Below are 144179 nucleotides of genomic sequence, written 5' to 3' on the forward strand. Positions count from 1 at the left end.
TTATCTGAAGAGAAGGCAGGATAAAAAAGAAGAAATTAATTCACTGGTTGTAAACTATGGTTCGATTTACAAACTTTTTTCTGCAATAGTCCGGTTTTCAAGCTCACGAGCTCATCGCCAGACTGAAAATCATTTGCAATTCAACCAATGAATTGATTATACTCACTCAACTTTAACTGCTTCTACGAGGGAAGGAATTTCTTGACAATAAAAAGTGGCTGTTGTCATAACAGAGATAACGGGCAGTTGTTTTAAGGGTTGTTCCGAGAATCGGGTGGGGATGGTCGAGTAACGGTGGGCGGCGCGGAAGGGCTTCCAGTCGTTGCTGGAAAGGAAACCGATGCGGAGGCGGCATGTCGGTCAGCAGCTCGGGGGAGTCACGTCTTTCAAAATTTCTCTACTACCACTACGAGGAGTTTAATTCGACTTTTCATCGTCCTCGAGACGTGGAATGTGGATTAATTTGAAAAACGGTATAAAATCAGAAATAAACACATTTGCAATTGTAATTAGCACCGTTTCTCGTATCGCACTGAACCGAGAAGAGAAAAAACAAGCTTGCAAACATCAGAGACGTACAAGTTAGGTGGTCATCATCAATTAACAAAACACCAAAATATAATCTATATTATAGTGTGAATTTCAGTGATTTAAGAAACATACGAACAACTAATTTAAGAATATAAGAAAAAATATATAAATATATCATTTCAGCAAATAAAATTCTTTACATCGTCAAGAACAACTTCTAATATTTTATTACATAAAAATTCAGACCTGTAATTATAATATTCTTATTACGTTTTATAGTATGGCTAAAATGACAGTCGAACCAAGCATATAGTGCAGGCTGTACTTCATTTTAGACTTCCGTTTTCTGTTGTTCTTGGATTGAGTTTCCATTGGATATGAGCTTATTTAGAAATTGATAAAGTTGACATGTAATAATTTAAAAATCAATTTTTATAGTTTATATAATATCTAGTAAAGAGTAAAAATCCCTATGTACAAACCCTGAAATAAAAAAAACTTTTTTTTTTTCTCCAAGGTTTTTCCAGGGTGATTAGGGATGAAATCTCTCTCTACCTTTCCCCATCGCCCTCCCTCTTTTACTTTTTTTTAAAAAAATCTAAGGTGCATATATTAGTTATTGCTTCGTTTGCCTTGTTAAAATTATTTATTTTTTCGTTAGTCATTAAAAAAAATTAATACATTTATTTAAAAACATATAATAATTTTTTAAAAGTTTTTCTATTTTAATTAGATATCGTTTTACACACCCTTCTTTAACAATACCTAAAATGTCAGATAGAATGTTTTTTTTGTGACAACGCAGTGCGGAAATTATATATATATAAACAAATAAATAAAAAAAANATATATATATATATATATATATATATAAAAACACTTAGTTATTTATTTTTTAAATTAATTTTTTATTTATTTTTTTTAAGCGCCGGCAAACAACATTGGTCAACGCTAGCCCACTTTTCCTTAGCTTTTTTTCTTATCTTTCTGTCGTATTAATACTGCTATGTTGTTTTTTTGTTTCTCCAGTTGAGTTTCCATATTTTATGCTACAACGGTAACCAACACTCTCTCTTTTTTGTCCTGTTGCTAGTCTCTGTGTACCTCAGGGCCTCTTCAATTGTGGAGAAAATAAGACAAATAACAAACACAAATACCCAGAAACAAGATAAAAAACATGATAGTCTTCATACTACCATTGTTTGAGTACTGGCCATTCCTCGAGATAGTTGGGCATAAACATCCACGCTAATAAATTACATTCCACTACCCCATAGTACTTGATATTCCTCGGGCTAATTGGGGATAAATCTCTTCTTTCGCGCTAATAAATTACATTCGCACATTCATTCACTGTACCCAGAGTACTGGATATTCCTCGGGTAAATTGGGGATAAGCTACCTTCCACGCTAATAAATTATACTCACACTTACATTCACTTCTGGATAGTTTTTTCCGTTAGCCCTACTCAATTTTATCTTCATGTTGGTTTTCTTAAGTGATTGCAAATTGCATCTGGCTGATATTAAATCTATGGAGGTATATTTTTAGTACCGTTTTTCGATAACCGCTCATCCCTTTGGTGTTGCATTGTCCTAGATTGCACTATAGGAAAGAATTCTTTTCCGTTTTCGATTTATTAGTGGTTTGCCTCTACTTTCCTTCCTTCCTCTTAGACTCGTTAAGTACGAGTATATGAGAATATACCGAGCTACCTTAATAATATTTTAATTTCCTTTTTATGCTAGTTTAATTTTAAAGTTTATTAGTCATAGTATCATTCAAGAGGCTTGCTCACTCACTCTCTCTCACACACACACACACACACTCTCTCTCTCTCTCTCTCTCTCCCCCCCCTATCTTTATCTCTATTTAACATACTTTCTCTATCTCTATCTGTCTATTTATGTATTTATCTCTATCACCCACAAGCAAGAATTTTTAATTTATTTTCATCTCAGTTTCGGACCGTTCAGAGTTTTCAATTTTGTTTTTCATAAATATTCGAAGGTCTTCTTTTTTTAATTATTACTTTTAATAGGATGGCACTAGTCAAATTTTATTAAATTTATTGTTTTAGCAACAGTATTTTTGGTGTGGTCTGGAAGTGCTACGAACCTGTCGGTTGCTCACCACCAGAGAGCTACAGGTTTATTGAGATTGTTTACTTCTATTGTTCTTCTAAATCCCTTTTATATATTAACCACGTTTTATTTTGTACGTAACAGGAAGTATTGGTTTGAATAATTTTATTCGTTTTAATTTGACGGATTTCTATTTTTGCAAAGAGCATATTTGATTAGAGTTTAATAAGAAAACACATTATTCTTAATAATTAATATATCAAAACGAAATGTATTTTTAAAAGTTTTGATCGATTTTATGATAGAAGAACGCAAAAACAAATTGCTAATGCACTTTGACGGTATAGTGATGTATAGGCAGATATTTTTTTCTAGCTTTCTGTGGCCAATGTGAAGGTCGATTCTTATCTAGAATTATATTACAAGATTGACTATACCTAGAAATCAATAATTTCTATTTGTACATACACGTTTTAATGTTATTTGTTTAGCAATGTATAAAGACTAGCCATTTAAACGTTTTCTCCTTCTTGAATTTTGATATTATTTTTCCATATTGTTAAAATTGTTCTTATTACGTTACATTGAATATAAAATATATTTTAACATGAATTAATTCATAGTTATAAAATAATTAGGCTTCCTTTGTTGGATTTGTTGTATTTTCTGATGGAAAACTTTGTAAATTTGGTCGTTATCGATTAGTTTTATCTGCCCGTCTTTGCTGGCTTGTTCTGTCATCATGATGGCACCTACCAAGTAACGACAGGCAGACCAAAACCAAAAAGGTAACGATACGAACATCACCCTGTTGGGAGAAATATTACAAAACCGTGGTAATTCTATTCTATTATACTAAAACTGGATTTTGTAGAAGATTGTAAAAAAATAAATAAAAAATAAATTAAAAGACATTATATTTTTATAATTTAATGCGATGAAAATTATGATATATTACCAGCTAAAGATTTATTTATGTAATCAATGGGATATCGAAATATTCACCATGTAAGGAATTGAGTTAAATTTTTCATCAAATCTGGGGTGAAATGTCTCTTAATTAGCAGTAAAATCATCATATATGATTATTGTGTCGGAGGGAGAAAAATTCACTTTCAAATCGTTACAGCCAATCTTTTGTTAGGTGTTGGAATTATCTCATTGCGTTTCGAAGAGCCTTCGGCTCACTTAGCCTTTTGTTGGCCCGCCAAAGGTCTTGATCAATAATCTATTTATCCATATGACATTCACACAGAAGGTTACGCCATCAGTATTATTAGCGGTTTAATTCATACAGGATGAACTTGGTCGAATAAGCGCCTTTTTACCAGTGGTATTTCAATTATTAGATGTTGCAGGATGCAGGAACAGATCGCTAATGTACAATATTATTTGACTTTTTTTAAAATTTTATCAAAATTTTGTCATTTTACCATTTAAATTCTGTCACAATAATTATTCGAATGCTAATAAATAAAAGTAGTTTTTTGATTTGGGATGAACTTTCTGAACTTTTTGTTTGTCTCTCTCATTTTCCCTTTTTCGTTCTCTCTCTCCCCCAAAAACTGCAAGTATTATAAGTATTTTAAATAAAATATATTCATTAGTTTTTTCTTTATTTTTTCTCGCTTTCCCTCTCACTATCTTTTTTTTTCTCTCTCTCTCTCACTCACTCTCTCTTATTTCATCATGTAAAGAGTAATAAAGATCAAAACGATTTACACTTGCGAGTTATTATAAATAAATCCATTATATTTCGTAGTCCGATTGACTAAACAACTTCTTTCAGTTAATTAATATTTATGTAAGGTATTGGTTAAAATGAAAAAGTTATTGTCTCGATCGGGATTCGAAGCCGAAGGTCGTAGGTTCGAATCCCACTCGTGACACTAACTTGTTCATTTCAACCAATACCTTACATAAAGATTAATTATAAATAAAGCTTATTCATTCAGTCTTTCTCTCTCTTACTCTCTCTCTCTCTCTTTCCTCCACTCTCTCCCTCTCCTTCTCTCGATTTATTTCTTTTTTCACTCCTTTCTTCCCCTACTTTTTCTTTTTCTACCTTTCTACTCTGGGTGTGTCTGATTCAGTCTCTCTCTCTCTCTCTCACTCTCTCTCTCTCTCTCTTTATTTCTTTCTCTCCTTGTCACTCCATCACTACTATCCCTATTTTTATAACTTTTCTTGCTACCGAGCATTATTCATTCATTCTTTATCACTCTCTTCCCTCTCTCTTTCTCTCTCTCTCTCTCTCTCTCTCTATCTCTCTCTCTCTCTTTATTTCTTTCCCTCCCTGTCACTCCATCACTACTATCCCTATTTTTATAACTTTTCTTGCTACCGAGCATTATTCATTCATTCTTTATCACTCTCTCTTCCCTCTCTCTCTCTCTCTCTCTCTCTCTCTCTCTCTCTCTCTCTCCCTTACTGCCTTATATACTTTAGTTGCACAAATGGTATACTGATTTAAATCTGCGAGTGAAATACAAGTAAAGCTGATTCAATCAATCTTTCTCTTTATTTCGTTCTTTCTCTCTTACACACACTCTCTCTAACTCTCTCTCTTTCTCTTCTCTTCTGTCTGACTCAATGACTGTAGAAAGAAACAATACGATCTCAATCATCTCAATCATTTTAAATTTTCTTTGTAATTAAAATAACAAAATTGTCTTAAGTGATTTTACAAACATAAAAAATGAACTTTTTTATATTTGAATGAACAATAAATTGAATGATGATTTTTTTTAGTGTTATGTGTAATACATTTTGATAATGAATTTTAAATTTTTTTTTGTCAATGCCAATAATAAAACATGTTTAAATCTGAATAAACCGAAGGGGCGTAATTACTTTTACACCCCTGCCTTCCATATCGACAAAACAGGATATGTCGAGAAGGGGAGGATTGTAAACACAGGAACCTTTCTTCATTCATCGACTCGAAGTGATATTATGTCAAATAAAAAAAGTTTTATTTCCGTTGTAGAAATAAATCATGTTTTTCGTCCAATGGAAGGTTAATTGCTAGCTGGCCTTATGTTATGCATTAAGCAAAACGGCAGGTTGGACGATTTAGCGTGTATAAAAACCCGGTCATCCCCGTATTATCGAATTTCAATTTGAATTATATTCCATAGGATCGTTTCTCACAACTTAGACGGGTACAAAATTCGGAGGTTATTCATTGATCACTCATTCAAATATTCATCAGTGTCATTGACTCACGGTCTTTATCACTCGAAAGCCGGTATTCATCATAATTGTTTGTAACACAAAAACATACTACCGTACGATTCCGGACAGGAAACAAATGAAGAATAACGGGCGAGTAATTAACGGGTCGTTACGCATCAAAATACGTGTTGTACACACTTGACCGGCAATCATTAGCAATTCCTATTAGCGATCGTTAAGCAGGACCAACTGTAAAACATCGACTGACCGATCAAAATGACTAATGAGCTAAGCAAATCTCCTAGTAAATTGGAAAAAAAATCTATGTAGGGTTCCAATCTTCGTAGAGGTCATTAGACAGGTGAAAAAAGAAGACTAAATGTTGGGTTCACCGTGCTTTCGTTAGCTTACAGTGCCATCATCAGGGCTTTCCCAAGAATGAAGACAACGATTAACATGGAAAACTATTGTTTGTAAAAGCGTTTTGGGTTATGGAGCACATGGCCAGCATACTACATTTTTGACGGTGAAAACAGAAATCTCGCTAATAATTCATATGTCTAGAGGTCCAACTATTTTTTGTTCTGACTAGCAATTTCTTACAGGTAAATTTGTGATCACAGAGAATATATTTAAAACTAAAATTACAGCTATACCCTGTCGCCTCCGGTTGGACTGCTACGATTAGTTTTTTCATCTAATGACCTCTACGAAGATTGGAATCCTACATAGATTATCTGCAGGTCGATTAACAAACATCATATCAAAATATATCTATTTCACATATATGTTTATAATACATCGGGATAATTGAAAAATTAAAGTCAATGTTATATATATAACCACAATAAAATGCATTTTACATTTATGTTTTAACAATATATATACACGCATTCCCACAAACGCAAAACTACGCATATATTTATTTTTCATTTCGCCTGTTTTTCGTTTGAATTTGAACCCAGCTTCAGTAATATACTGCAAAATCTTTTTATGCACTGCACTGTTAGAAGAGGCACTGTCAGGGATGATGGAGGGCAAGGTAATTTTAATTTTTAGCCCACCTCTGGTACATTCTTCTTTCTTTCTTTTATATCTTATGCCGTTGGATAATATGTGGTTTTCATAATCACATGACTCCATCATTACACCCATAGGTGTTACAGTTAGATGTTTTTTAACCTATTTAGTAGAGATATACATTAGAACTTCCATGGTTTCAGCCTACTCGTTTCGATCGGATATCAAAGATAATACCCAGATTTTGAATCTCATGGAATAATTATAACGATAGATTCTCGATACTATATTGAACTATTAACATGGTGGTCCGATGTAAAGTGGATTTAATTTAGAGATGTTATGACGCAACAGATTCAATTTAGACCAGGTTTAATGATTTTACATTTTTTTTATGATTATCAATTTAATATATAAGTTATATGTTTCTAGTATTATAAATCTTCTGGTCATCTGTACATAGTTGGGATTGAATAAAAAGAGTTGACGATATCATGAATTTTGTGAATAATACAAACAGAAAAGGACCAAGATTTGATCCTTGAAGGACTCAAGAGTACGCAGCTAATTGACAAGAATAATTTAATTTTTTTTAGTGTACACTTTTCTATACTTTAGTAGTTTTTGAACCATTCTGACAAGTGACCAAAAATACCGTAGACTTACAATTTATAAATCAGTACGAGGAGGAACACTATACCGAATCTTTTGCTGACAGTCGGACTTGATTGTGTATAAATTCCTCCTGAAATGTCTGAAGATTCGTTAATGGTACCGGTAGTAAAAGCTTGCTAAAAAGGAGAGATTATTTTGAAATAGATAATTTCAGAGAACGAGTTATTCAAAGATTTTGAGAATAGGCGATTGAATCAATATCTTCTGAAATTTATGATATACAGCTACAAATAAGCAAAAATAAAGAATAAAATAGTACCAGAAATTGTACGTTGTTATAAGTGGGAAGGAAGAATTTTATCTGGATAGTATAGAGGATAAAAAAAATCAAAGAATATTGTCAGCCTGATTGAAGGTAATGCACTAACAGTGTCATTAAAATACAATTTGGTACACTGATTGAATTATGCTCGCATACTGATTGCGGTATTACGACAAAATCATTTTGTAACAAGTGTGAATAAAATATTTCGATCTCATTAAAAAGTTATACCAAGCCTAAAGCACAATTAGAAAAAACAAACGCCAAAAAGTTAGTAAAACTATGAATGTGTTTATCATGATTTATTTAATAAAAATTATCTCAATCCCATTCTAAATTACTATTTCTACCTATTTCGATATATCCATTTTTTCAGTTCATTATAAACGAAACCTTCCTTCTAACACTCTTCTTTTTTTCTATCACTTTTTTACTTCTTTATTTCTTTGACTTTTTCTATCTGTAATTTTAATTTTTAGTGAGATCTCATTCAATATCTCTACATTTCTTTCTCTACTTTTATTGAAACGCACGATCTCTCCTCTCTCTTCTCTCTCTCTTTCTTTCCTCTGTTCTTTACTCAATCACTTTCCCTTTCTTACTCTACTTTTATTGAAACACAAATTCTCTTTTCTCTATTTTTCTCACAGTCAGTTGTTCGTTCTCTTTCCTCTTCTCTCTCTCTCTCTTTCTTTCTTTCTCTCACTTTCTCTCTCTCACTCTCTCTCTGTCTCTCTCTCTCTCTACCTATTCGTATTGAAATACAAACTTCCTTTTTCTCATTGTTCTCTTACTCTCTGTTTCACTATCAATCTGTATCCTCTCTCTTCTTATATCTACTCCTCTTGTTTTTATGTTTTATTGCTGTTTATTCCTTACATTGTGGATTGGAATTTTATAAAAATTTAAGTCTCGATTAAATGCGATTCAAATACTTTACTTAATGGAAAATCGCTTGTTGTTACCATAGAGGAATCGAATTCTTCGGACTGTTTTTGGTCGAAAAAACAGATCAATTGCATAAAATTCTATTTTCAATAAACGTTATCAACATGCGAATATCAGCGGGCAAACACAAAAAAAAAACCACATATTTTCCTCCATGATAATAGCATCATATTTCTTTAGTGACATATTTCCTAAAGATTAACATCTCACTTCAGGTTACTGCAAAACGTTTGACATTTATTTTAATTTTTTATTACGTATTTTGTATTTAGATCGTGTGAGGGTTTGTGATTTGAGCGAATATATTTCTGTAATTAATTTCCGTGTTAATATCTTACTACCTTAATCGTTACAATGATTTTTTGTAAAGACGAAATTGTATGTGATTTTGTTTGTGTACTCATTTATATGTCTGAGTCTTATAGGACAAAAATTATTGATATATTTTGTTTAAAATTAATCATTGGATTATATAAATGAACGAGAAAAAATTTTTATTTATTAATTTTCAATTGGATAAATATTAAAGGTTCGAACAAAAATAGATTTATGTCGTGTGTGTTAAGAATGGATGATTTAAGCATTATTAAGAAGAACTTGCTTAAAAAAATTAAACCTATTTATACTATAATTTTTAAAATGTAACTTTTAAATAAACTAAACTTTGTAATAAAAAGTTCTAGTAGAATTTCCTTTTTTTTCCATGACCCTGAACGTATGTTGTCCAAGAGAGTGTATATTGATTTTACCTTTTAAAGTTTCTTATAAAAGACCTTTTGTAGCGTATCGAGAAGACAATCGGTAGAAATGTTATCAGACCTTGAAATTTAATTGCTTTCTCAATTTGCTCTTAATGTTTTTTGGTCGGGGCAGCACCGTTTGTCTCAGGCCAATTGTATTTGGCAAGGCTAAGAAGTTCAATTTTTTCCGAAATTAAACGCCTTTCTAAAGGCAAATTTGTTTGTACTATAATGATTTCTTTCAATAAAAAGGGAGAGATAAATTTTAAATTTTAAGTGGGGTTTTTAGATAGAGTTGCAAAAGAAAGTACGTTCGGTAACAAATAATGTCGGGGATTGTCGAATTGGCTAGGATTGATCATCTTGTTGAAAGGCCGTAATCGAATTTTCTTTTAGCTCTTGAAAAATAAATTAGAAAGAATGACAAGTCAATGTCCAGCAATACGACAAAGAGAGTCATTTGGAGTGAAGTGAAAACAATCGGTCAAAACTTCTCAGAATCAACGTATAACTTGCGCAATTATATCAAAAAGTTTGAGAAATGGACGTAGGGCTGTTAGTAACCGACTTGAAACAGCTTTCGGGCTGATAAATGCCAGGGTCAGATATCGTTGACCTCCCCTTATGAAGTTCGGACCGGCACCTCGTCGGTTCGTTAATAATTTCTGAAGGGTCGATTCGAAGAAATGACCTTTGTAGTTTCCAAAGCACGCAACTCGAAGCTTCCTAGGAATCTTAAATCAAAAGCATTATATGCATAAAAAAGAAGGTATTATTAAGAAAAGTAGAAATCTTAATTATTTTTCCAAATAACAAAGGCTGTAAAGATGATAAGGTATTTGAATTGGGGTAACCGTCAAAATCTGTTCGATCTCTTCAAAAAACACTCTTTACAGTATCAAGTTGGCTAACTTTATTACACAATTCCATGTAATTTTATTTAAATTATTTCACATTTTACATGGATTTATTTCGGATGATTACGTTTTTGTGCTTACTCTTAATTTCTTGCAGTAATTTTTTTTTTAGTAATTAATTTATGCTATTTTGTTTTATTATTTTTATTGTTTTATTGAAGGTAAATATAACGTAAGAAGGGTGATTTAAAAAAATATTATTTGGATGCGTAGAAATATTTATAAGTTTGTGCGTATAGGAGGATTTCTTAAAAGTGTTTTTTCACCCTATTTTTCTCCAATATTTTGCATGTCTCACTTTTATGCTGTAATTTTTATTAGTTATATCTCATGCTAATTTATGTTAAAATACGTAAATAATGCTGCCATATCTCAAGGAATTAACGTTACTTAGAATTACGAAAGAAAAGGCCTGATCGTCGATGCCACTCGCGTGTGGCAATGATAACGCGTTTGTATATGTATATATTTTTAAAACGTGCTCCGCCAAAAGCGGGTGAAGCCCTTCTTCGGGGTTGCATGTTATGTCGCACGTCATGTGGAAATGTAGGTAAGGGATTCCGTAGAAGTTTGCTTGACCGGCCAATGTTTGGATGAAGGAGTAGCCAAGACAACAAGGTGAGTGACCACACGGCCGTACCTCTTTAGTCATACCTCGACCCATTTTCTCCTGGGTCGACAAATGGGGGGAGAGAAGGAGAGCTATACATCAACCCATTATGGGGGGGTTAACTTAGTTTCCACGAAAGTCGACAATCATAATATGGAAATTTGCAATTTCAACACAGTGGCCTAATTCATGTACTAAAACCACAAAAAATATTCGATCATTAAATCGTTTTTTGTTGTTTGCTTTAAGGGAACCAAATCTAATATTACATTAACCTTTACAAAAAAGAGTAGATACATCATTTAGGATTGCCGTACTATTTTTTTAATGAGAGATAAACAGATAGAGAAAGATGAGGGGAGGGGAGGGGAGAGAAAGATAGAGAGTGAGAGAGATAGAGAGGGAGAGTGAGAGAGAGAGAGAGAAGAGTGAGACAGAGAGAGAGAAGAAGGAGAGTGAGAGAAAGGGAATGAGAAAGATAGAGGACGGCGGCAAGTTCATTTGTACAGAAACAACTGCCAGTCTTGAAGGTTTAGCATAATGACTCAGCCGTGAATAAGTAAATAAATCAATGCTTTCTTTAAATGTGGCACTTTTTCAGCGAGGCTGGTGAGATAGCAAAAAGGTGAGAGAGAGATGGCAAGAAAAGAAGAAAATATTATTATTTCAGAAATAGGGGTGATAGGTATCAAAGTAAGAGATAAAAAGGATAGAGTATAGAAGTGGTGAGACATGGAGGGAAAGAAAGAAAGAGAAAAAGAGAAAGAAAGAGTGAGTGAGGGCGAGAGATAGAGCGAGCGAGCGAGCGAGAGAAAGAGAGAGAGAGAGAGAGAGAGAGAGAGAGAAACACACCAAATTTGTAAATTATTTACATCTAAACTATTATTGTACTCTCTTTCATTTATTTACTGCACACAGTGGAAATTCGTGTTGTTAACGTTTATTAACATTTTTATAAAAATTCGTTTTCTTAACATTTTATAACATTTTCAAAAGTTTTGTCTTGGACAATCATTAGAAAGATTTTTATTACTGAAATTCATATTTTTCTACATAGCATCACCTACACAAAACAAATTTTGATAGTGCCTCTAAAGATCTTAAAAGTGATAGTTAAAAAGAAAGGCGAAAAAACAAACATGCTGAATTAGCTGAACTTGAAAAAAAAATAGGTTCATAGCGGCAAAAATGTAAGATATATACAAGAAAATATAGTAAAATTCAACCCCTGAATGTTAATACTTCGAGGTTTAGAACAGATTAATAAAAAACAGATAGTTTCTGATAAGATTTAGAACAGAAATTCACGCCAAATGACCTCTTTGAACTGCAATTCAAAAATACCCTGGAGGTGGCAATTAAAAAGCGCTTGAAATTCATGCGTTATTATTCTGACCCAAATCAAAAAAGCACTTTGATCAGATTTTATAGTACACAAACTTCTTGTTCTTTTAACGCAATTTGGCGAGTGTCTTATTTTCCTAAACAATGGTTTCACGGCGTTGTTAGATTCCAAAACCAAAAGGATAATTTAGGGAACTACAGGCCAATAAGTATTCTCTCGACTTTCTCAAAAACTTATTAAAGACTTTTGCTCCCACAACTGCTTCCATATCTTGGACTTATATTCTAGAAACTCAGTTTGCCTTCGGACGTCAGCATTCTTGTTCACAGAAACTGCACCGTATTACCGATAATATTCTTGACACTTTTGAGAATAAACAAATCTGTCTAGAGGTTTTTTTAGATATAGAAAAGGCCCTTGATAAGGTCTGGCATGATAGTCTTATGTACAAAATGAACCTTACTCCCGGACACTTAGTTCAAAGTTATCAAATCTGCATACCCTAACCACCATAATATAAAAGTGAGAGTTCCACATTGAGCATTTAAACATTGATCAATAAACTGTCTTGCTGTCTCCTTGCAACTTGAATATATAAATTTAAGAATGGTGTAAAATGTCGAGGATAATCATGAATGCTGAGAAGTCAAAACTGGTCATTTTCACCTACTTAAAAGATGTACTACCGTACATGATATCAAGGTCTACCCTGGACAGTAAACCCACTTCGCTCACGTGACGACATAACTAAACGCGCCAGACACCGTATCTTATGCTTAAAACCCATAATGGACCCCACTTCAATATTGCCATTACATCTTAAGTGACTCTTACACTTGGCTCTAATCCGGCCGATATGGCAATACAGCTGTGGAACGCTGGCGAACCCCATATAAAAAGAGTGCAGACCAACCAAAACAGAGTTTTACGACTAGCAAACAGGAAGAAGTTAGTCTGGAGTCCTACTAATGACTTGGAAACCCCGGAAGTTGATTACATCATAAAGGCAAGCTGGACACTTCTTCACGTCTCATTGGTACATTAATTCAACTTTCCAGCACATATCAAATAATCCTCCACCACCAAAGAATGAAAGAAGCTTAAAAAGAAAGAGAAATAGTATTCTAAATATAAACTAGAAACCTTACCATTTTTATATTGAATAGGTAACATAATATTATTAAGGGATGTTAAATCTTGTATCTGTACTATTTTTGAGCTCTTAATATAATTGATTTATTTATTGTTTATTATTTTGTTGGTCTATTTACTGTTTACAAAAATAAAGCACACCTGTGGTATTTTATGGTGCACTTTTCGTGGTCCGTTTGACCAATTAAGATCATTCAATTAATTAAGGTTTTTAGTTGAGATAAAAAAGTCAGTGTCACGAGCGGGATTCGAAACCACGACCTTCGGCTTGAAACGCCGCTACTCTACCACTTCAGCTATCGTGACTTCGATCCTCTTGGGCACCGACTTCCCATCTCAACCCCACGGTGAATCAAGCCGAAAGTCGTGGGTTCGAATCCCGCTCGTGACACTGACTTTTTTATATCAATTAAAAACCTTAATTAATTGAATTTATAAATAAGGTTATTTTAAGATATGATGTTCGTTGTTCGACCTGCAGATAATCTATGTAGGGTTCCAATCTTTGTAGAAGTCATTAGACGGGTGAAAAATTTAATCCTTTGTACTTAGTTTATGTTAATAGTTGTAATTTTGTTTTAAATATATAAAAAAAGCAATTTTTGTGATCACAAAAGTACCTGAAAGAAAGTGCTAGTCAGACAAAATAATAGTTGGACCTTTAGTCATATGGACTTTTAGCAAAGTATTGTTTGACTTTACTATAAATTATTGTTTTCAATGTCAAATGTTATGCGTTTGTAATTACTTATAATTTTATGTAGATGTCTGTTTCACCGTCAGCATTTAGTATGCTGGCCATGTGCTCCATAACCTTAAACCCAAAACACTTGTACAATAGTTTTTCATATTAATCGTTTCTTCACCCTTGGGAAAGTACCTACACCATTTTATTACATTAATGTTTCTTTGTATTTATTTGAATTGATAATAAAATAGGCCCTGATGATGGCATTATAAAGTGCAGAAAGATAGGTGAATACAGCATTTAGACTTTTTTTCACCCGTCTAATGACCTCTTAGATTTCTGTGAAGAACATGGTGAATGTGATACCTCACTACAAGTATCATGTTATTTTTGATCGATTACTTCTTTGTTCTATTATAAGTGTTTTGTTTATGTACAAAAAGTTATCGTAAATATTGTAATATATAAAAATATATTTTGATGATATCTGCGAATTGATGATATAGTTCTGTATACTCTCGCTATCATTTATGGTTTATTTGTGCAGACTAAAGTAATCAATACTGACATTTCAATACTATAGAAAAAATCTGTATTATAGTTTTGGAATTTCTTTTCTAGATCGTAAAGAATGGGATCATGGTTAGTTGTGGTGGCCTGTCTTTTTGGCTTGGCCGCCTCAAACTATCCCGTTTTCGATGTCAACACCCAGATGCAGCTTCTTCTCGTACCGGCGGACGCGAGAATCGGCTCGGTCATCTACAGGCTCAGGGCAACGGATTCAGACAGAGATTACCCCTTGATGTTCGCAGCTACAGGTGAGTCTGAGTTATTCGAGATGGATTTTAGTTTTTAAATACGTCTTCGGATTGCAGATTATGGTTCGTACGTCATTAAAATCGACAATCTACCGTGTCAGAAGAATTCTTCATTCTGCGAGGCGAACGTGTTCCTCGAAAGGACTCTCATCCCCGGTCAACTCTTTAAATTTCGCGTTACCGTTCGGGACACGAAAGGAGACACGACCACTCTTCCAGTTTCAATCAAAGTCACTAACGGAATAACCGATTTCAACGAAGTCTTCCCTCACGTACCGGGCGTCGTCATGATACCAGAGGTGATATTACAAAAAAAAAAAAAAAAAAAAAACCTACGCCATATAAATTCATCAATTTCTTGTTTCTATTAGAGCACAAAAGTTGGGACTGAATTAGAATACGTGATTGTCAAAAAGAATCCAAGATCCGTTAGAAAAGCGAACCTCGAGTTGTGGGTTTGTACAATTTTTAGTATAATTCTTCAAAAATGTATTATATAATAGAAAATAACTTTTTGAAACAGGGATCTCCTGAATTCAAGTTCGTACAGAGTTCTAAAAAGGACACGACAACTGGTATCATCACTCTTGCTGCACCTTTGGACTACGAGACGAAAACAATGTACAGATTGTCCGTCTTTGCCACGGTGAGTAGAAATATTATTTTGTCAAAAAAAAAAAAACTGTAAAGTAGTTAAGAGATATTTATAAGTTATTCAATTTTGTTTATAGGGTATGTGGGTCGATTTAGCGACGGATACGAGGAACATAGCCGGTTTTCAGCTCGTGATTGTAGTCTCCGACGTCCAGGACACCCCTCCGGTTTTCGACCACATCGAACCGATAACCAAACTCAATCCGAACCTAACTGAGGTCGGTTAAATTACGTTTTTATACTAAGATTTTTTTGCTAATATATGCTGTTTATACAGGGCGAGGTGGTTCTGAGAGTCACGGCAAGGGATGGAGATAAGGGCTCCCCCAGGCCGATAAAATACGGGCTCGTGTCCGAGGGAAACCCCTTCACCGTATTTTTCGACATCGATCAAGACACAGGTCAGTGAACTATAATTGTTTATTTATAATCTGGGTCAATATAAATTCTAAAATTATACTGGTTACATGAACGGGTGGAAGAAGTTTGATTTATGACCAGAATTCTTAGGCTATTCTTGTAGCTTTTTGTCTCCGATCATGCTGGTCAGCGCGTTCTCGTTGGTTTTTATTTCGTACTGTTTATAGACTAGTCTGATCATATTAAAACCAAAAACTATACGTTTATGATTTTGCTGACGTAAACAAACAACAACCACACTTATTTTTCCTATGTCTCGAATTTCACGAAACAGGATAAAATATTCTTTCTGTTACAATTCTCTGTAATATTAAGTAAATATAATAGTTTACAAGTGAAAATCTATTCTAGTTTTTTCTATATCCGAATATAATCAAACTTCCTATAAATGGACACCACTTAGGAATGTAATTTTGGCTGTTTAAGAGAAGTGTCCGCTTATTAGAAATGTCCGTTTATTAAGTGTTCGCTTATCAGAAGTGCCCACATATAAACTCCAACTTGAGCCCTGTGGTAGTTCCGCTACCACAGGGCAGCGTGCTTGGACCAATCATTTACCTTCTGTACACCGCAGCTATCTCGATTTTACTATCTACTTTTCCCACATTCTTTGCCGGCGAAACAGCTTTACTATCTTCTGATCCTGAGCCTGCAATTTTTGGAGAGGGGTCCAGGCACATGTCCTACGAATCCCTTTGACCAATCTTTCTCAAATAAAAATAAATTGTAAAAAGCACCCTTATTACATTTAATTAAAAAAAACTTTTAATAGAACATTCAGACCATCCTTAAAACTGATTGCTTTCTCTTCTGACTGAAACTATTTGAGTTAAACTGATGCTTCGGTGTATTGTTCAAAATGTCGACAAAAAAACAAACAGGCAATCTACAAAACAAAACTAAATCCAATTTGAATGTACGGATTAGAACTGTGCCTCATTTCGACCTATATACACCTTTCGACCTAATACCTTTCGACATATATACAGTTAGTATACAGTTCTTTCAATCCGAAATCCTCAGAACCATAGCTCATGCTACCTACTACCTCTGCAACAAGACCCTAACAATGACCTCTCAATTCATTTTCTACAAAAAACGATCTACATTAAATTCATCAACCGATTAACCGATGACAGCTAATAACATGAAGATTGCAAAACACGTAACTGTAATTAAATAAATAATTGAATTTGAAAGAAAAGGCAGACAACATAGGACCAAGATTTGTTAATTTTTTGTGGTCAGCACAAATTTAGTTGATGCTTTCTTTTGTTTTGTGTCATTCAGGATTTTATCTTTTCATTCAGGAAGCTATTTGCTATAAAACAATATGTTACGTACTGATACTTTCTTACATACCCTTCTGCCCTATGATGCCAGGCGTACTGACCACTAGCCTTCTTTCTCCACTGCCCCGCTCCTATCTGTTGAAGGACCTCCTATTTTCTTATCATTCTCCACAACTGGCACAAAAATCACCATCAGAATTTTTCTCTGTCAGGAACAATTCTGGTCCAATACAACACCACCGGTCTGATGACCGTCTTTTGTCTGGCGATCTTTACATCTCTGGATATCCTTCTATTCCAAAAGGGACAGCGCAAAGCTGAAAATCACCTATTTCTTGTCGCAATTTATCGTCGCAACACCTATTTATTGTCTTCTAAAAGACGTTTTCTTAAAAGTTCCATTTCCTGGTCTAGGCTAGATTAGGTTCAATTGCCTACAAAACCTGTCGTAGTGTGTTAGAGCTTTAGTCTTTTTCTTCAGTTGGCTTTATTTATTTGAAGTACTTGGTATATTTTGAATTGACCGAAACTTGAAAATGGTTGGTGATGCGCTGGTCCGTATACTCCCTGTTCTGTTCAACTCACTGTAGATTTTCTGAAACGAGTTTGAGAGGCATCTAAACCAACGAAGGTGTTACTGATCCAGGAAATGATCGAGTGCCGTCAGTTAAGCACCACCAACATCAGACAACTGGATGGTATAGATTTACCATAATTGAAACCCTTGACGTTGATCTGTTGAAACTCGCGTTTCTGCAGAATGTTTTACATATAAAACTTTTGTCAATATTTCAAATATTTTCTTCAATTTCATTTGAAACTGTAGGTGATATTCGTCTGGTAAGGCCGTTGAAAGAGCTGACATCCATATCCCGATCTCACCAGCCGATTTTGCTGACCGTTATTGCCGAAGAACAAGTCGTAGGCGGCAAAGACCACTTGACCGATATATCATCCACTGCAACCGTTGCTCTTCTTCTCGGCCAGTTAGGAAATACTCCTCCTTATTTCGCGAGCCACAAGTAAGAAATTTTAAATTATTAATAAAAAGATAAAACATAATAAATAACGGGATTGCAGTTATGTCACCCACGTAGCAGAAAACAGCATACAAGGAACTGCTCTTGTTTTCAACGATCCTTACATCACCGAGGTCAAAGACAATGATATGGTTAGTAAACATTTCTTAATAATCATGTAGTGTTTAGTAATTAGATGTTTATTTAGGGGAAACACGGCGTCTTTTCCTTGACATTAGAAAACAACAACGGGACATTCGAAATAACGCCCAATGTCGGAGAGAGGCAGGCATCTTTTATCATAAGAGTCAGGGATAACACCTTGCTGGACTATGAAGTCAACAAAGAACTCAGTTTTAAAGTAAGTTTAGTGTCCTAACAGTTTTAACATTTTGTACTTTTGTGCCTTGTACATTGCTATAATAAATTAATTTAAAATAAAAATGCCAATCGGCGTTAAAGACATGAGAAAATATCCTTTACAGATTTGGGCCAAAGAATTGAGTCCAGATCAAAAGCCGCTTTCGACATCCGTTAATGTTGTCGTTTATGTAATGGACGTCAACGACAACCCTCCAATCTTCTCCCAGAGTAACTATTCGAGCCAAGTTGCTGAAAATGCCACTGCAGGTTTGCTTATTTCAGCAAAGTTTTCAAACTGTGGTTGTTGTTTTAACAATTTATTTTTCAGTTACTCAATTGGCCAAGTTTGAAGCCACAGACGTTGACACAGGTGATGGCGGGATCATCAAATACACAGCAGTGTTGGGTATGAAAAATACATCGCTCTCCCTTCACCCGGACACGGGCGTTTTGAAAATCGCAACCGACACCCATGGATTTGACAGAGAAGAATCCAGCAGTAAGCTACTATTTTTTTTATTGAAGATGATGGTCTGCGTGTCGGTGAACATATGGTGAACCATTCAATTTAGTGTCTGAGTGCCAGTTCACCATTTTTTTGCTAATACCTTTAGTATACATTTTTATCTATAAATTTCAACCTATTGATTATATCATCTTGTTTTCCATGAATTTTCTTGAAGGTGGTATAATGATTGCAGCTGGATTTTCATTTACAATTGTATGACATTTTGTTCTTCTTTAAGCAAAATCTGACACCTTAAGGAGCAATATTTTTCTATTTCAATTGGGATCTTGGGTAATTGTGGCACATGTGTGGGTAAATTCTTTGTATTAACTGTAAAGGTTTTCATTGTTGATCATATCGAGGGTTCTCATCTTATGTTACATGTCTAAATACACTGACAGGCAAAAAAATCCGCACACTTGTAATATAACTTGATTTGTTAATATATTTTTATATATTAATCAAAGTTTCACGTTTTTAACGTTTAGTAATTGAGTGTTTCTCTAAAACGGTAAAAAAGTAAATTGCTGAGGAAAATGAAAAATAAAAAAAAAATTAAAAAAATTGTTTTAATTTTGTTTTTGATTTTTAATTAATATTTCAATATGTGTATTTCCTTAATCTCGAAGACGCCTCGGTATACTTTTTACCAGTCTGGAAATGTCTCTTTGCTGGAGGTTAGCCCATTCTTCTTTTTAGAACGTGGAGTGTATCAGGAAGTGATGGACGTCTCTTATTCGTCTTTTGAGGTTATCCCATAAATATTCGATGGGGTCCAAGTCTGAAGAAAACGGGCTGGACAGGCTAAGACTGCTGTTGGAGGTACGTTTGTACTATGGGAGCGACATATGGACGGACATTATCGTGGATTAGAATAGCATTAGGATAGGATGATTTCATCGAGGATAGGTAACACATGATGTTCCAAAATTTCATCCACGTAGCGAGTGGCCGTCAAAGAGGAACAACATCCAACTCTGTACGACTCTCCATTGTCACCATCACTGAGCTAAGTTGGCACTGGGAAAAATTACAGGCTTCGTATCTTTCGTTTCGCCTTCTCCACACTATTTTCCGCCCATCTGGAGATCGTAGAGCAAATCTGCACTCATCCGTAAAAAGTACAGCAGACCAATTGTCCAAAGACCAATGGCAGGGTGCGAGCTGTGCAACTCCGTGTATTCTGGTCAATTGTGGTCCTCTTACGTGGCGAAAAGCCATCAGTCATTAGTGATTTAATCTTCTTCGAGCAGTGGGTTTAGAAATTTGGAAGCCTCGAACTTCCTGGAGCTGATCAATCGCTTGAATGACAGTAAGGTGCCGGTTTCGCAGAATACTCAAAGTAAAAAAACGGTCATTCTGTGGTTCTGTTACCCTAGGGCGTCCAGAACCGGGCCTCCTATGGGAGGACCCAGTTTCTCGAAAACGACTAATGGTGTCTGGCAGAGTTTCGTATGGAAATCCGATAGCTTTCGGAAATCCATCGCATACCTGATGGAACGTCCATCATCAATAAGTGCCAAATCACGCGCAACATCCTCAGCAGAAGTGGCACTTTTCAGTTTAAAAGTTGAAATTAAGAAAACAAAGATTAAAAGTAAACAGTTTATCGTTTCAGAATTCAAATGAGACTGAATAACATTTTAAATTCCGTAAAAATTAAACATTGAAAAATCATTTATTCTTGTTTTGGATTAAGGATTAAGTGTGGTTACATCTAACTGAAATTCTCAATTTAAAGCATACATAAACAAATATCTATTGATAAAAACAATGAGACAAATTAAGGGCAGTATTTTCTTTTATCGAGAAAATTAAAAAAATCAGTTGGATGGAATTTTTTGCCTGTCAGTGTATTATAGTTTGGTCATTTCCAATAATTTTGGTATTCCTATCTGCAAGGCGTTTGGAACAACCCAACCTAAATAGCAAATATATGGAAATCAAAATGATCTGAAACAATTACACTAAAGGTTCATCAGACCTCATGATGAAATTTCACAACTCCTAAAGTTTTCTGATGTTTTAAGGTTACCATTTTTAGTTACTTGACACTCTGCTTTTGCTAACGTCTTATTCAAGTAATAATTATGCATTTAGTTTAAATTTCAATATTATCCATTTCTCGATTATAGGTTATCAATTTTTCATCGAAGCCAAAGATATGAAAGGATCTGGAAACAGAGCGACCGTCCCGTTCACTTTGTACATTCTCGACGTCAACGATGAAACCCCGACGTTTGAAAAATCCCCTATAGAATTTATTTTAGGTCCGGGGGGTACTAATTTTTCACAGAGAGCATTTATCAAGGTAAGGCGAAAGTCAAATTTTACCCATGAAATTTGGTCACGGGTCCATTTTGCAGGCGACAGACGCTGACGCAGAATCGCCCAACAATATCGTCAGGTACGAAATCGTCAGTGGGAATTACGACAGCAGGTTCATACTAATTGCAGAAACCGGCGAACTCCTCGTCAACCCTAGGGTCAGGGTCTCGAGGCAGACGAAAGATTCTGTTTCCGATCTCCTCGTCCGTGCTTACGACTTAGGTGAGTTTTATAATTTTATGAATAAGGGTGAATTTAAGGGTGAATCGAATGTAAAGGTGTACCGACGAGATGGTCGACGGCTCAACTCAGGATTTTCCCGGCGGAATCTAACGCGAGAGTGATGCGTTTTTTGGTGCCAGGACGTAACCCCGATCGACGAGCCGTGCAGCAGCTTTTGTCAGACTTGACCGGTGCCAGGGTTGTAATACATTCAATCGAACCCTATAACCAGCCTTACTACCCGGGACAAACCACAGACTTAACCTCAGGAGGCATCAACGGTGAAAGGTGATTAAAACTGACTTTAAATGAAACTTTTCCTAATAATTTTATTTTCAGGAGTGTCGTAACAGCAACTGTGCTGTATAACAACAACGCTGTAATCGATCTGGACAGTCTCCAGAAGAAGCTGAACAACAATCGGACCGCCCAGTTGCTAACAGACGAAGTGGTACGAGCTTTAAATCCAATTAGACACAGTTCAAACAAAATAAATTGGTAACATATTTCTAGACGGTGTACAGAAGCGAAACAAGGACATTATTTTGGATACTGATGATCCTTCTGATTCTTATAGCTTTGGCTTTACTCACTCTTTTGCTCTGCTGTTGTTGCGAGTGCTGCCCTTTTTACGCGTTCTTCAACAGGTAATTTGTTGAACTACCTTCTGTAAGATTAGAAAAATTTTCATTTTTATATGGTTTTTAAGACTAGTGAGAAGGAAAAGCGCAGTACAGGCAGTAAATACGGTAACTTATACGGAAAAAGAGAAGGAAAACAAATCTGTTCAAGGTATTGTGAAAATCTATATAAAAATTTATATCTATATTTTATGTTCAATTCATAATTGCATGCATTACGTTTTTAATTATACAATGCAATTTATTGCTACAATATTAGTACACTTGATCAATAGCAACATAGTACTAAAGGGGTAAATATAATTTATCTATTGTCATAAATATAGCTATTAGATGGATCCTAAAAGTTATTCCTAATAATGAAACCAGTTTTAATCATGTTTTTATGATCGATGGAATAAGGAACGATTTTTTATGAGTTTTCCTATAAAACTACACTTTTTTTTGTAGCTGAGTGGATTCAAAATGGAAGGAAAGAAGCGTGGAGTGCTGATCAGCCAAGAAGAAACTGGCACTTTAACCGTAGAAATAGCGGCAATAAAATTTTATTGATGGCAGAAAGACAACCGCCGCCTAATATAATATATACGAGAGAGGTTAAAAGATTTTATGATTTAACAGTTTGTCAATAAGTATTTAATATTTGATTTGATTTTAGGTTGGTGAGGTTCAGAGGCACAACAACGATCTTTTTGTCGAAGATGTCGACGGGACCGAATATAGGATCTTGGATGCTTCAAAATTAGCGATCCACCCACACCATATTCAGAATAATTTGCAGGTGCCGCTTAGACAGGAGATCCCGAGGCAAGGGGTGGAAGGGAGGCCACCTTCCAGGGACGAGAGATTCATACGAGACGGAAACGCAGAGATTTTAAGGCTCGTGACGAGAGGCAGAGATGAAGAAGAAGACGAAGACGGAGCTCCGACCATCAACAGACCAGAAAGACCTTTTACGATGGAGCACAAACCCGAGGAAAACGAAGGAAAAGTCGACATCATGAGAAGGTTCATCGAAGAGTCCGACACCTCCGAACAGCCAGAGGCGAAAGAGGAGACGGAAAATGAAAATAACGAGCATATAATGAGAAGGGTTATGGAATTTGACGACAAACAGTTGTCAACGGCAGACGTCAGTCGGCTGACGACTATACAGAGGGATTTACTCCTCACCAGATTTCTAGTAGAAGAACACAGAAGGACGAGGAACGCAAATATTGCCGACGACACGCAAAGCCTTCCGGGAGTCGTGGCAATGGCTACCCAAACCGACTCTCACGCCCAGACACAAACAGAACGGGCGTACTTCTCAAAAAGAAAAACGAAAAGCGACAACGACGAGTCGTTCTCTGACTCCGAGGAAAATTGCAGGAGGCGTTTTAAAAGGAACGCGAGATTCAGACTACAAGAAGAAGACACGTTTCAGAACCGCAGTACAGATATTAAAACACCAATAATCGAAGAGGCAGAGCTTCCTTCCGATCTTAAAACCCTCAATTCAAAAACTGGTCAAATATTTACGGAAACTAAAGCGAGTCTGCTGCGCCACGCTGCAACCAAAGTAAGACTGGGAGATGACCACGAATCAGACAGTAACCTTAGCAAACCAAATCACGCTTTGTACAGAATGAGATCGATGAGCGATCAAGACATCAACTTATCTGCCAAGCACAGGGAAAACGTAGTAAGATCCCTTCAGGTAACACCGATGAAACAAATCAGTATAACGAATAATGTGCTCGTCGAACACGTCGTCCACCCAGACTCTCCGACTTCGGAGCAGAAACAAAGCGAAAGTTCGCAGGAAGAGAACGTCAGACATGAAAGAAAATCACGCGTCGCCTCTGTACCCTCTACCCTGACAGTCCGTCCGCCTGTTAAAAGACAGTCCAGTTCTGAACCCAGGACACCGTCGCGACAGTCCTCCAAAGAGACGGTACGGAGGAGCTCGTCTCAAGAAAAGGAAGCCGCGCCTAGGTACATGGAATGGTACAAAAAGAAAAGAGAGATGAGGGAAGAGGAAAAACGTAAACAAAAAAACGGAGTCAAACCCCAACAAAACAGGGCAAAAAACACCCAAAGGAAAAACGTGCAAAAAGCGCCTCCAGTCGTTGAAGTCGACGAGGAGAAAGACCAAGTGTCCCTGATAAAAAACGCCCCTCTCAGACTGGAAGACGTCGAACAAGAGTCGCATTTTTTCACTCTAATGAACGTGGCAAACGAAGTCAACTCGAAAAGCAAAAACGAGGAAGACAGAGATTCGGGGATCGCTGTTCAATATACGATTGGGCCGAACATGACTTCGCTCAGGAATCAACAGGCGTTAGAAAAGAAGAGTATATTCACAATTGCCTACAACGACATGGAAACGAAACAAATCAGAATCGATACCGCGTCCCCTCCTTAATCTAATCTTCCTGTACATAAGATTAAAGAAAAAGTTAATTTTAATATACTTTGTGAGACATTGTGATAGTTATTATTGTTTATATGTGTATATTAACGGCCACTGCCTTAAGATGTAATCTGTCCAAAATTTGACTTTATACAAAAATAAACAAATATATTTTGTTTTTTTAGTTTATAAGCGTTGTGTTTTTATAAGATCAATTATTTTACAACGTTTTGCGAACGTAAAATTCAATTGAATCTTCTTGTTTACAAGAATTTATTTTCTTTCCTGGAAATCGTAGAACCGCCCCTAATTTTACTGTTATTGTGAAATTATTAGGCGAGTTAGAAGGTGTATGCTATTTTTACCAATACAATCCACAACTTTTACAAGATTTTCGCTTCCTCTGCGGGAATTTTTTTAAACTTTAACATGTCGGCAAACATAAATAACAAAAACAAAAACTGTGTTATAATGAAATCACAACAAGAAGTAGCAACACCTTGGTTCACCTCTTGCTGAAGCCTAATTAGCCTTAACTTTATGGCTTGGTAAGGACTATAAGCGGGGTGGGGCAGCTACATCTATCCACGGTCTGGTTCATATAAACTGCTCAAAAATGATTAAGGATATTTTTAATTTATTCTTATTCTATAAATTTTAATTAAATTAACTTATATATTCTTGTTAATTGCATAAAATGACATAGAAAATACAACCCAAAAACAAACAAATCCTCATTTTCAATAACGGATTTACTTAAGAATAGTAAACATGAAGCTTACTCATTTTGTAAACGAACACCTTTCTCGCCTTTTCTCCATTTTAATTGAGTTGTATTCTATTCAGCTATGAAGAAACATCTTGAACCAGAAGTTCGCAATATTATATATAGAATGAGTCATTGAGGTCACTGACAAGTGTATCGCAGAAGCAGTTGGCGTTTCTCAGAGCTTGGTCACCCGGGCTTTAGGATGGTACCGAGAGACTGGAATTGCCAAAAGGAAGCCGGGTAGTGGATCTCAGCGTATTACGACCCAAAGGGAAGACATAAATATAGTAATTGCTGCAAGATGAAACCCTTTCCACAGTGCCCGCTAGATCCTAAATGAAGTAAGTACAAGATGTTTTGGCAAGACTTTTACCAACGAATCGTTTTGGGAAGCCAGGTTTTTCACACGCGCAAGTAAAAATACCAGGTTTTTTGCCCAAAAATCACGAATAACTCGAAAACGGTTGAGAAACCGAGCAAAGTAGAAGGTGACCTATTGAAAGATAGTTAAAATTTCTTACAGGTTGCTATAGGCGTCGCTCCAATACGAATTCTTGGCTCCACAGGTCAATTTGAAATTTTCGTAAAAAAGTGAAACAATCGAAATGTCCAGAATTTTCGAATTTAGTGATGAATGACTGAAGCTAGGTAACCATTTAAACAAGCTTTCTTTTTCAGAGTAAAATTGTCTAAAATGTGAGACTGTGTGCAGGGGTGTGACTTAGAAGGCTGAGAAAATATCAATTTCCAAATTTGGTCATTTTTTAGTACAAAAACTAGGGGGCTGTTTCATAAAGTAACAAGTTACAAGTTGACAGGTGAATTTTTTTATTAGTTGTAAAATTAGTACATACAACTGTTTCATACAGTTACAACCGCATACTTGTAACCACCAGAGAATGCTTACAATTTTACAAGCAAATTTTGACAAGTTACAAATGTTTCTCCGTTGTTTTCTACAAGTTATAAGTGTACGACTGTAAATCACAGCTGAATTTTAACAGGTGTCCGGAGGCCTATAAAAGTGCAGATTGCCATTGTAAATAGTACGAATATTATTATTGTTTTGGCTGTTTATCATAAACAATGTGGGAATTCTTCAGTAGAAGATAATATTTACTTTAGAAATGAACTAAGGGTTCGAAGGGAAAGACTTCTTCGAAGACATTTCAGAACAAGAATAAATTGCTACTTTAATCATATGTATGAATTTAATGAACGATTCAGGATGTCTGCTGAGACCCTTCAACGTCTATTAGAATTAATTGGAGGAAGAATGGAATGCAATTCATACAGAAGCCATGCACTCTCATCAAAATTATAAGTATGCACTGCCTTTCATTGGGCATGTCAGTACCATACTGTAGGAGACGCATGGTGTGCCCAAAGCAAGTGTCTCAAGGCTGAGCGATCATTTGGGACAGCAGTGAATGAGGCATTGTTTCATGTATTTGTCAAGTGAAAACGTTGTGGATGTTGTGAATCGTTTTCACAAGTCGCTCGCATGCCCAGTGTTATAAAATGTATTGATTGAACCTTTATAAATATTGAAAAACGTCATGAATATGAACACCAACTTTGTCGATCGTCATAGAATCATTTGCTAAATTTTATGTTGGTATGTGGTCCTGATTGTAGATTTGATTATGTAAATGCTTCATGGCCAGGCAGTGTTCATTACAGCATGGTTTTAAGAAATAGTAACCTTTCGAGGTAGGCGACTGACGTCTGACTTTTCTGAATTTTTCTGTAAAATTGTAACTTTTTTTATAACTGTAAACTTTTTGCGAGAGAGGTACTTGTACCTGTAGAATTGTAAACTTGTAACTTGTTGTTTTATGAACAGTCCTCGTTGGTCGGTTTTTTAGTAAGGGTAGTTTAAGGGTAGAGTGTGTGCATTATAGCTTTTATTTTTTCTCACCAATTTAAATACCGTTTGACATCTTTGACGTCACCGTGTTATTTCGTATCCATTGAGACGATCACGTGGAACGGCCGAAGGTTGAAGCAAGGTTCACTAGAAGTAAGACCCAGTGACACTTTTGAGGTGATGTAAACATCGAAATCCACTTTTTGCCAATTTTAAATTTTCTTTATCCCAGTGGAGAAATGGTAACTTCTGCAGAACTGCAGGCAGTCGTCCTGGCCGCTGGGAAAGGCTCCAGGATGACAGAGTTGACAGCCAGAAGGCCCAAATGTCTCCTGCCCATTGGCAATCTGCCTATGATTTATTTCCCTTTAGATCTTCTTGAAAGGTCAGGATTTAAAGGTTTGTATTTGATTCACGTTCAGAGTATCCTTAAAACATAAAAAAAAGAAGATATTCATTTTTTAGTTGTTGTTTTATTGAGCAAACTCTTGTTGACTTATAAAACATCATTCTTTGTTTGGTTTGGATTTTATGCTTTATCTAACAATGAATTTGTTATTTATAACTAAAATATAAAAATGGGTTGCCAGGTTAGACCAGTTTTACTTAATTTTCAAATACTCTTACTGTTTGATAATTATAACATAATGGTATCTTGGACGAATATTCACACATGTACATAATCAAACCTATGACGTATCATGGCATGTTGGCAATAGGCCTTTGTACGATTTACAATAAATTTGCTGCAACAATCATGGACTGAGATAAGTAACAACAAACTAAAGGAAATAAAGCTTGCACACAGGAACCCTTTTATATAAAACAGGAAGATACAGTCTCAGCTTGTTACTCCAGCATTGAAAAGTGATTTTGACTTATTACACCCATTCCTGGAGCCAGTGGTATCGTAGAAAACAACAAAACTCATATTCCCAACCTCATATTACAACCGGTTCATGTAAATCTTATAAACTGGGGAAAACATCTACTTATCCTGTATTGATTAATTGGAAATCTTGAGATGCGGTCTGGTGAGACAGGTTTAGAAAAATATTTTCTTTATTATGTTTTGATCTTTATTGAGATCATCTTCTGGGATTTATAAACTTTCTTTAAATTATATAAATATATAACTCAACACGACACGCAAAGATGGCACAATTACACAGAAAACAAACACTTTGAGCCCTGAAGATGATCTCAATGAAAGATCGAAACGTACAACGATAAAGCAAATGTTTTTCTGAAACCTACATCACACCCGACTGCATCTCACGATATCTGAATAATTATCGATTAACGGTCACTAATCTCTACACATATATAAATATATATGTAAAATATGAATATGAATTTATACAATGATGTACACACTACAAAATTTAGGTTTAATCAAAGTATTTCTGTGTAGATGTATCATTGCTTGAGATATTTATTATTTTTTTCTAATAAAAAGTTAATCTTTTGATTTTTATTATTTATTTATTTTATTTAACTCAACTTTCTACTTTAACTCAAAACTTTTTGTACTCACCCACTATTCTAGATGTATGTAAATGATATGACCACATCTTATGATCTCTGCATAATCATTAGTTAATGATCAAATTCCACGCTTTTCTGATATTTTTCGATATGGTAAATCTTTCCCCAGCTTTCAAAAGTGATTTTTACTTATTAGAACAATTAGTGTAACAAACAGTATCATAGATATATTAGATCTTGCTGAAAACACCAAAATTCAAACTCGCAACTTATAAATTAACAAGTACTCATAATCTTAAAAAACAACTGGTGAAAACAACTACCATGTTGACATGTTGACTGAGTGGAGCGGTCATCAGTGGAATATTATGTACCCTGGTGGCCCCGATTTTTATTTTATTTGTACATAGTATAATATGCGCTGAAGAATGAGTGTATTTATTAGTGTGATTGATGATGGATGCAAAGATAATAGGTACAGGAATTGGTGTGAATGAGGGCAGGCCTTTCATCCGAATATTTCATTACCTCGATTGCCTGTTTCTTATGGTATGTATGAGGGGAGTAGTCATCAGTGGAATATCGAGTAACTCAGTGGATGTCATATTCCTAATTGTATATAGTATGGCATGTGAGCACAAATGAGTGTATTTATTAGAGTGTTGTAAGCAGTTATTGATGAGTGAATGAATTTGGTTGGTATATGAAGGGAGCAGATGTATCCAGGCCATTGCAGTCATAAGTGGAAAATGCAGAACTATTAAAAATGTTGTGTGCCGGATATGACTTAGCTGCGGCAAAAAAAAAAGTTTTCTATTTTGTTCGAATTAATTTTTTTCACAGTTTTGAAAGTAATTTCGAGTTATTAAAATAATTCATGAAGTGACCAATGTTATAGATAGGGTAGATATAGTCGAAAACATTAAAATTCTTATTCCCAAATCTCACGACTATTACAAACTGTAGACTCACCCATGTATGTCTGATAGCTAGAGAATCACTTCCTCCTTGTGAAACCTGTAGGGTATTAGTCTCAATAAAACATATAATCAAAGAGTGTCTTAAATATGACAGGGGGTTGGCTTCACGAATATAGACAATCTGCTTGTTTTCTTATGAGCCACTGAATTAAGATCCTCTCTCTCTTTTAAAATTAGCCAGCTGGGTATAGGGCAGATTGGGTTTCTTTTGTGGCAGGAACACCTTTCTGCGAGTCTTGGGTCATTGCAGGACATTGGGTGTGGATGTTGACTCTGGCACACCCCTCAGATAATTGGCATAATAACTAGAAATACAGATACTTTTGAAGTAAAGAGAGATGCGTTCCATCCTCTGGGCTCACTTCCTTGACCATGCTCAGAGGTGCTCAGCCACCATGCCATAAAGTTTATGAAGTTATCAATATTATAGCAGAACATAATCGACAGAGGCTATTACAAAATTTCTAATACAATTAATTGAGCTTAATGTTTGCGTCTGAGCTCTGGTGTCATTACAGTTCAAGCTTGGTATATAAATCAAAACAAAAAATTTAAAATACTTTTTTTAATATTCTTTACGGTTGCCATTAGTTAGTAAAAAGAAAAAAAAATCTGAAAAATTAACATGCCAAAGTGCAGAATTTATATATAAATTGTGAGAATATCATTTGCTTAATTTGCTGCTTTATCATCTCTGATCATCTTACTTTGCCTAGTTTTGCTGATTTTGCCTGTCAGAAGCAGTTCAGCATTTTGCCATTTTCTATTTATTTATTTCAGCAGTTGCTCTGGACCTTGCTACAAGGTGGGAACAGGATTGGAGCTTTTTTATTTTTAATGAGGGTATTTAAGCTATGAGGTTATATGAACCCTTGAGGTGCTGGTGGTTTTGAAAAAAGCCCATTTGTAAGTTGTCGACCATTGAAAGTTGTTTTACACTTCGGTAAATTACCGTCAATTGTGAAGTAGTGAAATGCATCTCAGACAAAATCAGGATTTATGTAAGAACAAGCTACACTTCTCAGGCTAAAACCCAATTTGAAACCAAAATGATATTTTTACTATTAAGAGCTGAGAACCAAGCTGATTAGGTTGCCTTTGTCAAATTATGTTCAAATATCTTATTTAGTTGTTTTTCTGTTAGATGCTATTGTTGTTGTTTTGGAGACCACTAAGGGTGAAATTCAGGCAGCACTGGACAAAACAGGTTTGAAAATTAAATGTGACCTGGTCAGCATACCGGCCGGCGAAGACTGGGGTACTGCAGATTCTCTGCGCTACTTGGAAGAGTCCAATAAAATCAAGGTACTTCCAAATCTTTTATAAAAGTGAATAAAAGTGAAATAACTGTTTGTACAATTTCAGTTGGATGTGCTAGTTATTACTTGTGACCTAATTACAAATGTGAGTCTTGCACCTCTGCTCGACATGTACAGGAAGCAAAACTCTGCTATAACAGCCATGTTCGTAAAAACACAAAATAATACAGTTTTGACGACGCCAGGCCCCAAGACAAAAAACAAAAGAGGTATTAGATCTATGACAAAAGTATTAATGAAACTAGACATTTCAACACTATTGGAGTACTTCCATTTTCTCAGCTTTTTTTTTAAATTTGGGATATATTTCCTATCTCATTGTTACATGTTACCAAATTGAAGGTTGTTGTAATGTACTGCAAATTAAAAAATAAATAAATAAACTTTAGATGTCAAATTAGGTTTATTATCAATATTATCAGGTTAAAATATTAATAGTTGTGCTAAGTTATATTTTTCAATTCTTTAAATCACCTATTAAAACATTCAGACATAGCTTAGATATTTAACAAGGTTATAATTAATTAAAAAATATAAAAAATAATTTTTCTTTAGAAAGAGATTTCGTTGGAATTTATAAAGAAACATCAAGGTTGGTGTTACTTGCATCCTCTTCAGATTATGAAGAAATATTACCACTAAGTACCAATTTACTTAGAAAATATGGCAAGTTTACTATCCACTCGAAGTTACTTGATGCTCATGTTTACATTATCCGCAAATGGCTTTGCCAGTATCTCACTCATAACAGGTACATTTAATTTTATAGATAAGTATATTTAACTATGAATATATATTTTTTATGTATTAATTTCAGGACATTGGGCACTCTCAAGGGTGAAGTTTTGCCTTATGTTGCTAAAAAACGTGTACCTTCAAACAATGATTGTACTTTAAATGCAGCAGAAGAGAAGGCATCTATAATAGGAGCATCTGTCAAAACAGGTAATAAAAAAAAAATTCTCTTGAAATAATTCTACAACTTTTGTGCTGTTAGAATTGGCACAATTTGCCCAAGAAAGTGAACTAGCATACAAAGTGAGGGAAATGTCAAGCTACAATAGCAACACAAGTCAGACTGGCTATGGATGCGATCCTATACAGTGTTATGCTTGTATTTATGATAGTGAAGAAACATATGCTATCAGAGCTAACACTATACATGATTATAATTTAGCAAACAGACAGGTAATAATTTATAAATATATTTTTTGTAGCATGTAGTTGATAAATCGTACTTTTTTTAAAATTATAGATATATGAAAAATGGAATGAATTGGCTACTTGTAAAGAGTTAATATCAGTATCTTCTTCTGCGAATATTAGTTCTTCACAAGTAGGCCCCACATGTTTAATTGGAGATAAAGCGGTGATAGCTGAAAAAACGTCATTGAATTCGACAATAGTTGGGGTTGGATCAACCGTAAATACGAAGACATTAATAAAAGATTCTGTTATTATGGCTGGCGTTACTATAGAACAGGGGTTTGTATATTTTATTGATATGCAATTTTACGACTTGTTTGTAACTGATTTTAAATTATTTGCTTAGTTGTGTCATCGACAACTGCATCATATGTGAACAAGCTTTTGTTGGATCAAATTGTACTCTGAAAGACTGCATTGTAGGAAGCCACCACAAAGTCCAATCAGAAAGTTGGTGCTTTTGATTTTTATATTTTTACAATATGCATTCTACAACCGTTCGTTTTGTTCTAGGTAAACATTCAAATGAAGTTTTAACAGTTGTGGACCGTTTAATGGAATTTTAAATTCTTATTTTTGATATTGTTATTAAAATTTCTGTTCAATTTGTAGTTTTTATTGTGTATAATATTTGGATTATGAGTTTTATTTTATTTATTTATTTATTTTTTTGAGGCTAACGACAAGTCATATCAGTCTCCAACTCACTCTGGGGTTTGATTAGGCAGTAAATTGAACATTTTCAGAATTTCATAATTAATTTAAAAAAAAATAAAAAGATGTTCTTTTTTTAAAGGATTATGCTACAAAAATTAAAAGAAATTTAAATAGAAGTGTGTGTCTAAAAGAAAATACATGAAGAATCACTGGTGAACTAAATAATTCATGAACAATGTGGGATTACTGGTGAACTAAATAGTTCATAATTAATGCAAGATCACTGGTGAGCTAAGCAGTTCATGACCAAATGCAGGCTTACTAGTGAACTAAATAGTTCATGAACAATGTGGGATCACTGGTGAACTAAATAGTCCATGAACAATGCAGGATTACAACTGTACTAAATCGTTCATGAATAATGCAAGATCACTGGTGAGCTAGGATAGGAAAATTGAAGGGGAATATGAGAGGTGGTCATGGGAGATTTAAAAAAAAAAAAAAAAAAAAAAAAAAAAAAAAAAAAAAAAAGGAAGAGAGGTGAGGCGAGAAGAGTTTTTCCTTCACAACAAATTAGTACTGGGGGACAGAGAAATCAGAATTACCCGAAAAATAACGAAGGGAGAGGTTGAGGAGAGGACTCAAAGGGTCAAGGTGCAGAGCCTGTTTTACTCTGGCCAAAACATACCGCCCACCAAAATTTTACAGGGAATTTTCTTAAAGTATTTAAGCAAAAATTAAAACAATCCAATAAGTTATAAACTAAAACAATTAACTTTTGATTAAATTAAGTACAAAACGAAATGAGCTGTAGAGACTAAGAGGAGGTAGGTAGGGGGAAAAGACACTGGATGGGTCGGGAGAAAATTCCACCAGGAGTGACGATTGTCGCAACACGAGTGACACCATCGGCACCAGGATGAACGATTTTATCAATAGGCCAGGACAAGGTGAAGTAAGGAAGTTTTTGAAGAAAATAACCTGGCCCTCTTTAAATTTATGCCCGTGAAGTTGCCATTTTTGCCTTTGTATCAAGGTATTTAGGTGAGAAGACGACCAATTGCGCCAAAAACTAGTTGAGTGGGTTATCTGAAACTGAGAAGAGTTGTTCTTTGAAAGGTATTTTCCTAAGTATAAGTACTTTCGCCTGATGATAGCGTAAGCAGGATGTGACACCAAAGTAACCTTTCTATGAAGACTTCAGAGAGACGTCTTGGAAGAATCAAAAATAGTGGGATAAGCAAACCAAAATGAGCAAAAACGACTAACTGCAGGTCACCCAATAAACCCAAAGAAGAAATCCATCAATAGTTCTATACCACACACACAAACGGTTTTAGTAAGGGCACTTATATTTATTTACTTTGCGGCCTTTGATATGGCGGTCACCACTGAAAGGTAAAGGTCCCTGGTTCCAACCCAGCGGCCGAATCGAACCCGACATACTCACACAATTTATATGACCTCTGCTGTTGGGAACCTCGTGTAAAAAATATTTATTTTCCGTAATATTAACTGTTAACTTAAAACACAAACAGAACATTATTAACTTGTTATTTACATTTATAGTCTGTTACTAATCCTTTTACATTCTTTAGATTAAAAATAAAAGAAAATCAAGTCAATTTACGTTAAAAATATTTCAAATAAACAATAAAATTTGAGTGTCTGGTCTTTGTCTTTAAGTGTATATTATTTTCTAATAATAATGTATTGACGTATGTATGAGCTATGTATGGTGATAGTTATGGAGTGATGCTAGTTTAATGTATGACGCTTGGCTTGAATATGAAAATGTCTATAATTTAAAAATTCAGCTGATAGTAAGAAAAAATTCCTTTTTTTCTTTGTCATTCCGAATAAAAATAATACTCGATATGTTTCATAACAAAAAGTACAAGAACATTTTATCAGATATTTATTCCGTGTCAATCAGTGTACACTTTCCCACTCTGAGAAATAATGTCAAATTTCATGAGACATCTGTAAGCAATATAGCACTATTTGCATTCACAAAAACAAATTTTTTCCAAAAATGTAGTGCACCGCAACGCCCGAAAATTTGTTACACTCCTGCTTCAAGAATCCATTTCGGCAAGTTCACTTCATCACTTAAATAAAGTCAGGAGGCGGAAATGGAGCGTGAGGTAAATTTTATTGACAGTTTCTTCTCATTCTAAGAGCGGTCCGTGTGGGTTGTGCATGCGCCAACTGTGTGCTTGAATTCCTTTCCGAAAAGACACCCAAAAAATAGTCAAAACGAAAATAAAAACGTGTTCTTACTTTTTAACTGGAAATCTTCATTTCAGCGCGTTGAACTGTTTCATTCTGAAAATCCAGTAGAATTTTCTTAACCTGTTTTGTTTTTGTCATTTTTATTGAAAGATCAGCTGAAATTAACGGAATAGGGGGACTTATACTATTTATCGTGCTTACTATTAGAAGAAAAATTATTTTGTACAGAAATTAAAAAATAAGCATACAATTTTTTTTCTATAGCTAATTACAATATTATAAATATGAACTGTAATTTCGAATATTGTTATTATTAAGTCTTTATTTGTTTATAAAATTCATACATGAATACAAAAACAAACAAAAATTCTAAAGACATCTTCTTTGTCAAATGACCGCCAGAGTCGTCATAATTTATTCATAACCCGTTGATAACTTATCAACTTAATATTTTTTATTGTTACTATTATTATAGTTAAACTATAGCATTGGTCAATTATGACTGTTAAACATATCGCACACCCGCAAGAAAAGTGACACAATACAAGAAAATTTTACAGGAGAGGCTGTTGGAAGTTTACTTTTTTTTTACTTATGCATTAAGTACACAGCATTACGGTTGTTGGCAAAAATCCTGTCATGACCCATCAATATTGTCTTTTGTTTATCCAAAGCTTAAGCGAAGGCACAAAACATCAAAAATCCAGATGCACTACCCCTAAAAAACTGCTGCTTTTTGAGTTGTGACACTTTTCTTCCATATATTGGAGTAATTTAGATTAGTTTGCTCCAACGATAATGGTGGTCAATGAATGTAATTAATTTCAACATGATAGTAACATACAACATACAAACCTAACAAACAAGCAAACAACGAAAACATATTCGTACAAATGATTTAACAATTGTTTTTCATAATGTGAAATTAATGTAGGCCCTAAATAGGTCGAAAGCTTGGCAGTAACAAATGAATTTGCTTTCTTCTTGAAGACCATACCTTGATCCAGAGTGTTCGCGAGTGAAAAAGTGGTCAACTTCTAATGTTGAAAACTAAAATAATTCTAAAATTTGAACTACTTTGCTCTTATAATTAAGAGAGAAAAGCAGCATAAGAACTACGAATGCCGTTAGATTCAATTAAGAATATACATTCTTCTTTTTATCGCATAAAAAATAACTGTCGTAATTCTGTATTTACAATATTTCGATTTTCTGTAACATTTTTAAAGCTGAGAATTCATGCTTTCCCAGATTTGTTAGTGAAATCTGAAGAGCCAGAACTATCACCATTATAGATCATACTTTTCTTCTTTTTTCCCGTTATCAAAGTGCAACGAGAAGATCCAATATCCATGACATTTTGCTCTAAAGCCAAGAGGTGGAATTTCAAAAATGACAGACTTCATTACCATTACTGATACCAGTTTCCTTCTTGTTGGTTGTCAACGAATTTAGTATCAGTTTGTCCAAGTGATGTAAAAGTCAAAAGATGTGTCGATTATTGTAACAACAGTAACTTATTCCAGACAGCATAAAATCCTTCACTAAACAAGAAGAATACTTACCTAACTAGAAATGTGCCATTTCTCCTGATAAATACTTACACCGATGCTGTAAAGCTGGACACAGAACTAAGATATGCCACTTTTCGTAAATGGTGACAGTACTTTTCGCCAATTCAAAAGTCATACATGGTGGTGCCTTGCAGCTAAGATCCACTGTAGATGTCATTTATCCGGTAGCATCATAGGGAGTATATCCGAATACTTAAAAAAACAAATACAAAAAAACAAAAAAAAAAACAATAACAATAATCCGGGTTTTAGAATTTTTCGACTTATGTCCCTTTTCTTGTATGAGTGCGATATATGGATTATTATAATGATGTTGTTAGGAGCAGAATAACAAAAAATGTTATGACCCTGCAAACAGAATCCTAATCTGTCAAATTGGACAAGTCAGAATTATACATAAAAAACATAATAAATAAAAAATATCCCGTGCCGCCGACGAATTTGTAATCTCATAGCATTACAATCAACACGTTTAATAAATTGGAATATGTGGCAATTTTACAAAGACGTTTTTATTGTAAAGTTTATTAGTATAATTATTCAGAAATCGTGAGATGCGGTCTGGTGTGACGTAGGTTTCAGAAAAACATTTTCTTTATCGTGCCAACGTTTCGATCTTTATTGAGATCATCTTCAGGGCCTGGGATTTACAAACATTGTTTAAATTTAACAAGTACATGTGAAAAAAAGTGAATTTATTCAATGCAAAAAAATATTGTTTACATTCAATCAAAGTATTTCTACTCACTCAAAGTGATTGTTTTCTGCGTAATTGTGCCATTCTTGCCTGTCGTGTTGAGTGGGCCAGTGAGATATTGCTGTTTTATGTTTATATACGTTGGATTTTGAAGGGGTGGGAAAGTGAAGAAATACTTTGATTGAATTGAAAAAATATTTTTTTGCATTGTATAAATTCACTTTTTCCACATCCTACATGTATTTGTTAAATTTAAACAATGTTTGTAAATCCCAGGCCCTGAAGATGATCTTAATAAAGATCGAAACGTTGGCACGATAAAGAAAATGTTTTTCTGAAACCTACGTCACACCAGACCGCATCTCTCGATTTCCGAATAAACATTAAGTAATATAAGTAATATTTTATTGAATGTGTCCAATGTGTGTGTGTGTGTGTGTTATTGAATGAATCCAGAACATGTCCACATCAAAAAGTTAACTACCCTGCTCACAAACATTGATGAATTTAAGGAAAACCTCAAAATATATTTGTAGAATAGCCTAATTAAGGTACGGTAATTTATTCCAAATTTTAGAATAGAAAATACCTAATTAAAACATTTTTTGCCTCTCCTGTAAAATTTAGTTTTTGGAACATGTCCTCTTTCTGCAATCAGGGATTCAAATGGTCTGGCCGATTGTGAGCCGGGCTTGGGTGATCCATGTGCGATTTAGATTCTGTATCGACCGTGCTTTTGGCATACACGAGTTTTTCAGACGATCCGGGCAACTAAGGCATCTTTACTTAACCTATTCTTGGTTCGTTTTGCGTATTTGGATAGTAACGTTCCGCTATTAAAAATCTCTGTATCGTTTTGTGTTCTTAATAGTTACACAAGTAATTACAAATTTTTTCCTTTTAACATGTCCTACCTTCGAGAACAAATAATCTTTGGCAAAACTTGTCCTAAATTCAGATAGGCAAGGGGTTAAAAATAATGTTAACCATGGTTTATTGTTTAGGTTTAACGAATTACTCCAACATCTACATATTAATGGTCGACTGTTTGAAAAAGATTTGGGATCATTTAAATATGAAGTTCCTATATTTTCAAAAGATAAATTTATAAGTTGTAAGTTCTCAAACTACATTTCGGTAGGATTTCTTTTGAAAAAGACCTATAACGGTTAAAACCTTTTTTTACTCATGAACACTCTGGATCAAGGTATTTATATATTACGCAGGGTGGGCGACCAAGACCGAGGGGTTAAATGCCTGGGTAGACTCGTACCCCATCCCTAAAAGTTCCGGGAGTGGGTCGGCTCACGTGTCCTGCATAACTCTCTTAGACTTGTTCACAAACCCCAAGATTTTTGACCATTTAATCTCGGGGAGTGATTTGGTGATGTCCTCTCCTTCAAAGCTTTCAAATCTAGACCTAGCATACCTATCATCTGCGAGATAGTGCCTTGCCGTTTCTTCTTTTATTTCGCAAAAAGGCAAAAAAGATCTGGTAGAATATGGATCAAAGTATAGTCTTCAAGAAGAAAGCAAATTCGGTTGTTACTGCCAAGTTTTCGACGAATTTTAGGGTCATCAACAAAGCAAAACGATCTTAAATATGTCTACAGATTGATATATTTAAGTTTGTATATGCAATCTCAAATTTATATATATATTTTTTAGGGTTAGCAACAAAAGGGTGCCGGTGTTTTTGAAAAAAAAAACCCATTTGTATGTATGTCGGGTGGGGATGTGGGACCGCTGCATCGAACTCGGGACCTTTACCTTACAGTGAAAAGCGTTGGGTCAACGCCTAAACCGTTGCGGCCACCGACGCCCCATCAATCCCCAATTTCCTTGAGGTCTTTGAACAATCAAGATCATACCATGATCCGGAGTGTTCGTGAGAGAAAAAGTGTTCGATATTTCTAATACTGAAAACATTTTTTATGCAGCCAGTAGAAAATTTCGATGGTGCTCAGATATGCCGAATTTATATAAATTGCTCTGTACGTCCTTAAGCCAGAGCATATTTCATCTGCTAGTCTCACTTAAAAAGATTTTTGGGTACTGTTTATTTGGTATGCTTTGTACTTTCAATAATTCAGGGTTTATATGAATAAAGTATTATTGCCAAATAAAGGAAATAATTGGGTCAACCCAGTTACTGCATAAACATCAAGGTAACAGGGGTGGTAAATCATTAAAGCGATCTAATAATAAAATGAGGCCGGTCTCTTAAATATTGATTTATATAAAAATAATAATCTTTTTATATATCCCAGCTAATTAAAGATAATTTAATTTTGTTTAACATTCTTTGTCATTTGATTGTAAATCTCATAAGAAGATTTCCCTTTATTTTCGTTCATTTTTAATTTAACTCACTTTTATATTTTGAACGCTGGCTTATTTAATATTCCCAGTACAAATACATAAATATGTTTTACATAATTGATTTTAATTGTATGAAGCAAGTCGGTTATATAACGTTTTCAAGATGGTTTTAATAAAATTTTTAATCCGGCGTGTGAATAACGTAAACAATAATTCCGCCCGATTTTTTTAAAAGTTTAACATTAAACGTTGTATTTTACATTTTATTACAACCATTGTCTTTGAACGAATTCGATTGTTTATTATTTAATTTTACGATTGAATTGTCCTGAAAGGAAGTGGAGAAAATCGGCGTACCAACCATAATCCAATTATTAACACATTTTAATTTTAGCATAATCTATTCGTCTACACTAATCAGGCTTTAATGAAAATTTTATCTAGTTCAGGATGTTAGGTTTTTATTTAGCGGGCTATACGAGGTGGTTTGCTGTGAGATGCAAAAAAAGGATTGGGTGATAGTAGTGTGTAAATGGAGTAAAATGCCACAACAACGGGGAAGGTAACTCACTCCATGTAGAAAATTTTTAAAATTTTATTTTTGAAAAAAAAATTCTCTGTTGTTACTTATGCACTTTTCTTCAAAATTGAAGTTTCTTTAATTTACGTTAAATTATCTAAATAATCACCTTTTCATTCTAATTGATAGCTGTTTCGATGATTCTTAAAAATTGAAACATTGACAGATGTATGAAGAATTTTAAACATTTACTACGCGACGAATCTTTCTAGAGGTTGACAGGTTTCACAAAAATTGCTTCATTAAATTTTTTTTTCGAATGTTCGAGTGGTACGCTGGGATCGGTATGTCTTATTTTCGGGAAGTGGCAGATCAAACCCTCCAAAAAACCGTGTGTATTAGTTTACTAAATTCCTAAAAAAAAGAAACAACACTCTTTTTATCTCTCTAATATTATTATCTAAGGTTATTTGAATTCGTTTAAATCACTTTTTATTTTTTAATTTAATCTATAATATTCCGTTTTTATTTAAGGATGATTTTCATTAAATAAAAAACGGAATATTACAGGTTAAAATAAAAAAAAATAAAGATGATTTTTATTTCTTCATAGGGAGAGGAGTTGTCTTTTAGATTATTTGTCCTAATACAAACAAAAGTCGGTTCATGTAAAATTGAATAACACAGATAAAATTTAAAACAAAGATAGACTTGTTTTGGCAAAAAAAAAAAATCTACTACATTTAGGCTCAGGCATTCTATTTCATTAAGTCCTCGAAGTGGACTTCATCACTCCTCACTCAACTTCTATAGGTTTCGTCGTTTCTTTCGATGTAAAATCAAAAGTTAACAATTTTCCCAGATTTTAGGACATACAAATTAGATACTTTTACTGTAATAATTCCTCAAAGATCTTCCTATGCTTAAATTTAACAGATTTGTGTTATCGAAACAGCTATCAGTCGGACTGAAAGGGTTCTGCAGATGACTCATTCTTTAGATAATTTAACGTGTATATTAAAAATAGCGTCTATTTTGATGTTAACGGATGGTTTTTTAGTGAGAAATCTGTTTTACAGAAAAAATTAAAAATCTATCTTTTCGGCAGAGTAAGCTAGAAATAGGTTTTTGCGGCATTATACTCCATTTACAGTGTCCTTCACTTAATTCTTTTTTGTGTTACTGTTAATTACTTCCGGTAGTTACTGTATGTTTTATTAATTATCTTAGCAAATGGTCACATTTTTTAATTCAGTTTGTACGATTGTTGTAATGCCTGAAAACAACAAGAACGATGTAGTTGCTGCTGTAAAATTGACATGGTTTTATAGTCTTTGTCTTGGGTTTTTGATGAAAGTGGACAAAGATTTTTTTTAATTCTATTAAGGTTTTTTATATTGACTAGATTTTTGCATAAAAGTTGCCGGTGGTTGTTTTAATCCGTATTCCAGTTGAAGTTGGTCTGCGCGGATCGTTTCAAACAGACTTCACGATTGATAGATGTCTTGAATTTTACAACACTGATGAGTCATTGCCCTGACATGGTTTTCATTTTGTGTTGTAGGAGGAAACTAGAACTTCCACCCCGTCCAAAATGCGAAGGAAATTGAGTGGACACTGGGGAGGAAACGACAGCATAGAGAAAGTGTATGGACGATCGTTAAGAAAGAGAAAAGACAAAATCCTCGAGTACATACTTGACGGGTATAAACCAGGAAGTGATAAAGTATTCAACGATAGGGGCCAACAGACGGAAATCAGTCTCATGGAAGATACGACCACGATATATAGGAAGGATAGCCCGCCTACGTCTCCTGATGATAACAGCGAGAAACCCATTAGCAAAGGACCGTCGAAAAATTCAAAAAAAGTTTTAAGCGAAATACATCTTAATTATGAAAAAAAAAGGTTGAATTGTAACGTTTTTTATTTACTTAAAAAACGTCGTTTGCAAATCCCGCTTAAAAGTATAAAACGGCAGTCAGTGCGCATCGTGATCGCCCCGCCTTTTATGGAACTGTATTTAGGGCAAGATCAGATTTTTCCGTTCGATTTAAAAAACGTACTCGCCCAAAAGCAAAAATGCCCTTTTGAAGAAATAAGGACGGAAGGGATTCAAAGAATGCCTGATGTGATCACTTTACGACCGGAACACGAATCGAGATATGCCGAATTCCGTCACGATCTTCCACGGACAGGTGTCACGGTCCTCGAAACGGCAGATGACGAAGACATTGTATTCCACGACAGATACGATTACTTACCAATCGGAATTCAAAATAAGCGAACTAAGACGGCGTTTAATTTTAAGAAACTGACTTATGTCGAGCCTACGTACATGAAGTGCCTCCAAAAGAATTTAACAAATATAAATCACCCAGAACGTTTTATAAACGAGTCGGACATTTTGGAAAATACGAAATATTTCACTTATAACAAACCTTCACTAGGCAAACACATAAAATCTTTTATTTCTGGGCTGCAGCCCTCAGAAATTACGAGAATTAAATCTGGAACTTCATTGGTGGATGATGTACAACCCAGGGAAACTTTTAACGTACCTTCCAGCGAAAATATTGAGACCATGCTTTCGTCTAGCAAACCTAGCGTTATTAGCTGCATAAGAACTTATGATTCTTGTGCTTCTCCGAGTACTGCCAGTCGTAATGTTTCACATGATAAACTTTTGGAATCGGATGTTATTGGAGTTCCTTTACAGTCAAACATTTTAACTGGGACCGAACCGGGGGCGAAGAGAAGCCGAAGGTTACAAGCAGAAGGTGCTAGTAGTACCGATAATCAGGAATCTCATAAAAAACACAAATATTTGAAAAGCAGCTTGAAAAGGAGGCTAACCGAAGGTTTTGTAGATTATACGTCCGAAGTTTCAATAACAAAAGGTCTTTTACAAAGTAAAAAACGATTGATGGACAACTTATGGCCTAAGAAAGCTGAAATTAACAGCAGTATAAAAACTGTTGATCTCAGCAAAACCCGCGCAACTCGTGAATCACGTGAAACTATAAAAGATCGTATATTGCTTAATAAGCCCGGCTGCGAGTCTGCTACTACCCTGATTTCTTTTGCCAGCGATATTGATAAGAGCAAATGGCACGACGCGAATGACAGAAAATTATCAAAAGAACAAAAATTATCACGCAGTAAGTCAATTTTGAAACGAGGGAAGAAATCATCTTTACGTCTTGAAGAGTTTGATCGGATTCATAAGGAACGCTTTTATCCCGAGGAGAGTAACCCAAAAAATGTCAAAAATAAAGAAAAAGAACATATATTCGCGAATCTGAGTCTTGAAGATAAATTTAAGCAGGGTGTGAAGAGTAACGAACCACCGACACAATCGAACGTGAGCTCTGCCGACGCGACTAGACAACAGTCAGCAACGCACGAAGGTAAGAATATGTTGGAATTGATGTTCGGAGGGTCACTATTTCGGCACGGAAAAGACGAGAGTCCTGACAAGCGAATGTCAGAAGCTTCTACCAGTAAACCAAAATCTTGGGATAAAGGCAATGAAGCTCTATCCTCAAAAACCGACGATAAAAATTCATCATTAAAACAAGAAGAGTCTTCTTATAGAGAAAACAGCGGAAAATCCGTCGTTTTTGATATTACAAGTAAACCTAACCCGAAAAAATCCGAATTCAAAAAGACTAAAAGTTCTATGAAATCTGTGCTCTCAAGCCAATACGATGGGCTCTTGAGCAGTGACAATTATACCACCGATGGACAATCTGGATCGCAAAGTTGTAGCAACAATGGTCCCGAGTACAAAGTGCTTTTTCCATTGTTCCAAGCAGTTTCATCAACGATTTCTAGTCATGAAAATAACGCTATATCTTCTGGAGCACAACGGGATTATGGCCCTGATGTTGTAGATAAAAATGTACCTGTTCAGAAATCAGATCAGATGTCGTCTAACTTGGATGAAAATAGTGAAAACAAGACATTTACATTACCGCGCGAGTCTATTTCACCAAAACGAAATCGTACATTAAATGAATTACGGAGGCAAAACGAATAGATAATCATATCAAATCAACCAATATCAAATTGGTTGGCAAGATGATATTTCCGACTATGGGTAATGGCACTGCATTGACCTCCGACGTGCAGTCAGTTGTACCGAGATTAATTCAACCCTACCTTTTGTTAATAAATCTAATTTGTTAATCAAGATTAATTAATTATAATTAGCCATGTAAATAATGTATTGTTATCTCATTATCTAGATTTAAAGCTATTTCATGTCCTATTCCATTAATACATTTCTAACTCGTATGTACTCATACATTTTTTTAATGGATAAAGTTTGCTATTAGAAGTTCATCTGCTTACTTAATTGAATGAATGATAGCTTACGTCCGTGACGGTGAAAGAGACTGAAACGAGGCTAACCTCTAAAAAAAAATCTAATAATAACAATGATAATTATTAATCTACAAGAAACATAAATCAACATTTTATTATTTAATTTATATTATTTAGAAATTAGAGTATACTAGAACGAGTTTTTAAGATGAAAATCAACATGTGGCATTAAAAAATTTATGTAGTCTTCAGATCTGAAGTTTCCTATTTTGTAGTAGATGTTTATGTGATATAAATAAATCGATATGAGAATAGACACAATTAAAAAAAATTAATTCTATCCTGCATATGAATTAAACACATTACGAATTGTCCTTAATGGTATAAAATCCCGGACAAAGCAAGAACGGCCAGTACTGCACCAGGAGGAGAAATGCTACAAGAAGCCAGCCAATGCTGGCATTAAATTTGTTATCGGGTTAAGGAAGGAGGTCTCGGGGACATTGTCGTTTGAAGAGAGGTGAAGGTTTCTTGGGACGAGAAGTAGTGGATAGGGCTTGAGCAATAAGGACGGGTTGAAATATTGGAGTGAAACGTGAGGAAGCGGGAACGGATCAGTTCTTTGACGAAGGGAATGTAAAGGTCATTGTGGATAGTGAGGTTGGAGACATAGTAAGGAGTTTGGAGAATTGTTCTGAAGACTTTTGATTGGAATGCTTGGATGGATATTAAATAGCTTAGTTGTACCCCACAGCTTTGCTTCGTATATACAAGGTCTAAGGTCTATAGGTCTAAGAAATATTTTGCACAGAGTAAGTTTGTTCTTTACCGACGCCTGATTTCGGTCCTATAAGTTTTATAGTTGTTCAAATCGTCCATTCATTTCTTGTCGCTTAAGTCTTGTGTAAAGATTCCACTTCAGTCTATTGTTTAAGTATAGCGCTAAGTGTTTTACTTGTGTTGTTGTAAGTAACGATAGTTCGTTACTGTTAATGTACAGACGTGTGCAAGGCTGTTTACCTTGAACGTATTCGGGTGATTTGTTGTCGTTCACTTTCATCTTCCACGTTTTGCACCATTCTTCACTGATGTCAAGATGCTGCTGGATATTGAAGATGGCTTGGGCTTGTGTAGGATTGGAGTTAGGAAAATTGGGGATGAATAGCCCGGTCAGGGATATAAATGGTATATAGGATGGACCAAGAATCCTCCCCTGTGGGACGACAGCCTGGATCGGTGTTGTCTCAAAGGGCTCATTGCCGCAATCTTATATATTTTAGAATTTGATAGTAAGGAGTGGGTAGGAAATACTTTAGTTTGAAATGAACATCTCGGTGTCAGACTCTGTCCAAAACATATAAATTATCCTGCCAGTTTAAATTCAAATAGCTTGGAAGTAAACTGAATGGTCAAAGGGGAAAAACGATGAGGGGCCATTTCTTCTGATTTTGCGGTTTATGCGCTATGTAGGCTCGATTGATGAAACTTATCTACTTAAAAAGGGGAAGATAAAAATTAGAATGTTAATATTGTTAGGTGTGTCCAGAAAACTGGAAACTTGGTTTTTTGATTGCTGTAAAATTGAAACAATTGGACCCTTATCGTTTTTCCTATGAAACCTTCAACTGCCAAACGACTTCAGCTTAAGGTGCGATTAATCAGGCATATTCCTAATTAAATTCGGTTCTTGTTTGCAGGATTACAAACAGAGAAGACTTGGGAAAGAGAAACAGAAAATTTCAAATGCTATGATGACGCAGGAAAACTTTAGGGCACACAGTATGGCTATCCAATCCCCTGAGAAAAGAAATGATGATGGTAGAACGCGAACTTTATACCAAAACGAGCTTTATTCTGGATCGATGGTCTCCCTCAATCCTTCGACTAGTACTGAAAATGAGACCTATACAAAAATTACGATGATGCGCTTTCCAGAATATACGACCTTCAATATTCAGCACTCTCTAAATAGTTGCAAAATAGCCGTTCCCGAAAAAGAACTGGAGGGAAATGAAGTTCACATAGTCTCGGACTATCCGTTTTTAGCTCTGTACGTGGGGGACATTGAGTTTTATCCTTTTGACGCGAGTGGAATATCGATTTCCGAAGAAAAGCTTCCCATAATGAAAAGTGTCTCGAAAACGACACGCAATTCGTTGACGCAAACCCCATCGGTTCAGGAATTAACTCCACGAGGAAATAAGGGGTCGAGGAAAAACAGCACTGTTTCTGTAGCTGCACAGACTAGTGACCTATCACCAGGCCCTTCCAGTACCAATTCAAAACAACGTAAAAAGAGCACTGAGAGTGCTTTAGGAATAAAGCCCGATATAGGCAACTATTATTCGTTGGATCGAAATACTTCTACATCTTACTCCCAATTTGCGATTAATGAGATGGCGTCCGAACCGGTAGGTAAACACAAATTGGTACCAAACACGGATGATTTTACTCTTGGTGACAAACTGTCTCCAGCCCAAAAGATTCACGTTCCGACGAGTAAAACCGACTTAAAAAAAAATAAGCAAGAATGTAATTTTGGACCGATTGTCGAAGCTAATCCTTCACGCGAAATATGCATAGAAAAATGGAATTCTCATACAAATGTTATAGCAAACCAGAAGAAAAGTCATTCTTCAAGTAGAAAACCATTGGCAAATGAAGAGCTGCCGTACCAATATTCGCACTCTCCTCAAAACATGTTCGACCAGCTAAATCTATCAATAAAATCCTTCGACAACCCTACTTTTTTTCCAAATAGATATCGACAGTTATCTTACCAACGTGAAAATCAAAAGCCAACAGATAGTCATTTGGAGTACATCCGGGGAAGCACACACATGATGAAATCGTCGTCTCCTCCTTACGATGTTAATAGCAGCTATATACATGAAGAATTTCCAACATATTCCGATGAAAGCAACAGGATGCGTTATCATAATCAACACGACGAGGTTCTCCAGCATAAACATCATCGACCTTCTCACGATGATAGAAAAAAAAGTGGACATGAAATCGACCAAATTAGTGGTAGCTTCAGTCCAAGAAGCCGCTATTCAAATAAGGATAGCGTTCGATCGTATGGAAAAGTCGCTTTCCAAGACCAAGGAACACAAAACGAAATCAAACCATATCGATCGGAAAATGAATTGCAGAGTAGATACAATTATTTCGAGCCGCGAGAAGCACACCTAACAAAATCGACATCGCCACGTTTATCATCTATGACAGACTTAAAGTTACAAACATCCTTGAACGATATGTCAACACAGACTGATAACCAATCCGAAAAATCCGTGGAAAAGAAAAAGGTTGTGAGAACTCCCGTCTCTACTGTCGAAACATCGACTTCCACTAGTTCTGGAACTAACATCAATAGGACACAACATTTGACACAGCCCGACGCCCCAAAACCCGATATTGAGCCTACGATAAAAGGTCTCCAACACATGAACAGCGTTTTGCTAAGAATTCAAAACGAATTGCGTCCTATCCAAACGGACATGAAACAATTACAGTCGAAGTTGTTACACAGGACCTCCAAGTCTAAACAGGCAGATTTGAACACGGGACAAAAAGTGAGTACAAAATCGAGCCATGACATTGTACACGATCCACCGAAGGTGAATCGTTACGACCTACATGAAATATCTGACTCCTTGTTGAAAGCGAAAACAAAGTTTCCCAGTGGTGCTGAACTTTTGGAGGAGTTATCAAAGCAGATCATAGCCAGGACGCACGACACTCGAGAGAAAATTATCCATTCAGAGCGCAATTTAAAAGAGCCACATGCCTCAAAGAACCCACATAATTACCCGACATAATTTTACACTTTCGCCTAACCGTGTTCGTCCCCAATTTGGTTTTGTCCCAATAAACATATTCACGTCAACGTTTCATTTGCTTTTGCCACCTACTAAAAAATATATTGGTTGATTTGACGATTGAGACAGATTTTATGTTTAGTTTGGCCGATTTTGAGACATGAACCCATATTATTACCCCACATAATTTTACACTTTCGCCTAACCGAGTCCGTTCTCCATTTGGTTCTGTCCCAATTAACATATTTACCTCAACGTTTCATTTTCTTTTGCCACCTTCTAACATATATATTGGTTGATTGGACAATTTAGCCAGATTTTATGTTTAATTTCGTCTATTTTCAGTTATTAAAATTTGATTAAAATATAAAGTTTGATGTTCTATAAGTTCATAATCCACCCCTTACAAATTAAACAAAATTGATCAAATTAGGCGATTAGAAAAGTATTCGAATTTTTATTTAAATGATTAATAACCCACATTATACATACTCGGGGTATCACAGATTCACCTGACATCCTCATTGTTCAGATCATTACCCAGGTCTCCACTAGTACTCAGTACAACATATGTAAACCTTCTTTTCCTCACCTGAGTCATCATCTTAGCAGCCTATGAAGCACGAAACCAAACAACACAAGCAACTTTTTACATCTTCGCAATTCTACTTCTACACATACAACAACTTTAAAAAAAATCGATACCTACTTCTCACAGCTACAAGGTAGTTACAGTTACAAACTTCAATCAGAACCTATGATGACAATATTTTACCTGCTCAACTTAATCAATTTGACTTATGTTATTGAATAGTTGTTAGGCTTAGAAATTCATTGAAGGGAAAGGTATCACAATTAACAGTTGGTATAAACAAAAACAAATACTAATTTTTAGCACAGGTAACTACTTAGTATATTGAGTTTTTTAAATTTGTTGTAAAGAGACATTACTTATTTTATTTTACAAATTTAGAAGCTGTAATAATTAATTATTTACCCCTTAACCATAATACTAGGAATTCTAGAGGACTTCTCCACTATTAGAAAATTTTCAATGAAAGACGACCTGTAATCAAAAACTGATTCTAATTTCTTATCAAAATATAATGGCCTTATATGTAATTAGTGTATCAGTTGCACCTGACAAACTCTAAACTTAAAAAAGCATCAGATTTACGATTTTATTAAATTTTGGCTAACCTCTTGGTAAAGTACCTCACGCATATTTATATACCCTAGTTGCTCACGACCTTGTGTCATTTGAAGAGGACACACGCGATCATAATGATGATGACAAAGAAAACAAGTGATGGCAAAAAAGCGTGTAATAAGCTTTCTTCTGTTGTTTTAGAAAGATTTCATCTACCCAGGGCCTTGGTAAACTGTGCGTTATGGCGGACATCTGGCGTCCCTCCTAGCAGTGTACTAGGTATTTTCTCCATTTTATTTGTACACCAAACCTTTCAATGAATTGAGCGATTCTAAGCAAGAAACTAGCTAAGAAGCTCACTATATTTCGATTGAAGATAGTGAATGATGGAAAAGATTGATGGCATAAATCAATCCGGTCTTTCAATTAACTTATCGACGCAATGAATCAAAAGAATAAATTCTCTTAGTCTGCATCCTTGGTACGTCGTCAGCTCATTAGCTGGATCGCGTCAAATGGGACTCCACATGAAAAACTTCGTTACATCCGGCATCGAATGTTCATGAAACATATCCTTTGCAAAACCCCCCCCCCCATATGTCTATCTCTAGCCATCCTTAACAGTCAGAAGATGCAAGAAAACCCGTGTGATATCTGGTATTCCATGGCACATGATATTGACATTCTTTAATATGTACTAATAACACACAGTCGATCGAGAACTATGTTGGCCTAACATAATCCACACTACACGAAATTGCATTCTCACCTCTTCAGGAGTTAACTAATACTTTTTTTAATGTATACATTGTCAATGTTCCTGTTTTTGTTTTATTTATTATAAGCATACTCTAGAATTGATTGTATTCATTACATAAAGAACGCCACTCGGTTTCCCCACCACTTGTTTGTATATTTTGTTATCATCTCAAAGTATCACATTTTCAAATAATAAAAAAAAGCTAAATTTACATTTGGAAATCACATATGAAATAATAAATGGGAATTTAAACAAATTCAGATGCTAAGCATTTTATTATTTGGGGCCAAACAATTTTAAGTTGTTCAGGTTTTATATTTTTTCGAAATTTTTATTTTCTCGGCGGTTCAATAAAGTTTTTTTTTCTCGAGTTGGAAACCAATGAATGGTTATCTCGGAGGCAGTAAACATGCGACGGTGTACTACAGGCCAATTCAAAAAGGTGAGTACTTGTATACAATTTTTTTTCAATTATGAATTTTGATAGAAAAGATATTTTTTTTAGTTATTACTGTAACAAATCTACATACATCAGTGTACACTTTAATTTTCTATTTGGATAGAAAGGATTTTTAAACAAAATGTGTTAAGCTGAATTTTTTTATTATACCAATTTGAATTTTCTTAAAAAGATCTTCAAACAAAAAGAATCTTAGTTTTACAAGAATAGGCCAATTCAATAAAAATTATGTATTCTAATTTATTAATTTTATAAATATTTCAGCCCAAGGAAAATGCTCGAAATGTATTTTTGCACAAAATTTTTAAAGAGAGATGTTCTTTTGAATATGGCTCATCCCCTCATCCTGGAAGAAAATCGAAATCACAAAGCGGTTGGTCCTATCACAGCATCAAGTACAAACCAAAGAAAAACTTGCCCAAAAGTAACCACAGTGTGTCCGTCGAAGAAGGAGAAAGCGATTTCTACGAAGATGCCTTGGACGAGTTCTACGATCCAGTCAAACACGATGATCCCGTCCCGGCCCAAATCAGGATATCGACAGAGTCTTTAAGGATCAAGGTGCGACAGAACGACGGCATCACGGTAGACGTCAGCGATCCGGTCACCGGTTTTAAAAAGCTGCAATGGACAAAAGACCAGCTTTTGGACAATTATCTTGAGTTTGTGTTCGAACCGAATCCGCAACTGGAGCCGAAGCTGACCGTGTTGTTAGGTAACGTTCCGATTTACGCAGTGAACAAAGCAAAAGGCTACGGAGATTGTAATTTAACCAACACCAAAACAGACGTTGCCGTTCAAACATCGTACGCGTTGCTTGATATCGATCCGATGGAATCGGATATCTGCACCACTCAACAGAATTATAATTCCGCTCTCATCGAGACAACGGGCAAGCAAATATCTTTTGACGAATTGCCGTACGACAAGGAAATTTCTACCTACACAATTAAAGGCTTAAACTTGGATTGCAACTCGGTGGAAAATACTTTTAATTACTTAAATCCGCCTCCAATGAAACTGTCTGGGCAGAGAGAAGCCTCTGAAAATACTGTTTCATATTCTTTCATACAGAATTCTCATCCCAACTTGTTGGCTACGAGGTTGAGGTCAAAGTCTTTTGCCAACTTAGTAAATCGGGTCGGTGATATCGGTTCTCCTCATACCACTTCCTTGGTGTCTTCGCTTCCGTCAGACGACGTACCGTTTTCTTGTAGACAGCCAATCCCTTTTAGGAAATTCAGCACGAAAACGGCCTACCCTCAATCCGTCGACATCACGGTTATTAACGAGTCCATGACGACTTCAAACGACAAACAATACGAAGTCACTCAGAACGGCGACACTATGGACACGCACTCTATGATGTACGTTAACGACGAAAGGTTAAACAATCTGTCTTACGCTTCTGAGCATTATTTAACGGAACTCTTACAAAAAACAATGCGGCCGATTAATTTTACTGACGAAGAAGAGTTAAACCGGATATCGGAAACAAACGCATTCTGTTACATCGAAAATAGCGAGACGTCGACGTCCTGCGAAGATGTCAACACCGATCAAGACGGATTAGAAACGTCTCCCGCAATCGTCGATCTGACCAAGTTTTCTGAAGAAACGGGTGACGACATAGCAATAAACAAATCTGAAATCAAGGAAGAATCTGTTTACCTGTCGCCCAAAACACCGGAAATAAATTTCGAAATAAAACAATTTGGACAGTTAACAGATGTTGCGAAAACTAAATCAAGAGACGCTAGAACGCCAGATGAAATTAATACCGATTTGGATAAAACCTCCGATGTGAGTGAATTAATAAGTCTTGTTATCTTCGAAGGTGAAGTAGAATCGGGTAATGCTCCTGAAGAAAACGTTGGATGTTCAGAGGAGGAGAAATGCAATGAAAACGAATCGGAAAACTACGTTGACGCAATTACAGGGAATGAAAACAAACATGAATCGGTTATTGACGTTCGACCGAGCGAAACGAACCTTATCATAGAAGAAAGCTCGGCTGTTTTGTTCCCAATGTTAGTACCGGTCACCGAAGAAATGAACGAAAATAAAGACATTCTAAGCAGAGAGAATTCAACACAAAAAATTGCAGAAAAGGACAAGAACAATTTAACCAGCGACAGGTCGTGTATTTCGTCTTCAAATTCGACTGTTTCTTTAGAACCGATCATGCAAGTTCTCATTGAGGACAGCATTCATTCTCGATCTCAATCTTCGTCAAAGGACAGTCCTCGGTCTCCTTCTGTGCTAAGCCGATCATCAAACGTCGAAGAGGATTATAACAGGGAGGTCAAATTATCGGCCGGCGACACGGTGGGCGAGGGAGACGAGGCAGATGAAGCAGACGAAGCAGACTCACCAGAACCGGTCGTGCTAATATCTGCACCATGTCAGTCTATAGACTTAGAATTGGAGAAAAGATTAGATGAGATTAACCTCACACCCATGATTGTCAACGATGATATTTACAGAGAGAAGTCCGAATCGAAAGTTCTAGAAACAGACAGACAGTTCACATTTTTGAACAAGCGTTCTTCAAAACCCAAATGCTCCGGAAGCGATTCGGACATCATACAATCGGAAACTGCCAACAGTCAAATAGACAAAATGAGGCCTCAGACTACCGTCAACGCTAGAAATACCGACAGGCCGATGACGTCCGTGTCACAGGCGCTTAAAGGCGTCGAAACCGCCCTCAAGCCGTTGCAGGACCAACTGAAAGAAATCAGGACAAAAATGGCAAGCTTGAACCATCATTTTTACAATCAGTACACAGAAGAGAAACCGAAGGGGTCGAGTTCTATTTTCTCGATCGGAAAGGAAACCGACGTATTGCCGATGAAATATTACGCAGGAAGAAATAGCACGAGAGCCGGACAAGTGAACGGGATGAAATCGATAGATGGCCGATATGAAATAGACAAAAAAACACCAAATTTATCTAGGGCAACGCGATACAAGGCCATCTCAATTTGGTCAGAGCCTGAAGACATAATTGGCGATTCTCCCCTTCCTTCAGTAAATTTGAATTTTCTGGGGACCAAGAAAACAATTTAAAAGCTTCGCTATTAAAAAATAGAAATTGGCGAGAAAAAAATAAATATCTTTTAAATTTGTGCTCACTTATTTGACTTATCAGAAATTTACAGAGGTTTATGTTAAGACTTAAATATCACATGAAGAACTACACCAATTTCAGAAATATTGGGCAAAATTATACTAAAACCAAAACAAGTCCCAAATAATCCACGCTGGAATTTCATTTTAAATTTTAATAAATAAGCCATCAGTTAAAAAAAGAGAAAATGTCACATTCGACAACGTTTGATTACAAGCAGGATGAGGCAAAAATGTGATATTTGAATATCTGGCAATTTTACAAAGACTTTCTTATTGTAAAGTTTATTAGTATAATTATTCAGAAAGCGTGAGATGCGGTCTGGTGTGATGTAGATTTCAGAAAAACATTTTCTTTGTCGTGCGACGTTTCGATCTTTATTGAGATCATCTTCAGGGCCTGGGATTTGCAAACATTGTTTAAATTTAACAAATACATGTAAGATGTGGAAAAACTTACGCAGAAAACAAACACTAAGTGAGTAGAAATACTTTGATTAATATAAAAAAATATATTCACTAATTTCGTTGTCCGCTTGACCATCAATATATTACAATTAATTGAGGTTTTTAGTTGAGATAGAGTTCGAATCCCGCTCGTGCCATTGACATTTTTATCTCAACTAAAAACTTAATTAATTGTAATAAAAAATATATTTTTTTGCATTGTATAAATTCATTTTTTTTTCACATCTCACGATATTTGAATAATTATGGACTAACGGTCACCAATCATTTATTAGTATAACTTTTCTTCAATCTTTTCCTAAAGGAGAGAGCAGTTCGAGTTGTCATCAAATGAAATTTTATGCTGTTAGCATATTTGCTTCATTCAGGTGGTTAATTTATTTCAATAAAAGACTACGGGGAGGATCGTGACATAGTTCAAAAACCACGTTTTGAAATTCGGTGGCTATAGTTTTACTTTGAATGTAATGTTGTAGAATTATAGTATGCATTATTGTAGTATTTATTTTTTTCATCAAGACCTTACATAAAATGAATAATTATATGAAAGAAGTAATTTGGTCAATTAGACCACAAAACATAAATGGATTAATATTTATTTAGTATTATATTTATTTTTAATTTTATAACTATACTTTGAAAATCTAGGTTAGGTCTGTAATTGTAGGAGACTGCCGCAAAAAGATAAAATTTTGTAAAAAATTCCCTGTTATTTTTCATAAAAATAGAGATAGTTTTTAAAATACAAGTTAAATTAGAAGGAATGAATCATATTCTGAACCTTTCAGACTGATAGCCGTTTTCGCTGACACAATATTATAAAATTTAAATTTTGGAAGATATTTGAAAAGTATCAAAAATTCACTGTCGTGACGAAATTTAATTCATAATTCACGGAACTGGTTTTATTTAATCAAAAGCAATATTTTTACAATGTTTATCTTTTGAATTCAGATTCCCCTTTCGAAACAATTGTGCCATTATTTCGAGTTTTTCTATATATTTTCCTTAGCTTAAAAACTTGATTTCCCATGATTCACTTTTTTAGGGGGCGGGGGCGGGATTAATATACCACACTTCTAAAAAAAGATCCAATCTCTAAGATTACAACGTGAAACGGTGAAATTTTGAAATTCTCCAAAGATATTACAATATTTAAATTTTATAGCTTTGTGCCACAAAAACGTATGAATTGTACTAAATGGGTTCATACACATTCTTTAGACAGGGATTCTCCCAAGAATGTATTGCGCTTAAAAGGAGAAAAAGAAATTTAGACCGGCTAGAAATACAATAAATTCACCACTATACAATTTTACCCACATAATTCTAAACCCAATAAATAAAATATCTACTGTACAGGCTATTATACAACAAATTGAAAAGAATTAAAAATTTGTTATAACAAATAGTAATAGAAATATATTTTAGTGAGCATAAATATTGAATCCATGTTTCAATATTTGCTATTCTGCAATACTTATCAATGAAGTGATAAAGAAAGAGTATGAAAGGTAAATGGGATATTTTAAAAAAGCTCACAACCCTACAAAGCCAAATATTTTTTGAGATTCTGAAAAACGTACAACGACATACTATGTATTTAATGATGTAGTATACAAACAAAAATCTCGCTCCCAAAAAAAAAACCAAAAAAAAACCCAATATTTGATAAAAGAAACTAGTGAACACCACAAAAATTAGAGTTCAATTTCTCAAAATATATGTAGACGACACAATTACTATTGTACATAAAGAAGATGCAGACTTACTATTAAATGACTTTAACAAATTACGTACAAACATAAAACGCAGAAAATAAACTCACAATTTACCTTTACAAAAAACCAATGAGTTCTGAACAAGTATTACATTATTTCTTTATGCACTCTATAGCACAAATGGTTAATATTAAAAACATGGTAGGAAAAATGTATGATTTTATATAAATAATCTTGTAGAAAGAATAATAAGAATACAAGGAATTTTTAACAACAGGAGAAAAATAAAAATAAAAGATTGAACAGGACGAAGTAACTCACTATGCAGGATGAAATCATATAAATGGCCTCACTGGCAAAATAATAAAAATTTAGAAAAAAGAAGAAATGTTGAAAGCTTGTACATTTTATTCATTCATTAGTGAAAAGGGATATAATATATTTCCTCCCATAAAATATCCTACAGAAAATATAAAAACTAGCAAAAAGTTTTTATATTGAAATGCACCCATAAAAAAACATACGTAGGGAAAAATTTTTATACGAAAGGTTAAACTATAACAAACAAGTTGTAAAAACAAAATAATACAGGTTGAAGCCATTGTATCAGAAATACAGGACATGGCATAAATTTTGAAGGTGTAAAAATACTAGAGAGAGAAAACATTACAGTAAAATTATTAGAGTTGAAAAACATTTATATTGTTGTAGATAACAATAATACCAGCATACAGCAAAATAAAAACCAAATTTGTCACAATATAGAAACATATTACGAATGTATAAAACTAATTTTAAAAACAACAATGAGTATGACATATATTCATGTAAATAAAACAATACAATGTATATAATAATGAGCAAACATAACCTATAATAGTGTGTAATAATAAAAACTTGTTAGTAAGGGGATAATGGAAGCCGATCGATATCGTCAAAATAAAAATTTTAGAAGAAGAAAAACCTACTTCATTGTTAAGACATGTTTTAAAATTGAACTTGGACCTATATAGAATAAATTGTAATGGTTTTCAGTACAATTGTATTTGGTCCCACCAGCAGGATTTTCCTCTTTACACCTCTTGAGTAGTGGATTTGTGACCCCGCTTATATCCTTTTTCATGGCAACGACCAAACTACATTTTCACCCCGCAGACTCCCCGAAAAAAATCTTATTTCATAAAAAATAATTTAACATAAAGTTACTGTATATATCTTACAAATACAGTTTTTTTGCACTGGTCTTGTTATCTGGCTCACGTCTGTCGCCGCGGCGGTCATTTACGCCATATCATTCATCATAATGAATATGCTCTTTCTTCGTATCTCTTCCGGCAGGACATATTTCTCATCTTCTAGATGGCTGGCAGATTTTTTACTCACAAAAATTTTACTAACGCGTTTGAAACATGGCAATAATTAAGAAGAGATATATCTTTGTAGTTTTAGTGTTCTAAGCCTTGTCTTGTCTAAACTTCTTTGACAGAATTCTCCATTTATTTTTGTTGGATGTCTAACTTTAATTAGAAATTGTTTCAACACAGGGTGTCCTTTTTATATGGCTGGGTGAATTTCTCTTGAACCAATGACGTTATAAAAAAAGTATTGAATATTTTTTAGTCTAATTTCAAATTTTTATCTTATTGTGGAGAAAAATTATGCAGGGTACTTCAGGCACAGTTCAACTTCTAAATTTTAAAACGACCCAATACAACATGACAAACACTTTTAATGGATTTTTTATGCTGAAAACAATGATGCAATCGGATTTTAAATTGGTCAAAAAATGACAAAATTACGGCAAAAAGAAACCGGCAGCGTAATTTCGACGAGGAGGTGAATATTTCACTGTAAGTTCGCAAAAATCCGAATTCTTCTTTCTGCAATGTTGGAAGGGTTTTAAGTTTTACAAAAAATAAATTTTGAGATGTACTCCGTACTTACAATTTTAAGTCTTATCACTCTCATCTTGTCCAGGGACTTGGGGACTCTGATTATGCCAGGCCTGTAACGTTTTTAAATTGGACAAAAAATGACAAAGTATGGCAAAAATTAAAAAAAAAGAGCATTGCATAAAGATGAAAAGATTCGCTCTTTTTATCCATTCTTCACCGGTGCGCACAGCCATAGAGTCAAGAGAGATGTCTTAAAAAGCATTTTCTATCCTTTTCCGCAGTTCTTCAACTGAGATTGCTGGGTTATGATTGGCGTGGACACTGTTTTTTAAATGGCCTCTCAGAAAATAGTCAAGGGGAGTTAAATCGGGGTCCAACAGGGTCAAGGGGGCCAACAGATCCGGCCATGATTATTTTAAAATAATCCACATTTTCAGTTTATTTTATTCATCAAGTAACAGGGTAAAATCACTGAGAAGTTCGTAATTTTCCTCGTATCAAAATTAATTAAAATTTTAATTACACGGAATAAATGGTAATTCTATTAAATTATAACTTACTGTAAACAACGATAGCAGTCCGAGAATAAAGAGAAAATGGGACCCCATTAGGAAATTTCACAGATCGCGTGAGCAGTTTGGCCTCAGTTGAACTAAAATGAAACCCCAAATATCAAAACCGCATTCATTACGTTTCAGCTTTTTGCCGATCACTTTCAGAACATTTCTTCAAAGAAATAAACCAACTGCCGTCAATTTTAGACGATTTTCGACGCCATTGTACATTATTCAGAAATTGTACCTTTTTTCAAAAAATAACTTTAATCCGTTTAATGTCATGATTATTGGCGTGCCTTTTATTGAAACTACCGTAGTGTATCTTTTAAACTTTGACATTTGTTGGGTTAAATTGATAAACGTTAAAAGTATATACGGCAAAAGAAATGTCGGTGGATCGCCAGGTTTTTAGAGATAATTAATGTGTTTCACTCTTTGACCCTTAATTGTACATTCAGCCTAGATGTGGCACTCCTTCTAATGATACGCGAGTTTGGCACGACCTCATTTTCTTCATTACATCCGCATTATCTCTAATCATATTCTCTCAGTGAACACAGAAAAGTACTGTTTGAAGTTATAGGCAGACAGGAAGCCGAGCCGCACAAAAAAGAAAAAAAAAAGATTTTTTTAGTAGATATCTCCAATGTTACACTATATTTTGAATGAAAATCGTAACAATAGACGACTATTTTCGTTATAACATCATTAAATAAAATAAATTAACAGATTACAACAGAAAAATAGATATATTCAGAAATATGGATAGGGAATTATAAATAAAGTAGATAAAAAATGGGTCACACAGTGGGAAAGAGTGAAAAAATGACTGACATACAGAGGTAATAAAGCTAGATTGATAAGTGTGTGTGTTTGTTTGTTTATTTGTTCGTGTGCAAAACAGGGACTAGAGAAAGACGCGCAGAGAATGCGTTTTATTTAGCCGCGCAGAAGTAGACTTAGGAATTAAGTACTTCTGGAATTAGGTTAGAGAGAGAGAGAGAGCGAGAGAGAGAGGGAGAGAGAGAGGGAGAGAGAGAGAGAGAGAGAGAGAGAGAAAGAGAGAGGGAGAGAGAGAGAGAGGGGGAGAGAGAGAGGAAGAGAGAGAGAGAGCGTGAGTGAAAGGGAGATAGACAGATATATAAATAGAAAGAGTGAAAGGGAAAGAAGGGGAGAAACTGATATATATGGTGAGAAAGCACAAAGAGAGAAAGAAATCCAAAGAAATGGCGTGAGAGAAGGAAAGAAGAGAGAAAGAGAGAGTGAGAGAAAGGAAGCGAATGAGAGCGAGAGTGTAGAGAAAGAGATTGACATAGATGGTGAGAGAGGACGGATAAACATATAAAGACCCAGAGGTAGAGAGATAGAGAAGGAAATAATAGAAAAAAGGTGGGAAGGAAGAAAAAATGACTACTGGTTGAAAAAGAGATCGGATGACAGTGAAGGAAGAGAGAGTTTTCACTCTTTCGAGTGGCCAAGTAAGGAGTGAGAAAGATTAAAAGATTATATAATAATATACGTTTTGGAGAAACTTAGCATTAGGCGGTTTTTATTGAGTATAATATGGTTAATGGATACAAAATCCATTTTTAAACTGACCAGACTGTGCAGAAGAAATAAATTAAGCGGTCTAGTCGACACGGTTTAAAATGCAGCATTTCGGATCAACCGTATCAATTCCTGTTAAAGACATATCGTTCGGAACGAATTTGAAAGTATGCTCGCGATTGCTTTGACAGCCGGCTGGCCTTAAGAGTTAATGGATAGATCAGCTGAATACGTCATTCGGCCTTATGCGAGTAATCCAACTCCCGTGACCGATAGTCGAACACGGTGTGACGGCCGGCGTCGCCCCGAATAAATCGAAAGACAAATCCGATTTCTGTCAGACGGCAAAACGAAACAGGCGAACCGTACTAACACGAGGATTAAATTTTTTCGATGTATCACGGCCCCGTCGTCAGCCAACAAATTTGCATCCGACTCTAAATAACAAGCTGTCTGCTCAAAAAAATTCCTTTCTGTCCGGTTGGGGAAGAGGTTTTGTCCTATACAGATATACATTTTCCCCAGGGGAAATACGAATACAGAGTTTAAAAGAGACAGACAATCGTAATCAACAGAAACGTTCTATAGTCGTTTCGAATTGGAATTCCTTCCTGTTTTGCTTTGTACAAAAAAAAAACACATCAGAAATGACAAATAAATTGTCTAATTATCCATTTTTAAGATAATAAGTGCTTTTTTTAACAAGGTTATTTCTTTTTTGTTGTTGAAAAGAAAAGGTAATAAAACATGCAGAGACACACACACAAAAAATAAACAATTTGACTACATTCCACATTATCGAATACTTCAAAAATAAACGAATAATTTCGAATATTAAAATGAAATATTTTGAAAAAAACATATATAAAGCCATATTAGAAATGCAATAATTTTCTTACATATTGCATAAGTGTATTTACTTGTGACTGTACTTACCTAATCGTGGCCGATAATCTCTATAGATTTTAAAAAGAAGAGTTTTTTGGCCAAGTATTTTGCCTGCCTCTGTCCCAGGGTTTTCCACCAAACATGAGTTTTTGATTCGATCCTTCTCAAATCTTTTTATCCTACCGATGTAAAGTACTAATCCTCTTCACCACCGTACTTAGAATATACTTTTACATCGAACATATTTCGAAATCTACCACAAAAGTAGTTTTCCTAACTACAATATGTATACAATATAATGCTTTTTTATTTTTTCTAAAATTTTTTATTTATTTATTTATTTTTTTAACGAGGGTTTGCAACAGCAGAGGTCGCATCAACCCTCGGGGTGCCGGTGTTTTTTGTAAAAAAGCCCATTTGTAACTATGTCGGTTTCGAATGCAGGGCCACTTGGATTCGAACCCGGGACCTTTACCTTACAGTGATGAGAGCTGTGTCAACGCCTAAACCGTTGCGCCCACTGACGCCCAACGATCCTCTCTTATTTAGAAAAAAAATCCTGCAATGTCCAAAATAATCGAAAGACTCATTTTAAAACGATTAATTCCCATCCTAGATATTCATATTATAAAATAATCCCCTCTCACCAATTCGGCTTCCGTCCACATCTACGATCCAACAAGGTTTCAGAGTTCCTCCAACCTTCTCATCTGCTCTTGAGAATAAAAAGTATTGCTTGGGTGCAGCCCTAGATGTTTTTTCTAATATTTTAATTGTTTTGTTCTCTATTCTTAAATCTAAAATTTTTGGCTACGCCAATAAATAATTTCAGGTTCTATATATTACACTACATTGCGGACATCCATTCCTACCTGTCTGAAACTATCCTTACTTCCTTTGTGGAAGATATTGACATCATTTGTTCTCATAAAGATCCTTCCATTTCAACTGGAAACCAGTGGTTCAAGCGACGGAAGATGACAATAAACATACAAAAATGAGAATAAATCACTTTCACCATTTGGAGAATGTCCACTGCTCCAATCTACTACAATAATAGCCGTCTTCCACCAGTTAATGTAGTCCGCTACCTTGAGCTATTCATTGAATAAACGACTTACATGGCAACTTACGACTTAAAAGGCAAGAGCTAAACACACGCTCCAGACGTTGCTGGACAAACGATGGAAAGTTATTCTACAAAGCAAAAGACTCATTTATATTTGATTTGAGACCCGTTCGGACAAACGGCATCGAACTTTGAAGTTCAACCAAACGTTCCATCCTTTAACGTCCCTTACAATTCCAAATCCACCGAATCATTGTCAATCCTCTTTTCTATGTACCAAATCTTACCATTCACAATGACCTTAATATCCAATCTTTGAAGTAGCAAATAAAAGTTACAAGAAATTTCACACAAGATACTTTTTATCCCGCACCCTTCCAAATAATCCCTCCGGAAGAATGAAGCATTATTGGCCTTTCAAATCGCGACCTCCTAAGTGTCTTGTTTTTTTTCCCACTTGTTTATATATATATTCCTTATTATGTTCGTTTTATATGTAAGTCAAGTCAGAATATGTGAGTCAAGTTGACCTAAGCGAAATAATTTCCTCAGGTGCAAGTAAATAAATTTATTAAAAAACATATTATTAGGTTTCGTGGTCCGCTTGCCCAAATAATTTCTTTTCAATTAGTTAAGGTTTTAGTTTTGGACTTTATTATCTCAACCAAAACCTTAATTAATTGAAAAGAATTTATTTGGTCAAGCCGACCACGAAACCTAATAAAATGTAATAAGCAAAACGAAGTATACTTCACTAAAGCTCTCCGTGGCCATTTCATTTGTCGCCGAGAAGCAAATAGATTACGCAACATTTGAAAAATGGCAAAAAGGAAGGAAAATTTCAAAAGGTGAGGTTGAGATGGGAAGTTAGTGTCCGAGTGGATCGAAGTCACGATAACTCAAGTGGTAGAACAGCGGCGTATTTAGCCAAAGGTCGTGGGTTCGAATCCCGCTTGTGACAGTGACTTTTTATCTCAACCAAAACCTTAATTAATTGAAAAGAATATTTAAAAACATATCGACGAATCACACTACTTTCTCTATACCTGTTGGTACATAAATTTCTTTTCTTTAAGACAGTGCGTTACCTTAGACTATTTATAAACAGGAAACTTACCTAACTGCGATACCTACTTCCCAGACTACTACAGTACGACATTAAAATCAATATGGACTTACGGACTTAAACTTTGAGGTTGGACTAAACGCTCTTATATCCGTATAATACATACCGAGTAATGCGACCTCCTAAGTGGCGATGATAGTGACTAACACTAATAAATAAGAGACTCTTTTTCTTTTTGACCTACATGTTTGTAGTTGTTATATTTACAAAAAGATGTTATGAAATTTATTTAAGTTTAATTTCATTTAAATGGCGCAGGTTTAAATAAATAAATATTTTTCTAAAATTTTGCTGCAGTCCAATATTGTTGTTAGGTAACGTTCAATATTCTACCTGTCAATAAATTTGAAGCTTTCAACAGTTCGAGGTGAAGGAAAATCTTTTGTTTAACCGAAAGAGAGAGCGTAGGGTGCAAAATGTTTCAATTAAACTTTTTTTGCAGTGTTTATTCCATTCCATAGAAAATATGCTGTTTTGGAAATTTAACCTAAGACGTTATTTTGCAGAAGTAGGAACAAGATGGAAGGATGCAATTTTCTACACAAAATCTGGAAAATTAAAATTAAATAAGGAAAGTTTTACGGGGGCTAATTTATAAAAGAAAATTATAGCCGCTAGGCATGGCAAAAGAAAGGAAAACTTTTAAATCTTTCTCACAATAAATCAGCCTACTTTCTCATCGTTTTCTAATATTTTGATGTTGGTTTTTTTTGAAAACATAATTTGACAGGGAAACTTATCAGGGGGTTTGTGAAGAAAAAAGCTCGTTCTCGATCGTAAAGAAACCATCGTCTACGACGAGATCTTACAACATTCTTCCCTGTGAAACAAGAGATTAGGCTCACCCCGGCTAGAAACCAATCATTTATCGCAAAATTCTTCGGTCGGGGTGAAATCCAATTGAGAACGTGTGGGACGTTTCAACGGAAGGCGTGGAATGCTTCATTCCGCACGGGAGCTTTGAGATACTTCATTCAAGCTTGAGTAACGATTTCTTGTAAGTCGGAACAGTCGCCTACGTATAAAGGTACTTTTTGTAATTAAAACTACTTCAAATCGTTTGCTTATTTTTGCGATTCCAATTTGTCAATTCGTACTACTTCATTATTTCAATCAACTTCATGGTTTAAATTTTCGACCTTAAATTCTCTCTCTCTCTCTCTCGTGTACCTACTAATGGTGGTATTTTGCCATCTGTAACCGTGCAAATTTTAATTTTGTTTTGAAGTTGGGTGTGTGACGTCTTTAATCTCTCAATTTCTTGAGGGATAGTTGAAATGACTATTCAAAGCAAAAGTAGTTACATTCAATTACAAATTTAGAATGGGGGGAAACAACCCGCTTTGCCAAAACTGTGCAACCTTCTAAAACTATACTATAAATAAAAATATGCCTATAAATAATTAACGCATGAGACCGAAATATTGACAAAAATACACGCATATCATTATCATCGTCATCACCAATTCACGCAAATATGCGCGCCATTGTTCGAAAACATTCTACGGAGTTCCAGCAATTCCTTTCATTCCATTGCAATGTTCAATAATGCTTCCGAATAGTCGGCACGTTGTCTTTGGCTCTAGAAAACAAACAATATTGCTCAGCCGTATTTCTGGACGTTGTTCAGTGTGGCACCCTAGCCTCCTTTACAAGTTAAAACGTATCTCCCATCACACCTATTATGAGCAGTTGGTTTAAACTGAGAACCAGAACCGATTTTTCACCCAATATTGTCAAACAAAGCTGAGTTCCGCAAGGAAGTATCCTAGGTTCAATCCTCTACATACCTGCCCTGCTAACATACCTAAACGACCAAACAAACCACTCAGAACCTATATGGACGAAACCGCGATCCGATTTACACACTTTTATCCTATTTAGCCACAGAACCAATCCAACAAGATGAACCTCGTTACGGACTGATGCACTCGGTAGAGGATCAGGTTGACCGACCAAAAAGCCAACAAGGAACGTTTAAGCTGAAAGTCAGACATGCCCACCAATCCACATAAACATCAAGGTCCTCCATCCAGTAAAGCCTGCTATCTTTGGCTTTACTTAGATAGGAGCCTTACACCGAATGATATACAAGATTAAAAAGCCTACTTCTATACTTCCTGGGACGAAAACCAACACTAAGCATGCACAAAATAGATATCAGACCTATTTGAACTTAAGGAATCGAACTGTGGGCCAAATCCTCCAACATTCTTCTCCAAGAATTCAATCCTTTCAATCTAAATCTTCGCCCTGAACGTTTCCTTTTATGTCACCAATCAAACGATCCTTGAAAATCTTAAAATCCCATTCGAGAAGGATCTGATACGAACAAGCTTCCTCAATTTCCACTCTAAACTATCCCTCAACTCTGATCCATTAGCCCATACTCTTTCCTCAACTTAACCCTTATAATCCTCTATGCCGATTAGAACGGCAATGGCCTTGTGAAGTCCTATCTTAACTCTCCCAATTAAATAAAAGGGAGTTACAGCACGGACTGGTTTCTCTCCCGACTTCCTCCTGGTTTGATAAGTGAGTTCGATTTGTTTATAATTATCTATACTATTTGGTCAATATATATATTTTTTTTACAGATAGCAATAACGAAAATTAATTTAAAAAACTCCAGCCTAACACTTTTGTGAGTTGTGTACCAGAACAATCTGCGACCAACGTTATCACATGCCAGCAAGATGGGCAGTCTGGCCTGTTAGATCTTCTGTATTTGTGCAGTTAAGAAGTTCCCATGACCAGAATTTATGTTATCCAAAAATCAGGAAGGCCAATTGGAATGATGTTGTTTGTTGTCTAATTTTTTTTTTGACCAGAGAGCTTTTAGTATTTTTTGTGCTTAATGTATGGACATTCTGCAGTCATTTTTAACGTCTTTTCCTATTGCACGGTGCAACTACAAACTTACTTGAAATGTCGAGGATTGTTTAGTGTGATGTGTTCAGTTGTGGGAATGGAATGCACCAAATACTGTTTCTAGTATTTGTTTTGTTTTTCTGTTAGTTTGTCTGACTTTTCTTTGTATGTATCTTTTCTCTGATCTTCCTATGGCATTTGTTATCTTTAATACTGTGGAGTTTTTTCTTTTAATTTTTTACATAGAGTGGCTAATATATGCAAATTTGACCTTTAAACATAAGGTAAGAAGATTCTTTTAACACCGTGTTTTTGGTTTTTTAAGTAATGCCTCAAAATGCAGTTATTATTAAGAAAGGAAACAAACTCTCTCTCTCTCTTTCTCTATCTCTGTCCTCTCTCTCTCTCTCTCTCTCTCTCTCTCTCTCTCTCTCTCTCTCTCTCTCTCTCTCTCTCTCTCTCTCTCTCTCTCTNCTCTCTCTCTCTCTCTCTCTCTCTCTCTCTCTCTCTCTCTCTCTCTCACATTAGAAATTCGCACAGTCTAAATGACCGATTTTTTCTTTAAAAAATATACAATATTGTTTAAAAAAATTATAATTCGGTTAATCCTTAAGGTGTTAATTCACTGGCAGAACACGGAAAAGTACATAGCAGAATAGTATTGCAGCGCTAATACCTGTAGCCAGTCCAGCCGATACTTCTTGAGCCGACGAATTTATCTTTCCCTTTAGAAAATTAATATTTTAAAATTCTATTCTGCGCTTTAACATATTTGTAAGTAATTACCACAACGTGTCGAAGCGCGATGGCCAGCTTCGATTGTTCAACGTTTTCCACTTTGTCTTCTTCAGTGTAAAAAGCGAGATAACTGACCTCCTTCTCGGTCAGTTCAGGCACCTTTACTCGTGAAAGGATATCCCTTGCGTCTTGTATCCATTCTAGTTTTTTCCTTCGCGTTTCCCGTCTCATTCTACAACGGAAGGTTAATGTCAATAAATAAAGAAGCAGCATTATAAATAATGGCAATAGCAGCAATATAAATGATTAGATCCTAAACAGCGTAAAATGCAACCAACCGAACTATTCTATGTCAAATCGGATCGGAATTTATGAAGTTTTACCTGTTCTTTTCGAAAAACTCCGACCTTAAGCCATAAATTGGCATTTTTTCAAGATTTGGAGCATCTGTTCCAATTTTTAACCTCATTTTTGAATTTTGCATTAAATGTCCTTTAAGAAATATCTATTTTTAATCTTATCAAACGCCGATGTACCCAATATGAAGAATTTTAAAAAAGGAAAATTTTTTATAAATTTCCAAAAATAACTGTTTCCCAAAACCCGAATTTTTAGGGGTGCCAAACATCATAAAAACTTCTTCAATTAATAAACATTCTTATGGTGTACTTCAAAAACGTCTGTACTTAAAAAAGGAATGGATTATGTAAGATTATTAAGCCAAATGTCCTTATTATGAAATAAAATACTAAAAGAAGGAACGACTGACAAAAAATGTTCAAAACGCCTTCCGTGGTGCCTGTCGCTCTGCACAGTTTTCTCATTTGTCCAACGGTAACTTCTGTAATTAATTTGGTCTTAAGAAATTTTTGAAAATATATCAAATTTTTCCTCCTTTTCTAAAAATTCTTCATATTGGGTAGAATTAATAAACATATATCGGCGTTTGATAATATTAAAAATATATATTTCTCATTGAAGATTTAATACAGGTTTAATTCAAAATGAGGTTAAAAATTGGAATAGGCACTAAATATTGAAAAAATGCCAATTTATTACTTGAGGTCGGGATTTTTTGAAAAAAACACTTTCAACCCGATTTGAGATAGAATAGTTCGATTGGTTGAATTTTAATCTCTTTAGGATGTAACACAATTTTTTCGTGGTGTGCTGGACAACCCTTCATATAAAAATCAAATTAAATAAAAGATCAATAAGGAATTAATTCGTACAATGCGCCTAATAGACTTTTGGCACACAAAAATTAAAAAAAAAGAAGTAGACTCTTACCCAACCAAACTTATAGTCTTGACTTTGGGCCATTTAGCAATGTGCTTTTTATGGAAACTACCTTTTTTTTAATGTACGAGGTATGAAATTGGTTCTGTAATGTCGAAAAAAAGGGGAAAGTTGTGGAAAATAACGGATTATGAGTCGACGAGTTAAACCTTTATACTGCATTAAAGTTTTAATAAAACCTGTTTTATTCACAAGGAGTGTAACAACATCGTTGTTTTTAATAAAAAATATGAATTAGAAGCGTTACATAGAAAACCTTGAAGTACATTAGGCGTAAAATGCCGAGGATAAGTCAGCTAAATCATTCAAGACTTAACATTTTACTGGGTAAATAATCGTTAAAATTTAAAATATTTTATATAACTAATAACAGATAACAATTGTATTGCTCCTTTCCTAATAGGTTGTTACTTTATTTAACATTATTTTAAAGATTACCTTGGCATCTAATCTACCTTAAAGATTGGCAAAAGTATAATTTACATACCGTACGTAAATACCATATAATCCCTTCGTCTATCTAAATGATTACATTTTAATAAAAGGTTACTATATTAAATCTTCTTATAGAATATTAGGAAATTACAATTTTGGATTAAAAAATATGATAACGATTGAAGAAAACCAAGTGTGCAAATTATCGAACCTTATTGAATGACAGACAGAATAAAAACAAACGTATGAATAAGCGATAACAATGAACTTGTGCGAATGAAAGTATTGGTAATAAAGAAACAGCTGTCAGTGTATACATTGGTAATTGAAATTAAACGAAAACCTGCGTTGGCATTGAAAAAAGGCTAATTCTCCATTTGTAAAAATTCGTTCATTTTCTTATAGTTATTAATTCTATTTACTCTTACGTAGTGAATAATGAAATCCCCAGTTTCCATTTTTTCCCTCTGGACTAGTACAAAGAATTTTGACAGTTTGCGTGTAATTATGTAATTCATTTATTTCGTTGTAGTTTTGTTGTATACAAATCGAACTTTTAAAACTTAACTTTTGAAGGGAAACTATATGAAAGGTAAATGTGTTGTGAAATTTGCGCTTTCCACTTGTATATTTTCTCTGCTATATGGGGGTAAATTTATAAATATGTACCCTAACCCAAAAAGTACGTAACCTAACAAACCAAGCGTAATAATAATGCCAACCTTAACGAACTCTCTAACCGGTTCCAAACTCGAACCTAAAATTAAACTCAACCCGTCCCAACCCTAAGGTTTAGTTCACTAGTTTTCGTGGTCTGCTTGACCAATATATCACAATTAATTAAGGTTTTTAGTTGAGATTTGTCGCCGCGAATCCAATCCGATTACACGACATTTGAAAAATGGCAAAAAGGAGGGAAAACTCAAAAGGTGGGGTTGAGATGGGAAGTTAGTGTCCAAGTGGTTCGAAGTCACGATAGATCAAGTGGTAGAGTAGCGGCGTATCTAGCTGAAGGCCGTGGGTTCGAATCCCGCTCGTGTCTTTTTTATCTCAACTAAAAACCTCAATTAACCTAAGTTTTAATTTTAACCTAACATAACTCCTTACAAACTTGAACCCTACCATGACTTAACTTAAGCTAATTCTAACCCTCCTTAACCTACAATAACATAAACACCTTGTCCTCAACCTTCCTATATTTAACCTTAACACTACCTTACCCAACCATTCCTAACCTAATTCTAACCCTAACCAATCTCTGAACGTTAACTTAATTTTAATAAAACCTAACCATGTCTAACCAATTTTAACCCTAACCAGTTATCCAGCTTTACTAACTTTACTTAACCCTTATCCTATCTAACTTAACCATTCCTAACCTAATCTAACTTATCGCAGCGCACACCTCCATAACGTGATATGACTTGAAAAAACAAAACTAAAAACAATGTGTAACCAATCCAGCTCATAAACACTTCCTTGTCTTAATTAAGTAATCCTTTTGAATTTATAAGTGTTTCAGTCAATTCAGGTAAATACAAATATATTACATTATAAAAAATTTACCTTATCACATAATTTCTTAGTTTGTACAGTCCTTCTGGGTGGATGTTGCCTTTGTACACCCAATCGTCCAATTCCTTTTTTGAGACGTTCATCGTCATCCAACTTTTTTGCATAATTTTCCTCTTGTGCTGTTCCGACCTCGCAGACCTGCCGGCTATGATGTACGACCTCTATATATAAAAAGGCAAATTCAAACAATCAACTGGGTTCAGCGGGTGCATGACTGTCTTCGCTTTTATGACAAACCTCACCGCAATATGCATGAGTGGCGGTAGTTTTCCGGCCGGATTGTGCAGGAACACGTTCGGCCCCCCGGCCGTGTTGATGGCCGTCGTCATCAACCCTGGAACAAACTGGAAAAGAAAATCATTAGATAAACCTGTCCGGTTTGAGAGAAACTTATAACAGATGTGCATAACATTTAGGAACAGAACATTCTAGCTATAATTCAGTTGTCATGGACATAGACTTGATTCAGTCCGGACTGTAGTCAACACAAGTCAACAACGATCTATCATAGCTCTGACAATGATGAACGACGCAGTACAATATGGTTTGTTTATCGATTTTTAAACTATTTTACATGCTAAAATAATGTTAAAGCGTCATAAAATTATTTACTTTTATGTTATTGAGATTATCGTGCAACTAATCAGTAGGAGACAAAAAGAAAACAAAACAACTGGAATTTATCTGGACTGCTTTGTCTATTTCATTATATTATAGAAAATTTTAGTAAAGAACCAATATATAAAAAAAAACAATGATTAATGTTTATTTGAAGTTGGTGGATAATTAAGAATGATGGATTAGTCCCATACGAGCTCTCTTAGAATTATATCAATACGTCTTAAACAAAATTACTATAACACAACTTATTAGTACAATCATGTTATACATAAATAATATTGTTATAATCATACAAAAGTAGTACTTTTTTAAACATGTATGGCTTTACAATGATTGAGTTATATTCCAGTATAGATTTAACAACATCAGAATAATTTTCAGAATAATGAAACAGCTTAAAAACAAGAGAAATTTTAATTTTTTAAAGTAATGTAAATATCAAATATATTTTTAACTAACAATGCAATTTTTACCAAATAGTTCATCATTAGTTAATCTTAAGAATTTAATTTTTTTGTGCATTTCAAAGAGGTTTCATTAATTTTTATATATTTAATATTATTCGGTATTCTGGAAAGCAACATTGAGAGTCTTATTGTAATACTTGAGAATTTATTTTGATTTAGTTTTAATCCATGTTTCTTACACCAGTTATATAAACTTTGCAAATCAGACTTTATTTTGTCCATTTGCATGAAGATTTGCAATACCAGAGGCTATTTATAAATTTAAATCTTCTGTGTGTTCTGGCTATAATACTTGAGTGCATTGTATATTTTATGTACATAAATAGTAGCAATGATAGTGTTCACCCTTGTGACACTCCTTTTACTATTGTTTACCATCCAGAAAACTACTCTTTAAACGTTTTGGGTCATTGCGCCCTTGAATTTTGATAAGACTTGAACCACTCAGTTACCTTTTCTGAACACATAGATTTTCATATCACTTTCATATCCAAACTATTGAACGCATGATTAAAATCAAGTGAAGTTATGATTGTTAAGTTGATTTAAACGATATTTTTTCTTAAATCATTCATTATACTAATTAACGCTGTTTGTGTACTATATCCTTTCTGATAGCCAGACCGATACATATATAATTATTTGTTTTCTTGTATGTGCTGACTAAATCATTGTAGATTAAAGAGATTGACATAGACGGTGAAAGAAAACGGATAGACATATAAAGGCCCAGAGATAGAGAGATAGAAAAGGAAAGAATAGAGAAAAGGAGGGAGGGAAAAAAAGTGACTACGGGTTGAAAAAGAGATCGAGATAGATAGATACATAGATAGAGAAAGATAGATAGATAGATAGAGAGAGAGAGAGTAAGNTGTCTTTCTAATTATGGCTTAAATATAACAATGATAATTTAATGTAATAATCATTACTACTAGTATAGTTTTTTTTTTTTTTAGTAGTGTAGTATAACACACACACAATATATATATAACACGAGGATATTGAATTTACATTTTTATCTATTATTGTATCTTGTCATGAACTCTTCTTTTAATTTAGATTTCGCTTTTACATATGGTAGAAGTAGTAAATTGTACAGGTTGTTTTTATTATAATTATTGATTGCTTTTACTTGAAAAGATGCATTGTAGATAGCAGTTCTGATTTTAGGCAATATAAATTTTTGTTTATCATATCTAGTATTCTTGTCATGGGTAGGCTTATACAATTTAAAGTTATTTGTTGGTGGTTTTTATCTTTTTAATAATTTTATTAAGAACATCGAGAGTATTAGTGCTCTTCTTTCTTTAATTTTTAAAATTTTTACTTCGGCATAATATGGTGTGATATGATCAAAGTATTCGATATTATAAACATATCTTATACGAGCATTTTGTGCTTTTTGTAGTTTTTCTAATTTTTTTTAACTTATATTAGAATAGCATAGTGAAGCACAATCAAAGATTGGGAACAACATAGATTGTATAATTTGTAACTTTACCTCAGGTGGAAGATCAATCTGGATTTTTTGCAGCTGACAAAGGCTTTGGAAAGTTTTTTTACAAATCATAAGACACAAGGTACTGGAGAAATGTAAGAGTGGGACGGATTGGGAAGAGATAGATACATCCGACTTTCATTACTAGTATTTATTTAAAATAAAAGGCATTAACTAAAATAAATGGAGGTCGCCACTGAATTCGTAAAAGAAAGTACGAACAGATAAATTAGCATTCGAGGGCCCTTATACGGATAATATTTTTATGTTTACGGTTGTAATTGAATTATCAAAATTAACATCTATTGTAGATTCAATTAATTAAGGTTTTTAATTGAGATAAAAAAGTCAGTGTCACGAGCGGGATTCGAACCCACGACTTCCGGTTTGATACGCTGCTACTCTATCACTTGAGCTATCGTGACTTCGATCCACTCGGGCACTAACTTCCCAACTCAACCCCACCTTTTGAATTATCAAAATTAACATCTATTGTAGATTCAATTAATTAAGGTTTTTAGTTGAGATAAAAAAAGTCAATGGCACGAGCGGGTTCGAACCCACGATCTTTGGCTAGATACGCCGCTGCTCTACCACTTGAGCTATCGTGACCTCGATCCACTCGGACACCAACTCCCCTTCTCAACCCCACCTTTTCAATTTTCCCTCCTTTTTGCCATTTTTCAAAATTATTTTTCTAAGTTCTCGCTACTAAAACGCTTATTTCACTGACAATTACAAGTTTAGTATTGATCATATCTTATTGGTAATTTAACTTTTCAGACTTTTCAATGGTCTCAACGGAGTTGTCCAAAACCTTTTAGTTTTGAAGTTATCATTGTTTATTTGAAGCAAGGTCGTGAAATCTTAAAAAATCAGAATAAGAGAAATAACTCCAAAACTGCTGAGATTCGGACCATAGGAAATTAGGACGGTTTGGTTACATTTTGAAAGTAGAATCTACTGGCAAAGTTTGGAACACGAGTAGCCGAACACGCTGTATAGCCCTCAACTCCTGGAACCTTTCCTGTGACCCAGTGGTGTTGTTTTAAAATAATCACCATTTCTAATTGTTGAAAAATAATTCGACGTATTTAGTACTGGAGACGAAAAATTTGAGAAAATATTATTATCAATCCCCCCCCCCCCCAAAAAAAAATACCATGAACTTAGTTTTTCCTAAAACAATTTTGTAATCTACTTTGCTGCATCGCTCGGTCAAGAAATAGTTATTTATTATATTTCAATAGATTGTTCCATTTTCTTTGCCTACAGGTTAATCCTTTTTACAAAATATGTAGCAATTGAAATGTTCAATCGTCGATAATGTTTAATTAGTCACTCGTTCTGAAAATAAATCTGATTTTACTTTACTTAGAGTTTTCCTTTGATCAAAATTTGGCTTGAGTTTTAAGATTTACTACTATTGTATATTAGATTGGATCGTTGTTTTCGAATTAATTATAGTTACCTCCCATTATTCTCAACGTAGTCAATGATGTGTTTGCAGGAGGGTTTATGATTTATCTCCTTATGGTTTAAAACGATAAAAAATGCCAATTCACAATTTTTTCGGTCAAATTACTATAAATAATTAGGTTTATAAATAAGATTTTTATTGCCCTATCAGGTACGTCTCAATCTTCGGACTTGACCACCGCGATCGGGCTTCGACCCAAAAAATGCAATTAAAAACGCGATTGTAAGAAAACGTCCAACGTCTGTGGACCGGTTCGTCAGAAAAGCCACATATCAAGAGCTCTTTTGATAAATGGCCTTCGGAGTAACTGGCTCATCCGATTAAGAATAGGACATCCATAATTGACACACGGACACTAACTTTTGAATCAAATCCCGCATATACGTCCGGATGTAGAGAAAGGGGGCTTGATGTGTTCAACTTAATTGAAGTGTTTCTACCTTCAGTATTTTACCATTATAAAAATCAATTATAAAGAATCAGTTATTCTGGTTCTGATTTATACATCAAGATATTTTTTTAATCAATCCACACATTTTTCATTTGATCTGAAATGCAGTATATTAGTTTCACATTTTGAAAAAAATGGTCTGATGGTCGTCAAACGGAAATACAATATAATTTATGTGTTTTGCTCTTACCACATCAATATAACGACCCATTTCTTAGAACATAATTGACTGCGGATAAAAAACTGGACTATGTTGAAATATACAGTATAGTGATGATGGTTAAGAAATGCAAATGATCTCCTATTGGCCGGCTATAAAAATACTATTTTGGCGATTACAAACGAAATAATTTGAGCTGGTGGGAATTAAAAGGTCTATCAGCAGATAGACTTTTCCCCTACTAATTATAATTTTATTAACAATCATACCTATTTGTGACTTCATTTTTCGAGGGACAAAGATTTGAACTTTTTGAACAAAATTTTATTCTGAGCTACAAAGACCGCTCAGAAATGTCGACTAAGGCCAAGTTAAAATTTTAGTCGATAATAATCTTTTCCAATTTTCTCAAATGATAGCCAAAATGTCGGTATCGTGGAAGCAACGTGTAATTCTCCTTTTACAGAAAACGTCCAATTGGTACAGTCTCTTGGAAATACGGTCACGCGACTGAAATTTAATATAAACCATTCTTGTTTAGGAGTTGTTTTCAAAACTCCGATATAAGAATGCTTTTAAGAAAACCCAGATGAAAACTGGGCCGGGTGATTCAGCTAACATTACATTACTTAATGAACTTTGATTAGCCACTTCTGAACATGTTCTTTAAATCCGAAAAAAAAATTTCTGAGGAGGAAACCGTCAATTCCGTCATATTTTGACGAATGAAATGCAACTGTTAAATAGAAAAAGAGTCTCTTCCTTTGTAACAGGTCATGTTTGAAAATTCTTAAGATGCGAGATTTCCTACGTAAAACAATTACGGAATGATAACTTTGCATTTTGGTCATTTTCAGATTGTAGATTGCCATTCCGTTTTTCTTTTGAGGCTAATTCTATGTACTTAACTAACTCACTCTCGACCTGCTGGAAACATGAAGTCTTTTCGCAAGATCTATGGAACAGGTCAAACACAGAGAAAACTTCCTTTCGGTTTTCGCCGAGCTTTCGACCTCGGTGGCCTTTGTTCCTCTCGTCGAAGAGGGTTTGTTTTTCTGTTTTTGATCTGTGATCGTATTGTATAGTAATTTAAATGTAAGATAAGTTAATTGTATATAGGAAGATTTTATTAGTTTTTTAGATTTTATGAGATGCTGAGCCCCAAAAAACGTAATGTACTTCTGTGCCCAAAACACCATGTCTTTTATTTCCCCATTAAGGTTTAAGTCCTGAAGATGACAGTATAAAAACTGTCGAAAGCTCGGCGAAAACCGAATGGAAGTTTTTTCTGTGTTTGACCTCTTCCGTAGATCCTCCGAAAAGATTTCATAACTCATTCTCTACGCTTCTATTTCTTTCGCTCTTACGCTTCCCTCGCTCTTTCTTCCTTCTCCACTTCAACCACTTTTTCTCTCTGTTTTCTCTGATTGACCAAAACACAACTGACGTACAAAAACACGGGAGGGGGACAGGAAAGGTCAAACTTCATCATCAGTGCTAAATTTTTGCATTTTGGCCAGAACATTGCACCCTTAATTTGACTACATTCTAAGTAGCAATTTATTGAGTATGGTCATGTTTAAATTAAACACTTGTTTGTCATGCAATATACGTGTAATATGTAATATAAGTTGTAGATTCCTAAATGTACATATTTAGTTATACTTTCAACAGAATCATTACATTCTTAATATTTCACAAAAGAAAATACAGTTATTAGAGTATTATTGAGTTTTAAATATTTATACATCATATGATAAATAACGTTTGTGTTTCAAATCTACTTACGACCGAGACAAGTTCTGGTCTGGGCGGAATGTACTTCACGGTGATTTGATGAAATTCTTCCTCGTTCACTACGCAAAGAGGATCGAACTGTGTGAATGTTTAATACGTCCTGAGGAAGGGACATGAAAACACTTACCTTTGTCATATTTGAGCATCATTTCGAAATGGAAATCGTTTCACAGAGGCCGGATATTCTAAGGCGTTCTTTCAGTCCGTAATGATTTAAGTCTGCTTCAAAACAAATTCCTTTTTCTCCCGTTACAACGAGCACTTGTTCATTTCACAATTGATACGTGTAACGTTCTCGAGTTAACCTACATAAAAATATAAAAAACTAACTAAAAGAATTACTTCCTATTCTAATATTCTATTGGGTTTTAACTAAGCGTTAATACAAATTTGAACACTAAAACAGCTGTTAACTTTCTTTTATAAGTCAGCATTGGAAACAAGACAAAAACCTTAGCTTTTGCCGATGTAAATAATATTTATAAAAAAATATAAAAATATAATTCTTTTACTAATAGAAATTATAACGATCCTTACAGTTCAGTACAAAAAGTATAAAACACCGAGGGATATTGGGCCAAGTACAAATTTTGCAATTAACATTGACTCAAAAACATTGTCTTCTGTAATAAAAAGTAAAACACATGCTTATTGTTTATTTATACGTGGGACTGTAATGAAAATATTCGTAGCTTTGTAGTTCGAATGATAAGTCTAAAAGGAGATGAGTCGTCTATTTTTCTTCTTCTATTCTTTTTGTACTTTTGATCTTTCTCTAGAAATTCACTTTGCAAAATGTTTGCATCTTTATTCTGTGAGTATATCAATATTGTAACGATAAAGAAAGAAACAAAAACACGCAGTGTTTACTTTTTAACACAAAGATTTTTAGAGGTTTTTACGCAAGAGAAAATACAAAGCTAATATATAAATATAAATTTTTAATTATTCATTATTAAAATATTTATTTATAATATGCTATGCACAAAAAACCGACAATTTTACCAATCTATAGGGCCCATAGACGGTCAATATTATTGTACAATATAGATTGCACAATAATTTGACGGTTGCCCCTTAACGTTCAATAATATTGTACAAAATTTTGTTTGTGCAATGAACTTGAATAGTTTCAAGGCAATATTGAAGTTTGTGCAATATTTTTCACTTGTTGATACTTCACAAACTAACTGATATTGCGCAATAATGCCCACAGACAGTGCAATATTTTCCAGGTTGTACAATATATTTTCAACTTTTCGTCAATCATGCAATGTATTGCACAAACTTTCAATATCGTCTACACACGATCAATTAAATTGCACAACCCAAAATATTGTGCAATAATATTGATCGTCTATGGGCCGCTTAATGCCAATGTCAATATATAAATACAAAAAATCTAATATTAAAAAGTAAATTTTCAATTAGTCATTATTAAAACCGTTATTTATTTATATTAACGTATGTTCAAAATACAGACAAAATTTACAAAACTATCGGTAACAAAATGCTCAACTAACTTTAACTAAAACGGATTAAAACGTAAATTATCACCGTTTACATAAAAAAAGTAACTAAATAACCACTTGACTGACACTAGGTAATAATATACTTCCACCAACATCAGAAACATAATTATATACGTATTATATAAGACACAGAAAGACCCAAGAAGAACAATACAACGCTAAAAAAGAAAATACAATGAATCACAAAATGAAAAATCTCACATATCAAAAAATACGAAAAAGAAATACTACCAAAAGAACTCAACCACAACATCAAATCAATTAACACAGAACAAAACTCGAATATTAAAAGAGATAGAGATCTGATAAACCATTTGATAAATGCATAGAACAAGACATGGAGCTTCAAACATAATTGAAAAATCAAACACACAACACAAGGACGACAAAACTCATTTTTTAATTTTTTTAAATTTTATTTACGAGGGTACGCAACAGCAGAGGTTATATCAACCCTCATGGTGCCGGTATTTAAAAGAAAAACATTTGTAAGTATGTCGGGTTCGAATTCAGGGCCGCTGGATTCGAACCCGGGACCTTTGCCTTAAAGTGATGAGCGCCGTGTCAACGCCTAAACCGTTGGGGCCACCGACGCCCCTCACGCCTCATTTAAAAGGGCATATTTGAGAAGAATTATATTTATCCTGTTGTTTTTATCAATTATTGTTAATTGATGGTTGGAAGTTGTGATTTTTGAAGCATGTATTAACCGTACTTCCAAGCTTCTCAATTTTTGTCAAATGTATGTTTTTATAAATAATACATGATATCCATAGCACAGTACGAAGTGTAAAGCTAAGTTCGAAATATAGAAGTGTATAAGACATATTTTTCCTTAAAGTACCCGAAACACTCGAAATAATCCCTGCTAAGTTCAGATATCCCGTAGCTTATTAGTAGTTCTGACTTCGATGTGCAAGATCTCCACAATACCAACATTTGACCTTTAGGTTTCAGAAATTTGACCTGACTGTAAGTTCCAAAAAAAAAAAAAAAAAAAAAAAAGGAGTTGTGAGAAGTTTAATTTTCTTTCAGATTAGAACATTATTTCTCAGTATCTTTCCACAATTTGGCTAATATTGGAAAAAGTCCATTCTAATGATCTTAATTTTAATTACAATTATTATTAATCTACAACTATAAGGCCAAGGAAGAAATTATACCCGTTCTTTTTCGTAGCGGACGTATTTGAGATAAAAATTAGGCAAAAAATAGTTAATTAGGTAAAAAGTCTAAGGCCAGTTATAACATATATCTGTATTTTCAAGAAGCATCGCACAATTTTGCTAAAACATTAATATTTTTACATTATTAATGATTTTTTTAAGGATGCTGAAGATTATTTTAGAAACAATATAAGATATATTGCTAACATCAAAAAAGAATTAGTAGAAGTAGTTAATAACAAATAATAAATATAATAAATACTTGGGTATAACTTTAAATCCAACTTTGTCACTAGAACAACATCGTGAAGAAAAGAGAGTGCAAAATTTACCCTATAATAATATCCCCTCCCCCGTATAATAACTTTTTTAAATTTTATTTACGAGGGTTCGCAACAGCAGAGGTTATATAAACCCTCGGGGTGCCGGTGTTTTTGAAAAAAAGCCCATTTTAAGTATGACGGGTTCGAATGGAGGGCCGCTGGATTCGAACCCGAGTCCTTTCCTTACACGTCGTGTCAACGCCTAAACCGTTGCGGCCACCGACGCCCCTAAAAAACTCATTTAAAAACTAAAATATAAGTTATTTTTAAAGGTTTTATTACTATTAACCAAATCTTCGGTGTAAGTACAAGTACCATAAATGTATTTATTATTTTATTTTTTAGCGGCGTCAAATGTTTTGACATTTTTATTACGAAATTGAAAGCGCATATTTTCGTAATAAAAATACGAGGTTTTAAACCTGTATTTCAATGAAAAACATTCATTCACTTTATGTCATTAATGACCAATTTCTAATAGTCATAGTTGATGACCATGAACATTTCCATAGTGAGCGAACAATAACCTAAACTTAAAGTTTATTGGTGAACATCATCAACTGTGAAAAATGGCGTTGGCAATACAGTAACTCCAGGATAAATTGCGGTTATTCTCTGCACCCTTGCTCTCGCAGACACTTGCTTTATGTTATTACTCTTTTTATATTCGTCCTCATATAGAAGTAAAGGCTTTATAACTACGTTCAACGAAATATTTCAGTTCCGTTCAAATAAAATCGTCTTGATGTACAACCATAAATCAATATCTTGAATTTTCGTGGTTTTAATTTTTTTATGCATTAATTGTAGTTATAAAACCTTTGGAACTTTAATTAATTGTGCCATAAAATTGAATAAAAAATTTATTAATTTAAGCATTAGACTATAACAAATAGACTGTTAAAAATTTATTGCCAAATAAAAAATTTATCCGAAGTGTTAATATGCAATAAAACAGTTTGATGGATATGCTTCCTTCAGTTTTTATTAAGCAACAATCTGGGACGGCAATAAATTACATAGATCGTACACAAATAAAATAACATTAAATTTAGTTATTTAGAAATCGTGAGATGCGGTCTGGTGTGATGTAGGCTTCAGAAAAACATTTTCCCACGTGGGCACTCTCGACACGACACGCAAGAATGGCACAATTACACAGAAGACAAACACTTTGAGCCCTGAAGATGATCTCAATAAAGAACGAAACGTTGGCACGATAAAGAAAATGTTTTTCTGAAACCTACATCACACCAGACCGCATCTCACGATTTTTAAATAAATACCGATTAACGGTCACTAATCACCACACATTAAATTTAGTGGAGAAGCTATCTTAATTCGCCGATTAATCATAAACACATTAAATATCTGAGAGTAGTTCAAGGGGGTCACTGTCTTTTAAGTCGTCGGAGAGGATTATTGGAAAAAGCTCGGGGTAGAAAGTTGGTGTGAGTGTGGATTAGGGTGGGATTGGAGGTTAGTGTATGCAGTTTCTACTGTAAATAGAAAATTTAGGTCTTTATGTTGGTAACAAACATAGAACGCTGAGTTGACAATGGATCGTGATTTATGCGTCTGAATTCTGCGTTGAATGGAAAGTTTGGTTGAACCCAAGTTCTATACAAGTAATCAGTATGATCTGGTCAGTTCTGCCCTTTTAAGTCGTATAAATACATCATATTTTCAGGTCCGTCGCTTGTCTAGATCCAGCCCAAAGTAGCGGATGACATTGATGGACGTTATTGTGGTGATATTTTGGCTATAATGTCAATTGATTGTGAATGTGTTAAAAAGGTATGATTAAATATCAACAAATTTCAGTTTCATCATCACGCAGATCAGTAATAGACAAACATATTGTTATGTGTATTGCTACGACTGCCGATACTACACATTTGCAATTAGAAAAAGGATTTCATTTAAATCGAAAAGTAAAACAAGTAAAACAAGTAAAACCGCTAACTACACAACGTATTCACAACCTGCTAACCACATTTTGTAATGTGCATTTGTAGACTAATCAATGTTTATTAGATCATTCAAATATGATTGAAATTTTTTGAAATTAAAGGGCTTTTTTAATCAACTTTTGTTTCCAAACAGGCTTCCCTAAAAGATAATTTATATTCTAAATGTTGCATTATTGCTAAACTGGTGCTATTCACGTACATCGAGATCTATATATCATAATGTAACATTGTTAAATTGCAGATAGAAACTGGAATGAGAGGTATTGTTCAGATATGTTGTAAAGGCCAGTTGTTTGGTGTGCGAGTTGTGGTATTATTGGTATTACATATAAATTGGTATTATATGTGCGCGTTCATAATTTAAATGAGGTAACATCAACAATTAGATAATAATATATCAAACAACATTACTTTTACAGAAATTTGTTCGAATGGTACAATACGTTTGCACCATAAAGGAAACGATAGTTAAAAATTGAAAGGAAAAACGGAAATACACGCAAAAAAATTGCCCAAGGTGGAAACCGAAGTCAAAAGCTGAAAGTTTTAGCAGAAAGTGAGATATAAGGTATGAACAGTCACAGGGGAACAATATTAGCGGACGTGCATGGCATTCAGTTCTTATTCGACAGAAAACTGGAAACCGAAGGGTTGCCTGGAAAAAAAAACTGCTTTTGTCGATAGTGTTCTGTTCAAAACGAATCGTACCAGGGGAAATAAAAATACAAGACAACTGCTCGTCGGAAAAAGTTTAATTGCAATCAATAATTAATTAAAAGGGACAATAGGTTGTTTGAATGAAAAAACTTTTGTAATGGATAACTTCAGTCGGATTAATTGCAGTGATATTTCAACCAATGACGATCCATTCCGAACTAGTTCCTGGATTGATTCATTCACAAAAACCTAACCTAACTAAGAAAAAACTTAAACTACTAATACAATTAATACTTCAAAGAAGAATTAAACCTCTTATTAAAAAAAAAACACTTTTATTCAAATATACACGAAACAATAACGCCAGAAAACACAGTTTATTTTTATTTCACCAGAAAAATGACTAATTTCAAAAGTTAACAACGTTCAACTTATGTTGGTCGAAACTGATAACCGCAATCTACTTATCTCATTAAGTTGGCTTCCAAACGAGAAGAATTAGCTCCGCAAGAGTGAAGTTTAGTCACGTATTAAATGAGAAATTCAGCCTATGGCTGCAAGCGCTATGGCATGAGTTTAAATTTCCGACTTGGGGATATAAAACTTTTATAATGTAGCTTTTACAGCAATAAATATAGGCGTGAGAGAACGAAAGAGGAGAGAAGGGCAGGGTAGTAAAAGAGAGTGAGTGGAAGAGAGCGAGTGAGAGTGAGATTGTAAAGCAAGAGAGTGAGCGTCAGAGAGAGAGAGAGAGAGAGAGAGAGAGATAAAGAGAGAAAGAGAGAAAGAGAGAAAGAGAGAGTGTGTGAGAGAGGGAAGATAATAAACATATAGAGAGAAACGGAGAGCAATTAATATTGAGACAAAGATAGGTAGATAGAAAAATATGGATCGATACAGTAGGGCAGAAATAGAGATTGACAAAGAGTTGGTGAAATGAAAATTAGAAATGTAGAGAACTGTGGTAAGATGGATGAATAGATAAATAGATAAGTTGATAGATAGATATAGAGAGAGAAAGAGAGAGTGTGTGAGAGAGAGAAGATAAATAAACATATAGAGAGAGACGGAGTGCAATTAATATTGAGACAAAGATAGGTAGATAGAAAAATATGGATCGATACAGTAGGGCAGAAATAGAGATTGACAAAGAATTGGTNGAGAGAGAGAGAATGAGAGAGAGAGAAAGAGAGAGAGAGTGCGTGAGGGAGAATGTGTGTGTGTGTGTGAGAGAGAGAGAGAAGATAAATAAATATATAGAGAGAGATGAAGAATTAAGATTGAGACAAAGATAGGTAGATAGAAAAATATTGATAGATACAGTGTGGCAGAAATAGAGAATGGTAATGAATTGGTGAGATGAAAATTAGAAATGTAGAGAAAGAGAGGTGGTAATATGGAAGGATAGAGGGCTGAATAGATACGTAGATAGATAATAGTTAGATAGAGATAGATAAATATTAAATAAGTTAACAAAAATGAAATGGATTCTCTCTGTGTGTGCCATACTATATTTAATTCGTTAAAGATAAGTCTACCAGCTATTTTATCTGTTGCATACAAGCTGTATTTCTACAGAAATAAAAGAAAATTTTATTAGTACGATTATCTTTGCAATGCTGTTTCAACCGACTTTTATTTTCTACACTATCACTAACCATAATCACAATAAGCGTTAAACTTGTTACTTATAAGATTGATTAATTTTAGTTTAATTGAATAAATTAAGAAAGAAAGAAAAATGGTTTTATGGACCTTATTTTACATTAACAAACATTTACTACTTGAAGGTTAAAAAAATGCATTAGAAAAAAAAAAGGTCAATCTTGATTGATTTATTTGAGCTCAACACAGTTTTTAACTTAGTCACTCATTCTTATGTAAGTTCATTCCAAATTATGTACCATTCACATTCCGCAATTGTCACACTCTAAATACAAATTAATTCTACTAAATACAATACTTAAATATATACATTTTTGATATGCACAAAAGTAACAAAAAATGGGATAACAACTTTTCAATTCATGTTTTAACTTAATATTACAAATTTGATTTACACTTTTTAAAGAATAAAAAGTGGAATTCCATGAAGATAGACAAATAAATAAAAACGGCACTTTGTAGTAATAACACTGAAAATTAAATTATTAAAACTCTGAAAGGAGAAATCCGGTCGATAAAGCACTGCTCTGAGCTGGACCCCTACCGATAAATTTACAGGCGAAGTACAGTTTGCTTAGCCAACAAATAAGCACTCAACTGATAAACCTGTCGTACAAGTCTGGCCTTGTGTTGGACTAACATTTTTCCGAGGGCAATTTGCAAAATTTCCCCTTTTCACAAGCTTTCACCTTTGACAAGTGTCGAACTAATGAGAACTTTACTTTTGTCATGAAAAAGTTAAAACATGGTGAAATTCGGTGTTGACGGCTTATTACAATAATATAGTTATTTTTATGTGGGTGCGAATGCTATAATTGTAAAAACATTGTAGGGTCTAGAAAATTCAAATACAGTTTGTATTATGTATTAATTTAAAGCCGGTATGTGTAAGTAAAAAATAAGTTTAAATGAAATTGAATTATAGTATTAACATAAGAGTACATTGGAGTATACGAATCAAGTTTTCGCCTCTAATGTTACGTAGTAGCGGATATTGATAAATCGAAGTTTTTCATGAATTAGGCCAATTAGTACGGGAACTTGTTCGAAGTGTGTTCAAGTTTTAACGAGACTCTTTAAAAAGTTAGTGCTATAAACACACACATATTCACCAACATACAATATATACATATATATTATTTTATTTGCACTAATAAGTTGGAAGGATATCAGAGGTTCATTCAATGTGAGATTGAAAAATTATTTTTCACGTTCAATCCTTTTAAAATTCTAGATGAACCATTAAGAGGAAGCATTTCACAATTTTTCATAAATTGAATTATACCTCACATATCAATTATTTTGTTAGATAAATAAAGTAAGTTGGCGGGGAAAGCAATAAACGGTTTTCAACTTCATTCTATTTCATGAATTAGTGCAAATTTTTGTAACTTGTCCTTCATTAAATTTTTAGAAATAAAAAGTTGTTGTTGATCTACATAGGTCTTAAATGTAAGTGTTTTCTCACATATACTGAAATGGATAACGCAGTGTACAAGATAATATAAATGTAGTTAACGCGAGAAAAGATTGTAAGAGAGATGAAAAGGTGAGAAAGCAAGAAAGGAAAAAATATACAGAGAGATAGACAGAGAGAGAGAGAGAGAGAGAGAGAAAGAGAGAGAGAGAGAGTGAGAGAACGAAATGTCGTGAAACAACGAAAGAGGAAAGAAAGGCAGGGTAGTAAGCGAGAGTGAGTGGAAGCGAGCGAGTGAGTGTGAGATTGTAGAGCAAATGAGAGAGATAGGGAGAAAGAGTGAGAGAGAGAGATGGTGAGAAAGAACGGATAGACATACACAGCTATGGAGAGAGATAGAGTAGGAAAGAAAAAAAAAGGAGGGAAGAGAAAGTGACTTTTTACTGGGTGAAAAAGAGCCCGAGTGAGAGTAAGGGTGAGAGAGAATGTGTGAGAGAGGGAGTTAATAAGGAAAGTCACAGCGATAGAGGTAAAGAATGAAAAAAGAGCGTATGGGAATTTTATTATTTATTGTTGTCTGTCTGAGCGCTTAGATCCAATGTAGTTTTATTGATTCTAGAGCCTATAAGAGCATTTCTTCGCTTCGTCTTGTATAAATATTTTCAATGGTAGTTTATCAGTTTTTCCTTCAAATCAAAAGTCCTAAGACAAATTGTCGAAGCTCCTTTCTACGTCACTAACTTCGCTATCCACGGTTCGGATCTAAGCCCAACCTTGTTTAATATATTTATGAATGTACTCCCTAGGCTAGTCTGTGATAGAGCTATGCATGTTGATGGCATAGCAATATACTGTTCATCGTGGAGGGTAGGTGCTATTACTAACAAACTGAACCGAAACCTCCTTAGGATTATTAGGTTTTTGCCACAGATGGAAACTCAGGTTAAACACAACAAAAACTGAGGCAATTCTATTCACAAAACGACATCCCATACATTGGGAAGTTATGAAATGTTCCTCGATGCAATAGTGTTCAATACATTTGTTTACACCTCGATAGCAAACTTAACTTTGGGATCAACACTAGTAGAAAGGTGTGGAGAAACAGGGATGAGCCTCTAAAATGAACTAACAATATAAAAAATCATAGTTTACCCCATGCTTTTATACGCCTGTCAGGTATGGAGCTACACAAGTAAACCAATATAAAGTGCTTACAAACAATTCAAAATAAATTTTTAAGGTGAAAAACATCCAACATTTACCAAAGAAATGAGCATTTATTTGATTAGATATTGTACAGGTCGTCAATAATTTTAATTGATAATAATTAGTAATTATTTATTAACTTCCTTATTTTTTAATTTATTTATGATATTTATTTAGAAATAGTGCGGTCTGGTGTGATGTAGGTTTCAGAAAAACATTTTCTTTATCGTGCCATCGTTTCGGTCTTTATTGATATCATCTTCAGGGCCTGGGATTTACGAACATTGTTTACATAAAACAATTACATTTTGTTTGTGGAAATGTGAATTTATACAATGCAAAATATATTTTTTATATATTCAATCAAAGTATTTCTACTCACTCAAAGTGTTTGTCTTCTGTGTAACTGTGCCATTCTTGCGTGTCGTGTCGAGAGTGCTAGTGAGATTTTGCTATTTTGTGTTTATATACGTTGGATTTTGAAGGGGTGGGGAAGGATGCCAGTATAGAAAAGAGTTTGGATTTTTGAAGTCGAAATTGTGTTGGTGTTCAAGACGGTGGGTAGCGAGTGCTGTAGGATTGTTCAAGATGGTGGGTAGGGAAGGGTAAAATCCAAAAGTATTAAACACAGAACAAAACAAACATAAACGTAATTTCTTAGAAATGGTTTATATGAACAGAGATAAAAACAGCATCAATTACAGAACAGGTACATGTAAACTCAGTCGAAGCTACACCAATATCATTAATCAAATCCAATACAGATAACATACCTATATCATCACATTAAATTCCTCACATCAATTATTGTTCACATAGTCTAATTTCCCAACAATTTAGCTTTCCTTTTCCTATTTATCTCTTCCTATATTTCCTAATTTCCTAATTCTGAAAGGATAATCTGGCCGAACCATTACCAACACATTTTTTCCCTTCGTCGGCTCTTTTCATCTCAAAGAAGCCGACGCCTTGTACAAAAATGTCTTTTCTATACCGACATCCTTCCCCACCCCTTCAAAATCCAACGTATATAAACACAAAATAGAAAATCTCACTGGCACTCTCGACACGACACGCAAGAATGGCACAATTACACAGAAGACAAACACTTTGAGTGAGTAGAAATACTTTGATTGCATATATAAAAAATATATTTTGCATTGTATAAATTCACTTTTCACATCCAAAATGTAATTGTTATATGTAAACAATGTTTGTAAATCCCAGGCCCTGAAGATGATCTCAATAAAGATCGAAACGTTGGCACGATAAAGAAAATGTTTTTCTGAAACCCACCTCACACCACACCACATCTCACGATTTCTCAATAAATACGGTCACTAATCTCCACACATTTATTTATGATATTAGTTATCATTAAAATAAATGTGTTATTATTAAATTTATCTATTGTAATGTCTAGTCAATAATTTATAATATATGTAATTATTAGTAAATTGCGTATTTATTAATGTAAATGGTTATCTCTTTAAGTAAATTTGTAATTATTTAACTTAGGTAATATACAATTCTAGTCAAACAAAAACGCTGTGTCCTAAGCTTATTGTACTTGTAATTTATTTAGTCATTCTGCAAATGGTTTTTATAATATTTTTTCACCACTGTTCTTTACTTCTTTAGACCAAATTGGCAAAAATTGTAAATATATTTAAGCCCTCTGCCACAAGGATGTATAATGTCCTAGAAATTTCCCCTTTTATTCACTTTTTTACAAAATGTATGTAAAATTATCTATTAAATAAATTCCAAATTCCATATTCGCTATCCACAACGAATTCAACATTCCATTTGCCAACGAACCGATCTGTTCCCGTTTCCAAAAGTTTCACACCAACCTCTCGATCCATCTTAACCCTACTGCTTGAGCTTTCTCTACACATTCTCATCCCAAGAACCCGCCACGTCGCCTTAATCGACTATGGCCTCGATACCTGGGCATCTCCGGGAGCAACGCTCGCATTACTTGTGGCCGTGTGATAAGAACAACGTACAGTGATCACATTTATAATGTACAGAAATCTGTGTAGGCTACAAATATATATAATTAAAGTCACCAATCATACCAGGTTTTGTTGGGGCGTCGGTAGCCGCAACGGTTTAGGCGTTGACACAGCTCTCATCACTGTAAGGTAAAAGTCCCGGGTTCGAATCCAGCGGCCCTGCATTCGAACCCAACATACTTACAAATCGGCTTTTTTTCAAAAACACCGGCACCCCGAGGGTTGATATGACCTCTGCTGTTGCGAACCCTCGTAAATTAAAAAACAAAAAACAAACCAGCTTTGGATACATCATACATCGCAAATTTGAACTAGTCTTGCTGCAACTGATTCCACTCAAAAATGCACTTTTAACCAATTAATCCAAATCGTATCCAGCTCATTATTTTCTAACATATATTGTACTGTAAACTGCATCGAAATCATAGAAGTGTAAATAAATTGACAATTTTTAGAATAATGTAATCGCTAGATATGTCTGAATGTTTGTGTGTAATTGTGTATATTTCCTTATTTGTTATTATTACAGCTATAAAAGCAATAAAAAAATTATAAAGTTCAAATGATGCGGCTTTTTTCGAAAACACTCTCGGTCCTCTTGGCTGTACTATTTTATATATCGGTTTAATCAATGGGCTTTTTGATTAGGCGTGGTCTCTTTTTTTATTTCATGCAAGGGTTGGTAAGTTTCATTCATTTTGTTATAAAACGTTATGAAATTGGGTCAGTGATTTACTTTGTTTTGATTTGAGTCGTTTGAAACAACGAAGAGCAATAAACGGCCCCGGACGTTGTCTGATCCCAATAAAGGTTTACTGTCGTCTCCTATTGCGATCATAAATACACTTGATATTGGCTTTCACGTTTCCTACTCCTTCTATCCCTACCGTTCCAGGAGTGCACACCTTGAACCACTCTCCTTATACTTTATTTAATTGGCACTTCCTTTTGCCCCTTTGAAACGGAGCGGGCGATAATTTGATTTTTTTGGCCCCTTTCGATAATATCCTATCTGGTTCTTGCCGCTCTGAAGATTTATGCGTGGAAATAACAGTGATAATAGGAATATCTGAAATAATTTCATGTTTATTACTAACTCTTCTTTTGCTGGATGCAATTGAATATTCTTCGTTGTACTTTTACGTTTTCCAGACTATCTTAGAATTTACTGTGCTATTATTCTACTTTACTTTTCAAACTTTTAACATTATTGATCATTTTACTTATTATTCGGAAATCGTGAGATGCGGTCTGCTGTGACGTAGGTTTCAGAAAAACATTTTTTTTATCGTGCCAACGTTTCGATCTTTATTGAGATCATCGTCAGGGCTCAAAGTGTTTGTTTTCTGCGTAATCGTGCCATTGTTGTGTGTCGTGTTGAGAGTGCCATCACCACACATTTTACTTATTGTGCAATTTTTATGTGTCAGACACTTTTTTTAATTTTCGCTGTTTCTTTTCAATCTAGTGAGCCTATGTGTGTTGTTCTGAACTGTGATCCTCGCCATTTTCAGGGCTGAGAAATTAATCGCCTCACCTCCTACAATGTAGCAACAAGCCCTTAAATATTATGTTAATTTTGTTTGCTTACTTTTTTCCGATAAATTGTATTGTTATTGTTAGACCACAGTTATTGTGTACGCTATTCTGTTGTTTGTTGTATTTCTACCTTCATTTCATATTGCTAATGAATACAACCGATAAGATTTGATTAATTATTTTGTTACGATGTATAAAGAGACTGGAAAATGCTGTAGGAATTTCTGTAATAGTGGGTTTGTGGGCTATTTTTTTGTGATGGCGAAAAGCCGAAACGCAAATGATCAGTAAAAACAAAACCACATACAGGTGAGTTTTATATTTCGACCCCTATATTTTATTAGGCCGTTTTTGGGAAATCTTTGATCCACGTAAACTTTTTCAGCTTGTTTCTCATGAACCAAAACATTTTTATCTAACTCTCAAGGGTAGTGGGATCAAAATGGGGGCTTTACTATTTCAAATATTTAAAATTAATTTTGCAAAATCTTTGAAACTGAATTCAAAGGTAGATCGGTTTTTAATTTAACAAATGTGTTAACGTGTAACGTGAGATCAGTAAAGGAGCAAGTATGCTTCCCTGTGATACGCCAGATAAAATGTAACTTTATTCATTTAATTTTTAATACGTTTTTATATATTTTCACCTTTGGACGTTTTTTAAAAAAATACATGCTTTTTTTTATAAATTATCTATTATTCTAATTATTTTAACTTATTTTTTCGTTCAATAGGAATAGAATTTTTGATACAATCACAAATATACTTACCAGCATAGTATTTCCAATCGTTACATCTTTTCCAGACAGTGCATGACCCCATATCCTGTGGGAAATGCATTTCAGAGGCGCGTTTTGAAACTCGAGGTTATTTCCCATCAGATAGAATTCCGCAATTTTATGCCTCTGTTTACAACTGAGTCGGGCCATTAGCCGAATTGGAGGAGATTTGTTTTCGTCAGATAAACGTGGGAGACGACTTGCAATGTTTATAATTAATTATTAAATGTTGACAGAAATGCAATTCGAGAGACAATACTTTAAACACCCTAACCTCATACATTGTTTTTGAAACAATAAATCAACGCAAAAAATGTATTTATTTTCTGCTTATCTATGACATATAATTGTTTGCGCATATTCTGTTTGTAATGTAATTAGGTGAGTTGAGATATGAGGTCATGAGGTCATCGGTCGTTTTAAACGGTGTGGAGTATTGTAAGGGTGGGACGTTGAAGAAAGAATTAGGGTTGGTGATAGTTTAGAGAGGAATGTGAAGAAACATGTTCGGATAAAATCTTTCACAAATGCGATTTTATGGCATTTATGGATCGTTTGATTGGTGACATAGAAAAAAGCATTGATACAGCGAAGAACTTTAGATTGAATGTATTGAATTCGTTGGATGTTGGAGGATTTCGATTCCGTAAGTCCAAAAAGGTTTGATAAGTGTTTTGGAAGCGATTAGTTTATTATGTATGTATGATTAGTGTCTACTTTTGTCAGCGTAAGAGTCTGAGTCCATATCTTTGTTGTCGTTGTCGTTGTCGTTGTCGTTGTCGCTTTAATCTTCCTAGGTTCCATTAAATCTGATAAGTAAAGCCCAAGTTAACTGATAGTGTTAATTTTTTTACCCAATGCCGCGCCTATTGATCTAACATAATTTCAAGAAAAATTCATCTTCCTCTCTTCATGGCAGTTGTTCGTCGGTTAGAGCTTCACGGTGGTTCAGCAGATGAGTTCCAGCCATATTATCTTTGCCACACAGCGTACAAAAGGGGTTATCCTATACGATGGAGATAAGCCCGCAGGTAATCATGACCTGTGAGTAGTATAAAACAACCGACTGACACCATAAGAAAAAGGTCTTGTGGGAGAGGGTTATCAAGAAAAATTGACCACTGTCTACCTTCTGAACTTGCTACATGCTTTCTTTAACTTTCTCCTTTAATAAGCCTTTTAGATATCTTTTTTGTTGTTCAGTATTCTAAAGGAAGCTTTGGTCATTGGTTTTCGGTTCCTAATTTTGCTAGTTTGCCCGCTTCTTCATTTCCCGTGATTCCACAGTGGCTTAGAATCCACTGGAGGCAAATATTCCACTCGGTAAATTATGAGCGCAGATATTTTCTCTCTTATACGCCTGACATCCGCATTCGTCAGGCAAAACAATTGCTTATGTCTGCTGGAGAATCTTTAAGTAAAACTACGCTACTTACGGAGCTCTTTCTTTTGTCTCTGTTTTACTCAGAGAGAGCCTTTTACTTCTCCGACAAAATTCGCTGCCATTTGACCAATTGGTACAAATAGCTATGATGAGGTAGCTTTCCTCAAAAACTCCGGCGCCACCGATGCTTCGTGTTCCTTGGTCTGAACCATCAGTACATACATAGATCAACTCTGTGAGTGGGAACCTTTCATAAATGGATTCGAGCGCTATTGCTTTGGGTATGGCGAATGGTTGTTTTTTTCTTTTTTGTCTACTGGAGTTACTAATTCTAGCGATACTTTCCGGTTGTAACGCAAAATCATTCGCCGTTGGAATTGGAAAAGCCTATCTGCTGTCTAAATTTATCCTATATGCGCCAGCCAGTTCTTCTGCTTTAACGGAGAATGATTTTTCAGTTTTCTGACGCGGATTTACAGGCTTGTCGGTCCAGTAGTTCGATGCTAGGCACTTCACTGTTCGTTGGTGGTATTATCTTGATGTTAATATGCACTGGTGGGCAGGTTTGACGTTTGAGCGTAAACATAACTTGTTGGTTTTTTTGCTCGTTCATCCTGATCCGCCACCTGTTGCACCAGTCTGTAATGAGGTTCGTCTATAGTTGGTTTGGTTCGGTGGATAGGATAAGCGTGATGATAAGATGACGGTGTCCGCAAGTTGTGAGTTGAGCGTTTCGATGTGTGGAAAGTCAATGTTAAATTTCCTGTTAGTAAATAAAAAATTGTTTTTCATATTACTCAATCATTTAAGGTTTTAAGTTGAGATACAATAAAATTAATTGGTCAAGCGGACCACGAAAAATAGTGAGTTTTTCATATTATAGGACTGAAATAAACGTTCAATTAAAGTGTGTCATTTTAACATGAACTTTTCTGGACATTTTGAATCTTAACTTTCTAAACTTCGAAAATTCGTTGGTGTAGGTTGATAAAAGTTGGTATAATTGGTGCATTTTATTCATTTGTAGTTTATCTATTTTAATTGTACTACACAAAAAAAAATCAAAACAACGGAAAATCATTCAGCTCATAATAAAGGATTAACAACATTGATAGGAAAAAAAGTTAAATTTTAATCTATCACTAAATAATTTTCTGTTGTTTTGGTGAGTGTTCTTTGAAATCATCATAATAATTTTTTTAATTAAACCTGATGAATTTCTGAACTCGTTTAATTTGGTTTACATTAACAAACTTACGTTGTGTTGTGTACATATATTTCGAAATAAACAACAAAATATGAGTACCCAACTTTTTTGTCTTTGAGTGAATATTGATTTTATTTTAAAAGAAAATTAAGAAAAACATAACTAATGTTTGCTCTTTAACCCTTTTTTACCTTTAAAAATATATATGCAAGTCGGGGGCAAATAGAAGTTGGAAAATAACGTCGGCCCGAGCAAGAAAAAAAAAGCCAGTCGTAGTACTGGGAGATTATGTAAAACAAGTGAATATTTTGAAGAAGCCGTTTTACTATTATGTTGCTTTTTCTTAACCAATCTTTTTTCATTATTTGCAGTCCAGAGAACATACACATTTTACCTATTGAAATAAAAGTTGTTTATTTACAACCTGAAATCAAAATTTTTTACTCGATCTTTATACAAGTCATTCAGCAGCCATGGCATTTTCAGAGTGAGAGAGAATACTTTATTTTAGGACTAAAGTCTCCTAAGATTAACAAAAAGGACACAAAATTATTTTAAAAATCTGTCACATGAATTAACGAAGGTGTGACGTTAACATCAAATAAAAAAAGTTTAACTAAATCACTTAACACAAACTATAAAAAATAGATATAACAGAAGAAATACTAAGGATTTAGGGAAAGTAGTCATAATAAAGGATTCTCTGTCTTTTGTAACAAATGTAAACTTTAAAGTCGAGAAAAGGATGGTAACATGTTTTCTAATGTAGCCAAAGCATCTGATAATATTGTGACCTATACTGTATCTATTTGGGGGGAGATGAGATGTTGGTACAGGAGGGATTTAGAAAACGTAAGGGAGGTTTTTACGGATTGATAAAGGAAAAGAATTTCATAGATTTGTGACTCGAGGTAGGAAGGTTCTCACAAATAAGGAAATGTTATGACCAGGAAGGTAGGTAACTGGGAAACGAGCGGGTGTTAAGAGAGGGTTAGGGGATTTGTACAAAAGTAGATTTAAAATATAGCGAGATCAAAGAGAGTATATGGATTGATAAAGGAAGGATCCTTGGAAATACTTTCTACGGAAGGAGGACTAAAGCCAGGATTGATCTGAGTACAGGTGTGAGGGTATAGTCAAAAATAAATCTGACACAACAAATCATCAATCTTTTCAGACTCACATCTTGTTCCTAAGAAAGTTCACTGACACAGGAGTAATCGAAGAGGAGAAAGATGTGGAAGGAGTTTACGAGTAGTGAAAGGTAGAAGGAGCCAGGACCGGCGGAACAGTATGAGGGATCACACACACAAGGTAACACGTAAGTTTTTAACAGTGGAGTAGAAGGAGATAGGCTGGTTGTTGCTGGTGAAATGAGGGATGGGGAAAGTCATATGATCCTTCTTTTGCAGCCTTATCAGCTAAGTGTTTTCCCTTAATATTTGCATGTCCGGGAACCCAGATAAACCGTCCTTCCCTGTAGTTAAATACGCCTCAACGACGCCAGTACATCCTGAACATTGGGGACATTTGATTCGTGGTGGTCCAAGGCATGCAAGAAAGTCTAAAAATTCGAGAGTGCCGAAAATAAAATACAATTTAAAGGTTTTCTGGCGATGAATTCAGTGCTCCAAAAGTTGTATATTTTTAGAAGAAACGGGGCTGTTTTGTTGAATGTAGCACATTGTTGGGCAAAAATTAGTCATGTCTAATGATTAATGATTGATCACTCATGTTAGTCATGATTGGTAGTAAGTGACTAATTTAGTCATTAATCGCCATATGTGATTGATGACTAAATTAGTCATTAGTCGCCATATGTGATTGATGACTAAATTAGTCTTTAGTCGTCATATGTGATTGATGACTAAATTAGTCATGACTAGTAATTAAATACGAGTCATGACTAATTTAGTCACAATATAGTTAGTCATGACTAATTTAGTCACAATATAGTTAGTCATGACTAAATTTCGATAAATCATGTTCAAGTGGGTGCTCAAAAAATGAAAAATATACTTCATTACTTTTAAAAAATTTTCTAACAGAAATTTATTTCATCAAAACGAAAATCCTTCAACAACTTATTTAACAAAAATCAATCTTCCAATTATATGTAAAACTCCATCGTTATGAAAAGCCAAAAAATAATGATAATGATAATAATAATAATAAAATAAAATAAAAAAATTCTATAACAAGGTACGCTTTGAAAAGTAAATATGTTTACATAACCGATCAATGTAAAAAATATTTCTTTGAATTAAAATTTATTCCACTTAAAAGGAGAGATTTCTACATTATTTGGAAAATACACCATCTAGGGGTCTTGATTGTAATAAAATAGACATGTAGAATAATTATGTAACTTTGGTTTTCGTTTATAATAACAATTTTTGAAGGTTGGCCTTCAGCACGACTCTCATCTCAAAATTTTTATCCGGAGTCGGTTGGATTTTGGTAAGTTGGTCATTGTAGCCAGAGTTGGGCAAAATCAAACTAATTCAATCATGATTAAGAATTTTGATTGAAGTTTAATCATGATTGAATTAGTCATGAGTAAATTAATCATTATATAGTCATACCTCATGATTGAATCAATTATGATTAAATCACATAATGATTAATTTACTCATGACTAATTCAATCATGATTAAACTTCAATCAAAATTCTTAATCATGATTGATTTAGTTAGATTTTGCCCAACTATGATTTAGCACATGACTGTTACCTCTCTTGTGTTCTCTATGGTGTATATTGAGATTGAATGTGTATTGTGATACCGACCGAATAAAATGGAAAATAATGAATTTAGGTGTGAGTGAGAGTGTGAATTTACTTGGATTTCAAAACTGGATCCTAACTTTTGCAGTGAGACGTAGGTACGTTCAGTACTTCACAACCCTTCTGGAGTGAATGGTATTTTTAAAATAAAATAAACGTAAATGTGAGTTTTAAAAACTGCTTGAGTCAGGGGTTGAAATGACCTAGCTGTTGACAGACCCTAGAGCTTAACTTCACTTACGGAAAAATGCCCCACGTAAATTGGTAAAAGTAAGTTACCCCAAGATTTTTTTTACAGAAATTAAATCTCTGTCTCTCTCTCTCTCTCTCTCTCTCTCTCTCTCTCTCTATATATATATATTTATTCGTTTGATTTAATTTCCGGCCGATGGAGGAGAAGTGTGTACAAGGGACTGGATGTGAACTCTTCGACCACCCTAATTGTCTAATTAGGTTAGAGCACCTAAGAACAGGAAACAGGAGGAAAGTTCAATCGGTTGCATTAACTCCAGGGAACATTAAAGAGGTCCAATTGTGTTGAGCAAGTTAAATCGACGTTTTGGAGCGACTGATCCACCATTTCTTGAATTCTAATCTACTTCTAAGATATTTACATACATGTCTAAACTGTACGAAACCCATTTATAAATAATGTTCAAAGTTCGTGGTTACTTCCTGACTAGTTATTCAATGATGGTATAAATCACTAAATACCTTTGCGCTAATTGTTTAATATATTTAACGTTTAATCAGCAAAACCGTCTGAGGGGTTGTAATAGAGCCAGTGTCGCAGTAGTTGAGGAAGAACTGAAGCAGTGCGGTTTGCGGTTGTCATTCTAGAACATATTAGATTTTGGTTATATTCAGAGGTTTCGGTGATCCAAGTCGGGATTTTTGAAAATCGCCGGTCGGAACTCGACATCTGGTGAAAACGGGGTCAGCGGTAAAACGTACCCGACATTGGACAGGTGAGCCGTGTTTTGACAAATCTTCCGGCGATGACCTTATCAATGTTATTCCCGACTGACTAATGAACTCGGCAACAATGCGACACATTTTTCCATTATAACACGGACTCGTGTGAGCCTCCGACGGAATATTGTCGAGAACAACAATACCCATGTAATCTGAGTTGGGAACGGTCCCGGCCACCTTATGAAAGGTTTTATCACCTGACTCATACATCAAGAACAAAAGAGTTTGAATAAAAAAACACACCACATTTACGGTTAAAGGTCAATTTTAGGGTTAGGGTGGAAACCTTTCCTAACCTCATCAAAAAATATTTTGATAAATTTAGGTTTTATTTAACCAAACTATATGTAAGTGTATATTTTCAACCATTTCTTTATTAGAAAATAATTGTCACAGGTTTTTTATAAGCTACATAAAAACTCATCACTATGAAACCGTTTATTTTAAACCTTCATAATCAGTCTATTAGGTTTCGTGGCCCGATTGATCAAATAAGAAAAAATAATACTTAACTGATAATGTTTATTAATTAAATAAATTGTCAATTTTTTGACAATCTTCAAAACTTGAAAGTCAAATGGAAACTGTTTTTGGCAGACTTTAGATGTTTGAAAATTATAAATAAACAAGAGAAATTAAGAAAATTCATAAAGTGATATAAAATAGTCTGCCAAATTTAAATAATGGAAGTAATTTGTTGATTATTTAATCAAGTTTGGGTATTTCTAGCTTTATTATATTTATTCAGAAATCGTGAGATGCGGTCTGGTGTGTTGTAGGTTTCAGAAAAACATTTTTCTTATCGTGCCAACATTTCGATCTTCATTGAGATCATCCTCAGCGCCTGGGATTTACAAACATTGTTTAAATTTAACAAATACACGTAGGATGTGGATAAAAGTGAATTTATACAATGCAAAAAATATTTTTTATAATCAATCAAAGTATTTGTACACTTTCCCACCCCTTATCACCACACTTTATTATATTATTTTCATAAAATCATGACAAACCTTAAAGTAATTAAGTTAAAAATAATTCAATTAATTAAGGTTTTGGTTGAGAAAAGTCAGTGTCAAGAGCGGGATTCGAACCAACGACCTTCGGCTAATTACGCCGCTGTTTTATCACTTGAGCTATCGTGACTTCGATCCACTCGGACTCCAACTTCCCATCTCAACCTACAACTTTTCGAATTTTCCTTCCTTTTCTGCCATTTTTCAATGTTTTTTATCTGGGAAGGGAAGTTGGTGTCCGAGTGGATCGAAGTCACGATAGCTCCAGTGGTAGAGCAGAGGCGTATCAAGCCGAAGATCGTAGGTCGAATCTTGACACAACCAAAACCTTAATTAAACATTAATTAATTGAAAAGAATTTATAATCAGTATTGAAAATAAAACTAAACTTTCAATGCCAATGCGTTTTCTATGTAGTTAAACGGTCAGTAAGTTACTCTTATTTTCTAGTAACTTTATTAATCTTCTATCATACCTTGTTGGTAGAAACATCTAAATTCAGTCTGATTACAAAAATAAGAAACACGTATAAAATAATCATCGGTTCTATAAGTGTGGGCTAATACTGAAAGAAATTGACACCAATACATGAATACACAACTATCGCCTAAAAACATTCTGACTAATGGAGGAACATGGCCAGAGGATGAAAACAAGTTAATCTGCCAATGCGAAGAAAACTTTCTGAGTTTCCTTAATTCATTGGATATCAATAAACTCTAAAAGTTTATATTTATCATTAATTGTATCATGAATAATTAATTTAGTGCATGTAATATAAATAAATTACAATGTTGAACAGAATAGTCAAATGTAGAGAACAATAAAAAAAATATTGATGTGACAGAATACAAAATTAGAGAAAACATGTAATCATAATGGGAATGGGTTAAAAGAAAAACAATAAAGTTCTCCACTGCAGGATGGAAAACAAAAAAATACATAACACACACTTTACCTCTTCTTCTCTTTCGTTCTCTCCCTCTTTCTTTTACCCTCTCTAACTTTTCTTTCATTCATTCTCTATCCATTCTTTTTGTGTTGGTTTCTTTCGTTCTCTCTCACTATCTCTTACTTTCTCACTCACCTCCTACCTGTCTTTTTCCATGTTTTCTTTCTCTCCTTTACCTTATCATTTTCTCTTTCTCCCTCTCATTTTCTTTCACTTTCTTTATTTTTTCTATCTTACTCGCTGACTTTCTCTCTCCCTCTCTCTCTCTTTGTCGCATCCCCCCTTCTCTATTGTTCATTCTTTCCTTCGCTCTTTTTCTCTCTTACACTTTTTCTCTCTCACACTTTTTCTCTCTTTGTTTTTCTCACTCACCCTATATTTTTCTCTGTTTTTCTTTCTTTCTCTCACATACTCTCTTTCACTCTCTTTTTCACTCACTCTCACTCTCTCTCTCCCTTCCTTTACATTTCTGTCGGTTTATTCACTCTCTATCCCGTTCTTTCTCTACCGTTATATCTTTATTCCTCTCTCTCTCTCTCTCTCTCTCTCTCTCTCTCTCTCTCTCTCTCTCTTTCTCTCTCGTTCTGCCTTTTTATTATAATGATATTAAACAAAAGTCCACAAGCCTACGCTGATGACAGCCGCATTCAGGTGGGCCTTGCTTTATCATTCATTTCCAGTGTGTTTTTATTGAATGATTATGGCAGAAGAAAAAGAACGCAATGCAACAAGCTGGCAGTCTAAGGGTATGAAGGACAAAATAATAAATTTGACGAACAATTGTCTACGAAGTTTATTCTTAAAACTGACCGTTAGTATATTGCCATGAAAATTATTCCTGTCACAAGTTACTGTACAAATTCAACATTCAACGTGCTTCGGTTAGAGATAATATTGTGGTCGTTGGGGTAATAAAAGGTCGACATGCAAGCTAAACATCAACCCTGGATTAAACCTCGAGTATTTTACTTAGCAGCACCTAGCAATTTCATTTGAAAAATTGGCTGACGGGATTTTGTTGAACATCTTTGGGATTATTTTCTAAAAGAGCTCAAACAAACGACCTCTTATCAACTGTAACCCATAGGAAGTTGTATACTATAATTGACAGACATTGATTAACAGAAATGGGGCACCGTGCATTGTTCATCGTGAAAGGATGAAGCTTGCGAGATTCTAGGTTATGACCGGTGGGTGTGGCTAAAAGGTATCAGATGTTAATGTGTTCAGGTGTGAGAAATTTGTGGCTTTTTTAAACTTCGACAAATGTAATTTCTATATTAAATCTACCTAAGTCAGCGAAGCATAAATAATTTAATGAAATATCAAACATGTCAACTTCAAACAACATATTTACATAATAATAAAAAACTTCCTCCTATGCTTTTCTATGTCAATTGCGGATTGAGATATAGGGATTAGTCTGAGATTGTAGGAAAAGGAATACATGCGCTGGCGGTAGATGAAGATATTCGCGTGGTAAAATGAGAAGGGTTAATGCTAATCTAAGGGCCTGATGTTTAATTACTCCTTTCAGTGGTCGATGATGTTTAATTACTTGAGAGAGTTAACCAGTAGTCGCATGCACAACTTGCAGATTCTCGGCCACAACTGGACTTTAAATCAAGTAAAACTATTGGGCTAAGTAGTATGTATATGTTACCAGAAGAGAAAAAAAAATATAAACTATGAAACTATATTTACCCCTCAAAATAAAGAGATATATGACAAAATTTTCAAATTCATGTGACGAGTAAAAATAATAATATAAAATGTAATATAATGTAATTGTAAAATAAAATGTAAGTTGTTAATAGATATTGTTAATTAAGTAAATTTAAAAAATTGTTGTATATATTATTTATACCAAAAAAAGTATTGGCCTAAGCAAAACAGGCTTTATCGGCTTAAAAATAGTTCAAATGCATAATGATATTTCTGAATTCAATAACAATTATTATTATTTGGCTATTTAGAAACCAGAAAATCAACAATGCAAAACAACAAATAAATCATGCACTTAATTTATTTCTTCTTTATTATTATTATGTGTTTTTTTACGAGGGTTCGCAACAGAAAAGGTTATATGAACCCTCGGGGTGGCGGTGTTTTTGAAAAAGCCCGTTTGAAGGTATGTCGGGTTCGAACGCAGGGCCGCTGCACTGCATTCGAACCCGGGACCTTTGCCTTACATTGATGAGAGCCGAGTCAACTCCTAAACCGTTCCGGCCACCAACGCCCATCACGCCTCATGTAACTGGCTTATTTAAGAAAAATTATATTTATCCTGTTGTTTTTATCAATTATTGTTAATTGATGGTTGGAAGTGTGATTTTTGAAGCATGTATTAACCGTACTTCCAAGCTTCTCAATTTTTGTCAAATGTATGTTTTTATAAATAATACATGATATCCATAGCACAGAACGAAGTGTAAAGCTAAGTTCGAAATATAGAAGTGTATAAGACATATTTTTCCTTAAAGTACCCGAAACACTCGAAATAATCCCTGCTAAGTTCAGATATCCCGTAGCTTATTAGTAGTTCTGACTTCGGTGAGCAAGATCTCCACAATACCAACATTTGACCTGACTGGAAGTTCCAAAAAAATTAAAATGGAGTTGTGAGAAGTTTAATTTTATTTTAGATTAGAACTTTATTTTTTGGCATGTTTCCACAATTTGGCTAATATTGAAAAAAGTCCATTTTAATGATCTTAATTTTAATTACAATTATTATTATTCTACAACTATAAGGCCAAGGATAAATAAATTATGCCCATTCTTGTTCTCACGGTTTATATAGCGGGCGTATTTGAAATAAAAATTAGGCAAAAGATAGCTAATTACGTAAAAGTTTCAAGAAGCATCGCACAAAAAATTAATATTTTTACCTTATTAATGATTTATTTAAGGATGCTGAAGATTATTTTAGAAACAATAAAAGGTATACTGCTAACATAAAAAAAATTAGTACAGGTAGTTAACAAATAATAAATATAATAAATACTTGGGTATAACTTTTACTCCAACTATGTCATTAGAACAACCCGTAAAGAAAAAAAGAGTGGAACGTTTACCCTGCACAACTCTAATAATATTTTAAATATTTTTTTAATTTTGTCGTGTTGACAAAAAAATGACAAACAACCCTGAAAAAGTTAATGAAATAAAGCACTCTCAACACGACACGCAAGAATGTCACAATTACGCAGAAAACAAACACTTTGAGCCCTGAAGATGATCTCAATAAAGATCGAAACGTCGGCACGATAAAGAAAATGTTTTTCCGAAACCTACATCACACCAGACCGCATCTCACGATTCCCGAATAATCATTTTTAACAGCATATCACGAGCAATACTCGCGGGGCACGAGCAACTCGGGTCTGGCTGTGACCTCGCAGTTGGTATTTTAACTGCTCCTACCGAAAATGGTATGAATCTCGGAGTACGTAAAATATAAACTTTTTGTTTAGGTGAAGTTTCTTAAAAATGAAGAAAATCAGGCTATGCCATGACACAAACCAATTGAAGAAAAGACCAAAGAACTTTTGTTAAATGTAAAGCATTGTAATCATGCTGAAATTCCAATCCTGGCTTTATTACCAGCTTCATTTTTCATTAATAAAAAAATCGCATTGTACGCGATGAAAATGTGGATATAAAAATCAATAAAGTAGGCCAGGTAAAACAATGGATACACGTGGGTTTTTAGTCAATGGACCTTAGAGCAATGAGGTCAATCCAAGCAGAACACGCCCTATATTCAGAACTTTAAAACCAGCCATAATAATAAACATGTATTAAACACAATTCATTATATGTGCATATATAATATATAATATATATATATTATATTAGTATATTGACCTGTTGTATATATGCTAAATCCACGCCTTTTTTTAGGCTTTGTTGTCCCAAAAAGATTCATTTTCGCATTTTCGTTTAAATAAATGTCTTGTATATTCTTTAAAATCAGTGGTTTTTATTAATATTAGACTTATTTAATTTTGAGGGTAGTAACAATGAAGAGTTTAATTTCTTATGTTTCAATGTGAAGTTCCTTCTTAAAAGGCTGATTTCGATGAGGTCACCAATCAATATTTTAAATAACTACTTAAAAAAAGTATGCTAGCCATTGTCTGCATCTAATAACAGATTATCTGCCTAAATTAAGGGTTTTTGTCTAAATCACAGTGTTGAGATTATCGGTAAAAATACATTAAACATCAATTTGAATTTTAAATCTTATACCTGAAATGAGATCTTAGCCAAAATACTACTCATAACGTACTCTTCTGAAGTACAAACATTATTTATTTACTTACACTTTTGAAACCGGTTTATTGGAGAAAATCTCCTCAAAAAAAGGAATCACTTAATTCCAACGACTTATATCTGTCGAACAAAACTAACGGCTCAAACAATAAATTTGTCCTGCAATTCCTTCGAATTCTATTCTTTGCTGTGATAGAGATTTTTAAAAAATCTTTTGTACGAGAAGGCCACCACTAGGTCAAGTAGATGTACAAAAGTTTCTACAAGTAGGAAATACCCTAGTTTTGGAAGTTGAGCTGGTTCAAAGTTAAGTTTATATATATAAATATATATATTTTTTTTCAAGTGATTATAGACTTTCTAAAGTAAAAGAAATGGTTCGACAAGAATGTCTTCTACAGTTATTCAGATATCGTGAGATGCGGTCGGGTGTGATGTAGCTTTCAGAAAAACATTTTCTTTATCGTGCCAACGTTTCGATCTTTTATTGAGATCATCTTCAGGGCCCGGGATTTACAAACATTGTTTACATTTAACAATTACATTTAGGATGTGGAAAAGCGAATTTATACATTGCAAAGTATATTTTGTATTCAAACAAAGTATTTCTACTCACTCAAAGTGTTTGTCTTTTGTGTAATTGTGCCATCCTTGCTTGTCGTGTTGAGAGTGCCAGTGATATTTTGCTGTTTTATGTTTATATATGTTTGATTTTGAAGGGGTGGGGGAAGAAGTCGGTATATAAAAGACAATTTTGTGTAAGTGTTCCTTGAAGTGAAAACGCCGACAAAGGAGAACAATGTGTTGGTAATAGTTCGGCCAGATTGACCTTTCAGGATTATATAGAAAGGGGATAAATAGGAAAAGGAGAGCTAAATTGTTGGAAAATTAGACTATGTGAAAAGTATTTGATGTGTGGAATGTACTGTAATGATATATGTATGTTATTTATATTCTATTTGGTTAATGATATTGGCGTAGCTGCGACTGAGTTTACATGTAGCTGTTCTGTAATTGATGCTGTGTTTACCTCTGTTGATATAAACCATTTCTAAGAAATTACCTTTATATTTGTTTTGTTCTGTATGTAATATTTTTGGATTTTTGAAGTCAAAATTGTGTTGGTTTTCAAAGTGGTGGGTAGCGAGTGCTGTATGATTTTGCTTGGGTTTTTTGCAATCATAGATATCTTGCTTTACTCTCTTGTCCAGATATTGGGATGTAAGACCGATGTAAGTTGCCGGACAGTTTAAACAGTTGATCTTGTAGATTACGTCAGATTTATTTGTTATTGGTGTGGGATCTTTAACTTTGGAAAAAAGTGTTTGGATTGTTTTATAATTTTTGAAAGCGTTTTTGAAGTTTCCACATCCTAAATGTAATTGTTAAATGTAAACATTGTTTGTAAATCCCGGGCCCTGAAGATGATCTCAATAAAAGATCGAAACTTTGGCACGCTAAAGAAAATGTTTTTCTGAAAGCTACATCACACCCGACCGCATCTCACGATATCTGAATAACTATCGATTAACGGTCACTAATCTCTACATATGTCACAATTATCTAGTAATTGTTTTTAAGGAAGGGATGGGCCCACCCTAGACTTTGTCTAGGTCCCAGAGGAAATCCCTCGATCGGTCTGACTATAATTTTGAAATTTGTCAGATACCTTTTTTTCTATTGATTTTACTTTTAATAACAAAGTATTACTACTATTATTTTAATAAAATGTAACAGTATTATTTTAATTAAAAATAAAAGGGCAGAAAATGAAATTATTTTGGTTAGAATTAATTTTAAACAATTTATTATTAGTAAGCAACAAGCTTGAAATGATATAAATGAAGCATAAACAAATTATAATAATGACAATTGTTGAAACAAAATATATTCCTTATATTAATTATAAATGATATTTAAATAAAAATGAAATTAAACCTTTTCTTTGAATTTTATAAATAAATTTTTTTAACAAAGTAATAATTGTAAACAGCCTATATTAAGGAAAGGACTTACCCACTGAGACTGGAACGTTTCGTTTTACTTTTTTTAATATTACTATTTCACAGGCAACAAGGATGGCAGCGTCTTCACCAGTGAGCAGATCAACTCTATATCCCCCCCAATGTTTTTATTTAAGGCCTATACTCGGCCCCTCCCTTTCTTAGGCTTTATCGCCCCGCGTTTACATCTCCAATCGAAACTGCAGGTGGCAACTTCAAATTGTGACGGCCCGTAAGATGGGATCGTTACACATAAATGTCTTCTACACTGCTTAATTCTCTGAAAACCAAACGTCTTGCCTAAACTTACGTATAAGACTGATTGGATTTTTATATTTTTTAGTTTCAGCACAGTCAATGAAGTTGTTCAAATGACTCTAGTTGTCATAAACTTGCAAGGTTTTATATGGTTTTTATGTCATTGCAAAACACAAGTATCAGTAATATTTCAAAACACTTTAATTGCACTGATGTCATTTTATAAACAGTAATTTCGGTCAGATGTACAAAAAATACTAATGTAAAATGATGAGATAAAAGTTAAAAAACAATTTTTGAAAAAAATTATAATATTTGTATTAATGTAAGAAAAATCCTCATAACATCAGTTTGTTATGTTTAAATGTAGTAGAAAAATAATCTTTTCATCACACATATTTTAAAACAACATAAGAAAATAAATATTTGAATATCATCAAGACCTTTTTTAATTCAAAATAAGGTTTTCTTGAAGAAATCAGCTGAAATTTTGCACGGTGCAATTCCGTGAGGGGCTTAGGCGAAGGACGAAGCATATCGGCGTGCCTTAAGTCGCGGGGAGTATCTGACGAGACTACTTGAGGAAGGAAGGGCACTTTATCTTCAACTCCTCCGTGTTCAGAGAGCAAAGCCTTACTGGCGCACGAAAATCATACACTTAATTTGCTAAACTGGTCGAGACTGTTATTAAATCCTAGATTTTAAAGAAAAAAATATGAGACAAACTTGAAACTTTTTTTTCGTCGTGGACTTCATAGCATTTAGTGATTTACAAGCAATGCAAGTGCATTATTCGACATCAATATAGTTTTCCCAGATAATGTTATTTTCACCGTGTAATGCTAACTTGCAATTAAATATTTTTATGTACTTTCTTTTGGATTTACTTTTTTTATTAATATAACGACTTCTCTCGTACACTCATATTAAATTTTAGTTATTTTCCTGCTCATGAAATCACCACGTATCAATTTCCTTTAATTATAAAAATTATTATCTGAGTAAGCAGTGTTTCGATAATAATACAGGTAACTCAGGCCCAGTTCAACTTCAAAAATTCAAATACAAATACAAAATTCAAATATACATTTTCTTATTTTGTTTTAGAAGTGGGCGGGGAAAAGACTATTTTTATTTATGTTCTACTGGCTTTAAACATAATAAACTGACGTCATAAGAATTTTTCTTACAGTAATACAATTATTTCAATTTTTTTCAAAAATTGCTTCTTAATTTTTGTCTTATAATTTTACATTAGTACTTTTTTTTTAAATTTGACCGAAATTACTGTTTATAAAATAATATCAGTGGAGTTAAAATGTTTTGAAATATGTCTGATACTTGTGTTTTACAATGACATAAAAACCATATAAAAACCTGGCCAGTTTATGTCAACTAGATTCGTATATACAGGGTGTTCGGCTACTCCTGTTACAAACTTTGCCTGTCGATTCTACATTCAACATGGAACCAAAAAACACTAATTAATTATGGTCCGAATCTCAGCAGTTTAGCAGTTATTCCACTTTTTCTGATTTTTTAAGATTTCACTTCCTTCCTTCAAATAAACAATGATAATTCCAAAATTAAATGGTTTTGAACAAGTCTGTTGATACCATTGAAAACTAAGTAAGAAATAAGATGTGATCAATATTAATGTTGTAAACGTTCGTCAAATAAGTGTTTTAATAGTAAGAATTTTGAAAAATATATTTTTTCAAAGTTGACAAACTTACTGTGGTATTTTCTGTTTCCTTTTTGAATGTAGAATCGACTGGCGAAGTTTGTAACACGAGCAGCCGAACACCATGCATATCTGTTGTTTTCACCATAAATAATCCTTCAAAATGATGAGTCCGGAGTAGGAGCGTATTAGAAATTTTGAAGTTGAACTAGGCCTGAAGTATTCTGTCAAAATTTGAAACTAGACTAAAAAATATTTATCACTTATTTTTTGTTTTTTGATAGCGCCATTGGTTCAAGAGAAATTCAGCTGGGCAATCAAAAAAGACACTCTATATAGCGGGCTTTTTGATAAAAATTATATGGATTTAGTTGTTTTTACAAATTATTGTTAAATTAGTGGATGGAAGGGTTTGAAGCGTGTAAATCATATAACCCAAGTGTTCCAGATGAATAGTCACATGAACATGGAAGTGTATAGGACTTTTTTTTGGTCAAAGTATCCGAGACACTCGAAATACTTTCTGCTCTGCACACATATCCCTTAACGGGCTTTTAGGCCGTCTGACACTAGCAGTTTTTCCGGCCGTTTCTTTATTGATGTCCCTGGACAAGGGGAAAAAAGCGCATCAGCAGATTGCCAACTTGATGAATAAATAAAAGCGAGTGGGTGGATGTAAATATATGAATAAAAAGGGAGTTCGGCGTTGTCGGGACGGTTCGTGGCGCGGCTCTGCGGGGGCTGCAGGCGTGAAATGGGCCGCAGTCGGTTGTGTGAAGCGGCCGAGAGAAGACGAACTTTACGGTCCGTTCGGCCTCCCCCAAAATTTTTAGCATGCTTTCATCTCATTGAGCTGTCGGTGACATCATACGTGCTTTTTATAAAATTGACTCTTCTCCTTAACTGTTAATTATGTGAATGCCACATCCGGCTTACTCAATTACCGGTCTCACTTCATTCTCTGATGGGTTAGTGGCGTACACTTGGCATGTGTTTATTGTGTAAGTGTTTGTAAAGTGTTATACCATCATCAACATGTCGCCGATCGCCGCATCATCAATCGTCATCTTATCGCTGGCTCTCCTCACGACAGAATCAGGTACAATTAATAAAAATTATTATTTATAGTCACTATTTGGCAATTTTTTATGCCGGTTTTTGCTAAATTCACAAAAACAATAGACTTATTTATTGGCCTTTAAGTTTCATAAAATAAAGATCGGCTCATTATTCTTAATTATGTATTTAAATCATAAAATAAAAAAGTTAACACAATTCTGAGAAAGAAATAACTATAATTTTTACAAAAAATAATTATATATATCAAGACAAATATATTATAAACACCATTGAAAAAAAAATATAAATAAATACAGATTATACACAACCTGCTTAAGGGTCAGAAAGTTGAGCACCACCCCGGTCACGAAAATTGTGTCATGAGGGATGAAAACTGTTCGTAGAACATTTGACAAAAACCACGCTTATGGGAAAACTTTGTCATGACAGTCGACTACCCTTTGTTATAGTGGATGGAATTTGAACGGTCAGCGGGCTGGGAAATTTCCAGGGATCAGAATATCTGAACAGTTGAATTTACCTAATGGAGGTCAATTAATGTTTCTCTTGACCTACAGTTCACCGGCTGCAATTACACAACTGCTATATAAATCAATATATTTGTGCAGTTTATTGTACAGAAACGGGTTAATTGCAAATTTTAACAACCTTTAACGTCTTGGAAATTTTAATCTATAAATTTTTACACCCCTGTTACAAATTTTTCTGAAAGGCATATACGTCAATGAATAAGACATGTATTTTATCTCCATGAAGAATAATTTCAGCGTAAGTAACAAGATGAATTGGTTTCCGTTGAAAGCTATTGTCAGAAAGAAATATATAAATCCATTTGTAAAATGGAGTCTGATCATTAAATTAATTGATAGACCCCGCCCTTGAAAGCAACATTTCATATCCCGTCGGACGGTCATTTATCCGCGCAGACGATTTTCGTCCCTCGTATTTCAGAGTCTGGCTACCAGTTTGTAAACATTGCACATCAATTCTTTAAGCAATTCTTACGAGGGGTGAAATTGGAGGATAAATAAAACTATGAGATTTCCAATTAGTGAGAGAAACACCTGGATACGCCTTCTCTACGAAATCGTTTCTTGTTTAATAATTACTATTACTGTAGGGCCACCTGTGCTAAAACGTTCTAATATCTTATGTAATTAAACGTGTTATTTCTTTACGTACGAATTCCGAAATATCTACTTGGAACTTAGAGATGCTACTAAAAGCGTTAGACATTAAATTGACCAGATTTCGCACGAAGATGATGATATAAAAAATACTGTCCAAAAGACAAATAGTAAATTACTTAATATTAAAAAATTATAGGTTTTAAACAATCTCGCAAGCTCGAAAAAAAAAAACAGTTATGAAAGCACTGTTAAAATGTTTTATAGATACTCTACCTCAAAGAGAATCAATGTATACGGGAAAAATCGACAAACTTGCATATTTAAAAGAAAAAATGAGCACCCGTGTCCTTTGAAAAATGAAAATGATGCCCAAATGTTTGACCCATCGCAGGGGGCAAATTTGCAAGGCTGAGCGAACCCAAATATGGGCCGAATTTTTCAAACTAACTGGGCGCTCTGAAGAATCGGTCGATTCATTTTAATATTCAACCCTGAAGCTATCGTGTGGCCCTATTTTTTTGATAAAATATCCGAAATTTTGAATAATAAGAAAATCTTCTAGATGGTTCTACTAATTGCAGGATCGTAGCCAAATTAATAATATGTAGTATTTAATGACCGTTAATTAATGATTATTTGCAGATGGCGAGATGCGGTCTTGTGTGATGTAGGTTTAGAAAAACATTTTATTTATTGTGCCGTTTCTACCTTTATTTATATCATCTTCAGGGCTCGAAGTTTGTGTTTTCTGTGTAGATGTATTGTGTGTCGTATTGTGAGTGTAACAATAAAGAATACGTTTTTCTAAACCTACAGCACACAGACCGCATCTCACGATCTCCAAAGAATGATAAGCTAATAATTTTATTAACTAGTTAATAATAATTTCGCTGAAATAAGCTATAATAAAAGAAAAAACCTATAAATATACGTTTGAAATATGCACAATGTGTTTTATACCAAATTGGTAGTGCATTTGCTAAAAATATTTGTTTAATTTACAAATAATATAATGTTTAAAACAAATATGTATCAATGGTCGTCTCTGGGCATTTAAATTTGAACGCAGTCTATTCGTTTGTGAAAACATTAAAAATGAAAATAATGCTGACAACGACACGCAGACGGCTTGTGAATAAAGTAGAACATTTGACCTAGACAACGTGCAGCATAGTTGGTACGACCTGGTTTGAACTGGTTAACTACCCTGAAGACCACGCCCTAGAATATTTAATTTTTTGTTCAGACGGATTTCGTGAAGTTTTCCTACTGAAATGACGCCGACCTTCGCGAATCTCGTCTATGAAGAAATAGAATGTTTCATTTTAAACCTATTTACGAAGAGATAAAGGCGTTGCATGGTAGATTTTTCTTTGCTTTGCCTAATTGAATCTCTTCTGTTAGTTCGGCATGACAATTTATTTAAAATTACAAACCATTAAGACATGACAGAGGTTTTCAACTCAATTTCCTTAAATGAAGATAATTTGAGAAAGTAGTGCTCAGACATGGTGAAAATCGTCCATACCGAAACTAGAGCAAGCAAAATTCAAAAGGTTTTGAAAGGGTCAAAACAATTTGAACAGTTATGATAACATTTTGTAGAAGTCAAAAGCAAATCCATTGTTTCTCTTTTTCAAGCATTCACACATATGATGTGTAATTGATTAAGAACTATATTATTAATAATCTTTCTGCTAACTTTTATTTTACACCGGATATAATTTCACTGCGAGGGAAAAGTAATTACGAAATAAATCCAGCTTACCTCGTCCAATCTTCTTTCCTCGGCCATGTCTAAGGGAAAAAGAGTGATTTCAGATGATATCGCCTCGCCCTAATCGTAAACTAGAACTCACATAATAACACGAGATAACTTTATTAAGGCCCGCTAACTACTTTTTCTTTCCGCTTAACTTCACCGACAAGACAAATGTTTTGGACAATTCAATTGTGGTCAGAAGTTACCCTAGGATACCCGAGCGCTGCTGTTTTTGAAATAATAATTGACCTTTGGATTTTTTTTTCTCCCAGTAGGTAACAACTACATCGAACACTTTTAATAATTTTAATTTTGAGCTCTGCTGATTTGTAGTGGATTGTACCTTTTCAACATTACTAACTTGTGTGTTGTATATCTACCAAATTAAAATCTTATAATCCAAATTTACAATTGTGCAAGTTTTGCTGTTTTTAGTTATATTATTTTCTTGATTATAGTTAATAAATTTCGTGCAAATTCTTTGTATGCTGGTGATTTATCCATTAGGGCGATATCCAAGGAAAGGACGTCCCTGCTTTATTCTATTTTATGTACCATCTAAGTTACCCTCAATCAAATTAAGCTCATTCAAGGTTTGGAGCTTTGAACATAACTCACTTTTTTACTAAAGTTAAACATAATTAAAAGAACATTGTTATTATTTACTAAAAGGCATTTGAAAAATAAACAATTATTTAGATGCCACAAATTACTTATGAATCCTGCTTAAAATATTACTTTTTTCGCCAATCTGTGTTTTATTTTCATAAAATTCTGATTCGAAGTTTTTCTTTCTTGATCTTTTTTATCAAGGTTTTATGAACGTTGTTAAATTGATGAACATGTTAAACGCGAGAGAGAGAGAGAAAGAGAGAGAGAGAGAGAGAAATAAAGAGGGATAGAGAGAAAAAGAGAGAGAGTGAGAGAGAGTGGGAGAGAGAAAAAGAGAAAAGAAAGAAAAAGAGAGAGTGAGAGAAAAAACAATAAAATTAACCATTATCTAATTATAATCACTCACTTTTAACTTTGCTAATACAGATTTCCTTTGTTAAATTTTTACGTTTAAATTTGGTTAAAGCCTGGTTTTGTACTTCAATAGTATTTTTTGTTTACTTTAAACTTAAAACTCTTTAAAAATTCGCATTGGGAAAACGGAAACAGTTCAACTTCTCTTAGAACAGTCCGAGGTCACTGTGTAAAAGAAAAGACTAATAACAATCAAATAAAAGGAATATAAGTTTTCTTAATTAGCAGTAATCATTGTAGTATTAAAGATTGTGTTTATGCCAATTTTTTTACTTAGAAAATTTTTGGTGATTTTTGAACCGTTGGCGTTGTCATGTTATCCTACTTAAAACTTTTAGTTTGAATTACAACAGTCAATATTTATCGAGATTAGATGGAACACAGCAAATTTAATACCTACTTGTTTATTTTCGCTGAGCTGCCATTGCAATCAACCAAAAAAATTCAAATTTACGAACATGTTAAACATAAAACGAGAGAGAGAGAGAGAGAGAGAGAGAGAGAGAGAGAGAGAGAGAGAGAGAGAGAGAGATTTAAGCGATTTAACTAATTTAAATATAGGTTTCTTCGTTGTACAAGTATTTTCAGGTTATTCAGTGAATTCGATTTTTTATGTAATACATTAAAATAATAAGTACGATCGTATTAAATGAGATTAAATTGCGAGAGTTGTTATTGAGTTATTTTTATGTTTCATTTCTTAAGAATAACGGCATTTTGAGGTATTATTTTACAAAGCATGGTGTTAAAAGAATCTTCTTGCCTTATGTTTAAAGGTCAAATTTGCATATATTAAACACTCTATATAAAATTAAAAGAAAAATCGTATTAAAGATAACAAAAGTCATAGGAAGATCAGAGAAAAGATACATACGAAGAAAATTCAGACAAACTAACAGAAAAAACCCACAAATACTTGAAACAGTAAAAATTATTTAGTGCATTCCAATCCAACAACGTGAACACATCAGACGAAACAAACCTAGAGATTTCAAGGAAGTTCGTAGTAGCACCGTGCAATAGGAAAATACGTTAAAAACGACTGTAGAATGTCAATACATTAAGAACAAAAAAGACTAAAAGCTCTCTGATCCAAAAACAAATAGACAACAAACAACATCCCCTGATTTTTGGATAACATAAATTCTGGACATAGGAATAAGTACGGTCGTATTAAATGATATTAGATTGCGAGAATGAGAGAGAGAGAGAGAGAGAGAGAGAGAGAGAGAGAGAGAGAGAGATTTAAGTGATTTAAATACAGGTTTCTTCGTTGTGCAAGTATGTTCAGGTTATTCAGCGGATTCGATTTTTTTACGTAATATATTAAAATAATAAGTACGATCGTATTAAATGAGGTTAGATTGTTCTATGTTACTGCCATTGAAATTTTAATTGTTTGCACTATAGAAAAAGTACTGCAACGTGTTTTGAACCCACATACAACGAGTAGATAGATTGATGGATAGATAGTTACACACTTTATTTACATCAAAAAAAGAAACAAAATGTATTGAACATTTATGAACTTTTATTCGGCATGGATGGTTATCCCTGCCGGTAGATGGCTCTGAATATAACTATTTTAATTATCAGACGTGCTAAATTGGAAAATAAATTATATAAAAACACTGAATACAAATACAAAAATTAACTAAACATTAATAGTTAGCCAGACATAGGCCGCAAGTCCTTGCGATTTTTCAATGTCTATGATGACTGGGAGGCCAAGGAGGTGAGACCAGGAATGTGGCCTATGTCCAAAATATAGGATTCGAAACTCTGACTAAATGGGACAGGACCACGAAATAAAAAATATCCTTTTTTACTCTTAGGTTACAGATCGTACACATTCAGTTTCAATCGCCTTCCTTCCATGCCAAACAATTTAGAAACAATGTTGTCACCTAAGTTTAAGTAGCCATCGTAGAGCAGGGAGTATCAGAGAGCTAGCTTTTTGAACATTTAAGATAAACGCTGTCTTAGAATGGTCTAAGTCTTTAAAGAGGTGTTACACAAAAGTTCCGCGGTATATTTGGGCCAACTCGAGAGATTTTCTAACGAAAAGGTAAAATTACAACCAGACTTAAATCTAGTGATTTCCACTGATAAAACCAAGAGCAATTAGATTTAATATTCTCGAGAGGAGTAGTTTTAGTAATTCGAGATAAGCACCGTGAAAATAGATGAGAAGTGCAAGCTAATTGTAAGTGTAAAAAGTGAAACCGTATCTTCTGCAGTCTTAATAACATATAGTTTGGTGTGGAGTCACGCAATAAGAAAACCTTTCTAGTAAAAAAGAGCTTAACTTTTTCGATTTCATCATAACGCTGTAACCCCCACACGTGGCATGCATAGCATAAAATAGAACGACACACTGAATTAAATAATTTAAACTTCGAAAAAACGGGCTTTAGCTTCTGGGACAAAATATGGTACTATATTTTATTAAGCAATTTTATGCCATACCCAAGATATTTATATTGGTGTACTACCTACTTCAACTTTTTCCCCCCGGAAAAACAAGCGCTCGCCTGCCTCCTCTTCTAAACACCATTATCTTTGATTTAGGTAGGTTGACAGTGAGATTCCACTGATCACAATATGATTCAAGAAGACTAATGCCTTTCTAAAGCCCTGCTATTAAAACTACAAATTAAAACTAAAACGTTCGTATACATTAAAATCTTAATAAAAGTATATCCAACGCAGACTATAAAATCTAAGATTGAAGCGAGGTCGTCCAAAAAAAGGGAAAAGTCCTTACTATTTTCACAAGTACACATCCTTGCCTCACACTACAGCTCTCATAAAAATATACTTCCTGACCCTCTCACACTTTAGGAGAAAATGGCCTTTAATTCACTTATGAATTGGTCAGACAGGGCACTGCCAACACAGTCGAAATCAGCCTTACAATCGACAAGGAAACAGTAAAAGTTTTTTTTGAAAATGACAAATTAAGAAGATTGAGTGGAATAAATAAATTTCAGATGTAGAGAAGCACTTACGGCGGCCCATAATTGACTTAGAACACTGTTAGAAGACAGAGGCCAATGACCGAACACCCTGAGCCACCAATAAAAGTATACTCACCGGTACATTGGAGGGTACTATACTTAACAAAGTCTTGATCTTCGAAAACCTGCTACCAAAAGATCCACTTCAGTGTCCTTTGAATTCCGTAATTTACTATTTATCAATTGCAGATCTTCAGGGAGTGTGATTATGAGTGATTCTTGCATCAATCATACTTGTACAAAAGTAGATTAGGATTTTCTTCTGAAAGTTTCAAAATAACGCTGAAATCCAGGTCCAGGATCGGTACAAGGTACAACATGCAATCTGCCTGATGAAACATGCAGAAATTTAACAAATCTGGCAAATTTATAAAAACGTTTTTTGATTGCGAGTAAGGTATCGCCCATTGCTCTCCCAAAATTAGATACTTTTAAAGCCGGAGCTCAACATAAAGCGAATTTAGGAAATAAACAGAACAATAACTAAAATTTTCCTCTATAATAAAAGTTTCGCATTTAAAAGAAATCAAATCGCTTTATGAAATTTTAAAACAAATTAATTTTTAGTTGTAGACCATTCATATTAAAGGAATTTACAATTAATTTGATATCTTCTAGTTTATCTTCGGTATTCTCTTAGCGGCAGACAAATAATTCTCATTGTTGACGGGTTTTTTCTGAATCGGCAGGAGGTGTATTTTGTGCTCCAGAAACCCGAGAGATAACAGTAGAGAAATCCAATCTCAAAAGTTCATTTAGTTTAATGGTTCTGGGTTACCGTTTCTCAGGCTTTGCTGCATGCACAGCTGGAAACGATGATTATCCATTAATAGGGAGTCACAAGAAACCGTGATTTTCCAGCGCCCTTTTTAGTCGGTTTATGAAATTTAGATCTTTTCTTTCTAATCCTGTCGGGAAGGTCGTGTTGAATAGAATGTGCCGGTGCCCTTGAGTTTGCTCCGTTGTCGAAGCACATCCAATTTTGCTTGAGGACGGACGAATGCAACTAGCAGGACTCCACGTTTTTGGCCCTTTTTACCCAATAGGAACGCGACAGCTCATTCAATCTAACATCGATTCGAAGCACTTGATGAAAAAAGTCGGCCGTCTCTTGGAAGGATCAACATAGGGCTGACAATTTAATCCTCCTAGCACAATATTGCATCGCCTAGCTTTTCGATCTAGTTCCTCTGATAGTATTTCTTGTTTTTAAAAGGACTCCTTTAGGGGACTCGGACAAAGTGTTGCGGGTCAATCTAACCAAAAATTTGTATTGTCTGAAAAAAAACTAATATCTTTTTTTGTTAATGTGGTCCGAGAATTTTTAAAAGTGGATCACTAGAAGTTAGTTAACAAAATTACTCAATTAAGAATTCCTATTTCAGGTGCGAGCGCCATTTCCTATAAACGCCGGCGATTACCTCTTTCTGTGGCTTATTTTCACACTACCAGAGTGGGGAAAATACCAAGAAATGACCTGAAACAATGCAAAAAGGTTCACAATTAGGCAGAGTTGTCTTTCTATCGCAGTAAAATCGATGGAATGCGAAATAACGAAAAACGTCACTTTTGGGGAACTACGTCAGAAAAACAGCCGCCCTGAAAAATAAGGTTTTTTGATACAAAAGGGACAAAATCTACCAAGCCGTTTCAAATGTGAGTTTTAAATTTTTTATGCAGTGACATAAACGATCTTTCAACACTTTTATGAGAGCTTTTCCGAAAATAGCAATTCCATTTGGAGAAATAAATTCTTAAATATTAGAAAAATGTGTTCCAAAATTTTCTTGCTGTAGATTGTTTTCCGACGGAAAGTGTCAAAAAAACTCGTGTCAAACTTGAGTGTAGTAATAGAGAAACCTTGTGTACCAACTTTCATCAAAAATGGTACAGTAATTACTGAGAAAATGTCTCTTTTAGGTTATCCCTTCCACCCTCTCCAACTTTGTAAGTACTACATTCACTAGTTTTCGTGGTCCGCTTGACCAGTTAATATGTTTCAATTAATTAAGGTTTTTACTTGAGATAAAAAAGGTCAGTGTCACGAGCGGGATTGGAGCCCACGATCTTCGGCTAGATACGCCGCTGCTCGACCACTTGAGCTATCGTGACCTCGAACCACTCGAATACTAACTTCCCATCTCAACCCCACCTTTTGAAACATGACCTTCATCAGCTCTCATTTGAACAAGGTGCCAATCTATTCTTGCACAAGGTTGTTTGCAGAGGTGATACCAGTATCTGCATTGGCACGATTCAAGCCTGGTTGTAGGTGCTAAGGGGAATTTCTACATCTTTTGACTATATTTTTTCGTGGGGAAGTGATTGGCTTCGCTGTAAAATAGTTGTAAATTTTTGGAGGCTAAAACTTTTCTCAATAGACACAAAATGAAATATATTGGGGAACTGATCAACGGAACGAGGATAAGTAGATAGGTAGACAATATTATTTGTTTGTTTACCCACTGTCCAGGCGCCAGCTCAAATGCTGCCAAGGAAGTAAATGTGATTAATCGGCTTACCGACAATCCGTCCTTATCTCTTGGGCGCCAATACATTTGCTTTTTTCAATAGAAATATAAAAATCTAATTTATCGGAAATGGTCAGCACTTTAACAAACACCATTTTAATTAAAATTAAACTATTCAATTGATTACCGAAAAAACTATGTTTAAATTCACGAGTATTACTAGAGAATTAAAAACTCAATGTAGGGACGTTGAAAGAACGTCTGTCACAATGCAAGCTCACGGCCAACTCAACAAGTATTTGGACTTAACCCTTTCTGTTTGACAGGAATTACTTTTAATTTACACGGGAAGAATAAGAAAAATTATTTACTCCAGACAACATTGTTCAGTATTTAATTAATCCTACGTAAATACAATACAATTATTATTTTTTTATAAACATAGGATTAATTTTTTTTTACATGTTATTCAAATTATTATGTCTTTCAACTTGCTCTTGAACAATATTAGCAGATTCACAAAATATTGCTTATTTAATATTTAAATGAAATACATTATGACGAGGATACGTTTATGATGAAACTACATCGATATTATTATATAGCGTTCTTGCCGAGAGAACCTATGACTCGAAAAAAATAATAATTTACTTTATTTTTTTGGCAATACGGGTTTCAGCCTTCGTTGCGCGTGTAATGAAAGGTTTATTATGTATCTGACGATTCAGTTGTTTAATGATGATAAAAGATGATCCAATTAAAAATCCAATTTAATATATTAAAAGATATATAAAATTTTGCAAAAATCCAAAAGTAGATCAAGCAGCTTTTTTCTCAATAAAAACAATTCGGATTTGTTTTAACCACTTTTTAAGACTCTTAATACGAATTTTCCTAGCAATAAAAATATACAGTTTTGAGCTGGATTTGCTCGGGGCAGTTATTTTATCATCGATATCCGGTAATCCAAATAAAAGTTCGTAGTATTGCTGGGATTATATCAAAATTGAAGATTGTTTCAACCGTTCGAAACTCAATTTATTTTAGTTTAATTTTCATCAAGAAGGTTTTGACTTTGTCTCGCTCTCAGTAAAATAAAAAAAAATGAACCGACTGAAACTCTTCAAACTTATTATTTTGTATCTTCGGATGTAATTCGTTAACGGAGGCCACAGGTATGGACTAACTTGAAGTTTATAATGTTTAATGTAAATCCGTGAAGTCATTATTTAGAGATCAACCTTTTTGTGATATTTGAAAAAAATCGGTGAAATTTCGAATGGCAAAAACAATGAGAAAAAATAAATGATAAATGATTAAATATTTGCTTCGGAGTTTTTGAGATGTAGAAACCGAATATCAATTTTTTGATCAAGAAAATATTTGAACGTGCTTTGTAAAAAGTCGAAAAGAATCAAACTGGGGGCGAGAAAATTAGTGTCTATGAACATATTTTGTTACCGAGTGAACGAAATTATATTACAAATTTTAATTTTTTTTTTTTAAACAAGGGTTCGCAACAGCAGAGGTTACAGGATTCGAACCCGGGACCTTTACCTTATAGTGTCAACGCCTAAACCGTTGCGGCCACCGACGCCCCCTAAAGTTTGTGGTTAATAATATAAATCATTTGTGTAGCCGATTTTCACTTCATCAACCAAGGAGTTTTAATGGCATTATTAATTTTACAGATTATGTGTCCAAAAATTTTATTTTACGTACATTGTAAAAAAAGGATCAATATGCTTATTATGTATATATATTGCAAATCGTAAAAGAATGCAGATAGTATTAAAGGGTTGATTTTTCAAAATGTTATACACAATATTTAAACCAATACATGAAAATTAATTGTTTTATTATTCAGAAATCGTGAGATGCGGTCTGGTGTGATGTAGGTTTTAGAAAAATATTTTCTTTATCGTGCCAACGTTTCGATCTTTATTGAGATCATCTTCAGGGCTGAAAGTGTTTGTCTTCTGTGTAATTGTGCCATTATTGCGTGTCGTGTGGGCACTCTCAACTCGACACGCAAGAATGGCACAATTACACAGAAGACAAACACTTTCAGCCCTGAAGATGATCTCAATAAAGATCGAAACATTGGCACGATAAAAAAATGTTTTTCTGAAACCTATATCACACCAGACCGCATCTCACGATTTCTGAATAATTATCGATTAACGGTCACTAATCACCACACATTAATTGTTTTACCATTTCTTGAGCCGCATTTTCACTATATTTTTATATAATGGACAATTAGTTATTATTAACTATTTTACACAATGTGTTTCATGTTTTGTTTTGCCATACGTAATATGCGTAAAAAAACTTTTTTTGTCCCTAAAATTATAATTGAATTGGATCGATTATTTTCAATTATGGTCGTTATTGCTTTTCTAAAAGGTTCTTTTGTTTGTTTTCAATATAATTTAACTACAAACAATAAATAAATGATTCGAACAATATTTTGTTCTCAAAGAGAAACACGAACCATTAAGATTGGTTTTCTTTTTATATTATTTAGTATAATAAAATCCTTTCGTTCAGATGATATCTCGCGTGTGCTATTGATTTGTTAATTATAACACTTTATATCAAAGCTGATTCGTTTTAAATTTTACCTTTTGTCCATGTGTTAATTATACCCATTTGACGTTCGATGATGTTTTGTATGCGTTGTACGTACTGGAATTTAGCGTACTAATTGAGATGAGCTACTATTCATCAACGGCCTCTTTCTTAATTACTCTTCATTCGAATTGGGTCGTACTGTTTCACATCGTTTGAGTTCTTCGAAAACACAGAGGCATTTTCATCGGGTCCCGTCATGGACGATTTAGATGACATCGTTGATTAGAAACGGACTGAAGAGTGGGCAAAATGATTGACATCAGATAGGAAATCACGATGACTGAGCAAATATACTTACGGACGATTTTGTTTCGTTTAAAAGGCATTGTCCTGTTTTTTATGACAGGCGTGAATAAATATTTGGGGATGAGATCCGAAATGGAATTTTATCTTAAAAGCAATTAATTTAAAAAAATTAAAGAATGCTATTTTATCAACTAATATGCAAAACGACTAATTAGCATGTCTTAACGTTAATAATATTTATAATTTAAATACGAATAACTAATTACAAATACAGATCGTTTGAATTTGGCTTTACATAAACTCAAATCTGCACATTTAAGTGCATAAATACTCAGAGAGACAGAGATAAGCCTCTCACATCTCGCAGTCCACCGGCAATTCCAGATGTGGTAATGAAATGAAATGAAAATGTGCTATATTCAATAATATAATGGGTTACAACTGTAAATATAAAAGTAAATAAAAGCACACTACGCATATGGTTGACAACCGTCTGCCGGAATTATTAGTATCTTTTTTTTTAATGAGTGATGTTTAGTGACCGTTAGTTAATGATTATTTGGAAATAAGGAGATGCGGTAGGGTGTGACGTAGGTTTTAGAAAAACATTTTCTTTATCGTGTCAACGTTTCGATCTTTATAGAGATCATCTTCAAACCCTGGGATTTATAAACGTATTTAAATTTTACAAATACTTGTATTTTCACATCCAACATGTATTTGTGAAATTTGAAAAATGTTTATAAATCCCAGGCCCTGAAGATGATCTCTATAAAGATCGAAACGTTGGCACGTCAAAGAAAATGTTTTTCTAAAACCTACGTCACACCAGACCGCATCTCACGATCTCCAAATAATCATTTTTTTAAATAAAAAAGCACATGAAATTATTATGCTTACTAAATTCTAACAATTTGTCCATTAGTAACATCTTGAAAAAAAATTAAGTGAAATAAAAACATGATTAATAGTTAAAATATGCAATAAACTCTTTCCTCTAATTCCAGGCTTTTTTTAACAAAATTTACTAAGTTGAAACACTGAGAATTATTAATTGAGGCGATTGTATATTCTCTTGTTAATGTGGTCTAAGTGTCTCAAACTAAATTCTGCCAGAATCGGACATTTTAATGTTAACAGTACGCAGTCACTGAGTACGGACCTGATACATTTCGTGAGTTTTATAAGCAAAACTGGCTAATCTTTGACGTTATCCCGTTAAAATTCATTATTCGGGTTGAACTCCTCCGTCATATCCCTACAGGCGGAAAGCCATGATATTTGGTGGCTAATAATTTCGGCTGCTGTTATTTTAGGTAGGCGTTGATTGCGAAGATTTGGAGGTTCAGATGTGGTAATTTACAATAAATTACCGATTGTCCTTAAAATTCACCCACCGCGAGGTTTGGCAGACAGGACAGACAGCCATTCCGTGTGCTGTAAACAGCTAGGTCAATTCAGCAATCAACGAATGCAGTTCCTATATCCAAACCCATTCACACTCTTATCCATTCTTAAATTCATTCTCTCCTCTTTCTATACCATTCATTTAATTAGGATGGTAAGAGATATGACACCATTACCCTTACACATATGATATAACTAACCAGGACAAGTCAATATTCCGCCATCGCCCATCTCACAATTCTCATGGCACTCCTTCTCGCTTAACCTGTTATTGATGATAATTTTGTTATTATAATTGTTATATGGTTAATACTTAATTATCTTTTAAAAAGAAAATTTTAAAAATGAGAGAAAGCAGATGTTCCACTAGTTTCTTTGTATTTCAGAAATTATGATATCGAATCAATTACTATCCTGGCCTATGAGCTTATTTTCTCTAACTTTTTAAAATGATTGTTAATTTATTTTTTTACCCGAGTTCTATTTAATATCATGATTGATCCGTAATTGACGTTCCAACCTCCGGACTTAACCACCGCGATCCGACCGACCCTTTGACGCTAATTATTTAATCGCAAATTATTATAATTAAATTAAACCATATTCATTCATTCTCTCTTACTTTGGTTCTATCTGTCTTTCTCTTCTTTTAATTAAAATCTTGAAATCTTCATGTTTTAAAATTTCTTTTCTCCCCGTCTCACTTTTTTTATTTTCTGTTTGCATGTTTTACTATATTTTAATCGTAATTATATATTTTTAATTTTTTAAGGCTTTTAAATTATTAGTTTTACTTGATTAGTTCATTATTTTGTAGATCAAATTGATGAGTAATTTTGTGAAAAGGTTGAAATCGTAAGTAAACATCGGCACGTTTTAATACAAATAATGTACAAAATAAGCAATATTAATTATGTGTGGCAAGTAGGCCATGAAGATGATCTCAAAAAAGATCGAAACGTGGGCACGATAAAGAAAATGTTTTTTTGAGACCTACATCACACCAGACCGCATCTCACGATTTCTGAATAATCATTATTAATTATTAACTAATATACGTATTTTAAAAAACACATAAAGATTCTAAATGTCTTTTGATGGTGATAGCCATCCTTTTCGCATTTGACGACTTGTTCTGAAATTTTTTAACTTAGGTCTGAATCCGGTCGGTTAAAAGTCAAACCGCCCGGCATTCTTCCCTGTACCGCTAAAACCGCTGCCATTTGAAACGGCTGAAATCAGACGATTATTCAGGCCTCGTCAGAATTTCTGGGCTTCCGCAGACTCTCGCTATACCACAGATAATTGAAGATGATGAAGGTAGGTTTAAATCCAACAATTTCTCCCAATAAGTCGGGTTTATTAAATATCTTGGTTGCCAAAAGGACAATGAAAGATCTCGAGAGCCTTTTTGTTAAATAAATTCTTTATTTTGTGGTGGTACTTACAAATGAGCGCGTGTTTACATAACAACGATTGCAATTTTAAAAATAATATCACTCGTCGTAAAGTTGAAAAGCTGTGCAAGTATACTTACACTACAACATATATACTAACAAACGTGAATTGATCATTTCAAGAACTGTTGAGAAATGGTCTAGTTATGACAGAACCATAAAAATTAATTTATTTTTTCAGGCGAAAATATACGTAATAGATAGTAAAAGATAAAGGTAGAAAATGAGAGAGAGAGAGAGTGAGAGTGAGAAAGAGTGGGAGAGAGAAAAAGAGAAAAGAAAGAAAAAGAGAGAGTGAGAGAAAAATTTATTTTATTAAAAATTTATTTGACTAATAAGTTGGAAGTATATCAGAAATTCGTTCAATGTGAGATTGAAAAATTATTTTTCACGTTCAATCCTTTTAAAATTCTAGATGAACCATTAAGAGGAAGCATTTCACAATTTTTCATAAATTGAATTATACCTCACATATCAATTATTTCGTTAGATAAATAAAATAAGTTGTCGGGGAAAGCAATAAACAGTTTTCAACTTCATTCTATTTCATGAATTAGTGCAAATTTTGTAACTTGTCCTTCATTAAATTTTTAGAAATAAAAAGTTATTGTTAATTTACATAGCTCTTAAATGTTTTTTCTCACATATCCTGAAATGGATAACGCAGTGTTCAAGATAGTTAAATATAGTTAACGCGAGAAAAGATAGTAAGAGAGATGAAAAGGTGAGAAAGCAATAAACGAAAATATATACAGAAAGAGAGAGAGAGAGAGAGAGCGAGAGAGAGAGAGAGATAATGAGAGTGAGAGAGAGAGAGAGAGTGAGAGTGAGAGAGAGAGAGACAGCCAGAGAGAGAGAGACAGAGAGAGAGAGAGAGAGACAGACAGAGAGAGAGACAGAGAGAGAGAGTGAGAAAGAGAGAGGACGGCGTAAAATTCTTTTGTATAGGAACAACTGCCTAACGATTTAGCAGTGAATAAGTCATAAATTAATGTTTTCTCTTTAAGGTGGCCCTTTTTTAGTCAGCCTGGTTTGATAGCAAAAGAGTGAGAGAGGGATGGCAAGAAAAGAAGTAAAATTTAATTTATTTCAGAGACAGGAAGAGTGATATGTAGCAAGAAAATTGATAAAAATAGAGATAGAGTATAGTAGCGGAAAGACAGGGCGCGAAGAAAGAAAAAAAGATAGAGAGAGAAAGAGTGAGTGAGGGAGAGAGAGCGTGAGAGTGAGAGAAAGAGAGGGAGAGATAGAGATAGAGACCGATAGTCAGAAAGACATAGACAGAGAGAGAAAAACAAACCGGCAGACAAGAAAAAAACAAGGATAGAGAGATAATAATAGAGAAAAACAGGAATTTAATAATTAAGAACATTATTGCACAAACATGACAAAACGTACAATAGTTTAAACCAGTGATACAAGAAATATGTCAATGGTGGAAATCAGATTAAAAATCATAATAATGAAATTTTGAAATGTAGATGTTGTAAATTTAGAGAAACCCAAAATCTCATCACTATTTAACGTAGATTTTTAATCGTCATAATTGTGGCAAATTACTAGTTTGAAAAGCAAACTCGAGACGTAAGTCTGTAAGACAAATTTGTTAATAATGATGGATTTCTAGAAGCTTAATTTAATGGTATAATTAGTGATGAGATGATGGATCGATGTGCTGTTGAACTACATGGAAAAAGGGTCTTTGGTGGGGTCACAACAGAACGACAATTTTTTCAGTTTTTGCCGTGCTTTCGACGATTATATCGTCATAATCAGGGCATATTTACTATAGGAAAATATAACAGTTAGAACTAACTCTAACTGCTATATTTTTGTATAATAAATAATCCCTGACGATGACGATGTAATCGTCGAAAGCCCGGCAAAAACTGAAAGAATTGTCGTTCTGTTGTGACCTCACCGAAGATCCTTTTTCCACGTTATTGTTAGTGTTTGTATAGTATAGAAAATAGTTCAAGTATTTTTCTTATATTTTGTATTAAATAGGTGTATAATTCAATATAACTCTAAATTTGGCTAAATTTTTTTTCACAGTATTACTTCGTCCAATTATACTTGACACTGCAACGTGATCCACTTAGAAATATTTCCCGGCTTCTTTGCTGATCAGGACTACTTATTTAATATCGGCTTGTGGATCGATCGATAACGTCCCTCTCCTTTCGAAGAAATTATTTCCTAGAAATATGCATGCACCGGAATTGATGATTGGACGAGCCGGTGAGGTATTTCTTCAGGGCTCTCGAGTGAAGCGCTGATTAAAGAGAGCGGAGCCACCCCCCTTTTGAAAAGCCGGCAACTTTCCTCCACTTCACCGCTCGCCTTATTACCAACGGCTTATAAAAGATTAACACTTCTTCTTACGGCTTCCGTAGAAATATTTCCACCTAAATGTAGCCGAGTTTATTTTTATTTTTGATGTTGGGTATTTGTTTTCAGTTGATTACATCCAGTTAAACGTTGTTTCAAATTTTGCATGATTGTGAGTTGTGCCCTTGGAATAAATGGCTTTCAATAATATGAACTGCAAGTGATTGTTGAATCTTTTTATTTATCGCGGTTTTTTAAAGGCAAAATATTTTTTCCATAAAAATATGTAAATAAATGTGTGATGATTAGTGACCGTTAATCTATAATTATTCAAAAATCGTGAGATGCGGTCTCCTGTGATGTAGGTTTCAGAAAAACTTTTCTTTCTCGTGTCACGTTTCGATCTTTATTGAGATCATCTTCAGGGCTCAAAGTGTTTGTCTTCGTGTTGAGAGTGCCCACGACACGCAAGAATGGCACAATTACACAGAAGACAAACACTTTGAGCCCTGAAGATGATCTCAATAAAGATCGAAACGTTGGCNCGTGAGATGCGGTCTGGTGTGATGTAGGTTTCAGAAAAACATTTTCTTTACCGTGCCAACGTTTCGATCTTTATTGAGATCATCCACGACACGCAAGAATGGCACAATTACACAGAAGACAAACACTTTGAGCCCTGAAGATGATCTCAATAAAGATCGAAACGTTGGCACTATAAAGAAAATAGTTTTCTGAAACCTACACACGCCAGACCGCATCTCACGATTTCTGAATAATTATGTAAATAAAGACAATTTAATTATCAACATTATTTTTTATTAATTTCAGTTTTTTTATTGCAATGATCGTCCAACTGTTGACCTTTCATTAGCCAACTTCTCATTCTTGTAAAAGTGCTCGACCTTATCTTCCTTATCATACTGGAAACCATACTAACACCATTAATCTTTATTCCAGACCACAGTCATTACTGTCTCTACTAGTCTACCATACATCAAGACCATAGCGTTGTAGACACAATCACTGCTAGCATTGAGATGAAGACGTACAATCCGGCTTTCTTCCAGGAAATCACTCAAGCATTTGACCAGGGATCGTACACTGGAGAATACTTCCGTCTACGAATTAGTTTATCCCCAAATCTTACTTATCCGTTCGTCATTTTAATACAAAATGTTTCTCTAAATGTGCTATTTATTATAATATTCTCAAGGCAGTATACTGGCACCATTCTTTCATAGTCACTATACCGATGTTTTACTGTACATATTCATCGATGTCACAGGTATTCTTTCTCCTAATTCTGATCCTGTCACAGGCCGCGCAATTTTTTTTTGATCGTTTTTGTCAAATTCGTTATTTGATTGTTAAATCTAAGACTTGAATCTAGTTACTAACTACAGTTAGCAGGTATTTACAACGATGTCCAAATTCAGTGATCACATGTGGGGTGAGTGCATAGCAAGATAATTACTATATGACCATAAACTACTGTTTGGTATGTTTAATAAAAGGAAGTGGGTTAAATCCATTCTTCGAGAACGACTTCAACTTCCTCTTCGCTTCATCAACACAGGAATACTTTTAACTAAGTAAAACACCCTCTCTTTAAAAAAATATTTACCTAAAATACAAATACGAAATAATGATTTAAATTTTAAACTAATCTTATTGGCACCAAATTGGTCTTAGACTGTCGCCTAATTGTTTCACGTGTGATGAGCCAAAAAGCATGAAACATATTGTCTTTTTATGTCCTGAATATCAGACAAAACGAGAAAGCCTTTTAACCCGTAATTTTCAGCAAAGGAAGGTGATTGGCACGGTATAGACTTCTTTTTACGCATCGTATAGACTTCTTTTTTGAAAATTTTTCAAGATTGATGAGTGGATATACAGGTTGGTCAGCTTATCGTGTTAAAAACATTTTCACAGACTCTACATTTAAAGTGGAGTAGAATACTAGAAACCTAATCCAAATACTAGTTTAATCTCCATCTGTTACATAAAAAAAGTTACACTAAAAAAAAAAAAAATAAATAAATAAAAATAAAATACTGCCTTTACATAAAATTCGAATTTTCTCCACTCTGTAATTACCTCGCTTTTGATTTTATCGATTTAGAACCGAATTTCTTTTTAGATTAGTCTACTTTTGTTCTAAAAATAGTCAGTCTACTTACAAAACATTTTCACAAATATCAATAAATTTGCAATATGATCATTTTGGATCAATTTTTTACAAATAATTTTTTTAGAATGTATTTGCTAATTATTAGTTTACACGCCAGATCAACTCTTTGGCATTTTAATTTCTAGATTACGTCCCGGACCATGTTTTCTTAACTTCCCACTGAAATTGCCCATCAAAGCATGAAAATAATCGAGATTTCGAATAGAAATTAGGACCCTCATATAACGTCGAAGTTTTTAGCTGGTTTGACCAACTAAAAATTTAATGGAAAGGTGCTACCATTAAAAAAAGTTGACGTTTTTTTAATAATGATTTATTTATATTATTTATTTAATGAAATTTTTAATTTTAAATGATTCTTATATTAATTTTCTTTGTGGCGATAGTAAGTAGTAAATTGCAGTTGACATGCTAGAGAGGTAAAGTTTTCCCCAAGTGCCGGAGATCGTACGGCTGCGGTTGGTGCTTTGAAAGCCTTCTTTGGAATGCATTCTACATGCCGACAGGGTTGTGGTGTGGAGCACGGCCAGATCAAATCCAATGGCTTGCTTAACTATTCCCGTCCTGTTAAAGGCAATATATTGGAAAAACGTTGGAAACTCATCCCAGATGCCTTTGACGTTTCTGTAGCTGCTGGATTTGCAAAAAAGTTTGCAATTTTAGTGACATCTTTTTCTTAATGCTCTTTTGCATACAATGGACCTTAAACTTTTTATCGTTTTACCTCTAAACTAGGCCAGTGAGTGGGATTGATTTTGTATATAGTTATATTGATAGATGGAAAGAATAGGGAAGAGAGAGAGAGAGAGAAAGAGAGAGAGAGAGAGAGAGAGAGAGAGCGTGAGAGAGTGTGAGAGAGATGTTACTTGTTATACATAACTTTTAAGGCTCACAGTTTGTTAATATTGCATACAGCCAGTAATGGTGGTTTAAGGTGGTTCACGACTTAGCCGTGAAAATACCTGAATGCTTTCACTTACAGTTGATAATTACTTTAATTTATTATATTTTGTTATTATTATGCTTAATAATGATATCTTTTGTTGACAAAAATTTACTAATTAGTCGACAATTTATGAAAAGGCGGTTAATTTTATGCGATAATTTAATACGGCTATAAAGGAATTTAAAAGCGTCAAACCAACCGACATAGTTTTAGATATAATGAACTCGGAATCAACAGTTATTATCACATTCCTTTCTGTTATATTCGGCTTTCCTAACAATATTTGCCTTTGTTATTAACCCCTTTGAGATAGTAGGTTCAAAGGGTCTGTTGACCTAAGACAAATAAGGGCCAAGGCGCGGAGATGACAGCTAAGCTGGTTTACAATTATGGCTCCATAAATCTTCATAACTTCTTCACGCCCAGTTTTGCATGAATATTCCCGTGGCGAGCATATTATTTACTTAAGAGTTCATCGAACTAATATGGGATCCTGGTTGCGCAAATGCTCCGGCATACAAATGACCGGAATTAATGCTGAACTTGTTCTGAACGTTTCTCTAAGTTTTGTGTACCTTTCCCATTATCTGATGGTGTTTCGTTTTTTAACTTTTCATAAGGGCAATTGGGAGATTAAATAAAAATAAATTTTTGGACCTATGTACTTTTTCTTTAAAATACGAAGTACATGCAGTGTTTTCTTCAGACAATATTTTAAACATCAACGTTATTCCATTATTTGACACAATATGATATGCCATATTCATGAATAATTATAACTAATAAGACTGTATTAGTGTATTACATAACACCTCATTGAGAATAGTGGGAAGAAAAGAAAGAAACAAGAAGAAGTGAAAAAACAGGCCTATCCTATTAACAGAGTGATCAGTAAAAAAACTGAAAATTAACTGTTCACATACTTTAAATCATTTGAAGAAATTATTATTTCACGTATTATCTCTCTCATTCTTAAATATTTTAAGTAAATAATAGCATCTTGGACTGAAATGACAATGTTCTAACAACAAATTATTATTTTGCCATTTCCCTCTCACCAAAATTCATGGAATAAATGAAAATGTAAATTTTTCAGATTTCACTTAAATCCCCTTCCCTTTGCACCGCTTTTATCTTTCTTAAGGAGAGAAGGGACAATTAATTGGTGAAAGCTAATTGGTTCCCCAGGGCGAGTGAGCCCTTATCTTGGAAAACTTGCTCAAAAACGCACGACTCCGTTCTTTATAGCCTCCTTAAATAAGAACAGGTTTAAATCTTATCAAACACCCTGGGAAAATTAATATGTAAGTTATCTTCTAAATTTAAACATTTCGATAATGAGCGTAAATTCATTTTTATCGCAAAAAGTGTCAAATACCGAATCTATTTTGAAAAAACATTTGTTTAATTAAAATTTTACAACATATGAGAAAATTAAATGATTTTATGATCGGTATAATATATCGTAGATAAAATAAAGCAAAATTTACTTCAATCAGTGTTTACATTTTATGATACATAATTTGTAGAATATTTTGTCAACATAAAATGAGTAAAAATATTGTTTAAAATTTAACACAAACAAACCTGTAAACATTTTACACGTCGTATAAATATTTATTATACATAGTGAAACCTTATACATAAGGATTGTTTTAAAGAATTGAACTCACAAAACCTACTAAAAAACACCTTTGGGTTATCAGACCACAAAACATCCCGGAAATGCCAACAGAAGGCACGCCAACTTATCCATTGTGGGTTCTGTCGGTGTTACAATTTTCCATTACCTAGAGTAGTAGATGTATTAGTCAGGGTGTGTATTCCACAGCCCCTTTTAATTATTATTGTACCCCCATTTTTGCCTTTAGCACACCAGTGTGTCCTAGTTCATCAAGGAATTTTTCTACGGTCACATTGTACGTCAGAGAGCACTTCCTCCTGCGGGCAATTGTTGCACCACAGTTTGTTAATAGGTGTATTGGTTACTGTTCTGCTTGTTTGCAGATGCCGCATCTCGGGTTATACCAATCTTCTGTCCAAACCAATGTCCGTTTAGTTTGAAGCGTTCTATTAAGAATCCTGTTAGGATTCGCTGTTTTTTCCTGCTTTTTTTGATACATTGTAGGTTTTTGGATTGCTTGTTTGCAATGGGCGAGTTCTATTGTTCCGCCATTTTGTTTTTATGTTTCCGTCTGAAGTACTCTTTGACAGCGTACATTCCTTTGCCACAGAAGGTTTCGGATCGTATCAGCTGTACAGCAGCCCCTTTTCTTGCAAGGGTGTCCGCTTTCTCGTTGCCTTCTACCCGATACGCCCTGGTGGGACCCAGGTGAGTCTGACATTGTTCTGCGGACCTAATTTGTTTAATTTGGTATTGCAGTTCAACACCATCTTTGAACTAATGTTGTTTGCGCTTAGTGCTTTGATGAGCTGATCATATCTGACATGATAGCTATGTTCACCCTTTAGTCAAGTTGAATTGAGCACATTTCTCCATTGCATAGACCTCGTAATGGAAAACACTGGTGTATTTTCCCATGGGTTCTGATTCCATTATATATGTGAACTACGTTTTTATCATCATCATGAAACCCTAGAAGGCCTAGAATATTTGCTTATTATCTTGTCAGCAATGTAACCTTTGTAAAAAAGATTTAATTGATGGTGATGATTTCAAAATGATTTCAAATATTGTCAGAACGGATAATTTAAATAATTTAGTATTAATAATGAATTAATCTTTACATAAGGTATTGGTTGAAATAAAACAGCCAGTGTCACGGGCGGGGTTCGAACCCACGACCTTGGGCTAAATATGCCGCTGCTCTACCACTTGAGATATCGTGACGTAAATCCATTCGGACACCGACTTCCTATCTCAACCCATCTTTCGATTTTTCACTCCTTTTTGCCATTTTTCAAAGATTGAGATGTGAAGTTGGTGTCCGAGAGGATCGAATTCACGATAGCTCAAGTGGTAGATCAGGGGCGTATTTAGCCGAATGTCGTGGGTTCGAAACCCCCTCGTGACACGGGCTTTTTTATTTCAACCAATCCCTTACATAAAGATTAATTAATTGAGAGAGATAAAGATTAAATAATTGAGTTATTGGTCAATCGAACCACGAAATCTTATGCAATTAATAATAAAGGATAATTTAAAATAACGGAGCATAAATTTTTGGATTTGGCTATGTATAGGCTCAAATCGGCGCATGTATGTACATTTATATACACACCAAAATCACCTAAGTCGGGGGTTGGCGCTGCGGAGGCAGACCCCGGTTTTATACATATAGCCACCGTGGTTGGGCTTTAAAAATTATAAAATTTCATGAACTACATTCATTGCTAATAAAACTTCGACTAAACTTTCCGATAAGCTGCTTTACAAGGCTTTGATTTCAAACCGAATCCAACTTACCAAAAGACTGCAATTTTATTTATTGAAAAACATGCCCTAGAAGAGAAAAAAAATTTATCACATTTCAGGTAAAAAAGGTTTTGGGTTTATCAATGTTACATAATGTCTAATTAAATATTTGAAATATAATAAGGGAAAAGTCAACGTTTGTATTATGATCAAAATGTTCCTCTTCATTCCATATTAAATTTCAATTGGCACGGACTACTTTGATTACCTCTCTACAGTTAATATGGAAGTGAAATAATTCAAAACGGCCCTTTGACAACGCGCGTTGGATTAGAGTTCGGTTCGGCGCTTATGAGTTTCAGCTGTAGGCATTCCTATCAAATCCTAATCAAGCCGTCGTCTTCTGCCGCCTCCACTGATAATCCTATAGTTGCTGATTTGTTCAGTGTTGATAACGAAGGCCAACTTGTCCTGTTTTGCATACAGCAAGTACATTTCGTCGGCGAGCTGTGAGCACCGCGCCTCACCAGATAATGGAAATGCTAAACACTTGTCTTACGATAATATCTCTGCTCCCGGGCACAATTGAATTAATCAGCCCGCCTTAAGATAGGCCTTGACTTCTAAGCTGTGATTCACTGATGAATATTACATACGACTCCCCAACCTCGCAGCGACCCGGTTTTCGGTTTAAAAAATGTATGACTCGAATTAAAAAACTCAAGCAAAATTTTCAACGAACCTTTTGTCAAAAACTGGGACAATCGATCGTACGAATATCTGCCAGTATGGATTTCTGTTTAAGCGAAATTTTAAATATGTAAAGCATGACTCATGACTTTTTCAAGTAAGTATAGATTTAATAAAGTTGTTTAGCTATAAACTGTCTACATAAATAACAGTAAATTAATCCCGTATTATTCATTACTTCTGTTATGTTGTGGACTTATTTTTTCCGGCCTGGGGCTGCTGGGGCTATTGGTAGCTCGTAACGTTTTGTCTATCTCGCATTATTTTTCTCACCTCATACTACCTTTCAATTCAAAACATCATTGATGTTTAACCCTTTTACACCTGATAAAATATCTTGTCTAATAAAATACACAATCATACTTATAAAATTATTATCTAATCTAATTTGGTATTGTAATTGCGATTTTTTATAGGCTAATTTTTAGTTGATTGAATTTGTCATGGATTTAGGTTAAATATGCACTATGCTGGATAACAGTTATATTATTTTATGTTATGCAGGGTAGGTAAAACAGGTAAAAGAGTATGGGAATGGAGGAGAATACCTTAAAAATGGATTTTGTAACTCACGGTGACGAGAGATCCTACTTGTCAAATTTTTTCGGAAAAAGGGATTTCTTGTAGAAAAAACATAAATTTAAAATATTACTACTTTGTGCTTCATTTGAAAGGTTAAATGAAGCAGTTTTGGTGAAAATTAGCAATCTCGACGAATCTGCGTCACAGCGAATTTAATTTTTGAAATTCATCAAAGATATTCCAGTGTTTAAATTTTATATCCAATAAAACGGCTATCAGTTGCCATTTTTGTGTTATTCTCAATTTCAATCTACCATTATACATTTTTTCTTCATCTCATACCATCTTGTTGACTAGACTCAAAAGTAATTTAATCGTTCACTCTATATTTAATTCTCAATTTCATTATGATTGAAACCATAGATTTCAATACCGTAAACAGATGTTAATTTTTTTTAAAATTGTAATTTATAAATAATACTTTTAACATCTTTATTAAGGGTGGGTTACTGGATTCCTTATTTTCCAAGAATTCTTCTTAGATTCTTTCCACAATCCCTGATGTATATTATTACATTATGCTAACTTTCTAGTAGTTATGTATCTTTTTGTTTCTTTTTCCTTTTCCATTGTACTTTCAATTATGTATCATTTGGGGACCGCGTTGGCCTAGTGGCTACTGCATCTGCCTCGGGTTTGTCAAGCTAGCAGTTCTTGGATCGAATCTCTGCAAAGCCCATGGCTTTTTAAGTAGATAATAGTATGAAAAATGTATTGCAAATTGGTTCGACTCCTCGTTCGCAACACCCAACAGTTAATAAGAAGTTAATCCCTCCTGAGTAACAGGAATAAAAAAATTTTATGGATCATTTGTATTATGCCATTTGTGTATATGCTTAGTAGGTGTATCTTTTTTTCAAATTAATTAATTTTTTAAAATATTTTTTTGTAGGTTGTATGTTCAAATTTTACTTATATAACGATGTTTTGGCATCTTTTGTACAATAGTCATTCAGCGTTTTTCGTTGTAATTTGTATAAACTTTAAGTACTAAAAAACGTAAATAACAAAAATCAAATATTAATAAGAAAGTTAAGGAAACTTTGGAAATGTTTATAGAAAATAAATATACATGTAAAATCCCTAAAACACAAGTATTATTCTTATAACAACAAAATTCAGATTTATTCAATTTTGGGCTAACCGTTTACTTTTAGCTTGCAGGAAAGTAAAACTGGGAAAAATTGATGTCACGGTTGGTCATGGTAAAATTAGTGAACGATATTTTACAATTTTTCAAAAATATTTATCACTTCTTATGTGTTCTAATTATTGACAGATCTGATCCTTAAAAAAAAAGACTTGTTTACCTACTAATTACTGATTAGGTCGCACTATTTAAAAAAAATCGAATTGTAAAAATATTATATTTTTAGCTGAACAAACTAATTTATAGATCAGTTTAAAAATATCACATCGATGATGGTGTTTGTTTTGAAAGAAATGAACTTGTGATGCAATTGCGACGAGGAATGATAATTTTCTGCGTGATCATAACTCTGGTTATTTTAAATACTTATTTTTGTAACAATTCAATTAAATCTTTGTTTTAGTCTAGATTATGTTATGAATTAATTCTGTGTGGTTTAACAGTTATTGAAGCAATATTTAACTTATACTAAGCCCAATTTTTATTTTGGTTTTTAATGTAATTTAATAAATAATTGCTTACATTGTTAATAAGTAAGCGCAAAAGACATTGATTTAGCAAAGTAGACAAATCACAAACTCGTCAAGAATAAAAACGCTTATACGATTAAGAAGCTGGAATACTCAACAAACAGATACTAAACATGTTTAAAGCCTTAATGGTAAAGTATTTATGTATACTAAGCTTATAATTAGCAATCTTCTTACAAACAATGCAAATAAGACTGAGGTATTTAACAAAAGTCACATAAATTCTATTTCGAGACTTTATAAATGTTAAAACAGCTTATGTTTTAAACAAAAATATATTCAACAATGTAAATATAGTATTAATTATTTAAGCAAAACAGGAAAACTATTACGATATGTTGAGTATTATATAACAAGATATTTTTTTAAACTGTAATATAGTTTAATATCCATTAGATTCCGTGGTCAGAATGACCAAATAACATCTTTCAAGTAATTAATCTTTGTGAAAGGTACTGGTTGAGATAAAAAGTCAGTGTCACTAGAGGGATTTGAACCCAAGACCTTCAGCTAAATACGCCGCTGTTCTACCACTTGAGCTATCGTGACTTCGATCCACTTGGAAACCAATTTCCCACCTCAACCAAACCCTTTGAATTTTCCCTCTTTTTGTCAAATTTTCAAATTTAGTTTAATCACGATTCGATTCTCAGAGATTTATGAATTTTATTAGTTATTTTATGCAATTGCAAAATGGACCACGAAATTAGTGAATTTAATATGTTTAAAATGAAGTATACCTTCACTAAAGCTCTCCGTGGCCATTTCATTTGTCGCCGAGAATAGAATAGATTACACGACATTTGAAAAATGGCAAAAAGGAGGGAAAACTCAAAAGGTGGGGTTGAGATAGGTAGTTGGTGTCCGAGTGGATCGAGGTCACGATATCTCAAGTGGTAGAGCAGCGGCGTATCTAGCCGAAGATCGTGGGTTCGAATCCCGCTCGTGTCACTGACTGTTTTATCTCAACCAATACCATTCACAAAGATTAATTAATTGAATAGTTTAATATTTTTATTGATATTGACTCTAATCCTCAAGTAGTTATTTTATGTAACATATGAAAAAATTTGAACTTCGTTTTTATAATGGTATTTAATTGCTATTTATTTTCAATTAATAGTGAACACAACAATGGTTATAAAAACATAAAGTTTTATTGTTCTTTCTACCGCTGATTTTTTTATGATTGGGTTCTGAGGGAAAATGGAACAGCCACTGAAATGTTAATGATACGAGCAGTATATTTACTGGTGGCAAAGAAAATATTTATTTATAATCAATGCTTCTGTAATTCAAGGGGATTTTCAGTGGGCTTTGTTGTTGTAAAAAACTTCTCACAGAACCAACGATGTTTGAAAAAATAATCTTTTTTTTAACAGAACATAAAATTTAGTCGTAAATATTTCTATTTTGTTTTAGTAAAATTCTTTTTTTTCACCTTCCCACTCACTCATCATGCAGGCGTCAAATCCTAAATAAGTCAGCGGCTTCAACACACAATTCATCATAAAACAGATAAAACACTTGCAAACACGACAACGCCGTTCATTATTATGTATATCTAAACCATCGTTTTCTCCGACCTTACCCCTGCATTGTCTGTGCGTGCCGCTGTCATTTATCACTTAGCCCTGATGTTTATCTCAAGTTTAATTTTTCACGCTCTTGGCTTGTCCTTCAAAAGTAGCGCCGCTTCCATTCCACGCGGATCATTTTTATTCTTCTAAAGCAGTATTTTTTTTTAAATGTTGTGTTAACGACAGACAGAATAGTTTTATTAAAAAGATACTTTTTAATGCATCTTATTAAATAGAATTTGACATAAACGTAAATTATCACTCTTACCCTATTAAAATGAGTAAACCCGTATTACGTGTTGTGTAAACAGATAAATCCAACACAAACAAACTCTTTAAAAAAAAATTTGTCAAACATATTGCAATTATTTGGAAATGTAAAAGTTGGTATTGAACTGTCGGAAAAAAACTCTCTCAAGTGGTTGAGTAGCGGCGTATCAGGCCGACGGTCGTTGGTTCGATTCCCGCTCGTGACACTGACTTTTTTATCTCAACTTAGAACCTTAATTAATTGAATGTTATTAATTAGTCAAGCGCACCACGAAAAATAGTGAATTTTCGTAAATAAAAACGTTTAGTTGAAACCTGCTGTTAAACTTTTCCTTTAAAATTATCTGGAAGTAATATTTTCTGGAAATGTAGTAATTCAAAATCGAATTGCGGTCTGTCTCTTGTTGTACGTTTTTCGATACACGTGTTTGTAATTTCTTGTTAGAGAATATGGTGCACTCCAAACGAAATGGTGGAAGATCAAACTCGCTTCAAAGAACAGATATATTTTCTTGTGAGAGAATGCGATAACTCAAAAAGTGATATAATGTTGCAGAAATAGAGAGTGATATAGCAAGAGCTTACCCTGAGATGAAAAAAATATAGTTAGAGATGGTTAAGATAGATAGATGGTGAATGGATAGATAGATTACATCAGAAAGGAGAGAAATAGCGAGAGAGAGTGAGGAGGGGAAGAGAGAGAGAGAGAAAGAGAGAGACAGAGAGAGAGAGACAAAGGGAGAGAGAGAGAGAGAGAGAGAGAGAGAGAGAGAGAGAGAGAGAGAGAGAGAAATCAATGCAGATAGCTTTATACGTGAAGAAATAAATGAAATTGAAAGGAAAGAGTAAGAGAGAGAAAAACAGAGAAAAATAAAGAGAGAGATAAAAAACAAGGGAAAGAGAAAGAAGATAAATGGAGAAGGGCAGAGCTAAATATGGAGTAAAACATAGATAATTAAATGCAGACAGCTTCATAGACAGAGACAGTAAATGAAACTGCAAAATGAGACAATGAGAGAATGAGTGACAGAGAAGGAAAGACAGTGACGGAACGATAGATAGAAAGTGAGAAAAAGACAGAGAATGTGAGTGAGGGAGAGAGAGAGAGAGAGAGAGAGAGAGAGAGAGAGAGAGAGAGAGAGGGGGAGAGAGAGAGAGAGAGAGCTTTATTTAACCAAGCAGAATTAGGTCTCTTGAACCTTTTTTTACATCCAGCGATGACAATAATTTATGATTTACAATATAAAAAAACAACAACTTTAAATAGTCAGTTTTACATAAACTATGGTAGATATCAATTTACTACATGACTTTTTACTTATTTAGAAATCGTGAGATGCGGTCTGGTGTGATGTAGGTTTCAGAAGAACATTTTCTTTATCGTGCCAACGTTTCGATCTTTATTGAGATCATCTTCAGAGCTCAAAGTGTTTGTCTTCTGTGTAATTGTGCCATTCTTGCGTGTCGTGTTGAGAGTGCGAGAGAGAGAGAGAGAGAGAGAGAGAGAGAGAAAGAGAAATAAAGAGAGAGATAGAGTGAGAGAGAGAAAGAGAGAGAGATACAGTGAGAGAGAGAGAGAGAGAGAAAGAGAAAGAAAGAGCGAGAAAATGGCGGTAAGGGAGAAAAGATGAAGATTTGAAACTATCTGTTTGCTAGTTATCACCCTGCTGATTCGTCTTTATTCGTTATTTCAGTATGATGCATGTTGATTTAAGATAATAGTTTATTTCTTTTTTGGAAAGATTTTATTCGCTTTTTATTTCGAGAGAGAGAGAGAGAGAGAGAGAGAGAGAGAGAGAGGAAAGCCATAAAACATAGTAAAATGGGGAGATACTGATAGCTGGATAAACAGAGCAAAGGAATAAAAGGGAAAAAACGAGAAAAAAGTAAGATAGATAAATAGAAAGAGAGAGAGAGAGAGAGAGAAAGAAAGAGAGAGAGAGAGAGAGAGAGATAGAGAAGCTATAAAAATAGTTAAATAAGTAGATACTGATAGCTGAATAAACAGAGCAAAGGAATAAATGGGGGAAAAACGAGAATAAAGTAACATGGATAGATAGATAGAGAGTGAGAGAGAGAGAGAGAGAGAGAGAGAGAGAGAGAGAGTGAGAGAGAGAGAGGGAGAGAGAATAGCTATAACAAATATATAAATAAGTAGATGCTAATAGCTGGATAAACAGAGCAGAGGAATAAAAGGGAAAGAGCGAGAGAAAAAGTTAGATAGATAGATCTAATGAGAAAGACAGAGAGGGGGTGAGGGAGAGAGAGAGAAAAGCCATAAAAATAATTAAATAACGAGATACTTATAGGTCGATAAATAGAGCAAAGGAATAAAATAGAAAAAGCGATAGAAAAGTTAGATAGATGGTATGGTATGGTATGCCATACCATCTATCTAACTTTTCTATCGATAGATAATAGATAGATACTTAGATAGATCTAAAGAGCGAGAGGGAGAGAGAGAGAGAGAGAGAGAGAGAGATTTGAAAAAAATAATAAATCGTTTTATCTACTAAGGAACACTTCAATAGTTAAAACGTAACATTTGCATTTAAAGTTTTGATTTTAATATTCGTTCAAACCCCGGTAACGGTTGAAACGTGAAATTAGTGAAACACTTTTGTTAGAGGAAGGTTAAGTGTTGAATGGTGCCAAGATGAGTCGGCGTGGGGGTCGGAGATATCGTGTTACTATCTACCAACTTTGAACCGTTGCGAACTTTTCTTGTCCCTTTAGAATTTTTCCTATGGTTATTTAACACGGCCTTTTGAAAACTGTTTTAACTTGATGAAAATTCGATTTAAGAAATTAAAAACAGCCTCGTGGATTAGGATTGCGGCCAGAAAAACAAATAGTGCTGTTGTACCAACGCCGAACATTGAACGGAACAATCTTAATTAATTTTACATCCATAAAGACATATCACAAATTCTTCAACTTAACTTTAACTACGTACCTGTAAGTTGTGATAGGGCTATATCAATGTAAAATTAATTAAGATTGTTCCCTATAGACCCTGAAGAAGACGAAATATATTGTCGAAAGCTCGGCGTTTTTCTGACCACAACCCTGATTCCCTAGACTATTATTGAATTTGTCGATCGCATAGAAGATAAAATTAAGAAATTAACACACTGTGATACTCAGATAGGTAAGTAGATAAATAGATAGAAAGAAAGATAGCTAGATGGGTAGGTTATTATTATTATTTATTTGTTTGACAAGATATTTTCTAACAATAAGAAATTTGCATACATATGTGTTTTTGAGGGAAAGTGGCGGGGCCCTATGCGTCCTCTTTAGCATATCTCCATTTGTGTACCAAACCTCCTGAAAAACATTATTGTCGATGTTGATGGGAAAATGTTCACGAAAAACCGATTAACCTAGATGGGTAGGTGATACATAGGTAGGTACATAGAAAGGTAGGTAGATAGATAGAAAGATAGATAAATATATAGATAAATAAATAAATAGATAGATAGATAGAAAGATAGAAAGAAAGATAGGTAGATAGATAAATAGGTATAATTCGAATTAAGAAATTAACTCACTTGAAATAATTTGACAAAATTTATTTTCCTCTTATCAATTTTTTCCCTAATTATTACATAGACAATTAACATTTAAACTATTCTAGGGACAAAATCATCTTCATTTACAAAATCAGAAGTTAACAAAAATATTAATTTTATACAATTTATAAAAAATATGCAATTTAATAACTGAAATTTTTAGATAATGTTGTTAGCAATTTCTGCTATATTATTTCCATCCTCTGGCCTGAAATACGACTTAATACAAGTTAAAATAAAAGGATAAGTCTTAGGGGAATATTTCAACAGGAATAGGAGGGGAATTTAATTTGAAAAGGGAAGAGGGAAGCCTTTATCCTCTGGACAAACAAGTGTTACTCTGTGGTCTAGGGGGGGGGGTGCTTGTCGAGGTAGTTCGTAGGTATGCAACGTTTAAGTATGTGTGGGCTTGTGGATCCCGTGTTGGATTTGGGGAAGGTTTGTATTCACCCTTTCGCCTCTCTCTCCCTCGTGGCAAATTGAATAAGAATATTGGACGTATTTTACAACCTTGCCTCCCCCGTCCTGCTAGGACGACTTTCCGTTTCGATTGTCGAAGATCCAGGCTTCTACCCGCAACACTTAAGCTTTTACTAGCAAGTCTCCTTTCAAAAGGCGTTCCCTTTATACTTTTCGCCATTCACTTTCCCATTTCCTTTTCTAAAATAGTGATAACATTTCCATCACTCTTTTAAAATTGTTATTTTTGCTGAATAAATTATCTGTTGGGTAATATATTTCAAAATAATTTACAACTTGTTTGAACGTAAATCTGTCTCTAGAAGGAATTTATTTTGAGTAAAATTGCCAAATATCAAAAAAGAAAAAGTATCTGGTTTGCACAATTTGGTACTTTAGTAAATTGCAAATTTGGATAATAGGTAAGATGAAGAGACAAAAGCGAGAGAACGAGAAATGTAGGTGCATAGGTACATAGATAGACAGATAGAAAAATAGATACATATTAGATAGATAGATAGAAAGCAAAATAGATTGAAAGAAAGATAGATAGATAGATAAATAGATAGATAGAGATAGAGATAGATCGATAGATAGAGATAGAAAGAGAGAGAGCGAGAGAGAGAGAGAGAGATAACGAGAGAGAGAGAGAGAGTGAGAGAGAGAGAGAGAGAGAGAGAGAGAGAGAGAGAGAGAGAGAGAGAGAGAGAGAGAGAGAGTGAGCGAGAGCTTTATTTAACCAAGCAGAATTCGGTCTCTTGAACCTTTTTTTAATCCAATGTTGACAATAATTTATGATTTACAATATAAAAAAACAACAACTTTAAATTGTCAGTTTTACATAAACTATGGTAGATATCAATTTACAACATGAATTTTTACTTATTGAGAAATCGTGAGATGCGGACTGGTGTGATGTAGGTTTCAGAAAAACATTTTCTTTATTGTGCCAACGTTTCGATCTTTATTGAGATCATCTTCAGGGCTCAAAGTGTTTGTCTTCTGTGTAATTGTGCCATTCTTGCGTGTTGTGTTGAGAGTGTGAGAGGAGAGAGAGAGAGAAACTGCGAAAGAGAGAGAGATAGATAGAGTGAGAGAGAGAAAGAGAGAGTGAGTGTGTGTGTGTGTGTGTGTGAGAGAGAGAGAGAGAGAGAGAGAAAGAAAGAAAAGATGAAGATTTGAAACTATCTGTTTGCTAGTTATCACCCTGCCGATTCTTCTTTATTCGTTTTTTCAGTATGATGCATGTTGATTTAAGATAATAGTTGATCTCTTTTTTGGAAAGATTTTATTTGCTTTAACGGTATAATCTATCATGAAAACGTACTCGACGACGTTCAAGTCGAAAAACATTCAAACTTTACTCTTTATACTATTTCAAGCCTACAATTTAGAAGACGGATCATTTAAACCATAATTAAGTTCCAAACGTTTTGAGTGGAAAGTTTTCGAATGAGCCTTCGGGTTTCCACCGAATACGAGAGCAGCTGTCTTTCCCAATGTCCATTAACTCCAGCCACATTTTAACTCACGTAGATTTGAAATTAGCAAATTACAAATAAAATGGAAATGTTTTTAATGAGATGAACGATGGCTAATTTTGCCTTCTTCCGCCCAAACGGGCTTCGCAGGTCAACAAGTTAATTAACAATAAAACCTTTTCCTCAAGATATTTTCCGATTGACTGGATGCTCGAATCATTGCTGGCTCTATTTTCTCACTGTCACGTATTTTTCTTTTGGTGTGTTTCCGCTGAATGGCGCTGAAGATGACGGCCGATCTTTCTGGATGAGGCATCATTTATTATTTGCTGTCTCTATTATTTAACCTTTCCAAAAGTGACTGTATGATCCTAATTCAATAATACGAAAACAATTATATTTGCACATTTATCAAATTAGAAACAATAACCTACATTTGGTGAGACTCGGAGTACTCCAGGGCCAATGCAACATGTAAAAGTTACATGCAAACTAATGTTCGAAGGCAGTTCCTATCACCAAATAATTCACGCCAATAAAAACATTCATACTGTGAAAGCTTACAAATCTTATCTGCAATTAAAAGTTGGGGAGTCACCGTAGTTAAGTTATTTCTCGGTGGCAGACCTAATAATTAAACTAACAAGTAAACAAGTCTGTGAGGTAATTTTTATATCGACAATCTAACAGCCACACCTAACAATGCACTCAAATACATTCACTCGTACAATCAATCATACCGTTCCCAACCATACTACAAACAATTTAATTTAAATTAAATTAATTAGATAACATTTTTGTTGTAAGACAAACGTAATTAGGATTGGATTCTCAGCGACTTATGAAGTGGCCAAGGGAGTGTTTGTGAATAATTTATGTTTTATTGGTCAATTTGCCAAGTTACTTCTTCATTTAATTACTCTTTTTATGTAAGGTTTTGGTTGAGATAAAGGAGAGTTGGTGTCCGAGAAGATCGAAGTCACGATTGGTCAAGTGGTAGAGCAGCGGCGTATTTAGCCGAAGGTCGTGGGTTTGAAACCCTCTCGCGCCAGTGACTTTTTTATCTCAACGAAAACCTTACATAAAAAGAATAATTCTTTCATTTGTTTTACCATTCTTCTAACTAC

The 144179-nt window shown here is 34.2% G+C and overlaps 5 protein-coding genes across 11 annotated transcripts; 4 read left to right on the forward strand and 1 right to left on the reverse strand.

The window, feature by feature from the left end:
• Positions 1 to 338: 338 nt before the first annotated feature.
• LOC106667138 (cadherin-86C) lies at positions 339 to 24940 on the forward strand. Its single transcript, XM_014394865.2, has 20 exons — positions 339 to 473; positions 14772 to 14968; positions 15026 to 15267; positions 15340 to 15423; positions 15492 to 15614; positions 15700 to 15840; positions 15900 to 16023; positions 18161 to 18356; positions 18415 to 18505; positions 18562 to 18714; positions 18839 to 18983; positions 19045 to 19215; positions 21360 to 21535; positions 21591 to 21774; positions 21831 to 22062; positions 22114 to 22225; positions 22288 to 22421; positions 22484 to 22566; positions 22866 to 23011; positions 23074 to 24940. The coding sequence occupies exons 2-20, from the start codon at positions 14782 to 14784 to the stop codon at positions 24820 to 24822; spliced, it is 4473 nt and encodes a 1490-aa protein (XP_014250351.1). The 5' UTR covers positions 339 to 473; positions 14772 to 14781; the 3' UTR covers positions 24823 to 24940.
• A 2646-nt stretch (positions 24941 to 27586) lies between these two features.
• LOC106667133 (translation initiation factor eIF-2B subunit gamma) lies at positions 27587 to 33047 on the forward strand. Its single transcript, XM_014394860.1, has 9 exons — positions 27587 to 27848; positions 31062 to 31222; positions 31283 to 31445; positions 31792 to 31987; positions 32054 to 32181; positions 32234 to 32424; positions 32492 to 32721; positions 32789 to 32892; positions 32956 to 33047. Exons 1-9 carry the CDS (start codon positions 27689 to 27691, stop codon positions 33006 to 33008), a joined length of 1386 nt encoding a protein of 461 aa, XP_014250346.1. The 5' UTR covers positions 27587 to 27688; the 3' UTR covers positions 33009 to 33047.
• A 927-nt stretch (positions 33048 to 33974) lies between these two features.
• On the forward strand, positions 33975 to 48668 carry LOC106667079. 3 transcript variants are annotated; one of them, XM_024225540.1, is made up of 2 exons: positions 33975 to 34218; positions 42012 to 44642. In XM_024225540.1, the coding sequence occupies exon 2, from the start codon at positions 42042 to 42044 to the stop codon at positions 44487 to 44489; it is 2448 nt and encodes an 815-aa protein (XP_024081308.1). In that variant the 5' UTR covers positions 33975 to 34218; positions 42012 to 42041; the 3' UTR covers positions 44490 to 44642. The 3 variants fall into 3 exon arrangements, with proteins under 3 accessions (XP_024081308.1, XP_014250251.1, XP_014250250.1); XM_014394765.1 differs by lacking the exons at positions 33975 to 34218; positions 42012 to 44642 and adding exons at positions 34944 to 35246; positions 46474 to 48668; XM_014394764.1 differs by lacking the exon at positions 33975 to 34218 and adding an exon at positions 34944 to 35246.
• A 2079-nt stretch (positions 48669 to 50747) lies between these two features.
• LOC106667113 lies at positions 50748 to 54061 on the forward strand. The gene is made up of 2 exons (XM_014394822.2): positions 50748 to 50952; positions 51235 to 54061. The coding sequence occupies exons 1-2, from the start codon at positions 50896 to 50898 to the stop codon at positions 54040 to 54042; spliced, it is 2865 nt and encodes a 954-aa protein (XP_014250308.1). The 5' UTR covers positions 50748 to 50895; the 3' UTR covers positions 54043 to 54061.
• A 12762-nt stretch (positions 54062 to 66823) lies between these two features.
• Positions 66824 to 77410, reverse strand: LOC106667032. 5 transcript variants are annotated; one of them, XM_024225548.1, is made up of 7 exons: positions 77304 to 77410; positions 76894 to 77071; positions 76758 to 76825; positions 70535 to 70636; positions 70284 to 70453; positions 67032 to 67215; positions 66824 to 66970 (listed from the first exon to the last, which is right to left on the reverse strand). In XM_024225548.1, the coding sequence occupies exons 2-7, from the start codon at positions 76913 to 76915 to the stop codon at positions 66863 to 66865; spliced, it is 654 nt and encodes a 217-aa protein (XP_024081316.1). In that variant the 5' UTR covers positions 76916 to 77071; positions 77304 to 77410; the 3' UTR covers positions 66824 to 66862. The 5 variants fall into 5 exon arrangements, with proteins under 5 accessions (XP_024081316.1, XP_024081313.1, XP_024081314.1 ...); XM_024225545.1 differs by having other exon boundaries at positions 70530 to 70636; positions 76758 to 76844; positions 77304 to 77409; XM_024225546.1 differs by having other exon boundaries at positions 76758 to 76844; positions 77304 to 77408.
• Between the last annotated feature and the right edge of the window lie 66769 nt (positions 77411 to 144179).

Source organism: Cimex lectularius, unplaced genomic scaffold (assembly GCF_000648675.2).
Source record: "Cimex lectularius strain Harlan isolate CLEC.00 unplaced genomic scaffold, Clec_2.1 scaffold72, whole genome shotgun sequence".
In the NCBI taxonomy this organism is placed as follows: Eukaryota; Metazoa; Arthropoda; class Insecta; order Hemiptera; family Cimicidae; genus Cimex; species Cimex lectularius.

Bases quoted from the DNA above. Each gene is read 5' to 3' on its own strand.
- LOC106667138 (XM_014394865.2), top strand. From the start codon at position 14,782: ATGGGATCATGGTTAGTTGTGGTGGCCTGTCTTTTTGGCTTGGCCGCC. The intron at 15,615-15,699 runs GTGAGTAGAAAT...TTTTGTTTATAG, and splicing joins GATTGTCCGTCTTTGCCACG to GGTATGTGGGTCGATTTAGC. The intron at 18,506-18,561 runs GTTAGTAAACAT...ATGTTTATTTAG, and splicing joins AGGTCAAAGACAATGATATG to GGGAAACACGGCGTCTTTTC.
- LOC106667133 (XM_014394860.1), top strand. From the start codon at position 27,689: ATGGTAACTTCTGCAGAACTGCAGGCAGTCGTCCTGGCCGCTGGGAAA. The intron at 31,988-32,053 runs GTACATTTAATT...TATTAATTTCAG, and splicing joins CAGTATCTCACTCATAACAG to GACATTGGGCACTCTCAAGG. The intron at 32,425-32,491 runs GTAATAATTTAT...TTAAAATTATAG, and splicing joins ATAATTTAGCAAACAGACAG to ATATATGAAAAATGGAATGA.
- LOC106667113 (XM_014394822.2), top strand. From the start codon at position 50,896: ATGGTTATCTCGGAGGCAGTAAACATGCGACGGTGTACTACAGGCCAA. The intron at 50,953-51,234 runs GTGAGTACTTGT...TAAATATTTCAG, and splicing joins CTACAGGCCAATTCAAAAAG to CCCAAGGAAAATGCTCGAAA.
- LOC106667032 (XM_024225545.1), bottom strand. From the start codon at position 76,915: ATGATGCTCAAATATGACAAAG. The intron at 70,637-76,757 runs GTAAGTAGATTT...TTTCTTTTCCAG, and splicing joins GACCAGAACTTGTCTCGGTC to TTTGTTCCAGGGTTGATGAC. The intron at 70,454-70,529 runs GTTTGTCATAAA...TTTTATATATAG, and splicing joins CTCATGCATATTGCGGTGAG to AGGTCGTACATCATAGCCGG.